Here is a 144179-nt window from a genome sequence, read left to right on the forward strand (position 1 = left end):
GAACAGCCTGAAAAAGGCGAGAAAAGGCCATATGTGTAAATGAAATGACCCTGGTCCCTCGAGGACCTTAGAGATGGAGATACCAGCATAGGAGAGACCATTAGAGGTCTGATGGTAGTGAGAAACCACTATGAACGACAACAGATGAATGGCGATGAGGGTGAGTTAGGGTTAGGATTTAAGAGCATTTGAGAGAGTAGGGGATCAGATGACGGCGTGAGAGGAGAGGAAATGAGAGGTCTGGGGGAGGTCATTAGGGTTTAATTTAGGTAAGGGGGAATCTTGATCGTTGATAAAAAATATCAACGGCCAGGATTTAGCAAGAAGTGGGTCGGGTAGATAAGGGGTTTGGGCTGGGTAGATTTTGGGCCTGGTTTAATTTTGAAATTGCGGTTAAAATTGGGCTAAGTGTTTAGGCTAAATATGAAAATAAAGGGGGCCATTTGTTAAATATCTTATTTAATTGATAAACATCTTTTAAAAATAACTATTTGGCTGTAAAAATGATTTTCATGCCTGGAGATATTTAAAAATAATTACTTAATATTTTAAAAATATAAAAGGCTATTTTCCGATAAAGTAATGTAATAATGCATGCATAGGCTATAATTGCAAAGTAATTGCAATTGCATCCTCAAAATACAAATGTGGCTATTTGTACAATAATTGAAACTTAGTACAAATGCAAATGATAAAATTAGGCCACAAAAATTATCATAAAACTCTTTGTGATGCAATCAGTGATTGTTTTATAAATAAAATTCTGGGAGAAATTAATTAAAATATTTCTAAAATGCAAAAATTGTATAAAAAATACTAATTTTTGCTTGGGTATAGTTTAGAAAATATTATGCGAAAAGTTGGGTATCAACAACTGCCCCTCTTTACCCGAAAAGGATTAAAGAGTTTTCGGGTAAAGAAATCATGGCCAATTTTGACCAGATGAGATGTTTTGAAAGATAGAGGCCGGACTCTGGTCTTTGAGCTGCCTACATATCCCTTGTTTTATAGGAATCAGGTCATGTGTAGTTCTGGATTCATTGGCAGAATATACCGATAAAGTCATTACAAGAACAGACATGAGATTTCGAAATGGATGCAAGGGTGGCTATGGTGAATGGTCTAGGTTTGAGATAGTTGAAGGAACTAGAGCGAGGTTGCTCCTGATAGGATAGTGGTTGCTTGCTGGTTACCTACAAATAAAGAGATGCTACGAACATGTATTTGTGCAAATATTTAAAACATGATGCAGATTCCCTTTTGGACCATGAAAGTTGTCTTCCGATGGTTAAGGATGTCGTCCTCATACCATAATGTCCTGGGCCATAAATTATTCAGTGAGGGATTCACATGCCATGAAATGGTGTTCTCGGGCTATGAAGATGGTGCCTCCGAACCATGACGCCTTTGAATAATAATATGCAAATTTGAGAAGTCCTCAGGTCATGGCATGGTGTCTTCAGGCTATAAGTATGATGCCTTTAGACGATGACCCCTTTGGATAGATTGGCGATATTTCAGCCCATGAGATGCTATAATATGATGTTAACAAGACATAGCTTAGTCTTGTGAAATGAAGGACAGAGCTTATCCCGATCAAAAAGCAAAATAGATAGTATGGGAATAGAGCGATATTTATGCAAGGAGGGACAATTCTTAGTCCCATATGAATATGGAGGCAGGGATTAGAGTCATGCAAGTATGGAGGCAGGGATTAGCCTCTTGCAAGTATGGAGTCAGAGATTAGCCTCATGCAAGTATGGAGGCAGGGATTAGCCTCATGCAAGTACGGAGGCAGGGATTAGCCTCATGCAAGTATAGAGGCAAGGATTATCCTCATGCAGATGTGGAGGCAGGGATTAGCCTCATGCAGATACAGATGAAGTGAGTAGCCTTATGCAGGTAGAGAGGTAAGGATTAGCCTCATACAGGTCGGGAGGCAAGGATTAAGCTCATGCAGGTAGGGAGGCAAGGATTAGCCTCATGCAGGTAGGGAGGCAAGGATTAGCCTCATGCGGGTGTGGAGGTACGGATTAGCCTCATACAGGTGTGGAGGAAAAGATTAACCTCAAGCAAATACAGAGGCAGGATTAGCCTCATGCAAATATGGAGGCAACTATTAGCTTCATGCAAATATGGAGGCAGGGATTAGCCTCATGCAAATGTGGAGGCGGGGATTAGCCTCATGCAGGTGTGAAGGAAAGGATTAGCCTCATGCAGATATGGAGGCAAGGATTAGCCTCATGCAAATATGGAGGCAGGGATTAGTCCCAAGCATATATGGAGGCAAGGATTAGCCTCATGCAAATATGGAGGGAGGGATTAGTCTCATGCAGGTATGGAGGCAAGGATTAGCCTCATGCAGGTATGGAGGCAATGATTGGCCTCATGCAATATGGAGGTAAGGATTACCCTCATGTAGGTGTAGAGGCAAGGATTAGCCTCATGCAGGTGTGGAGGCAAGGATTAGCCTCATGCAAATATGGAGGTAGGGATTAGCCTCATACAAATGTGGAGGCAGTGATTAGCCTCATGTAGGTATGGAGGCAAGGATTAGACTCATGCAGATATGGAGGTAGGGATTAGCCTCATGCAAATATAGAGGCAAGGATTAGCCTCATGCAGGTATAGAGTCAAGGATTAGCCTCATACAGGTAGGGATGAAAGGATTAGCCTTATGCATATATAGAGGTAAGGATTAGCCACATGCAAATATAGAGGCAAAGATTAGCCTCATGCAAGTATACGGGACATGTCTTAGTCCCATGCAAAGAGCGAGTAGCAAATAAGAGTAGTATATTTCTTAGCTGGAGATATAGATTCGGTGTCTGATGGCCTGATTGGTAGTGATCTTATTATGTGTGTACATGTTCGCGAATGCTATCGCTACGTCAAATGTGCTTGCGTTCAAAGAAAAATTGTATATTTTGTGAGGGGAGGTTGGTTCGTGCCTCTGTCCGCTGGCCTTGCTTTGTTACATTCTGGAGGCCTTATCTGAGTTTCCCGTGGGTAACACTTGACTGTTACAAAATAGAGTTTTCGAAAGTATGCAATTATTGATAAAAATAGAGTCATATTAGATACATATTGAAATATCAAGTAGTTTTAGATGAACTAGTGACAGTAACACATTTCAGAGACACTGCAGCTTTCTCATGTTAGAATTTTTAGTGTCCTCCTCAAAATTCTGCCCCAGTTTGGTGGATTATCCTTCGGCTCTTTGCGCGCTTTGTTGAACCTTATTCAAAATTTTAAGAATCTTTCTCAAAATTCTGCCCCAATTTCTTAACCGATTTCTGACCGTCTAGCATGTTTTGGCATTGTCTAGTCTTGCTCTAGAATTTTGAGGGTCCTCCTCAAAATTCTGCCCCAGTTTTTGATCTTGGGGGAAATAAACATTTTATTATGATATGACCAAACCTACGTATCCCCTCTTAAATGAGAATCAGGTCAAGCGTAGTTCAATTACATCAGATGAGGAAATGTAAATAGTCTAAGAATAGTATCTCTTGACTACGTTTGAATTGATTGGTTCTTGTCAGATTTCTTCATCCATATCTGCGAGTATGAGTGCTCCTCCTGTCAGCACCCTGTGAACCATGTAAGGACCTTGCCAGTTGGGAGAGAATTTCCCTTTGGCTTCATCTTTATATGGGAAGATCTTCTTGAGTACCAGCTGTCTTGGTGCAAATTGTCTTGGTTTGACCCTTTTGTTGAAAGCTCTAGACATTATGTTCTGAAAAATCTGACCATGACATACTGCGTTCATCCTTTTTCCATTTATAAGGGTCAATTATTTATAGCAGCTCATTATCCATTCTGCATCGCTAAGTTCAGCTTCATGTATAATCCTTAAAGAAGGAATCTCTACCTAGGCTGGGATGACAACTTCGATACCATAAACCAGCATATAAGGAGTTGCCCTGGTTGATGTGTGAACTGGTTCGGTATACCAACAAAGCAAAGGATAGCTTCTTGTGCCATTGTTTGTGGTTTTCTACCATTTTCCTTAGTATCTTCTTGATGTTGTTGTTGGCGGCTTATACGGCTCCATTCATCTGAGGTCTATATGCTGTGGAATTCCTTTGCTTGATTTTGAAAGTCTCACAGATGGCTTTCGTCATATAACTATTGAGATTGGTAGCATTATTAGTAACAATGGACTCGGGAACTCCGTATCGGCAAACGATACGATCTTTGACAAAGTCTGCAACGACTTTTTTGGTTACAGCTTTGTAAGATGCAGCCTCTACCCATTTTATGAAGTAATCAATGGTTACCAGAATAAACATATGCCCATTTGAAGCAGTAGGCTCAATCGGACCAATAACATCCATTTCCCACGTGGCGAATGGCCAAGGTGAGCTCGTTGCATTGAGCTCATTTTGGTGGTACTTTTATCATATTGGCATGAACTTGGCATTGGTAGCATTTGCAGACATACTGGACACAATCTGTCTCCATGGTCATCCAAAAGTAACCGGCCCTAAGCATCTTCTTAGCCAAGACAAAACCATTCATATATGGACCGCATGTCCTAGCATGTATCTCGTCGAGTAGTTTGGAAGCCTCTTTCGCATCGACACATCTTAACAATCCCAAATCAGGAGTTCTTCTATAAAAGTTTCCTCCATTGTGGAAAAAGTGATTGGATAATCTTCGAAGTGTGCATTTCTGAATGTGGTTTGTATGCTCTGGATATTCTCTTTTTGCCAAGTACTCTTTGATGTCATGGAACCAAGGTTTTCCATCTATTTATTATTCAACATAGGCACAATATGCCGGCTGATTATGAATTGTCACTAGGATAGGATCAATGAAATTCTTATCCGGATGTTGTATCATGGATGATAAAATGGCCAATGCATCGGCGAACTCATTCTAAATTCTGGGCACATGCCGGATCTCTATCTTCGTGAACCTCTTTCTCAATTCCTGTACATGGTGCAGATATGGAAATATCTTGGAATTATTCGTGGCCCACTTTCCTTGTACCTGGTGCACAAGCAAATTTGAATAAGCGATTACCAATAGCTTCTGAATATTCATGTCGACTGCCATGTTAAGTCCTAGTATGTAGGCTTTATACTCTGACATGTTGTTGGTGCAAGGAACTCTGAGTTTAGTAGATACCGGATAATGTTGACCTATTTCTGATACCAAAATTGCTCCAATGCCCCTTCCTTTAAAATATTACAGCTCCGTCGAAGAACATCCTCCAACCGTCGTATGCGTCGGTAATGTCCTTTCCTGCAAATGACATTTCTTCGTCAGGAAAATACGTTTCCAAGGATTCGTATTATCCTCCCACCGGGTTTTCAGCAAGATGATCTACTAATGCTTGTCTATTGACCGCCTTTTGAGTTACGTAGACGATATCGAAATCACTCAAAGGTATCTGCCACTTCGCAAGCTTCCCAGTTGGCATGGGTTTCTGAAATATGTACTTCAAAGGATCCATCCTGGAAGCTCATCACGTCCTTTTTTATCCTAGGTGGTGGCAATTTTAGATGGATCCAGCTCAATCCCTCGATGACTGAAAATGAATCCCAGTAACTTTCCTGCGGGAACCACAAATGCACACTTTACGGGGTTCAGTTTCAAGTTGTACCTCCTTAACCTGTCAAAGAACTTTCTCAAGTCTGCTATGTGATTTGCGGCCCTCTTGGATTTGATAATGACATCATCCACATACACCTCTATTTCGTTGTGTATCATATCGTGGAAGATGGTTGTCATGTCTTTCATGTAAGTAGCTCCAACATTCTTTAGACCAAATGGCATTATCTTGTAGCAGTACACCCCCCATGGTGTTATAAAAGCTGTTTTCTTTGCATCTTCTTCGTCCATCCAGATCTGGTGATAACTTGCGAAGCAATCTACAAAGAATTGGAGTTCCTGCTTGGCGCAATTACCGATCAGGATGTGTATATTTGGCAGTGGAAAGTCGTCATTAGGACTTGCTTTATTTAAATCTCAATAGTCAACACATACTCTGACTTTCCCATCTTTCTTCAGAACTGGAACAATGTTGGCTAACCAGGTTGGGTATTCAACCACCCTGAGAACTTTAGCTTTGATCTGCTTAGTGACTTCTTCTTTGATTTTCAGGCTCATATCTAGTTTGAATTTTCTGAGTTTCTGCAACTTGTGAGCCACTATAGACGTGCTTAAATCGGTCATGTCATCATACGACTATGCAAAAATATCCTCATACTCCTTTAGGAAACGAATGTAATCTTCCTTCTCCATTGGTGATAAGTGAATGCTGATACAAGTCTCCGTGACGGTCTCGACGTTCCTTAAATTTACTGTTTCGGTTTCGTCCAGGTTGAACTTAGGCTTATTTTCAAAGTTTTCAACTTCACTGACAACTTCCTCAGGTATCTCATCTTTTTCATATGAATCACTATTCTTATGTTGCATTGACTCATTACATGTCACAGTCACCGGTTCATTAAGAAAAGTAACAATAATGCCATGGACTCGGCGGGCCCGGATGGTGTGGCGGTCCAGTTCCTGAGGACGACTTATTTCTCCATAGTCTGAATAGTGAGGCCTTCTTCCTCCTCCTTAATTATTGCACTGCAGTCCATGTCTTCATCCTCCAAGAACAGATTTCTCTGCCCGGCTAATACTTATTCTTCTACGGTTCCCCATATTGTATCAGTTTGGTGAAAAGCCTAATCCAGATGTGGCACCGATTGCTCGATAAGGTAATGCGGTCCGAACCATGGAGGCGACCAATCATTATACTCTTGCCATGTATAACTGGTATCCTAACCCAAAGATAATACTATGACGCTTCAGATGTATCGACTTAGTAATACCCTGGAGATTCTTCCCAAGCCCTTTGCCGAGTTTATACCCATACCATGCTAGTATTCTTTCTATTTTTCTACTCCACCACCTGTCTTTCTCAACGACATTGACATGTTTGATGTGATGATAGGTTTCACCTCCTCACCTTCTTTTGTTTCCAATAACCGGGATGGTTTGACTGGTTTAAATGGGGTTACTCCCATCTCCGTGAAGGATCACCTCCTGATGGTTCCATTCAAATTACACGGCTTGATGTAGTGTGGAATCCACAGCCCCAACGGCATCTATCCATGGTCGGCCTAACAGAAGATTGTATAAGGCTGATATGCCAAGCACCTGAAATTCAACGTCAAACCACGTTGGCCCCATCTGTAGACAAAGATTAATTTCCCCAATCGTGGCCCTTTGAGACCCATCGAAAGCTTTCACGTTCATGCTCCCAGCCCGTATTTCATGGAAACCTTTGCCCAGTCTTTTCTGAGTATCCAACGGACAAATATTAAGGCTTGAACCTCCATCAATCAAGACTCTGGCAATGAACTTTTCTTCAAATTGCGCTATGATATGCAATGCTCGGTTGTGATTCAACCCTTCAGGCGGTAGCTCATCTTCGTGGAAGATTATTTTATGACTTTGCAGTACCTGCCTTACCATATTGGCCATCTCTCCGCAAGTGATATTGTCGGGCACGTAGGATTCACTCAACACCTTCATCAAAGCATTCTTGTGTGCCTCTAAACTTTGCAATAGTGACAATATGGATATTTGAGCTGGGGTTTTGTTCAAATGATCAATGACGGAATATTCCCTTGCTTGTACTTTCCTCCAAAGGTCATCTGGTCTGTTTCAATGACAGGATGCTTGGTAGAAGTATCCTTACTTGGTCCTCCCAAGTATTTGGGTGTATAGATTCTCCCGATCCTAGTCATTCCTTGCGCAACATCGGATTCCTCTATTTTTGCCTTTCATTTTCGTCTAGCCTCGGCAACATAATCCTAGGGTATTGCTTTTGAGTTGAAAGGAGGTGTGATTGATACTGTCACCGTGAAAGGTGTGGCCACTTCCACTTCAAATGGAATAGGGGTGGCCGCAGGTGGAGCTACCTCTACCTCAAATGGAACTGATGCAGCTATCCCAACTTCGATCGGTGACTGAGTCTGCACTACAATAGGAGTAAATGTGATTGCAGGTTTAAAGTCATCGCCTTTTTGAATGAGCCTGATTAACCCCTCAGGAACCCATTCCTCATCCATTTCTATGACATGTATTATGCCACCCCTATGATCGGAGGGGGGGGGTTGTTACGGACATTGGGTGTAGCTTCTTTCACCTATATAATCTTGTTGTCAATCAGCGTTTGGATCTTGTCTTTCAATGTTCGGCACTCGTCACAACTGTACCCCTTTATACCGAAGTGGTATGCACAGGTTTTGTTTGGGTTGACCCACTGGGATGGATTCTCTGGTTCTATAATAGGAATAGGGGTGACGTAACCAGTGACTTTCAACCTTTTATACAGCTGGTCGATGGGTTCAACAAAAGCGGTGTACTGTCTGTGTTGCTTGCGATCGAAGTTTGGTCGTGGTCTTGGAAAATTTTGGCGAGTTGGAGGTGACTGGAAATGAGATGGTTGGGAATTATAGGTATGATATGCAGTGGCTAGTTGGGAATATCTGGGAGATGAGGGTTGATATGTGGGCGGTGGTGCTTTGTATGTGGGTGGTGGTGTTTGATATGTGGGTGGAGGTGTTTGATATGTAGGCGGAGGTGTTTGATATGTAAGTGGAGATTTCGGGCCTTGAGCCACCATTACTGCCCCAACATCTCTTTTCTAATATGCCACCTGATTATAATGCCTTGTTGGTGACCTGTAATGCCTCAAAATTTGTCACCATCCCGCTCTTGATTCCTTCTTCAATTCTTTCTCTGAGTTTGATGACAGAGAATTTATTATTTTTAATAACCATCAACCTTGAATAATATTGTTGATCTTGTGCTCTGACGAAGAACTTGTTCATTTGTTCCTCGTCCAAAGATGGCCTAACTTTAGCTGCTTCCGACCTCCAACGAGTTGCGTACTTGTTGAAAGTCTCGGTGGGCTTCTTCTTAAGGTTCTGAATGTATAAAACATCTGGTGCATTTTCTGTGTTCAACCTGAATCGGTCCATGAAATAAGACGCCATACTCACCCAGTTGGACCTTTTCTTAGGATCTTGGCTGATGTACCAGGACTAAGCATCCCCCCTAAGACTTCTCATAAAGAGCTTCATTCGGATCCTTTCATCCTTTCTGACTCCAACAAGCTTGTCACAATAAGTCCTCAAATGAACCCTGGGATCACCTGTACCGTCAAACATTTGGATAATAAGTCCTTTCAGCCATGTTTTTAATGAGAAGATCCTTCTCGGCAGATTCTGGTATATAGGAGGATGGTTGGATAAAGTGAGGTACGGTTTCTATGTATATAGGATTGTTTTGGTGAGTGCTGGTTGCCTGGGTGTAATGGTGGTCATTGGTTGAGTTTTAAGAATCAGGAATGGGTTGTGGTGTGTTCTGGGGAGTGCGATAAGTGGCGGTTGGTGGGTACTGAATTGGTTGATGGTGATATTGTGGAAGAGTTGGTATTGGTAAGATATTGTGATTTTTGGGCGGGGTTGCATATTGATGCAGTGCAGGAGGTTTCATAGATGTTGGTTTGCTGTGTTTTGGGGAGGTGCTGAGTTATTTGTGTTTTGTTGATTGATGTTAGGAACATTCAGGGTGAGTGATAAGTTTTCCCAAGTTGTGGACCTGCTCAAGCTCTTCCTGTAGCTCCAGTATATTTTGTTCCAACCTCAAGACTATTATTTAGTGCCAGAGTACTCTAACCGTTTGAAGTTTCTGCGTTCTCAACATTCTCCTTTCGAATACCGCTTAAGTCGTCCATTTTTGCTTTTCCTCTGCCTTTTTTATTACTTGGAGGAGGAGGAGGTGGAGGGCCTGTAGATCTGGTGTGATATGCTGATGATGCTAGTATGAGCGAACCAACCTTAAGGGATGGGAATAAGGAATAAAGAAAAACAAAAAGGTAAACAAGTCAGTAAGGATTCTGAAATGTTTGCAATATTTAAACACATATAGCGGGAATGTAAATTTACGTCCTAATTTGGGAGCCTCATTGTGCCTGAGGTAGGCTTAGAGACAAATAAATTTGGAAAAATTTAGTGCCAACATTGCCTTATTTCATTAAGGTAAAAGTAAACAAACCAAAACAAAACTAAATAAGATAATGTCACTAATGGCACTTAGCCTTATTAAATTTGAAAGGAAAGCAAATAAATCTAATCAATTGGTCTCAGAAGGACCTTCTCCAGACTGGATGCTCTTGTCGATCAACTCTCCCAGCTCGCGCAGGTTCAGCAACAGGAATGCCTTTGCCAGATTCCTTCTTTCATTTCCCTCAGTGTCCTGGCAGTCAGTGACCCTTTTTCTCATCTTCCCTTCTAACTCCATTAAACTGTACTCCAGGTATTCTAGCCTCTTGATGGATTTAACATTCTTTCTTTCCACTCGTTAATCATCTCCATGTCAGCCTTATGCAGCGCTATATGCTCAGCTTCAGACTCTCGAACTCTTTTCCACATCTTGTTATACTTCACCTCCGCTTCAGCAACCTCGTCTATGACCCTGTTTCCTAGCCCAGTCCTTGGCTCAAAGACCCCAGCTATGTTTTCCTCCAACCACGAAGGGTAAAGGTATGAGTGGCCCGCGTGAGTGGTCCACATATGTTGTGCTTTGTTCTTATACGGGATGGCGTCACCTTGGAAATTGGATCTGAAGTGACACATCTTAGCGACCCATGGTATGATATGTCTCCTGCATGCTTGTCTCATAACCCTAAGAGGAGCGTAACGGTATATGCCCCTCAACTCAATCAATACCAAATATGGAAAATCTCTAGACCTGATGATGAATTCATCGGTAGGGAACCACTCGAACATCCACTGAACTTGATCCTCGGTCAAATTTTTGAAAAGTTGTACCCATCCCACGGCGTCCTCAGGTTGAGCAAACATGTCTAGCATATAGTTCATTATTTTGAGATGATGGAAGGCTATGTGATCATTCCACGGCCTTCACAAAAATTCTTGACGGTATTGTCCCTTTTGGAGATGTTCCAACAATCAGACCTTTAGCAGCAAGTTGCAACCCTCGAAGAACCAGAACCCCTTCTGACATCGCTCCAAAGCCCGGTACATTTCTGCAATGATCATAGGGACGATAGTGTATGTCTCCCCTTCGATCCCGTCCATTTGAGTTTTGGTCACCATGGCTAGCCTTGTTTGTTTTGTATCCCCTTGGATTGGGAATACCAGCATGCCCAAGAAACACATAATAAACACGAAGACCCTACAATGAATCCAACCTAAAGAAGTTATTGAAAATTCGTCATCAAAATATGGTTAGAGTTGTTGTGGCCGTATCTTTCATAAAGGAAATCAAAGGGTATGCAGGAGTCTTTCAGGCATTTCAAGTTGTCATTCTTCTTCAGCCCCATCATCTTAAGGAATCCCCTAGCAGTGCGATTTTCAGGTGCTAACAGATTAGGGCTATCCCAAGGCAACCCAGCAAATCCTCCTATTTCTTATAGAAGGGGAGTCGTTTCTATGTTCCCAAAATAGAACACAGTCATTTCCTTATCCCAAAACATAGTTGCAGCCTCGATCAACATTTTGTTGGGCTGATGGTCCAATAGAGAAGGAAAGTTTCCTAAGACTCGTTTCACAAGGTTTTGGTCATATGAAGGAAGATCCCTCCACCAATCTAGCAAGAGTGAGGGAATGCTACCAACCATACCGAATCTGGGGACCTCGTGCCTTATTTTTTGCAAAAGAAAGAGAGTTAGGGCCTTTCCCCCTCCAGGTTCTTCTATTTATACAATAACGATTAGCATATTGGCATTTATTTATCTAAATTAATGCACATAATTGTGGTTATGTCCGTTGGGATTATGGAAAACCTGATGGACTTTTGGACATGGCTTGTCTTAAAGGATTATTATGCGGACAACATATTAACCCAGCTAGGTTTTGACCATGATGCATGTACAATTAATCAGAGTAAGGCTATTGTAGAGGTCTAGACTAGGACTCTCAAGCGGACAACTTGAGGGGGAAAGGCACGAAACCGTCGAACGCACCGCTGATCGACTAGTTTTACTACAAATATGCCTTCTTGAATTTAAAGGGTGATATATAGGAAGAGCGCAAACACTCATCAAGTGTTGCTATAGGATTAATTACGCACGAGTGGAATATGATGTTGAGCATGATTTATGCAACAATAAATAGCATGTTGTCAAGTATTTGCACGTAAAAAAATAATAAATGCAGTATTTAAATAATTGAAAAATAGTTATAGAAAAGAAAACAAAGAGACAAGTCAGTTTCAGGAATAAAATAATCATAAATGCTTGAAAATAGACAGTTAAATTCAAATAACGGGAAAGGGTACATGGGATAGAGCATGCTTGGACTAATTCACAAAAAATAAGTTTGTTAAGGTAAGAGCCTAAAAATATCCCTAGCAGAGTCGTCATGCTGTCGCGCCCCCTTTTTGCCCTTTTTGATGGGGAAGTTCGGGTTTCGACATTCATGGGGGGTACAACTCGTTTCCTTTTGGGAATTGGGTATTTGAAGAGTCGCCACCTAACGGATTAAGGTGTGTTAGGGCACTTGGAGCAATTAACTCATGTAACTAGTTTGCATTACCAGGGATTAGGGTAAGGGCTCGAAATAACCTTAAGGCGAAGGTGTTAGGCACCCCTCGCGGTCTACAACGGTGGGTCCCGGCCGAACTTAAACAATGTGAATTAGTCATTTTACAAGTAAACAATTTCAACACATATTCACAAATAAAGGCATATTTTCACATTCTAAATACATGTATGATTTAGGTAATGGAAGCAAGGGAGAGGTGTGAACAATATATATATATATATATATATATATATATATATATATATATATAAAGAAAAAGTAAGTTCATTTAAACGCATAGGGATTGGGAAATAATGGTCCTAGGTTGGTTAGCCTACAGGATAATACCCATGCAATTCTCGATAATCACTCCTCAATGAGGGGCTACACGTGACATTAGCAAGCAGTCATCATATCCTTTAATACCCAATTCCCTCCCCTTGGTCATAGCCTAAAGCGTTCTAGCAACCTTAAAGATGTCCTATGCGTGCACTACCCATCCCTTCCTTTTGGTTCCTGAGGTATTTAGGACCTCTAATTTAGGTATTTCTAGATCATCCTAAGGTACTTAAAGGAGAAAAATTTAGGTGACAACCAAAAAAGTTAGGACTGAATTGAAGAGAGAACAATTAATGGCTCACGTTTTACCTCCACAAACAGAACAAGTAAGTGCACGTCTCAAACAACAGTTTTCAGATATTTAAGAGAAACTCTAGAACAGGATATTTAGGTGAGTAAAGAATATGCAGTATTGAGTTGAAACCAAAGTGCCAAAGACCTATTCAGTTTGCCTACTGATTTTAGACCTGTTGAATTTGAGCAGTCACAAATAACAAAGCATAGCTTTATAGCTTGCAGGATTTTTAATCGCCCTATAGGCTTGCCTAGAAGTGTAGTACTAATGTCCTATGAGCATGTTATCTAATCATTAATCTGGAATGCAGTAAACCAGTAAATAATTTTAAAGCGGGCAATTTGGATCCTATGAATGCTTTCTAGTAAACGAAGTGTTGAAGACTATTAAAGAAACGAGTAGGTTAGTTAATTAAACTGATTTAGAATCTACCGGCGTGAGCTCTAATTAAACTGATTTTAGTTCTGATTAAAACTTATTTTAGATCCTATAGGCATGATTTCTATAATTAAAGCTGATTTTAGATCCTATAGGCATGATTTCTAATTAAAAATGAAGCGAGCAGAATTTATTTGAACCAAAGCAAAATCCTATAGGCATATTATCTTAAAAAGCACATTTGAACCCTATAGGCATGTTATCTAATAAAATACATTTGAACCAAACGACCCCTATAGGCATGTTATTTACCCAACTTTACCTACAGTATACAACTACCCTCCCTTTTCACTAATCACCCCAATATCTGTTTACAATTAATTATTATAGACCAATGATAGAATAAAAATTACATAAACAGAATAGAACTTATGCTATAGGGAGCCTGAAGCAGGCCCAAAGCAATTATCAAGCCTTCAGTAGTCTCAAATGCCTAAAGTTTCATAGCCAATTTCATGTCTAGGTGTGTTGGAGTTTCCTAAGGACCTCAAGGATCCCGCGCAGTGCTCACACCCAGACCTTTCTCAAATAAGGACTAATTTACATGCAATATGGAAGTACCAGCCCCGATATGCCAGAGTTTAGAGAGATCTCAAGGGTCTCTAAGCAGTACACATACCACAGGGGCAGGACTTAGTAATCTAAGAGTAAGTGAGAGTGCATAATAATTTGAAGGAGTTTGATAAACAATATAAAGAAAGGTCTTAGGAGTGAAAAGCATTTCAGAAAACTAGTACAAATTTAGAGGTAAAAACAGTTTGAGGGAAGTATGAAAAATAATTTTGCAATCAGAACACAAGTCACAGAGCAAACAGCTTTAGAAAATACTTTAGGAAACAGTTTCTACACAAGGAAAGAGGGGTTGGGGACACATAGAATACACCTTAATATAAAACATAAACAACAGGGTGCATAGATTTCTCAAGGGGTTCTACAAAATTAATAGGATAGTCATTGAAACATGAAGAAGAGATCACAACAGAAACATGTTGAGGGCATATAAACAACACAACTAGAAATGCAATAGAGAGACTAGATAACTTAGCAGGAGTAAGACAGAATAGGAAGGGACTTAAATGGACATGCTAGGCATGTATTAATAAATGTAGGCATGCTAATTACATAAAAGAAAAGTTTAAGTATGCTAGACAAACAGTAGTCAGGCAAACATGCTAGTTACATATATAAGATATGTTAAACAAGATAGCAAACAAACAAGTAAAGTAAAAACATGCTAATCACATATTTGAATAAGGCAGTATTTGGCATGCTAGGTAAGTAGTAAACAGAAGCTGGAATGGACTCAGTTCAGATGAACTTAAGGCAGTAAATAAACACATAGGTTTAGATTCTTAAATTTAATCAGAAGCATACCAGTTAGACAAAGAAAGCACAAGATGTGACACAGGTATTGTGCAATTTCTAGCCTTGGCTTGCAGCCGACTAGACTAACAAAGATCACAAGTAGTAGAGAGAGAAAAGAGCTTTTAGAGTGTAAAGTAGGGGTTTATGAACTAATGTTCGTGTGTAAGAAGTTAAAATAAAGAGAATTTATATAGTAGTTCAAGAGTACAGCAAATAAGGTAAAGTAATCAATAATTAGCAATCAAGGAATTTCAGAATCAATCACACACAGATTGAGCATAGTCTTCTCCTTTAATTAAGGAAAATTAGTCAACGGTAATGACATGAACTAATTAAGGCAACAGGTTAAATTAGATTGGGTAAAGAAGTAAGAATTCGAGGCCTTATTAAGGAAAGGAGTTCGAATCAAACCAAACATAAAGTACTTTAGAATACGATAGTCAAGGGTTTAATTAAGGAAAGAATCATGTAAATAATCCGCAAGTATCGCAGATAATTCAAATAAGGAAAGAAAGGAATAGTCAGGACTCAACACATAGGTCTTAACGAAACAAATTGATAAATCAAGAATTCAAATCAATACTAATTTAAGAAGAGAAATATAGGTTTACCATGAATAGGCAGAATGAATATAGACATATAGAGTCAGTAGGGGAGTTGAACCAAGAACCTTAATAGGGGCACATTAGGATAAAAAATACAAGACATCCAATTAAGCTAAAGAAAAATCACAGGAACCAGAGCATAGAACGAAATCGGTGCACAAGTAACCCGGACAAACTCAGAATCCAAACAAAATATAGAAGAAATTGGGGTTTTTAGCATAAACTAGTTAGGGTTAAAGCAACTTTTATGAAATCGATTAAAACACATAAGAAATAGAAGATTCTAAAATGGAAACCCTAGTTTAGAAAAATGGAAAAACATTCAAAAATCAGAAGGTTCTTGTAAAACTCATGTGAAATAGGTTCGATCCATCTCAGATCTTGCACAAATCTGAGAAGTCCAAAGGACAAAATTAGGGTTTCGAGAAGAACAACACATAGATGAAGTAGTAGGCTTAAAAATCCATAGATCTAAGGCAACATAGGAAGATCTTACTCGAAATCGAACCGGAACAGCCTGAAACTAGCAAGAAAGGGCTATAGGTGTAAACGGACTGTCCTTGGTCCCTAGAGGACCTTAGAGATGGTGATACCAGCATAGGAGAGGCCATTAGAGGTCTGATGGTGGTGCGAAACCACCATGAACGGCAGCAGATGAATGGCGATGAGGGTGAGTTAGGGTTCGGATTTTAGAGCATTTGAGAGAGGATGGGATCAGATGTCGGCGTGAGAGGATAGGAAATGAGAGGTCTGGGGGGAGGTCATTAGGGTTTAATTTAGGTAAGGGGGAATCTGGACTGGGTAGTTAAGGGGTTTGGGCTGGGTAGATTTTGGGCCTGGTTTAATTTTGAAATTGGGTTAAAATTGGGCTAGGTGTTTAGGCTAAATTTGAAAATAAAGGGGCCATTTGTTAAATACCCTATTTAATTGATAAACAATTTTTAAAAATAACTAATAGGCTTTTAAAACTGATTTTCATGCCTGGAGATATTTAAAAATAATTACTTAATATTTTAAAAATATTAAAGGCTATTTTCCGGTAAAATAATGTAATAATGCATGCATAGTCTATAAATGCAAAGTAATTCTAATTGCATCCTAAAAATACAAATGTGGCTATTTGTACAATAATTGAAATTTAGTACAAATGCAAATGATAAAATTAGGCCACAAAAATTATTATAAAACTATTTGTGATGCAGTCAGTGATTGTTTTTTAAATAAAATGCTGGGAAAAATTAATTAAAATATTTTTAAAATGCAGAAATTGTATAAAAATATTAATTGATGCCCGGGCGTAGTTTTGAAAATATTATGGGAAAAATTGGGTATCAGCAGTAACTGATAATGTTTTCACAACTACAGTAAAGGACAACCCATAAGTACCCTCAAAACCTCGTGTCACAAGCTCATTTGCATCAACTAGGAAATAAATAAAATACAAAATCTGTCTGAGATACAAATTAGACAGGAAAATACAAATAAATCTGATGGATAGTCTGCAGGGTGTAGATCGTAACATGAAATCTACCTCACGGTAAGTCCCCACAATAGTCGCACCTCTGCGCCCAAAAGATCACCAGACATATACATACCTACACAAAAAATGTGCAGGAAGTGTAGCATGAGTACGTAAATCAACGCGTATCTAGTAAGTATCTAGCCAAACCCCAGAGAAGTTGTGACGAGGGGTCGATATCGACACTTAGTAGTGGTCCAATAAAACAGATACAGTAAGAAGTAAATAGATATGGGACAGAGTAAATAAACAAATTAAACAAGTGTAAATACATGATACGGTCCTTCTCTCTACAAATAGACTCAAGCTCTCAATTAGCAATTACCTCCTCAATCGGATCATATATATATATATATATATATATATATATATATATATATATATATATATATATATATATATATATATATATATATATATATATATATATATATATATGTATATATAATGGACCTCACCAGATAGGTTGTCATAATTCAAATCAGGAAGACTCATAGATACGTTGACTTCTTGTCAGATATTACGCACGATTTTCATTAGAGTAATTAATAGAAATGCCGAGGCGTACGGCCCGGTCCCATCATAATCTTTGCACTGTCGAGGGTCGAATGGCACAAACCATAGATACATCTATTATACTGCCGAGGTGAACGGTCCTCTCCTATGAGAGTGTAATCTTGCCGAGGCAAAGGGCCCGATCCCATCATAATATGTGCACTGCCGAGTGTCGAATGGCAAGATCCATAGACATGTGTATCTTGCTGAGGCGAACGGTCCAACCCTATTAGAATATGAAGCATTGACAGATCATTGATCCCACTCACGAAGAAACATGTGAGTTATAAGGAGATTTGAGGAAACCTTTCGATGAGAACGCATAAGGCAGGAGAAATTCGTAAGAGGGGTACAATTATTCCGCGGCTAATCATGAAACTCGTCAAATCTCTACAATAGCAACTCTATCACTCTACGTCCATCTAGTCTCAAGTAGTAATGTGAAGTAAAAGTATTTAATAAGCAAGACATAACCCAAATAGTACAGTTATAGCATCGCGTGAACCTGAGTCTACTCAGACAATAACATGAATGTAGCTATGTACGGCATCTCATCACCTCATGCGTACGTAGCCCCCGCAACAAGTAACACATATCAATTACAACACCTAGGGAGTAATTTCCCCCTCATAGAGTTAGACAGGAGACTTACCTCGCTCTGAAGTTTCATAACTGGATCCAACACCACTCTAACACCTCAAATGGTGCCCGTTGATCCAAAACTAGTCAAGCAATGTGTAAACAATAAAAATATACTCTAATACTCATAATAAATCAATTTATTACAATTTCCAACTCCGCTCGAAAAGTCAATAAAGTCAACCCTCGGGCCCATGTGCCCGAATTTCGAAATTACTAAAAATAAATATTATCCATAACTCATATGGTCTATATCCAAAAAATTCATCCAATTTTGTCCATGAATCGATCCTTAGATCAAGGATTTATCATTTCTCAACTTTGAGGCTTAAAATTTCAATTTCTACAATCTAAACATGTATAAAAATAATATCCAACGAAAATAATCATGGAGAAACATCAAAATAAATTTTAGATAGTTACCCCCTTGTTGAGACGAGAATAACGCCGTGAAAATCACCTCAATTAGAGCGCTAGAACTCAAGATATGCCCAAAAATAAAATTCTCGGTTTAAAACACTGTCCAGGCGATTTTTCTTCTTCCTATTCGAGAGAAAAGCTTCACGTTCGTGAAGAGAAATTCTTCGTGTTGAATGATCAACCCAAACTTCCTTCTTCATATTCACGGGACCTCCCTCATATTCGTGAAGAAAAAAGTCCGCACCAGAAACCAGCAATCTTTCCTGACACAGAAATGGGCATAACTCTCTCATACGACATTGGAATTCGGTGATTCGTGTTGTTATGACTCCATAATTACGATACAGATCTAATGGTTCAATCCAACCACAAATCAAAAGTAGTTTTCTCAATATGGTACCCTTTATGTCCAAAGAAATGATGTTGAAACATCAAATAAGAGCGCGGTACAACCCCAAACACATCCAAAGCGTACACGAGGCCCCGAGACCCAATCCAATCACACCGACCCACTTCATTGCATAAAACAGACCTGTTCAAGGCCTCAAATCATACAAATTGGATCAAAACTATGAATTACGCATCGATTCAAGTCTAATGAACTATTGAACTTCTAACTTTCACATCTTATTCCGAAACCTATCAAATCACGTCCGATTGACCTTAAATTTGGCACAAAAGTTACATTTGACATTACAGACGTACTCCAACTTTCGAAATCGGAATCCAACCCCGGTATCAAAAAGTACACTACCGGTTAAACTTCCAAAAACCTCCAACTTCCAACTTTCGCCAAATGATACCAAAATGACCTACGGACCTCCAAATCCACATCCGGTACCAGAATCACCATATGGAGCTATTCACAGGCTGAGAATTTGAAATGGACATCGATAATATTAAAATACACTTCAACCCAAATTTATGAAATTCTTCCAAAATGCCAACTTTCCACAATAGGCGCTGGAACGCTCCCCGGTCATCCAAAATCCGATCCGGTCATACCCCCAGTTCCAAAATCATCATGCAAACCTGTTGGAACCTTCAAATCCCGATTCTGAGATCGTTTACTCAAAGTCAAACCTTAGTCAATTCCTCTTTCTTAAATGTTCCAAAATTAGAATTTTCTTTCCAAATCAACTCTGAACTTCCCGAAATCAATTCCGATCACATGTACAAGTCATAATACCTGAAGTGATGTACTCAAGGCCTCAAACCGCCGAACCACGTGCTAAAGCTCAAAACGACTAGTTAGGTCATTACATTCTCTCCCACTGAAACATACGTTCGTCCTCGAACGTGCTAAGAAATGCTCTGGAGTTGTCCATAATCACTGTTTAATACCTTGTGCACCTACCCGTGCCACCACAACACAGTTGAGCACATTAGCTAGAGTCAGGATAAAGATCCTTGTTGCTACCTTTGCTAGCAAGCTTTAGAGCCAAATATCAACATCCAGAGTTTCTCCATGGTACCATATTCTAACACACAAACACCGTATTAATCACCAGACACTGAACCCAACATGACCATGTTCCTCCGATGAAATCACACCATGCACCACATAATTCATTTGCCCAAGGCAATCTCCCGAGGCACAACGGCTGAAATTTCCACTGACCCGAAACACGTAGTATACCTCATAACATATATAAACCCTAATCCAACTCTCCCAATACTGCCACAATGGAAGAGATCTGTAGAAACTCATAACCATCTACCGAATCACAAATCATGGAGTCTCTCCTCTTGACAAGAAGCATTACTTCATTCTGAACTTGACAATGATATTTGCTCTTTAATATACCTTATATAAATTCGATCGCACAGATCACAGGTTCAATAATCTTGTCTATTCAGTCAAGCTGCTCAGGTAATAAGCCACATAAGACACTGCCAAAAGTCTCTCATGATGCCACAATGTGCCAATAAGCTACAAACCCGAATGTGATACATAATGAAAAATGAAATCTGGACAGAACTACTCAACCCACGTAACTAATTAAACAACCGAAAAAATGTTATGAACTTTCCTCAAAAAGTGAGAAACAAAACACACAAGAATAAATATAGGGAATTGTACTCAACATCACATTATTGCGGCGTACAACCAGATCAACACATGATACCGTTACGGTGTGCAACCCGATCCAAACATGATACACGTGGTGGCATGCCACCAGATCCAAACAATATACCCTTAGTGGCATGCCAGGCTATCCCAACATAATAGTCTATAAGGAAATACCTACAGAGCCAGAATGCTCATACTTACGAAATACCCGAATGTCGATCACAAGCATGCCAAGTTTATAATATCATCCATGGGGAGACAGATATAACCATACGTTGCAAAACTAAAGCACTGCTAAGGTGAAATAAATGACCTGCATCTCGAGCGCCATCCTGCTCTCACAACACCACAAACTACATGGGATCTCGATATGAGTGTAAATAATCATACCGTCTCACAACCCACATGGCACAGTAGAGTAATACATGAAATGGCTAACAACATCCAATGTCCGAAGACTCCTCCATAAGAAATGCTATGCTGAATGAAAACACTCGGCCTGATATAGAGCACACATCCACATTTAGACCCATCAACGGACCTCAAGCCAATTCTGATCATACCACACTAGGCCAATAACCTTTCAAGGATCCACACCGACCTATTCATGACACCTAAGAACAAGTGTCAAATCTAGAACAAACTTACACGGTCTACAGCCCAAGGATTAGAACGTTTTCCAAGCCTAAACTCTCTCATATTAGCGATCGTACAAAAAATCTCCATACTTGGTTTTAATCTTTAATCAATCAAGTGACTACATGTCACACTTATACAATCATCCCGTGGGATACGCCCCTCGACCTTCCATGCCCAGTAGCAAAGTATGCATATCCATATCACCAGTTATACAATGTTGTAAAGCGAATCACGAATTCATAAATCAGTACACCAAGCCTCTTACACATGACACCGATCTCATGTGATACTAAAGACAATACCATCTTACTCTAAACATCTGAATTCTTTCTTGCTCATTCGAGCTAGTGACATTCCTATCAACACCGAACCGCAACCTTGATCCCAACTTCCAATTCCCATGCCGCTCGCTACACCTAACATGCCAATACGTGAGAGTACAAGAATTTCATCATAACTCCTGAACCACTAATAGAATAAACACTTCATCATATAGAAACCATTTACTTAGCTCATTTCAGAAGAACTAATGCAACACGCAACTGAATTCTCATACCACGAGAAATACAAACCTCATGTTGTGATCTAAACAACCATGACTCTTCCGGAATTCATTTACTCAACCGAGTCCTTAGAACCAAATACCTCCCAAATTAATCGAACTATGGAGGTTGTCAAGCCTCGCAGGTATCGCCACAAATCACATGTATAACTTAACACGCTGAAGGAACTGATCGAGGCTACAATCATGTCGATTCAACCATTACTAACTAACTCAACATCTTCCAATTTACTCTCAACCTGCCTTAGAAATAATAATAGCTTCATTCATAAATGTAACAAAAACCGACAACACTCATCTTGAGTGACCCAATCCACGAGACCACATCATCTCAATACCCATGAACTATCTCATATTCTCCTTAAGTGCACAATAGTATCGCCAACTGGTACACCCTTTCTGCAAGACCTTCCGTAAATATGAAGCTACTTCTCCCCTTCCTCCAATACTGCAGCGCATGCCTAATGATAACATAGAACATTCTAAGTCCTTAGGCACTGTACTCAAATTCTTGAACCCACTAGGACTACTGTTGAGAGTCACCCACTCTGACTTGGCCCCGAATATAAGCCAAACTCTAGTGCTCTGCTAGCACGTGAGCACCCTATACGAGAAGCACCTAACTGAATTCTTTTCTCTTGTACATTACTCCCACCAGAAGCAAAAACTCTGAGTCTTCCTAAAAGTGAACTTGAATCGCTAAGGCCCAAATATAGCACACATTCCCCAAATCCTTTGCTCGAATTACCATTAATGTTTTCTTTCCTTAGTCATATTAACATGACGATAAACCGATAACTAGAAACTGTGCAAATAGACAACCACATGATCCAATCATAGATGGTGGGGCTCCCCCACTTAGCTTGAAGTTACAATTACATAACCCTGGAACCCACTAAGATTTATCCTTCCCAGTTACCATGATATTGCACCTTTAAATTGTCGAATTTCTCGAAATATTTTGTTAAACCTTTCATGAACATCCCGAATAATTAACCACAATTGCAAGTCCAATCGTCCACTGAGTAGTAAGTGAAATTCTTCATAGAAACCTCGTCCACCTCATGCCAACACTAACCAGCTCACAAGAGATAGCCCACTTGTGAGAATTCCATGCCGACATCTTTCAATGACGCTGCACTGGGTACGATTACTATGAAATATATAGACCCTCCTGATCCTGTGCTCACTCACAAGCTAAAAAAGTATGTTTATTACCCATTGACATCAACTAAAAGTCTGACAATACATTCCAAACTCGAAGCCATGTTGCATTCAAATAAAATCCGTGAACCTAGTCACTACCCACCCCGAATTCCCAAATTGCTCTATGCTTTCCTCAAGGCATGTGGCTATCCTACCACATAACCTATATGCTATTCTACAACTTTCCTACTTTTGTTAAACCCTCTCCTTTAAGAAACATCTCGACTTCTGTTTTTCATAATTGACCTTCTCGCAATTCAACCACCGCAAAACAACTCCAACATGTCCTTCCTCGTCCTTCGCTGCCCAATTGTTGCCTCACATCCAAATCCATCTCTGTAGCACTTGAACTAATAAATTACCACCAACTCTAAGCCTCCAAGAAGATCATCCATCTAGAGCCATCAACATTAGAAATACCCATTCTCCTTCCTTAGTAGTTTCCTTCTTAGCAGGCCTCTTTGTCTTCCTACCAATGTCATTACCATAATACTGGAGGTACCATTGTTTAAACAGCGCAACATCAACTTGAACAATAGCACTCTTGACCAGAGTTTGTGTGCGAACAAGTTCATTGTTTGAGGAATTATAAACCACATTAAGGATATGAGTCTTGCGTGTGACTGCCTCACTACCCCCAGAGTACTTTACTATATCCAATCTTAGTGCCCTTCACTTCACATTGCCACCACGCGCACAAATTCGACAGACATACCGAAATCGCTGAACTCCGCTATCTCTGACAACTATTTCTCAGGCACCATTTCACAATACCCTACCCGAAGGCAAATTGATGAAGACCATAACACCAAAGATCCTTAACGCATTCAACAAGGGCAGTGACGCCACATCACAATGGAGAATTCCACCATGCTAGAAAATACCAAGTCTCATCACTCCATTAACCAAAACCTGAACATGCATAGTCCGATTTCCTTTTCTCCGCTAGAAATAAAACGATGAACCTCTGTCATTCACTGAGTAAAATCTCCCTTCAAGTCATTCACTAGCTCTAAACATAGACAAGCACCCTATCATTACACAAACACTGTACAATAATAATGTCTGAACCTCATAGCAACCTGCACGTAGCTTTGAAACCTCTAAAAATACAGTTATTGAGCTAAAATGATAGAACCTCCTTCCACAAGAAGACGATAATAACATGCTCGAATGCGTAGGGAGAAACACTCTACTCCCCGTCTGTAGTGCCACTGCAACTCCTCGATGCCTAATTGACACAAGCGCTGAACATCATATAAGAATGAGTAGGAAGGATAAAAAGGTATAAGACTCAAAGAAATCAAATCGCACGATGAGGAAATCAAGAAAGGGAAGTACTCCTAATAGTCCTATAGCCTATCGAAGATAAGTACAGACATCTCCGTACCGATCCGCAAGACTCTACTAGACTTGCTCATGACTCGTGAGACTTAAATGAACCTAACGCTATGATACCAAACTGTCACGATCCAAAATCCACTAGAGGTCATGATGGCGCCTAATACCGCCGTCAGGCAAGTCAACAGTGAATGTTTAACTTAATTACTCATTTTAGTATTTTTGAAATCATAATTATTTTCAATTAAATAGTAAGAAATAGAATTTACAGGGTTACTGATAATGTTTTCACAACTACAATAAAGGACAACCCATAAGCACCCACAAAACCCGGTGTCACAAGTGCATGAGCATCAACTAGGAAATAAATAAAATACAACATCTATCTGAGATACAAATTAGAGAGGAGAATACAAATAACTCTACTGGAGACTCTATAGGCTGTGGATCGTACCATAAAACGCATCTCACGGTAAGTGCCCACAATAGTCGCGCCTCTACGCCCAAAAGATCACTAGACATATACGTACCTACACAAAAATGTGCAACAAGTGTAGCATGAATACGCAAATCAATGTGTACCTAGTAAGTATCTATCCTAACCCCAGAGAACGATGGGTCGATATCGACACTTACTAGTGGTCGAATAAGATAGATACAGTAAGAAGTAAACAAATGGGGTAGAGTAAATAAACGAATTAACAAGTGTAAATACGTGATACGGTCCTCCTCTCTACAGTAGACTCAAGCTCTCAAATAGCAATTACCTCCTAAACTGGAGCATATATATATATATAATGGACCTCACCAGATATGTTGTCGTAGTTCAAATCAAGAAGACTCATAGATACACTGACTTCTTGTTAGGTACTATGCACGATTTCCATGAGAGTATTTTATAGAAATGCCGAGGCGTACGACCCGATCCCATCATAATCTGTGCACTGCCGAAGGGTGAACGACATGAACCATAAATATATCTATTATACTGTTAAGGAGAAAGGCCTGCTCCCACGAGAGTGAGGTACATAAAATGGCCGAGGTGAACGACACGATCCCATCATAATCTGTGCACTGCCGAGGATCGAATGACACAAACCATAGATGTGTCTATCCTGCCAAGGAGAACATCCCAATTCCATTATAATAAGAAGCTTTGACAGGTATTTGACCCCACTCACGAAGGAACATGTGAGTTATAAGGAGCTTTGAGGAAACATTTCGATGAGAACGCATAACACGGGAGAAACTTGTAAGAGGAGTACAATTATTCTACGACTAATCATGAAACTCGTCAAATCTCTACAATAGGAAGTCTATCACTCTACGTCCGTCTAGTCTCAAGTAGTAATGCGAAGTAAAAGAATTTAATAAGCAATCGATAACCAAAATAGTAAAGTTATAGCATGGCGTGAACCTGACTCTAACCGAAAAATAACATAAATGTAGCTATGTACGGACTCACGACACCTCGTGTATATTTAGCACCCACAACAAGTAAAACATATCAATTACAACACCTAGGGGGTAGTTTCTCCCTCACAGAGTTAGATAGGAGACTTACCTCGCTCCGAAGTACCCTAACCGGCTCCAACACTGCTCTAACACCTCAAACCAGTGCTCATCGCTCCAAAACTAGTCAATCAATCTGCAAACAACAAAAATATACTCTAATACTCCTAATAAATCAATTTATAACAATTCCCAACTCCGCTCGAAAGACCAATAAAGTCAACCCCTGGCCCACGTGCCCAGATTCCAAAAATTATTGAAAATAAATATTACCCTTAACTCATATGGTCTATATTTAAAGAATCATCCAATTTCATCCATGAATTGATTCTTAAATCAAGGATTTACCATTTCTCATCTTTGGGGCTCAAAAACCCAATTTCTACAATCCAAATACGGATAAAAATAATAACCAACAAAAATAATGCTGGAGAAACTTTAAAATAAATGTCAAATATTTATCCCCTTGTTGATACAAGAACAACGCCGTGAAAATCACCTCAAACGGAGCTCTAGAACTCAAGATATGCCCAAAATACTAAATTTCTTGGTTTATTACACTGTCCGGGCGATTTTTCTTCTTCGTGTTCGTGAAAAGCAATTCTTCCCGTTGACCGGCCAACCCAAACTTCCTTCTTTGAATTTGCAGGATCTCCCTCCCGTTTGTGAAGAACAAAGTCCGCACTAGAAACTAGCAATCTTTCCCGACACAAAAATGGGCTTAATTCTCTCATACGACATCAGAATTCGATGGTTCTTGTTGCTATAACTCTGTAATTACGATAAATATCTGATGGTTCAATCCAATCACAAATAAAAGGTAGATTACTTAATATGGTTCCCTTTATGTCCAAAGAAACGATGTTGAAACATCAAATAAGAAAGCGATGCAACCCAAACATATCTGAAAAACACCTGAGGTCCCCGGGACCCCGTCCAATCACACCGAACAGCTCCATAACATAACACGGACCTGCTCGTTGCCTGAAATCTTACCAAATAACATCAAAACAATGAATTGCACATCGATTCAAGTCTAGAATTATTGAACTTCTAACTTCCACATCTGATGCCGAAACCTATCAAATCACGCCCGATTGACCTCAAATTTTGCACACAAGTCCCATTTGACATTATGGACCTACTCCAACTTCCGGAATCGGAATCCGATCCCGATATCAAAAAGTCCACTCCTGGTCAAACTTCTAAAAACCTCCAACTTCTAACTTCCGCCAAATGACACCAAAATGACCCCAAATCCACATCCGGACGCGCTCCTAAGACCAGAATCACCATACAGAGCTATTTCCATGCACGGAATTCCAAAATGGACATCGATAACATTAAAATATACTTCAACACAAATTCACAATAGGCGCCGAAATGCTCCCCGGTCATCCAAAACCCTATGCGGACAACTGCCCAAGTCCAAAATTATCATACGAACCTGTTGGAACCTTCAAATCCGAATTCCAAGGTTGTTTACTAAAAAGTCAAACCTTAGTTAATTCCTCCAACTTAAAGCTTCTGAAATTAGACATTTATTTGCAAATCAACTCCATACTTCCCAAAATTCAATTTCGATCACATGTATAGGTCATAATACCTAAAGTGAAGTTACTCAAGGCCTCAAACCACCGAACGACGTGCTAGAGCTCAAAACGACCGGTCAGGTCATTATAGCATCCTTTTTTTGGCAAAATTTGTATCCTATTTCTTTTAATATATCAACGGTAGATCTAATAAATTCATAAATGAGATTTACACATTATAAACGATATTTTTTACATGAAATAATTTTTCTTTCAGAGGATAATTATGGAAAAGATCAAAAAGGTAATATACAATAAATAATAAAATTAAGAAAAATATTTAAAAGCTAGATGTTGTAAATCACGATTACCAATACAGACCTTACGGGCTTAACACCAGTTCACTTGAAATGTTACTATGCCTTACGTCAAGTTGTGATATTGTTGTTCCATGCGGCCCAATGTTATACACATGTCGTGCCCTCTGATTGTGATATTATCATCGAGCGTGGCTTGTTGTTACTGCTCAACGCTTTTACCCGCAAAAAAAGCATAAAATCAAAGGAGGAATCAGATAAAATAGATAAATGAGCGTAAAGTTATGTCATTTTAAGACATTACACTTTTGCAGGTATTAGGAGAATCTAGAGTGCAAGCAATGTCGGATGCGATCATACCAACACTAACGCATCGGATACCATCAAAACTCCAAAGTTAAGTGTGCCTGGGCGAGAGTAGTACTAGGATGGGTGACCCTCTGGGAAGTCCTCGTGTTGCGTCCCTCTTTTTTGGCAAAATTTGTATCCTACTTCTTTTAATATATCGATGGTAGATCTAATAAATTCACAAATGAGTTTTACGCATTGTAAACAATATTTGTTTACATGAAATAAGAATTTTTTTAAAGAGGATAATTATGGAAAAGATCAAAAAGTCAATATACAATAAATAATAAAAACATGAAAAATATTTAAAAGTCAGATATTGTAAATCACGAATGCCAACCAAGACCTTACAGGCTTAACACCATTGCACTTGACATGTCACTACGCCTTGGCCTCGAAGGAGGCATACGTAAAACGTAGAGTTGCGATATCATCGTTCGATGCAGCCTAGTGTAATAGGCATGTCGGGCCCTCTAATTGTGATATTATCATTGAGCGCGGCTTGTTCTTTTTGGTCAATGCTCTTGCCCGTGGAAAATATGCAAACTCAAAAGAGGAATCGCGTAAAAGGGATAAATAAGCATAAAGTTATGTCGTTTCAAGGCTTTACACTGTCGTACCAAAAGCGAAAGGAGGGAAGGTATTATTAGAGTGCAAGGAATGTCGGATGCGATCATACCAGAACTAATGCACTGGATCCCATCAGAACTCCGAAGCTAAGCGTGCTTAGGCAAGAGTAGTACTAGGATGGGTGACCCCCTAGTAAGTCCTCGTATTGCCTCCCTATTTTTGGCAATATTGTGTATCCTACTTCTTTTAATATATCGACAGTAGATCTAATAAATTCACAAATGAGTTTATTTGACAGTAAACAATATTTTTTTTATATAAAATAATAATTATTTTAAAGAAGATAATTATGAAAAAGATAAAAAAGGCAATATAAAATAAATAATGAAAATAAGAAAAATATTTAAAAGGTAGATATTGTAGATTAAGAAACCAACCACGACCTTACGAGCTTAACACCATTGCACTTGACATGTCACTATGACATGGCCTCGAAAGCAGTATCAGGATATAATGACCCGACCGGTCATTTTGAGAATTAATGGCTTGATCCCCGATTAACTGCTTTCCCCATGATTATTTCTACTATTGTGATTTGCTGGTAATATTCGTTTTGAGTTTCGGAGTGTTTTGGGACCATTAGTCCCTAAATGAGAGCTTATGATTTAGAATTTGGACCATAGTCGAAGCAGTGAAGACGACTTTGGAATGGAATTCCGTCGATTCCGTTAGCTCTGTTGGGTGATTTTGGGCTTAGGAGAATATTCGGATTGTGTTTTGGAGGTCCGAACCTTATTTAGGCTTGAAATGCCGAAAGCTGAATTTTTTAAGTTTCTGGATCGATAGTGAGATTTTGATATCGGGGTCGGAATCTGATTTCGAAAGTTGGAATAGTTTCGTAATACCGAATGTGACTTGTGTGCTAAATTTAGGGTCAATCGGACATGGTTTGGTTGGTTTCTGCATCGTTGTAGAATTTTGAAATCTTAAGTTCATCACGTCTAGATTGGAGGGTGATTCGTGATTTTAGCATTGTTTGAGGTGATTTGAGGGCTCGACTAAGTTTGTATGGTGTTTTAGGATTGGTTGGTAAGTTTGGTTGAGGTCCCAAGGGCCTCGGGTGTGTTTCGGATGCTCAACGAGTCATTTTTGGACTTAGAGAAGTAGCAGATTTTTCTAGTGTTTGTTGCATAGAAATCCTTCTTCGCGTTCACGAGAGGGGTCTCGAGTTCGCAAAGAGCATCTCGGAGAGGTAGCTGAGTTGTACTTCGCATTCGAGATGATGCTCTAGCGTTCGTGAAGGTGTGGACCCTTTGGCCTATGCGTTCGCCGACAAGGTCCTCACGTTCGCGAAGGGTTTGCCAATGCAAGCTACATGTTCGTGAGTGGACCCTCGCATTCGCGAAAGAGGAAATTTGGCCAGTAGAATTTTGTGTATCGCGTTCATGATGGTGGTCTCGCGTTCGCGAAGAAGAACGCACCTGGGCAGAATTTCAATTCCAAAATCCAGTGTTTGAGTTTATAACTCAAAAATTAGATTGAGAGCTCGGTAAGAGGCGAAATTTGGAGAGATATTCGGAGGAAGTTTGTGGGTAATGATTCGTAACTCCTTTTTGATTATAACCCATTAATCTAAACATGATCATCTAATTTCGGATTTGGGGTGAAAAATTGGGGAAAAGTTGAGAAAAGTTCTTAGGTCTAATTTTGTGATTTTGATAAAGATTTTGGTATCAAATTTGATTTAAATTAGTATGGTTAGACTCGTGAGTGAATGGGAGTTCATAATTTGTGACTTTTACCCAATTCCGAGACGTGGACCAGAGGAGGATTTTTGGGCGTTGTTGTATTTTCTTGCGTTAGCTTCGATTTCTTTAGATAAATTAGTTGTTTGTAGTTGTATTTATGTTATGATATTGATTTGATTAGATTTGGGTGACTTAGAGATTGATACTCGTGGCAAAAGCATGAATTCAGATTGATTTTGAGCTAGTTCGAAGTAAGTGGCTTGCCTAACCTTGTGTATGGGAAACTCCCCTTAGGATTTTGGTACTATTGTTATGAGTGTCGTGTACATGAGGTGACGAGTGCATACACATGCTAATTGTTGAAAAATCTCGTTTTCATTAAGTAAATATCTGTGTTTTCTTTTAATTGAGCAATACTTGTACTTAAAGTTTCCTATTTAGCTTAGGAAAGCATGATTATATGACTTAACTGTCGTATCTGATTTAACTGCTTACTTGGATTCTATGTGTGAGCACGTAATTGTTGTCCTATAGGAATTACTCCCATAAAATACAAGAAAAACATTTTTTTTCCATTTTTACAATATTTATAGGATTCTGTGGGAATTTGTGCTAATTATTTGCATTTTTGTGCATGTTTATTTTTGTTAAAATCATAAAAATGTCAAAACTATCATGCATTGCATTTAGGTTTCATTTTCATATTTTTAGGATTAATTAGTAAATTATTTGTTTTATTAAAAATAAAAATTATAAAATGGCTCATTTTACATTTTTACCCTTTAATTTTTAGATTATTAAGTTTTCTCTTTTAATTTAGTATCAAGTAATTTTCATAAATTTTGCAATAAATAATTAGTTTAATTTTACAAATTAGATCAATGTAGGATTTAATTTAGGATTTTAATTAATTGTAGAAAAAGAAAAATATACAAAAGAAAAAAGGAATTGTGAAAAAGGGTTTAATTTATCTTTGAATTTGGGCCAAATCTCTGCCCCAACCCGTCCAAACCAGGCCCAAACCCAATCCCTACCCGGTCCAGTCCCGTATTTACCAAAACGACCACGTTTTTGTGGTCTTGCATCTCAACTGTTGGATTCCCACAATCCAACGGACCGGAACTAAGGCTTCATTAATATTTAACTGTCTTAAATCAGTCCCCCCCCCCAACTCCAAACCCCCTCCATCCCTATCTTCATCTCTAACCTCAAGAACCCTAGAGACCAGTGCCCTAAAACCCTCCGCCGACGCCGATGCCATAATCAACTCTGATTCCCCCCAAAATAACACCACACGATCTCCTCACCCTCCTCTTGCTAAATCCCAAAATAGTTCCCCTCGAATCCCTCTCAATCTTCTCAAATCTTAGATCTAAAGTCGGACTTCAAACCCTAATTCACCTAAATTACACCAAATACTCACTGCTTATTTTTCTTCCCAAATCCCGAAATCAGTCCCCTCAAATCCCTCTCAAACTTCACAAATGTCAAATCTGGGTAGACATGCATGGGCTTCCTAGGCAATTTGAGCCGAAAATGGGCGTCACTTGTCTGTTGTCAAGGGGAACAGTCATTTGACACCTCTTTTTGGATTTAAATCGGAAAAACGGGTCTAGCCGGAACAAATGCACAATCATTGCAGTAGATACTCGTTCCTCTTCCCTTCTTCTATCTTCTCATCATCCTGCCCTTCTTTAGCTTCTTTTCATCTTTGATTTCTTCTACTTTTTCTATTTCTTTTGACCGAAAAATGAAAAGGGTTAGTTAGTTTTAGTTATAGGTTGTTAGATTTGGTTGTCCTTCCCCTGTGTTTAATCATCGTTGTTAGTCAGTTATTTTAGGTTTAAAGTCATGAGTTTGTCATTAGGTCATTAGGTTTCCATTTTTTCAATTAAGGTTTATTTTATTTTGATTCCCTGTTTAAATGGTTAATTTAATTGCTTAAAAGGTTGAAATAGGTTCATTCATCAACTGTTTTTTGCTAATGACATTCTCAATTAGTTTAAGTGCATTTGTTAATGAATTATTATTTTCCGACTGTTTCTTTTAAAGTCCATTTTTTTTAAATTTAGGGGTTGTTTGCTTAAGTTTTCGATTGAATTCATTCCTTTATGGTTTGAGATTTAGATTAGGCTGTTAGTACACAAGCCCATGGGTTGGGTTTGGGTCTTGGGTTAATTTTATCCAGTAGTGATTTTCTGAATGTAAAAACGGGGGTGTAAAGGGATATTTTGGGTATTTAAAGCTGAGGGAATATTTTCTGTTAGTATAGAAGCTTCTAGAGGATAAGGTTGGGCTGGTTTGTTAAGACAAGGAAGGTTTTAGATGTTTTAAAAGGGTAAAAAGGGTAAAATGACTAAAAAATGAAGGGGTAAAAGGGGAATTAGTTAACTAAGTTAGGGCTGCTTAGTAGGGCCTATATAAGAGCCCTCTTCTTTCATTCTTGGGCAGCCATTCATAACTTAAAAAACGAAATTTTTTCTGCATCCTTTTGGTCAAAAATTGCTAGGAATTGGCCTTTGGGTATTATTGTTAGCAATAGTTTAAGAGTTTCAAAAGATTTCTTAGTGTTCTGGGTTTAAAAAATGGTTTAAGGAGGCTAAACATGGCTGTGTTGATTTGTTGAACTACTGTTGTTGATTTGGACCTTATTGATATGTGAAACTCAAATCTGAAGCATGTTGGAGATGTAAACCTTAGTTCAGCTGAGTATCAGCTTATGTTATTTAGAACGTATCCTCGTTTTGCCTTAAATTATGTTTTGCTGCATGATTCACTGTATTTATTCATGACATTGACAATATAATTCATCTTGGGGTTGTATTTGGACTTTCGTTTGTCATTTTGGTTTTAGCTTGGTTAAACTCTTTCTGTTGAGTATTTAGGGTTTGAACTGTTATAATATGGATTTAATTTAGATGAAGAACCTTCCCTGTTGGGTTTTGTTTAAATTTGTTCATGTTATTAGTGATGTTTAGTCTAAGATTAACTCTTATCATGACTTTGCTGTTTTTGGATTTTGGTTTTAGTATCTAAATGTATTTAGAAATTATTGTTGCATTGTAATACTTAGTTTAAATGTCTGAAGTATTCCATTGTTAGAATCACTATATGTATGAGTTCAACATCAGTCAATAGTAGTTTCGACATTTAAATGCACGTGGCCTGAGGATTCGTAGAGCATATAGTGTTCTAATGCTCTGTAGTTTGGATTTAAATTAGATGGTGAATATCTCTTATTTGATTTAATGAAATTGGTTTAGTTTAGTGTAGATTAGTGTGTGGGTTACTCAAAGTGTAACAGATGCTTGAAGGGTTGCAGAACAAAAATGCTGAACCACATCCCTTAAACGGCCAGGCCTACTAAATGGCCCAAGTGAGACTGCCTGGCCCAAATCAGGCTCGTGTATCTCAGGCCCCTTCTTTTCCATTCTGGATTCGCCTCCAAGGCCCAATTCTCTTGTCATTTTTCAGTAAATTTGGTCGCGTGACTTTAATAGCTCATGGAACTTGTACGCCGGTCCATTTCTCCGAAGCAACCCTTGGCCCAATTGTGCTCACAACAAATGACCCTATTGAAAGTGAATTGTTCAAATGCAGCATCCTTAGGCCTAGTTTAAATATGACTCTCAGATAGATTGAGGTATGCCATTTAACTAAATCACCTATGGCCCTCACAAATACTTTAATTAGATAATAGAACGAGCATTCGTAGAGAAGCCTTTAGGCACGTTTAAAATACAATTGTGATTGTGTACACGTTCGCGTGACATAATCATGATTCTAAGAACCAATTTGGAGTATGCGTTCCTGCAACTTCGGTCAAACTTTCTTAATAATAAAATATGTTTAAATAGGATGCTAAATTATATTTAGTCCGAGGCGTGCCATCCACATTTAATCATATATGTCCCTCGTATTAATTTAGATATAAAAATGACAAATGTTTGTAGTTTGCTTTAGGCACGTTTCATATACTATCGTGGTTGTGGACACATTCGCGTGACATGATTACGATTTCTAAAAACAAAACCGGAGTATGCATTCGTGCAACTTCGGCAAAATTTTCTTAATAATAATAAAGCGTTATTAATTGTGGACACGTTCTCGTGATATAATTTGACGCGCCAAACAAACGGGTACATGTCACGACCCCGATTCGCCCTCCGTGAACCACCGTGACGGAACCTAGTCTCTACGACTAGGTAAGCCTAATTTGTAGAAGAAAAACCAAAATTTTGTGGAAGTAAACAATTTAAAACAGAAATAAAGCAGTAACAGTGTTTAAATGTGCCGCTCGGCATACACCCTGTTTAACTCTCAATACCAAAACATAAATCCAAGACCCGAAAACCCACAAATCACAAGCTAAGATCAATACTACATAGCTCTAACCCCGGAATGTCTAATAAGAACAAAAAAATACAGAAGGGATAAATACTAAAAGCAGGAATAGAAAGGGACTTTTCGGTCTGCGGACGCGGCAGATGTACCTCGAAGTCTCTAGAGCAGTCGCCTCCTCAAGGATGATAGGCCTAAGTAGTGGTACCTGGATCTGCACATGAAAAACATGCAAAAGGGGCATGAGTACACCACACCGGTACTCAATAAGTGCCAAGCCTAACCTCGGTTAGGTAATGACGAGGAAGTTCAGGGCCCTACTGAGGTTAAATAAAATATAAAGATGATAGTATAAAATAAGCAGTGCAATTGAGAATATACAGTAAGAATCTATACAGGATAATAAGAGTACAATAACGAAAACAAAGATGAAGGCAAACCACAAGGAAGTACCACTCATAACAAGGATGATAACCGGGGATCTCCTGGTATCCCGAGGATCTCTTGGTATCCTCAATATATGTTGGGGATCTCTTGGTATCCCGAGGATCTCTTGGTATCCTCAATATCTGCTAGGGATCTGTTTGTATCCCGGGGATCTCTTGGTATCCTCAATATATGGTAGGGATCTCTCGGTATCTCGAGGATCTCTTGGTCAATATACGTGCAAGAATCTCTTGATATCCCGCACCTCAGTTCAGATCATAAATACGTATAGGGAATCTCCCGGGATGTCGTCCCGTAGTACCAAAGTAAAAACACATAATAACAACACAAGAATACCCAATTAAGCTAAAATTCCGTACCAAGCAAAGAGTTAATTCTAGCCTAACATGCTTCACGTAATGTAATTAAAGCAGTTTAGGTAAATAGGCAATTAAATAAACTAAACATGCTTTCCTAAACTAGCAACAGGCTAATAACGCAAGTAGGATAAAACAGGAAAAAGAACTCAATTGAAATACTTAATGAAAAACCGGATTTTCAACCATTAGCTCAAGTAAGCGCTTGTCACCTCACGTACAAGGCGTTTCAATTTTCAGATATATCATATCCTAAGGGGGAGGTCCCCCACACAAGGTTAGACAAGCCACTTACCTCGAACCAGCTCAAAATCAACCCGACACCACGTCTTTGCCATGAGTACTCGACTCCGAATGACCCAAATCTATTCAATTCAATTGCATAATACAAATAACACTTCAAGGAACTGATTCTACAATTAAAATCTAAGCTAATACGCGAAATTATGTAAAATGACCAAAATGCCCCTACTGGCCCACGTCTTGGAATCGGGTGAAATTTATAGTTTCAAAATCCTCACACTCTCATGAGTCTAACCATACCAAAATTATCCAAATCCGATGTCAAATCCCCAATCAAAATTCACTTTCTTGGTCTAAGAACTTTTCCCCAATTTTTAAACAAATTCCAAAATTAAAGGATGAATTCACGTTTAGATTAATGGGTTACAGGCAAAAATGAGTTAAGAATCATTACCCAATATATATCTATGAAAATCCCTCAAAATTTCGCTCAAATCCGAGCTCCCAAGCTTAAGTTTTGATAAAAATGGCTAAAACCCTTGATTTGAAATCTTATATCTACCCAGGCGCGTTCTTCTTTGCGAATGCGAGGATACTATCGCGAATGCGATGCACCAAAGTCCTGCTGGCCAAATTCCACTTTTGCGAATGCGAGGTCCTCTCGCGAACATGTAGCTTACATGGGTAGACCCTATGCGAACGCGAGGACCATATCGCAAACGCGAAGACCAATGTGTCCTTACCTTCTCGAACGCGGGACAGCATCGCGAACGCGAAGCACATTTCAGCTGCTTCACCCAGGTGCTCTACGCGAACGTGAGACCCTCTCGTGAACGCGATTAATGTTTTCTCTACAGCACAATAGAAGAAAATCTGTTGTCTTTCCAAGTCCAAAAGTGGTCCGTTGAGCATCCAAAACACCCCCGAGGCCCCCATTCCCTCAACCAAACCAGCCAGCCAATCCTAAAACATCCTTCAAACTTGTTCCAACCTTCGGAACACTCAAAATGACACCAAAACACCTATTTTTCATCGGATTCAAGCCTAAAAATTCCAAAAACTCTATAAATACGTTTTCGATCAAAAAGTCTATCAAGCCTCGACTGAGTAACCTGAAATTTTGCATGAATGTCACATTAAACACTATGGAGATACTCCAACTTCTGAAATTCCATTCTGACCCTCTGATCAAAATCTCACTATCAAACCGGAAACTTAAAAAATTCAACTTTCGGCATTTCAAGCCTAAATTAGCTACGGACCTCCAAAACACAATCTGAACACACTCCTAACCCCGAAATCACCCAATGGAGCTAACGAAACCATCGGATTTCCAATCCGAGGCCGTCTTCACACTTTTCTAACTACGGCCAACTTTCCAACACTTAAGCTCTCATTTAGGGACTAAGTGACCCAAAACTCTCCGAAACTCAAAACCGAACATCCTGGAAAATCAAAATAGCAGAAATAAACTCGGGTAAAGCAGTTAATTGGGATCAGGGCATTAATTCTTAAGACGACCGGCCGGGTCGTCACAGTACACGTATGCGTGACCCGTTTCACGATAATTTCCTAATTAAAAGCGACAAATACACATAGGTTCTAAAATCAGTAATTACATAATTTGATTAAGTCAAGTATGATCAAAGAGGCCGTGCTTAAACCACAAAACCCAGGAATTCCTAACACCTTCTCCTGGGTTAATAGAATTCCTTACCGAGATTTTTGTGTTCGCAGACCGTAATTAGAGTTAACTTTCCTCGATTTGGGATTTTAAACCGGTGACTTGGGACACCATAAATTATCCCAAGTGGCGACTCTGATTTTAAATAAATAATCCCATTTCGATTGTCACTTAAATTGGGAAAAAAACTCCCTTATGCTCCCTATTGCGGGGTAGTAAAAAGGAGGTGTGACAACTCTGGCGTCTCTGTTGGGGATCAAACCCAGAATCTCTGGTTCAGGGTTCAAAAATTCGAGCTTATTAATATGATTTTTACTTGGATTTATTTATTGTTCATATTAATGTATTTTTTGAACCTCTGTTCTAATTGCTATCTGTTTACCTCTTTAATATTGTTTGAATTTTATATAACTGTCTTCTTACGCCACCTCTATGAGTCTTCTGAAAATTGGTGCACACGTTCGCGTGACCCCCTTTTTCTGTAGAAGTTATACCAAAAAGAACGAGGTTGGGGCAGCAACAAGGCTGGGTAGACTTTAGTGCTCCCGGTACGTTGCCCCTTCCTCGGCCCCAGTTGTCCGCTCGGGTAACCCAAGTCTAGAACACAACCCCAGGATTTAAACCTAGAAAAACACAGTCTCATGCTGGATCCCTAGTAGGAACGTTTGTTTGCATCATGTGCATTTGAATTATGGGACTCAACACAGGGGTTGGGTTCATCTAGGGCAGGTGTACCCAAAATAACAAACCAACCTGATGCATCCTATGTGCTATGTGAATATTTATTTGTTTCTGCATGCTGACGGCTAAGGAAAATAAAGCAAAAGAAAAACCAGGAGTGATGTAGGGAGGGAAATAAAACCTGGTTCTGAAAAATCCCTGATATTTGGAAATGTCCCGAAACTCTGCCAAAAATTTTTCAAAAGAGGAAAAGAAAGAGAGTCATTTCAAAAGAGTCAATACTGTGTCCTTTTCAAATATGTCAAAATTGACCGAACTATGTAGGTCTGATGCTCACTGAATGTGGAATACCTATGCAACCTACATAAGGTTCGGCCTTATTTTTTTTTTTTAAAAAAAAAGAGAGAGTAGTTGGTCAAATAAATGTAGTTTGGAGTTTTGGGTCAAAAAATAAGCCGATCTAGTTTCGGTAATGTCTTAACTCATTCTTGCCGAGATAGCCTTAGAGTATCTTCAGTTGTCGAAGGGCTATTTTTGTAAAAGAACGGACAAGTCTGTCAATGAAGTGTCATTTTTTCTTAAAGTATTCCTCCCCGGTCTCAAAATTTATTTGGAATTGGGAAGGGGCCACGTTTGCAAAACGATCATTTTTGCTAAAAATTAGCATATAGGGGAAGGAATCAAGGTCCGTTGATTTTTCTTGTAGAAATTGAAAAAAAACTTGTTTTTACAAAAAGGGTCCACCGGAGTCAAACCTAAACTTAACCCTCCGCGGGTACAAATGAATACTATCCAGGACCCATCACAAATGAACACCGCCCCGAACCCGTCAGAGGTGGTCATAAAATAGGCTCAGTTGTAGTTGTGTATGTGGTGGAATGATCTAGATGAAGATGGTCAGAAGTGGGTGAAACAATAGTTGGGTGCCCTTATAAACATTTTGGAAATCAAACCACGGGAAGATCTAATCAAGGATTTGGTAACTTTTTGGGACCCTCCAACAATGTGTTTCATTTCTTGAACTTCGAGATAACCCTTACATTGGAGGAAGTGGCCGGGTATATTGAGTTTGGCCAGGATTTACGGAAACAACAACTTATATTTCCAAGGACACCTTCGGTGCACAAGTTCTTTGACCTCCTGAATATCAATAAACAGATGAAGAAGGCCCATGTAAGCAAAGGGGGTTGTTCTTTCCACTTCTTGTACATCAGGTTTGGGCACTCAGCTGGGTTCGAAATGCATGAAAAGAGCTTAAGCAACAAACAATATAAGGGCATTTGGCAAATCAATCATCGGTTCACTTTTATTGTGGCGTGTTTGGGGATCATGGTCTTTCCAAATGCGGAAGGGACAGTGGATACTCGTATGGTCAGAATTGCATAAATCCTCACAACCAAGGAAGATCATACACTTGTCCCGTAAGTTCTAACAGACATTTATCGAGCATTGACATTATGCAAAGCGGGGGCTCAGTTCATTGAAGGTTGCAGTATTCTTCTACAAATGTGGTTGATAGAGCATCTCCGCCATCATCCCAAATTCACGAGTTATGGTTCGAGCCTAATTAACTTAATTGAGAGTTATGAGGAAAGGGTGAAAGACTACAACGTGCCAGAAGGGTTTGAAGCCTGAGTCTCCCACTGGAAAGCTCTCAAAGCAAGTCAGGTCGAGTGGACTAAAGGATGGCTCTCGATGACAGAAGCCATATATATGATGGCTACCAAGGGTTACCTTAGGTTTATGGGTGGGAGGAGTGTCCAGCCATATGCACCGCAGAGGGTCTTAAGGCAATTGGGAAGACATTAGGTGGTGCCCGAAGATGAAGATCTAACCACACAGGTCATTGAGCTACATCCAGAAGCTGCATTGCCCGAGACTTTAGTCCAGCAGGATTAGAATGGTTGCCAGTATCTGAAAAATGGCACCTAGGTACCAGATGTTGCAAAGGGGGAAGTAGATCCAAATTATACTGCATGGTTCGAGAAAAGGTCTTGTGTAAATAGTGAGCCAGAGCCTAAGCCCGGGCCCGAGCCCGAGAGGCCTGCCAAGAGACCTCATGTTCAAGCTTTTGATGATAAAATCCAAGAAAGATTGGCTTGGGGAGAAAAGGAGAAAAAAATATCAAGCCGCAATTCACACTTTGGAAGAGAAGATGAGAAACATGGAGTTCAATAATGATCTTCAAGCACAAGAACTTGAAGCTGATAGAAGAAGGTTGGCCCAAGAGAATGAAGCTCTCGGAGCCCAAGTTCGAAAAATGATAATAGCAGCTGAGAACTCGGGCAGGAGCAGAAAAGACGAAAAGCTCATCTACATCCTTACGCAAAACGTACGTGATTTTGAGGATGATTTTCAAAAGACTGAAACAGAGCTAGCAAATGCTCGAGCTAAATTAGCTATGAATGTAGAGGTACGGGCCAGCTTCATTTGGAAACTAAAGGAGAAGTATGACAAAGGAATGTTGAATATAAACAAAAAGGTCAATATCCTTGAGAATGAAATGGCCAAGCAGGCAAGAGACTTCAAAGAAGAAAGGGAGCACTGTTATGTTCTGATGGCACAACTAGAGAAAGACCTGCAACAACTTCTAGAGCAAAATCACACAGCCGAACAAGTTTTGGATGTTAGATCTCAACAAATCGGATGGCTGCTACATGAGAAGGGTATTATCAGGGAAAGGGTTAGGAGAATTGAAGACTACATTGTGATGAGGCGCAACGAGTGTGAAGACATGACCAGATCCATGTTCTACGCTTAAATTGTGATTTTTTTCCAACAGGTCATGGATGACTTATTTCGCCTCCAAGAAGACATGGCGCAAAGGCCCGTAGCAATGCCAACTGGAGCAGCAATTGAAGCACTTATGTATTCTTGACTTTGTTGTTCAAGTCTATTTTTTTATTATTTTTGAGTCTGTATTGTCAGTTTGTTAGTTCATTTTGAGTCCCTATTTTCAGTTTTCTTTTTAAATTGTTGGTCCACTCATCGAGTCTATTAGTCTTTACGTTTAAATCTATCGGGAAAGTTGTTGTAATCAAGATGTTTATTTTATGAAATTTGAAAACCACAAAAAAATGTTTATTATTATTATTATTATTATTATTTATTTTGCACATGTTCCTAGAACTACGCTTGGTCTGATTCATGCGGCGTCATGATACGTAGGCAATCCCCATAGAATTCGATCATAACCATGAAATGAAAAGAATAAAAAAAGAGGAAAACAAGAAAAAATGTGAAAAAACAAGAGAGTAAAAATGAGAGAATAAGAGAATAAAAATGAGAATCAAGCAAAGAAAAGAAGGAATGAAAAAGAGAGAGAAAGAAATTGCAAAATGGAATTTAGTGAAAGACGGGATGACACAAGCAGCCGTTCAAATGCATAATAGAAACGGTTAACTAGTTAGGTGCATTGCATCCCCAACGTGCGGTTGCCTATCTATTAAGCTCTAATCACTAACAAGTTTGTTTGTTGTCATCAAGTCTAAACAGGTAGTTAGTTTGTTTGGCATTCTAGCAACTCACCCGTACAATACCAGGTCCAAACACAACATGATCATGGCTGGCCAAGAACTGGATGCAAGTGTTATTAATCCGTCAAGGGAGGGGGGAGAGTCTGATATTAATCTGAAAGAGGAGTTACATAAGTTGAAACACCAGATGCCAGAGATGTACAAGGCATGGGTGGTGGGGCATCCACCACCATCATACCCCGCTAACCCTGCTTTCGTCTCGCCGTTGGCTCAATCCAAAGAACCTCCAACTTTTGATTCATCTCCAGGATTTCCCATTTACCACCACTACCAAGGCACCACTTCCCAAACCCTACAAGCACCACTACCCAAACCAATCCCATACCCCCTCCACCAGCCACCCCTATTTTCGTGGCACCACCACCCACTACACTCCATCGATCCTCCAGTGAGCCCTAATTCCAGACACAAGATAACCAATACTATCCCCCGAAGCCTACTTTCAAGGCCCCAGAACATTACTCCTACACTTCTCATTTCGACCTCCCAGTTACGACTGAGAAACCACCTAAAAGCAAAACAGGAGGAGATGTCCAAGAAGGTTAGAAGCCTAGAACAGTCATTCAAAAACATGCAGGGATTGGGAGGCCAGGTGAGCGTATCCTACAAGGATTTGTGTCTATTTCCCGATATTCAGTTGTCGGTAGGATTCAAGATGGCTAAATTTGATCTATATGACGGGCACGGAGACCCGGTGGCCTATTTGAGGGGATTCTGCAGTAAAATGAGAGGAGCCAGTGGGAAAGATAAGCTATTGATGGCATACTTTAGCCAGAGTCTGAGTGGCGTGGCATTGGAGTGGTACACTCGTCAGGATCACAGCAGATGGTATACATGGGATGATTTGGCCCAAGCATTCGCTCGTCATTTCCAATACAACATCGAGATTGTTCCAGATCATTTGTCTTTGACTAAGATTGAGAAGAAGCCTAGTGAAAGTTTCAGGGAATACAGTTTTCGCCGGGAGAGAACAAGCAGCAAGAGTTAACCCCCCCTATGGAGGAGAGCGAAATGGTGGAGTACTTTCTGCAGGCTCTAGAGCCTACTTACTTTGGCCATCTGATATTGGCTATAGGTAAGTCTTTCAACGAGCCAGTGAAGATGGGTGGCATGGTGGAAGAAGGGCTTAAATCAAGCAAAATTATGAGCTACTCAGCCATCAAAGCAACTACCCAAGCCATTCAGAATGGTGCTACAAGAGTGATCAGAAAGAAAAAGAAAGAAGATGTGGCAACAGTTGAGTCAGGATCATGGTTTGGACCTAGGGGCCTGTCACACCATTATACCCAGCCTCGACCCCATCACCAAAACCTACACCCAAACCCCATATAATCCACCTAGCACTACTTCCCATCACCAGACCCTCATATTTCTATCCACCATGCCCATACATATACTTAACCTTCTGCCTACTCACAATAGCGTGCCTCATCCCCACAAAGCACCTACCTAGCTCCACAAAATGCTTACCCACCCCCACGAGCCTACCGAAACCCTGTCGGACCAGGTTTCTGACCCAATCCAATGTTCAAAAATGAGAGGTTGTAGCAAAAAAAAACTTTCACTCCGTTGGGGGAGTCTTATACCAGTTTATTCCATAGAGTGAGGTAGTTAGGTATACTGAGGCCAATTGAGTCAAAATTGCCAAACCCTCCTCCAAAGAATCTTTATTACTCCGTAAGTTATGAATATTGTTCTAGTACCCCGGGGCATGATACTAAGAAGTGCTGGCATTTGAAAAATACCATCTAGGAGCTTATCGACACAAACCGGATTGAAGTCCAAAACCTAGAGGCACCCAACATTAACCAGAACACATTGCCAACCCATGAGAAAACGAACATGGTCGAGATAGTAAACAAAGGGGAGAGACCAAGAAGCCTTCACATACTGTCATGATTATTCGGTCCAGTGAGGTCAAGCCAGTTATAAAACCAATGGTTGAAGTATCAGTGAATAATTTGAGCAGGACAAACGGTGAACCATCTTTGGTAGTTAAGAAAAGATCCCCAAGTGATGTTGCAATAAATCAAGAAAAGTCAAAAGTAGTCGTGCCAGGATTGGCAAATAAGCCAATCAAAATTGTAGAGGGTGCCCATACAGATCTTGTCATCATCAAGTCTGTAACCCCATTGCCGGTACTCATCACCAAGGCTATCCCATGGAACTATGAATGGGTGATAATGACCTACAAAGGAAAGTAAGTGAATGAAAAAGTCAATGAGGCCCAGGGATTAACTCATTCGGGGAGATGCTTTACCCCGGAAGAGTTAACGAAAGCTAAAACATCCAGAGGTAATCCAGTTCTAGTAAAGAAAGCAGTCACTAAAGAAGAGGCGGAGGAGTTTCTGAGAAAAATGAAGGTACACGATTATTCCATCGTGGAGCAGTTGAGAAAGATGCCCGCTCAGATTTCCTTGCGATCATTGTTGATCCACTCAGATGAGCATCGTCGGGCCTTGATGAAAATTCTGAACGAAGCTCATGTCCCCAACAAAATTTCAGTTAACCATCTGGAGAAGATCGCCAACAAAATATTTGAGTTGAACAGGGTCACCTTCTCTAATGATGAGTTGCCTATAGAAGGTACTGAACACAACAAAGCTCTCTATCTTACAGTAAAATGTGAATATTCAGTGGTCACAGGGTGTTAGTTGACAATGGTTCCAGTGCAAACATCCGCCCTCTCTCTACTCCGAACAAGTTGAATGTTGATGGTGAAAGGATTCATAAAAATAGCACATGCGTCCAAGGATTTGACGGTGGAGGAAAAGACTCAGTTGGTGATATAATGCTCGAATTGACAATAGGACCGGTAGAATTCACCATGCAGTTCCAGGTGCTGGACATAGCTATCTCTTATAATTTACTGTTAGGTCGACCTTGGATACATGCCGCCAAAGAAGTCCCGTCCACTCTGCACCAGATTGTCAAGTTCGAGTGGGATAGACAAGAGATCGTCGTGCATGGTGAAGAGAATTTGTATGCTCACATTGATGCCTCCATCCTATTTATTGAGGCTGCAGATGACAAAGGGCCCTGGGTCTCTCAAGTTTTTGAAACAGTGCCTGTCGAGAAGGTTCCAGAAGGGAAAGGGGTTCCAACTCCAAAGATAGCCTCTGCATCCGTCATGGTGGACTCTAAAATGCTAAAAATGGCTTTGTACCAGGTAAAGGTCTAGGTGCATCCTTGCAGGGTATCATACAGCCAGTGTCCCTCCCTGAAAACTTGGGTACATTCGGTCTTGGATTCAAACCCATAGCGGCAGATGTGAAAAGGGCTAGAAAGTTGAAACAGAAGGTGTGGGCACTCCTAAGACTATCTCGCGTCTCTACAGGTCTTCTATCAAGCTTGGTTCCCGGAAACGCCAAGTGACGACAGTTCCAAGTTCTATGGTGGACATTGATGAAGAGTTAATTGAAAGGTTCCAGAGGTTGTTTGATAATGTGAACATGGTAGAAGTTGGAGAATGTTCTAGCTAAGCGAACATGCAGTTCGTCGGGCTGAATGTAAAGCTTAACAATTGGAAGGCTACTCCTCTCCTAGTCAGAAGGAGTCTTGGTAGATTGTTTTGTTCTCCCTTCTTTTTGGGTCTTTCCAGGGTTGTGACCCAGATTTTTTATTTTTCGCTTGTTGTTGTGCAAACCCTGTTATCCTTTATTTTTCAATGAAATGCAATTTCCCTTTTACATCATTCCTGATAGTTCTTATTTTGTTTTTCTTTTCTTCTTTGTACAGTTCTTTTTATGCTGGTTTCAATGACATGACATGCATGAGGAATCTTTGTCCAAGTCTTAAAAGTCAATCTAATTCTGAAAGAATAATCCAGGAAATAGAATGTGATGATGAATTAGAATATTATAAGGATGAGGCCTTTGAAGAGATTAGTAAGGAACTGAATCATTTTGAAGAAAAACCCAAGCCTAATCTGAATAAAATAGAAGCAATCAATCTAGGGGATCTAGATAATTTCAAAGAAACTAAGATAAGTGTCTATTTTGAACTGCAAATCAGGGAAGAAATAATTAAAGCATTGTTTGAGTATAAGGATATTTTTGCATGGTCGTATGATGACATGCCAGGCTTGAGTACCGATCTGGTGGTCCACAAATTGCCAATTGATCTAGCATTCCCTCCCATCAAGCAGAAGTTGAGAAAGTTCAAAACTGACATGAGTGTGATGATTAAAGAAGAAGTCATAAAGCAACTTGATCCAAAATTCATTCGAGTCACGCAGTATCCCACGTGGTTAGCCAATGTTGTGCATGTGCCAAAGAATGATGCTAAGACCAGAATGTGTGTTGATTACTGTGACCTCAAAAAGCAAGTCCAAAGGACAATTTCCCACTGCCAAATATCCACATTTTGATTGACAACTTACCAAGCACGAGATTGGTCTTTTGTGGATTGTTATGCGGGGTATCATCAGATTTTAATGGATGAGGAAGATGCGGAAAAGACGGCATTCATCATGTCATGGGGAACATATTGCTACCGGGTCATGCCATTAAGTTTGAAACATGCTGGGGCAACTTACATGAGGGAAATGAATACCATATTCCATGACATGATACACAAGGAGATTGAGGTTTACGTGGATGATGTGATCATAAAATACAGGAAGCAGTCTGACCACGTCAGAGATTTGAGGAAGTTTTTTCAGAGGCTCCGCAGGTACAATCTCAAGCTCAACCCTACAAAGTGTGCATTTGGTATTCTGTCTGGGAAACTTTTGTGATTCATAGTCAGTCAGTGAGGCATTGAGTTAGATCCATCAAATATCAAGGCTATCCAGGAATTACCACCACCAAAGAACAAGACCGAGGTGATGAGTCTGCTAGGGAGGCTGAACTACATCAGTAGGTTTATTGCTCAGCTCACAACAACCTGTGAGCCCATCTTTAAGTTGCTAAAGAAAGATGTTGAGTTCAAATGGACTGATGATTGTAGGGAAGCATTCAATAAGATCAAGGAGTATTTGTCGACCCCCTTGTGCTGGTCCCGCCGGAACTAGGGAGACCTTTGATTCTTTATTGGACAGTCCTGGATAACTCATTTGGTTGTGTGTTGGGTCAGCATGACATCACTGGTAGGAAAGAGTAATCCATCTATTATCTCAGCAGCAAGTTCACTTCTTGCGAGGTTAAGTATACTCCCCCCTGGCACACGTTATGCTAATGTACGCCGACTGAGAAGCAGCCATGGTGAGAAAGCGAGGTCGACCTAAGCGAGTACCACTAGTGACGGTCGGCGAAGTCATAAGTGCAACAGTAATTGCAGATACTTTAGCTAAAGGTTCTACCCAGCAGATAACAACACCAATTGGGCACCAATTTCAACCTAATCCACAACAATTAGGTTCATCTAGCAATAATAAGGGACCGGTGAAGAGGATAGATCTCAACGCAGTTCAGATGAATGTAGCCACATCTTCATGTGAAGGCACACCAACAAGCTCAAGCATGGAGATTAAGAAGAACAAAGTGGATGCAGCGCCAAGTGAGCTGAAGGTCCATGGAATAGTAACAGCTGAGCAAAATGAGGAGCTAAAATCACATGCAGTAGTACCGAAGAAGGGGAAAACATGGGCAAATTTGTTTGCGGGGAACAGATCTTCAGAAAATGGTATGATATTATCATATATTCCTTCGGAAATTGTTGATGGTAACATTGTGGTTAAAGTAGATAAAAAAGAAATTGAAGAACAGAACAAAAAATGGGAATGTGCCTTAATTATCTATGTGATTGGGGATATGCCTAGATATAAATTCATGGAGAAATATATAGCTCAAGCTTGGAGTAAAGTTAGTATACCAGATTTGTTTCTTCATGATGAAGGTTATTACATAGCAAAATTTGATACCATAGGAGACTTGAAAGATATTCTATATGGTGGACCTTATACCATTAATGGTAGACCTATGGTCCTGAAGCAGTGGACACCTGAATTTGACATTAAGGCTGAATTTTTGATGGAGATCCCTTTGTGGGTCACTATCCCTAATCTGACTATGAGCTATTGGGGAAACAAGACTTTAAGTAAGCTGGAAAGTGCTATTGGGAAGCCTCTCTTTGCAGATGAATGCACAGCAAAACAGATTAGAATTTCCTATGCCAGGATTCTAGTGGAAGCCAATGTGACAAAAAAGCTTCCAATAGAGGTGACTTTACAAGAAACATCAGGGAAACAGATCCAGTTGCAGGTGGAGTATGGATGGAAACCAAAGTATTGTATAAATTGCATGAAGATAGGGCATGACTGTACTGTGGAGAAGAAAGTCAGAAAAGAAGAACAATACAGAGGAAATCAGAAACAGGGGAAAGTTATCACAAAATGGCAAGTCAAATGCCAAGGACAACAACAACAAACTGATCTAAAGGGAGAACCAAGTAAGGCAATAAGGCAGGAAAATGACAATGAAGATGTTGGGAATAATGGCAAGCTTCAGATAGTAAAGGATAAAGGGAAATCCAAAGAGTTGCAAGATGTAGACCAAAGAGAGGAGTGGCCAACTTTGCCTAGTAACAATAGAATTACATTGGGAAGGACAACAATAACTACAACAAATGCATTTCAAAATCTGCAGCAGGAAGAGGAAATGGAGGACATTAGGCCACCTAATCTGGGAGGTGGAATCATTATTCATCAATGACTTGGTTAATCTGGAATATTAGCGGATTGAATAAGAGATACAAACAAAAAGAAATAAAGCAGTACATTAAAGACAAACACATCAAGCTGGCTGGGATAGTAGAAACAAAGGTGAAAGAAGACAAAGCAGGAAAGGTGATTAATATAATAGTTCCAGGATGGCAGAAACTAACAAATTATTAGTATGCTGGGAATGGAAGGGTATGGATCCTATGGGATGAACAAGCTTACACAGTTCAACCAGTAGATAAACAAGACCAATTTATTCATTTCTTAGTATCTGGGAATCAGAATGGGATGCAGTGTTGCCTCACAGTGGTGTATGGCAACAATGATACAGATCATAGAAGGCAGCTATGGGGTTATTTGAAAAGATTAGAACAGAACATAACAGGACCTTGAATAATAGGGGGAGATTTCAATACAATCCTTAATATTCAAGATAGAATTTCTAAAGTGCCTGTGAAAAGTGCTGATGTAAAGGAATTTGCTGAGCTGTGTAATGACATTGGTATTACTGAATTACCATGGAGAGGAGATTATTATACATGGACCAACAAACAACAAGGTGATGATAGGGTGTGGAGTCGTATAGATAGGGTGTTTGGGAATGATATGTGGATGATGAACTTTAGCCACCTAAGCACTGAGTATGGGGAGCCTCATATTTCAGATCATAGTACCATGGTTATCAACATAAAGCAGCCTAGGAAAACAACCAAATTCCCTTTCAGGTTCTTTAATGTATGGGCAAGCAATCCTGATTTTGAAAGGATAGTAAAGGAAGAGTGGAATAGTAGCAATGCATCAGGGAAAATAGGAAGCATTTGGACAAAGCTCAAAAAGATGAAAAGGCAGTTTAGAAAGCTTAATGAGGCAGAATTTAAAGGAGTAGCAGAGAAGATAGATCAAGCAAGCAGACCATTCAACACATACAGAGCCAGTTACAAAGCAACTACAATGACCTGCTGCAAGAACAAGAAAAAGAATGGTTGCACAAGCTGGAAACTTGGTCAATGATGGAAGAAAGGATATTGCAGCAAAAGGCAAGGGCAAACTTGATCAAAGTGGGTTATTCTAAAAATAAATTCTTTTTTGCAGTGATAAAGGAGAGGCAACAAAGGAAACTAATAGTGGAACTACAGACACTATCAGGAAGTATCATAACAAATTATGCAGCCATAAAAGAGAAGATACTGTCATTCTATAAAAGCTTAATGGGAACAAGTGCTCATGTACTTCCAGCTGTGGACAAGAGGGTAATGAAGGGAGGGCCAACATTAATAAAGTAACAACAGCAAGATCTGATTGCAGAAGTTACTAGCCAAGACATTGATGAAGCTTTAAAGGGGATAGGAAGTGACAAAGCACCAGGCATAGATGGATATAATGCAAAAAATTTTAAAAAATCATGGCCAGTGATCAAAGAAGAAGTGTATGCTGCAGTGAAAGATTTTTTCAATACAGGGGTGATGTTTCCAGCAATCAATTGTACAACAATCACATTATTGCCAAAAGTGTCCAATCTAGTGACAATCAAGGATTTCAGACCTATTGCTTGTTGCACTATGTTGTACAAGATTATCTCTAAAGTGCTAGCTGGAAGAATGTAGAAAATCATGCCACACATCATATCTGAAGCCCAAGTAGGATTTATCCCAGGGAGAAAAATAGCAGACAATATCATCCTTGCTCATGAGCTAGTCAAGGCTTATAGCAGGAAACATATATCCCCTAGATGTATGATGAAAGTTGACATGATGAAAGCATATGATTCAGTGGAATGGGTATATCTGGAACAAGTGCTCGAGTATTTGTGTTTTCCCACAAAGTTCTGTAATTGGGTGAAAGCTTGTATATCAACAGTCAGTTACTCAATTATGATAAATGGGGAGCTGACAAAACCTTTTGATGCTGCTAAGGGACTCAGACAAGGTGACCCTATATCACCATTTCTGTTTGCTATAGTGATGGAATATCTAAGCAGGCTGCTCAAAGGACTGAAAAATGCTCAGGAGTTCATATTTCATCCAAGATGTGGGAAATTAGACATAACTCATCTCAGCTTTGCAGATGACTTGCTGCTATTTGCCAGGGGAAATAGCAAGTCTGTCTCCACAATGCATGATTGTTTCATGAAATTTTCTGCTACATCTGGACTGATAGCTAATCGCAATAAGAGTGCAATCTACTTTGGAGGAGTTGATCAAGCAACAAGGCAGGAAATACTACAGAACACCGGATATACTCTTGGAGAATTGCCTTTCAAATACTTGGGCATACCATTGGACACAAAGAAGCTGTCAGCTATGCAATGGCAACCATTGATTGATAGAATAGTAGCAAGGATTTCTTCATGGACAGCCAGGAAACTATCTTATGCCGGAAGGGTTCAGTTAGTCCAAACAGTGATATTTGGTATCCAATCCTATTGGGCCCAAATTTTCATACTACCAGCTAAAGTGATAAAATTGATAGAGGCTTATTGCAGAAGCTATATAAGGTCAGGATCCAATACAATCACAAAGAGAGCATTGATAGCCTGGGACAGAATGTGCTTGCCTAAATCTGTTGGAGGGTACAATCTATTGAATATCAGAATTTGGAATAAAGCAGCTATAACAAGTGTATACTGGGACTTAGCACAGAAGAAAGACAAGATGTGGATAAAGTGGATTCATACTTATTACATAAAGGGGCAAAGTATAGTGGAGATGAATATACCCCAACAAGCAAGTTGGATGGTGAGAAAGAATTATGGAAGCAAGAGGAGTAATCCAGCAACTGCCCACAGCGCAATACAGAAGGACCACAACCAAGCAAATTTATTTGGGCATTTTGGGAAGCTACAACAAGGTGGCATGGAGAACCTTGATGTTTCACAATGAAGCTAGGCCCAAGGCAATATTCACTATGTGGATGCAATGCTATGGGAGGCTAATGACAACAGATAGGCTTGCTAACTGGGGAGTCCAAGCAAACACAAGTTGTTGCTTGTGTAATGAAATAGTTGAATCACATGCACATTTGTTTGGTGAATGCAAATTCACTAACATAGTATAGGGAAGGCTTATGCAATGGATTCAAATCAATGTGAGTCCATCACTGTCATACACACAGAAGATGGCATGGATAATAAAGCAAGCCAAAGGGAGATCATGCAAAGCAAAAGTTGTGAAAATGGTATACTCCGAGCATATACATGGGATATGGATGGAGAGAAACAACAGAATTTTTGGAGAGACAATGAAGACTGCAGAACAAGTGGCAAGGGAAATAGCATGTGTTTGCAACATAAGAGCTAAAGGAGGAATGAGGGAGAAGATGCAGATGCTTATGTATTGAAAACAATGTACTAACTAGCCAGACATTTGATTAATGTCTTATGTACTGCTTATAAGGTAGGATAGAATAGAAACTTGTATAGACTAAGTCAGCCGAGAATGGTTCTACTACTTTGTAATGTTCTCTTTGGTGATTAATGGAAAACGTAATTACCAAAAAAAAAGTATACTCTCCTTGAAAGGACATGTTGCGCCCTGACTTGGGTAGCACAGAAGCTGAAGCATTATTTGTCATCCTACACTACTTACCTTATTTCTCACCTGGATCCTCTAAAGTATATCTTTCAGAAGCCCATGCCCACAAGAAGGCTCGCAAAATGGCAGATATTGCCCACAAAGTTTGATATCGTATATGTGACTCGGACGACTATGAAAGCCCAAGCTTTGGCCGATAACTTGGCCGAGAACCTAGTAGATGAGGAATATGAACCTTTGAAGACTTCTTTCCTGATGAAAAGGTAATGCATATTGATGAGGTCGAGAAGGATGAAATGCCCGATTGGAAACTTTTCTTTGATGGGGTCGCTAACATGAAAGGCATTGGAATAGGAGTTGTACTTATTTCTAAAACAGGGCACCACTACCTTGTCACAACTCAGCTTCATTTTTATTGCCCCAACAACATGGCTGAGTATGAAGCGTGTATTTTGGGTTTAAGGTTAGTCGTGGACATAGGAGTCCATGAAGTGTTGGTGTTGGGGGATTCAGATTTGTTGGTGCACCATATCCAGGGAGAATGGGAGATCCGAGATTTGAAACTCATACCATATCGACAATGTCCGCAAGATCTTTGTCAGCGGTTTAATCAGTGAAGTTTAGGCATATCCCTAGGATCCACAATGAGGTTGCTGACACTTTGGCTACTCTGGCGTGGATGTTACATCATCCAGATAAGGCTTATGTTGACCCTTTGCATATTCAGGTCCGTGATCAGCATGCTTATTGAAACATGGTGGAAGAAGAACTTGACGGTGAACCTTGTTCCATGATATCAGGGAGTACATCAGGTCGGGGGTATATCCGATACAAGCCACAGGGAATCAAAAGAGAACAATCCTACGTTTGGCAAGCGGATTTTTCTTCAGTGGAGGAGTTTTGTACGAAAGAACTCCAGATCTCGGATTGTTGAGGTGCATCGATGCTAGACAAGCCATGACTATCACGACCGAAGTGCATTTTGGAGTCTGCGGACCGCATATGAGTGGGTATGTTCTGGCAAAGAAAATTCTCCGAGAAGGTTATTATTGGCTCACCATGGAGTGAGATTGCATCAATTTTGTGTGCAAGTGTCATCAATGCCAAGTGCATGGAGATTTGATTCATTCTCTACCATCTGAATTGCACACAATGTCCGCACAATGGCCCTTTGTTGCTTGGGGTATGGATGTCATTGGACCAATTGAGCCAGCAACATCCAATGGGCACATGTTCATTCTGGTGGCCATTGACTATTTCACTAAGTGGGTTGAAGCTAATACTTTCAAGTCTGTGACCAAGAAAGTAGTGGCCGATTTTGTTCATTCAAATATCATTTGTTGGTTCGGGATCCCAAAGGTGATCATCCCAGATAATGGTGCTAATCTTAACAGTAATCTAACAAAAGAGGTATGTCAACAGTTTAAGATTACGTATCGCAATTCCACCCCATACCGCCCCAAGGCGAATGGAGCAGTCGAGGCAACCAACAAGAACATAAAGAAGATACTTTAGAAAATGGTGCAAGGTTCCAGGCAATGGCATGAGAAGTTGCCCTTTGCTCTGTTGGGTTATCGCACTACTGTTCGCACTTCAGTAGGTGTAACTCCTTATTTGTTGGTATATGGCACGGAAGCAATGATACCTGCAAAAGTTGAAATCTCATCCCTTCAGATTGTTGTTGAGGCCGAAATTGATGATGATGAGTGGGTCAAAACTCATCTGGAGCAATTGAGTTTGATTAATGAGAAACGATTGGCAGCAGTGTGTCATGCCCAGTTGTATCAAAAGAGAATGGCAAGAGCATACAACCAGAAGGTGCGTCCCCGGAAATTTGAAGTGGGTCAGCAAGTATTGAAACACATCCTTCCACATCAGGCTGAAGCAAAAGGCAAGTTCGACCCAAATTGGTAAGGGTCGTTCATCGTAACTAGAGTGTTGTCCTATGGTGCTTTGTATTTAACATATATATAAGGCAAATGTGTAGATATGGCTATCAATTCTGGTACAGTCAAAAGATATTATGTATGATTTCTTTGGTTTGTCTAAATTGTTGTTTCTACTTGGCATATTTTGAAGATTGGAATGACGAAGGCATTTTATTCTGCTATCTAGACACTTTATCCTTTTATACCCATTTGAGCTTTCTTTATTTCCTTTCATACCCCTATTTTGGAATCAGTAACAAAATTTAGAAACAAGAATGCAAAAATTAAGTAAAGAAAAAAGGAGAAAAAGAGAAGAGAAAAGAGAAAGAAAGAATGAAAAAAAAAGTAAAAAAAGAAGAAAGAAAGGAGAAGAGAAGAAAGAGAAGAAAAAGTGAAAAAAAAGGAGAGAAAAGAAAGAAAAAAGGAAAAGAAAGGGAAACGAGAGAAAGACCTTCCGATCAGTCTTCGAGAGATGCCAAGTCAAGCAAGTAGAGGTGTGATACATACTAGGGGCAACACTCCGTTCTGAGCAAGAAAAATGAAAAATGAAAGAGTCTTACTGGTGAAAACCTTCACGGGCACCATAAGGCGATGGAAAGCTGAGAGAAATTAAAAATGAGAGAGTCTTATTGGTAAAACACTCATGGGCACCGTAAGGCGACGGTGAGTTGAGAGATGAATAAATGAGAGAGGTTTGCTGGTGAAATCCCTTTAGGGCACCGCAATCTGAATAAGGTTGTTAAATTTACAAAGGAATCGGATTATGGGAACCCCAGGCATAAAGTGTGAAGACTAAAAGAGGATTGACTGAATGGACTAAGCTAATTAATCCAAAATGTATGTCATGATCATTGATGCCGGCAACCTCACTCAGATAAGTCCTTTTTCCTTTTGTTCTTCAAATAGTCCTTCTATTTTGATTTTTCTTCTCTATTCATAACTCTCGGGGTCATTGCATTTCATTTCTTTTTGGGTCTACTCCTCCAAGGCTTTTCCAATATTGGCTTTGCTAAGTAAAAGAAAGGATTGCAAAGCTTATACTAACTTCCAAATTGCACAAAGCAAAGTGCGGCCACAACATACCAGAAATAGCATGATGCAAAATGAAAAGTATGGTGTTAATGAAAGTTCAAGCGGTCGAGTGGTTTGTTAATTTTGGGGAAGATACAGAGGTTCAAATTGGAAGGACAAAAATATTGAACGATAGGTTGAGTGTAGAGCATTCAGGTCATTCAGGGTCCTGTAATTGAAATTCAGACATAAAGGTAAATAATTCTTGGCCAGTTCAAGGCAACCAGTCAAAGCAAAGCACGACAATGAAAGGGTCATCCTCAGCAACAATTCCGCAAACTAACCACCACATTTTCAAACTGACAATATTTTTCTTTGATTGAAAGAGGGGCGGAAAATTTCATTTGTTTTAGAGAAACCCTCCGTAAGGAAAGAACGTGCCAGATAGGCTCAACAATAAGTTCCAGTACCCTCTTGGATAACAGGATTTAGTAAGCCTTGAGGCCCTTGCAAATGACAAGGTCTGATGAGAGGTCTACTTTTGGGAAGTGTAGTTTGGCATTTAAGTTTTTACTGTTGAAATGAGGCTTGGTTTGAAATTTTTAGGATAAAGGAATTTAATTTAAAATTTATTTTGATAACAAGAATTGGTTAACAATCACAGATATTCCCAATATCAAACTGGGGCAGAAAAATTTCTTTTGTTTTGTCTGTTTTTATTGAAATCAGGTGCAAACCTAAAGAACTAGGGAAGACAACACGAGTTTCAAGAATAGAAGACAGTTAAAGCTCAAACAATTAGGCACCCGCCTAGAGAAACAAGGGAAGACAGATCAAAAAGATAACAGTTTCAATAATAGGACAATTCAGGTTCAGCAATCAGGCACCTACCTGGAGAAACAAGGGAAGACAGTTCAAAGAAAGGTAGTTTCAAGAAAAGGACAATTCAGGTTCGGTAATTAGGCACCCACCTGGAGAACAAGGGAAGATAGTCCAAGGAAAAGCAGTTCAAGTTCAGCAATCAGGCGCCCACCTGGAGAACAAAGGGAAAGCAGCAACATTCAAAGGAAGATGGTTCAAGTTCAGCAATCAGGAACCCGCCTAGAGAACAAAGGAAACGAGTCAAGTTTTGAAGAAAAGCAGCTCAAGCTTCAAGGAAAAGCAGTTCAAGTCTCAACAGTCAGGCGTCCACCTGAAGAACAAGGGGAAGCAGCTCAGGTTTCAAGGAAAAGCGGTTCAAGTTTAGCAATTAGGAGCCCGCTTGGAGAACAAGGGAGACAAAGTCAAGTTTCAAAGAAAAGCAGTGTAGGTGTTGGAATCAGGAGCCCGCCTGTAGAACAAGGGAAACAAGTCAAGTTTCATGGGAAAAGCAGTGCAAGTTTCGAGGAATACAGTTGAAGTTTTGATAGTCAGGCGCCCACCTGGAGAGCAAGGGAATACAGTTCAAGTTTTGGCAATCAAGCGCCTACCTGGAGAGCAAAGGAATACAGTTGAAGTTTTGATAATTAGGCGCCAACCTGGAGAGCAAGGGAATACAACTGAAGTTTTGGTAATCGGGCGCCCACCTGGAGAGCAAGGGAATACATTTGAAGTTTTGGTAATCAGGCACCCACCTGGAAAACAAGGGAATACAGTTGAAGTTTTTGCAATCAGGTGCCCACCTAGAGATCAAGGGAATATAGTTGAGGTTTTGGTAATCAGGCACCCACCTGGAAAGCAAGGGAATACAGTTGACGCTTTGGCAATCAGGTACCTCGACTGGAGAACAAGGGGATGCAGTTCAAATACGGGCAATCAGGTGCCCACCTAGAGAACAATGGAAAAGAAATTCAAGTTTCAAAGGAAAACAGTTCAAGTTATGGCAACAAGGGAATTCACTTCAGAATGCAATCCGAGTCAGCAACAAAGGAAGCTCGCCTGGAGAGCACAAGTCAACAGAGCAACAGAACCTGCAAGATAAAGTTTGAAGATACGTAGATAGGATTCTTGTAATTCACAGATCGTAGTTTAGTCTAGCTCCTTTTATTTTATCTCGGTGTAATAAGGAGTTCAGCAAGCAGTAGTAGCGGAAGCAACAGTGACATCATAGCTTCCTGGTAGTCCCCAGCTATCGAAACTTCCCGAACTACAGTGACATGATTCCTTTATATCCAAGGATATGTAGGAAACCTCGGAGGCAGGGTGTGGTCAAATCTTTCAAAAATGCTTCCCACGGAGTATTCATACGGGCAAAAATCGCTAGTATCCGCTCACTTTATCTTTGCACGAAAACTCTTCATGTTTCCGACCAAAGAGGGTCAGTTGTGAGCACGTCATTTTTGCCCTATAGGAATTACTCCCATAAAATACAAGAAAAACAATTATTTCCATTTTTACAATATTTATAGGATTCTGTGGGAATTTGTGCTCATTGTTTGCATTTCTGTGCATGTTTATTTTTGTTAAAATCATAAGAATGCCAAAAATATCATGCATTGTATTTAGGTTTTATTTTAATATTTTAAGGATTAATTAGTAAATTATTTGTTTTATTAAAAATAAAAATTACAAAAATAGCTCATTTTACATTTTTTACTCTTTAATTTTTAGATTATTGAGTTTTCTCTTTTAATTTAGGATGAAGTAATTTTAATAAATTTTGCAATAAATAATTAGTTTAATTTTATAAATTAGATCAATGTAGGATTTAATTTAGGATTTTAATTAATTATCAAAAAAGAAAAACATACAAAGAAAACAAAAGAAAAAGGAATTGTGAAAAAGGGTTAAATTTAAGCTTTGAATTTGGGCCAAATCTCTGCCCCAACCCATCCAAACCAGGCTCAAACCCAATCCCCACCCGGTCTAGTCCCGTATTGACCAAAATGATCCTGTGTTTTGTGGCCTTGCATCTCAACCGTTGGATTCCCACAATCTAACGGTCCGGAACTAAGGTTCGGTCAAATCTTTCAGAAAAAAAAATGCTTCACACGAAGTACTCGGATGGGCAAAAATCGCTCACTTTATCTTTGCACGAAAACCCTTCGTGTCTTCGGGCAAAGAGGGGCAGCTGTAAGCACGTGATTTTTGCCCTATGAAGGAATTACTCCCAAAAAATTCAAAATAAAATAATTTTCCTTGGTGTGCAATTTTTTGAATTTTGTGGTATTTTTTGGATAATTATTCGCATTTGTCTGCGCATGTTTATTTGTTAAATTAATAAAAAATACAAAAATATGTCGCATTTGCATTTAGGATTTAATCCTACAATTGTTAGTAATTAAGTTTGTTTTACAAAAAATGAAAATCACAAAAATAGGCATCTTTTGCATTTTTAGCATTTAATGTCCAATTGTACAATTTCATGCTTAATTATTACTTAATTGTGTGTTAATTGTTATTGGGAGTTAATTTGCACTTTCATAATTTAATTTAGTTCTATATGATAATTTAAGGATTTTTAGAATTTAGTTTTAGGAAAATAAAAGAAGAAAAGAGAGCAAAAATACAAAGAAAATCGGAATGGGGCTCTTCTTCAAATTCAAGCCATAAGCCCAAAAAATACCCAATCTTCCCAAACGACCCAGTCCATTTCGAACTGGGTCGACCCAGTCCATAACCCAAAAGACCCAAACCCCCTTTTTCTTTTATTTTTTCATAAAACAAAACAAAACAAAAAAATACCAAGAAAACCCTAAAAATGCTAAAGCTACCCGCCCCCCCCCCCTTCTTCTTCTTCTCCTCTTTCTCTCAAAACCATCCACCTCCCATGGCTGCCCCTTGCAGCTTCGTCCAAACGACCATGGCTTCCCCCTCTATAATCTTCAACCACACACAGTCTCCAAGCTCATCCATGGCAGCCCTCCGCGTCTTCTTCGTCGACACACACACAAGCTCCACCGTCCAAACGACCACCCCCTTTGCTGCATTTTCTTCTTCTTCTACTCCTCCAAACCTTGGCTTCAAATGAAACCTCCATGACTGCCCTCCTTCCAGCTTCGCCATCGCGGCTGCTTCACCTTCTCAAACGACCCCTCCACCGTCCGCCATTGACGAGAAACAGTGTTGTTGCATTTCTGCTCGTCGAGCATCTACTTCCCGTCGTTCACTCCACCATCGTCTTCTTCGTCGCACCATGAACCCCCAGCTCCAAACGACCATCGTCGCCTTGTTCCAAACGATCAGTTGCGCCATGGACGACCACTTCGCCATGGCTGCTACGTCCAGGGCGTCTGATTCTTCTTCCTCGATGTTCCTTCTTCTTCCAGCTTCGTCAGCATTCGAGGGAAGCTCGTTGCTGTTGCTGCTCCTGTAACTGCAGCGTTGATGATGAGCTGCTACTGTAACTGCTGCGTCGTCTTCAAACGACGCCAAACGACCATCTTCTTCGATCGTCGTTTCGATCCGGTTAGTGGGTTCGAGTTTCACTTTTGTCCGTATTTTGTTTTGATATACTCAAATCTAAAATCGGTAAATGTTTGTTTTGTTCGTGTTCATTGTTTTGTTAATTTTTCGGTTTGTTCATGTGAAATTGGTAGTTTAATGTTTGTTAGATTCAAATAGAAGTTAATTAATTATTTCTTCAGTTTGCTTCATGTGTTATGTATTTTTTCAGAAATTGTTAATGTTGGTTAAATCGTTTGAATCCGTCATGTTTTGTTGTTTAAAATAGATTTAATTCATGTTCATCTTTGTTTGAAGTTCGTTTTTAATCTAGTGATTTAATTTGAGTTTATGTTTTGGTTTTTGATTTGTTGATTTAGTTTGAATCATGTATTGTATTGTTAATATTGTTGTTTCCTTCCTCATCCATTTTTTGTCCAAGTTAACCAGGATTGGTTCCCAATATGGTTAATTTATTTCCATTAATTTGAAGTTGTATGATTCATCTGTGTTCATATGATTTGTTGTTGAATTTGTTTAGAATTTGGTCATATTTGCTATATTTTGGTTGAGATTGATTAGGTGAATTGGTTATAGCTGATGGGGTAGTTTGGTAAATTGCATTACATTCAGGGGTAAAATGGTAATTGCAATAAGGTCGGAGGGGTAGTTTGGTAATTGAACATTTTGAATAATTCTTTATGTTAAGCATGGGGGACAAGATGTAATGGGGTGGGATTAGTAATAATTGTTTAATATAATGGGGGACAAGACATAATGTAGTGGGGGAGAATATTGTAATTGTTTATGTTAGGCATGGGGGACAAGATGTAATGGGTTGGGTTGATATATTTATTTAATGTAGTGGGGGACAAAAGCATGTAGGCATGGGGGACAAGGTTTAAAATAAAGAAAACATTAATTAGTGGGGACAAAGCATGCCATTGGGAAATATTTCGGGTTGGGGATTCAAGACAAGAGTATTGTTATAAATAGAGTCATTTGACACATTCTTAGGGAGAGTTTTTTTAGGGACTGGAACGAAAAAAAAGGGGACTTTTACAAAACAGAACTTTTACACTTGAGGGCTTTAAGACTTGAGAGGGGAGGACTTAAACTTGAAAGATTTTTGAGGATTATTTTGAGAGAGGAACACATTCTGAAAATCTGAAGAGAATGTGATAGAGTTTAAAAAGAGAAAACAAAAACAAAGGGAGAAACGAGTTTAGTTTCGGGTTTTAATAAACGCGTGGGTTGTTGCTGTTTAGTTTGTTTACAAACTTTGGGTTTGTTCTATTGAGTTGTTCGGTTTTTCTTCAAAGTTTTCTGGGCCTTGAATCTGGTTCGAATTTGTTGCTGTTGGGTTGCTGTTGTTGCTGTGTATTTACACTACTGCTGCTTCTACTAATCTTCATCTTCTTTCCTTGCTTTCCAAACACCAGGTACACAAACTGATACACTGGTTCAATCTTGTAAGCCACTCGAAGCATGAATGCAAAAAATGAGAAAGATTTGAAGTTATAATTTAATGTAGTCTTTTCTTTCTTTTACTGTCTGTATGTATAATGTTCCTTGCGTTACCATGTAAACTATTTAAACAACTCACTTTCGAAACTTAACTATAATAACTTGAAAGTATGTAAATAAAGTAGGACTTTATCTTCATTTATTTTAGAAAACGAAAAATAGAAAATGTAGTCATTCTAAGATTATCCTTTTAAAAAATAATGAGTCGAGCCTCGCCCAATAAAAAAATGCAAATTGCGGGGCCCTCAATAGTTGGTCATAATAAATAGTTAGAATTTGGGATGGACTGTTTAGTGAATTTCACTGCCTTCCCCAAAGCCAATAACGCGTTAGACTCTTTAGGCGCGATTTAATTAATCTTACCTTCTTAAACTCGGGTGCGCATTTCATGCGACCCAAATCCAAATCCCAAAATATTGAATGAAAATGTGTTCCGGATTGCGGATACATTTCATGTGATGCAATCCAAAGACATGTTTTAAATGATGTTCACACTCCTTTAAAAATATAATAAAAGTGGTAAAGAGTTAAAACTTGCACATGAGCGCATAATTGTATAAAATCATATAAACAAGCCGAATATGACAGTTGAGCGACCGTGCTAGAACCACGGAACTCGGGAATGCCTAACACCTTCTCCCGGGTTAACAAAATTCCTTATCCGGATTTCTGGTTCGCGGACTGTAATACAGAGTCATTCTTTTCCTCGATTCGGGATTAAATTGGTGACTTGGGACACCCTAAATCTCCCAAGTGGCGACTCTGAAATAAATAAACAAATTCCGTTTCGATTGTCCTTTAATTGGAAAAACTCCTTCGCCCCTCGCGGGTGCGGAAAAAGGAGGTGTGACACCCTCTGCCGGCGACGATGCCATAACCAACTCTGATTCCCCACAAAATAACACCACACGATCTCCTCGCCCTCCTCTTGCTAAATCCCAAAATAGTTCCCCTCGAATCCCTCTCAATCTTGTCAAATCTTAGATATAAAGTCGGACCTCAAACCCTAATTCACCTAAATTACACCAAATACTCACCGCTTATTTTTCTTCCCAAATCCCGAAATTAGTCCCCTCAAATCCCTCTCAAACTTCACAAATGTCAAATCTGGGTGGACATGCATGGGCTTCCAAGGCAATTTGAGCCGAAAATGGGTGTCACTTGTCTGTTCTCAAGGAGAACAGTCATTTTACACCTCTTTTTGGATTTAAATCGGAAAAATGGGTCTAGCCGGAACAACTGGACAGTCATTGCAGTATGTACTCATTCCTCTTCCCTTCTTCTATCTTCTCATCATCCTGCCCTTCTTTAGCTTCTTTTTATCTTCGATTTCTTCTACTTTTTCTATTTCTTTTGACCGAAAAATGAAAAGGGTTAGTTAGTTTTAGTTTTAGGTTGTTAGATTTTGTTGTCCTTCCCTGGTGTTTAATCGTCGTTGTTAGTTAGTTATTTTAGGTTTAAAATCATGAGCTTTCCATTAGGTCATTAGGTTTTCAGTTTTTCAATTAAGGTTTATTTTATTTTGATTCCCTGTTTAAATGGTTGATTTAATTGCTTCAAAGGTTGAAATAAGTTCATTCATTGACTGTTTTTTGCTAATGATAGTCTCAATTAGTTTAAGTGCATTTGTTAATGAACTATTGTTTTCCGAGTTTCTTTTAAATTTCATTTTTTTAAAAATTCAGGGGTTATTTGCTTAAATTTTCGATTGAATTCATTCCTTTAAGGTTTGAGATTCAGTTTGGGCTGTTAGTACACAACCCTATGGGTTGGGTTTGGGTCTTGGGTTAATTTGACCCAGGAGTGATTTTTTGAATGTAAAAATAGGGGTGTAAAGGGCTATTTTGGGTATTTAAAGCTAAGGGAATATTTTCTGTTAGTATAGAAGCTTCTAGAGGATAAGGTTGGGCTGGTTTGTTAAGAGAAGGGAGGTTTCAGATGTTTTGAAATGGTAAAAAGGGTAAAATGACAAAGAAATGAAGGGGTAAAAGGGGAATTAGCTAACTAAGCTAGGGCTGCCTTAGGAGGTCCTATATAAGAGCCCTCTTCTTTCATTCTTGGGCAACCATTCATAACTTGAAAAACAAAATTTTTTCTGCATCCTTTTGGTCGAAAATTGTCAGGAATTGGCCTTTGGGTTTTATTGTTAGCAATAGTTTAAGAGTTTCAAAATATTTCTGAGTGTTCTGGGTTTAAAAATGGTTTAAGGAGGCTAAACATGGCTATGTTGATTTACTGAACTACTGATGTTGCTGAAATCCTCATCCTTTTGCTTTATCTTTATTTCCAGGTACCTCTTTGGATCTTATTGATATGTGAAGCTCAAATTTGAAATATGTTGGAGATGTAAACCTTAGTTTGGCTGAGTATCAACTTATGTTATTTAGAACCTATCCTTGTTTTTCCTTAAATTATGTTTTACTGCATGATTCACTGTATTTATTCATGCCATTGACAGTATAATTCATCTTAGTGTTGTATTTGGACTTTCGTTTGTCATTTTGGTTTTAGCTTGGTTAAACTCTTTCTGTTGAGTGTTTGGGGTTTGGACTGTTATAATATGGGTTTAATTTAGATGAATAACCTTCCCTGTTGGGTTTTGTTTGAATTTGTTCAAGTTAGTAGTGATGTTCACTCTGAGATTAACTCTTATCATGACTTTGCTGTTTTGAATTTTTGTTTTAGTATCTGAATGAATTTAGAAATTACTGTTGCATTGTAATAATTAGTTTAAATGTCTGAAGTACTCCATTGTTAGAATCGCTATATGTATGAGTTCAACATCAGCCATTAGCAATTTCGACTTTTAAATGCATGTGGCTTGAGGATTCGTTGACCGTATAGTGTTCTAATGTTCTGCAGTTTGGATTTAAATTAAATGGTGAATATATCTTATTTGATTTAATGAGATTGTTTTAGTTTAGTGTAGATTAGTGTTGTGGGTTACTCAAAGTGTAACAGATGCTTGAAGGGTTGCAGAACAAAAATGCTGAACCACATCCCTTAAACGGCCAGGCCTACTAAATGGCCCAAGTGAGACTGCCTGGCCCAAATCAGGCTCGTGTATCTCAGGCCCCTTCTTTTCCATTCTGGATTCGCCTCCAAGGCCCAATTCTCTTGTCATTTTTCAGTAAATTTGGTTGCCTGACTTTAATAGCTCAAGGAACTTGTACGCCGGTCCATTTCTCTGAAGCAACCCTTGGCCCAATTGTGCTCACAACAAATGACCCTATTGAATTCAAATTGTGCAAATGCAACATCCTTAGGCCTAGTTTAAATATGACTCTCAGATAGATTGAGGTGTGCCATTTAACCAAATCACCTATGGCCCTCACAAATACTTTAATTAGATATTAGAATGAACATTCGTAGAGAAGCTTTTAGGCGCGTTTAAAATACTATTGTGATTGTGTACACGTTCGTGTGACATAATCATGATTCTAAGAACCAATTCGGAGTATGCGTTCACGCAACTTCGGTCAAACTTTCTTAATAATAAAATTTGTTTAAATAGGCCTCTGAATTAAATTTAGTCCGAGGCATGCTATCCACATTTAATCATATATGGCCCTCGTATTAATTTAGATATAAAAATGACAAATGTTCATAGTTTTCTTTAGGCACGTTTAATATACTATCGTGGTTGTGGACATGTTCGCATGACATGATTACGATTTCTAAAAATAAAACCGGAGTATGCGTTCGCGCAACTTCGGCCAAAGTTTCTTAATAATAATAAAGCGTTATTAATTTGTGGACACGTTTGCGTGACATGATTTTGACGCACCAAACAAACGGGTACACGTACGCGTGACGCGTTTCAAGATAATTTCCTAATTAAAAGCGGCAAATGCATATAGTTTCTAAAATTAGTAATTACACAATTTGATTTAGCCAAGTATGATCAAAGCGACCGTACTAAAACCACGGAACTCGGGAATGCCTAACACCTTCTACCGGGTTAATAGAATTTCTTACCCGGATTTCTGTGTTCGCAGACCGTAATTAGAGTCAACTTTCCTCGATTAGAGATTTTAAACCGGTGACTTGGGACACCATAAATATCCTAAGTGGAGACTTTGATTTTAAATAAATAATCTCGTTTTGATTGTCACTTAAATTGGAAAACTCTCTTATTCTCCCTATTGCAGGGCAGTAAAAAGGAGGTGTGACACTATGCAACATGTTTAGAGTAGAAATTCCTATTTATTCATGAATAGAACTGTAGATTTCTTTCTTAAGACTGTTGTGTGTTTACTTTGGGACTAGGCATCGATATTCCGGGAGATTTCCCTACATATTTATGATTCGTAATACGGGATCGGATTCCGGGAGATCCCCCTGCACATTTATAATTGGGACTATGGGATGATATCCTGGGCGATCCCTCTACATTGGATATTTAGTTTAGGACTACAGGACGATATCCCAGGAGATCGACTGTTAGTATTTTAATTGTACTGTCGCATTTTTTATTGTTTTATCTTTTTCATCTATGAGTAGCTAAATTTCTAGCTAGGGTTGTAACCCAACCCCTGACATTCCTCGTCACTACCGACCGAGTTTAGACTTGGCACTTACTGGGTACTGCTATGGTGTACTCATGTACTCATGCCCTTTCTTGCATATGTTTTTCGTCTGCAGATCTAGGTTCTTCTGCTCAGCCATTCCACCAGTGAGGCGAGGCAATTTTCAGAGACTTCAAGGTATATCAGCCGCATTCGTAGACTGAGAAGTCTCTCTCTATTCTCCCTTTTAGATATAGACCTTCTGTTATTACTTTTGTTTATACTTCTGGAGTTACAAAACTATGTATTTCCTCTTGTTTGTGATTCATGAGACTCCGGGTTTTGGTAGTGTTGTTATTGGTCGAGAGTGTTATTAATGTATATGTCGAGCGGCATTTTAAACACTTTATCTATATTTACCTGTTGGATGGCTAGTTGTACTTTTAAATTCCTTTTTCCGCAAATTGTTAGGCTTACCTAGTCGTATAGATTAGGTGTCGTCACGATAGTTCACGGAGGGAGAGCTTGGGTCATGACATAGTAGAACGCCGAGTTGTGATATTGTTGTTCCATGCAGCCTAGTGTAATAAGCATGTCGGACCCTCTAATTGTGATATTATCATCGAGCGCGACTTGTTATTTTTTGTCAACGCTCTTGCCCACGGAAAATACATAAAATCAAAAGAGGAATCACGTAAAAGGGAAAAATGAGCATAAAGTTATGTCGTTTAAAGTATTTACACTTTCACACCAAAAGCGTAACGAGGAAAGGTATTATTAGAGTGTATGGAATGTCGGATGCGATCATACCAGCACTAACGCACTGAATCCCATCAGAACTCTGTAGTTAAGCGTGCCTGGGCGAGAGTAGTACTACAATGGATGACCCCCTAGGAAGTCCTCGTGTTGCATCCCTCTATTTTGCAAAATTTGTATCCTACTTCTTTTAATATATCAACGGTAGATCTAATAAATTCACAAATGAGTTTTACGCATTATAAACGATATTGTTTTACATGAAATAATAATTTTTTTTTAAATAAGATAATTATGAAAAATATCAAAAACGCAATATAAAATAAATTATGAAAATAAGAATAATATTTAAAAGGTAAATATTGTAGATTACGATTACCAACCATGACCTTACAGGCTTAACACTGTTACACTTGACATGCCACTATGTCTTGGCCTCGAAAGTAACATCAGGAAAATGTCGAGTTGCGATTTCGTCGTTCAATGCAGCCTAGTGTAATAGGCATATCGGGCCCTCTAATTGTGATATTATCGTTGAGCACGGCTTGTTGTTTTTGGTCAACGCTCTTGCCCGCGGAAAATACATAAAATCAAAAAAAGAATCGCGTAAAAGGGATAAATGAGCATAAAGTTATGCCGTTTCAAGGCTTTACACTTTCGCACCAAAAGCAGAAGGAGGAAAGGTAATATTAGCGTGCAAGGAATGTCGGATGTGATCATACCAGCAATAACGCACTGGATCCCATCAGAACTCCGAAGTCAAACACGCTTGGGCGAGAGTAGTACTCGGTTGGGTGACCCCCTAAGAAGTCCTCGTATTGCATCCCTCTATTTTGCAAAATTTGTATGCTACTTATTTTAATATATCGATGGTAGATCTAATAAATTCTTAAATGAGTTTTACGCATTGTAAACGATAGTTTTTTATATGAAATAATAATTTTTTTTAAAGAGGATAATTATGGAAAAGATCAAAAAGGTATTACACAATAAATAATAAAAATATGAAAAATATTTAAAGGGTAAATATTGTAAATCACGATTGTCAACCACGACTTTACGGGCTTAACACCATTGCCCTTGACATGTCACTACGCCTTGGCCTCGAAAGAGGCATCCGTAAAACGTCGAGTTGTGATGTCGTTGTTCCATGCAACCTAGTGCAATAGGCATGTCGGGCCCTCTAATTGTGATATTATCGTCGAGCGCAGCTTGTTGTTTTTGGTCAACGCTTTTCCCCGTGGAAAATACATAAAATTAAAACAGGAATCACGTAAAAGGGATAAATGAGCATAAAGTTATGCCGTTTCAAGGCTTTACACTATCGCACCAAAATCGGAAGGAGGAATGGTATTATTAGAGTGTAAGGAATGTCGGATGCGATCATACCAGCACTAACGCATCGGATCCCATCAGAACTCTGTAGTTAAGCGTGCTTGGCCGAGAGTAGTACTAGGATAGGTCACCCCCAGGGAAGTCCTCGTGTTACATCCCTCTATTTTGAAAATTTTGTATCCTAATTCTTTTAATATATCCATGGTAGATCCAATAAAATCACAACTGAGTTTTACGCATTGTGAACAGTATATTTTACATGAAATAATAGATTTTTTTAAAGAAGAAAATTATTAAAAAGTTAAAAAAGGCAATATAAGAAGTTTAATTGTCTCGTCTTGGGTTTTTTTGAAATATTACTTTTTCCGGTTCTGCCTCGTCTTGGGTTTTTTGATAACCAGGAAGGAGGAATAAGAGGATTGAAGCAGTAGTAAAGTGGATTAACAAAGTGTTTTACTCTTTAATTTCTTACCGTTTACTTTCTACTACTTCCTCCGTTTTCTTTTCTAATGCTCTATTGACTAGGGTTTGTTGTTTTCGTGAGTGTCTGAACAAATTGGTTTTGGGGTTTTATTCTAATTGGTGTCGAGAAGTTGTGGCTGAAGCTTGGGTTCATTTATTTGAGGATTTCTCGACAATCGAATTACTGGTGCTGAAGCTCGAAGAACAGCTTCAATTTTCTGGAGTTGAGTGCCTGAAGCTGTTGCGTAGCCTATGCACTCCTCGACGCATCAGATCTCTCCTCAGATTGGCTGCTGCAGCTAGCAAGAAAACTCTCTCACAAACTCCCTGTAAATCTCTCCTCAGATTTACATCAGTTAAGCTTTCATATCTTTCCAATCGAGTTGGGTTCCAATTCGAATTTGCCAGAATCATTCGCATTCCACGAATTCAGCGGTAGCGGTGATAGCTCCTTCTGGTTTTTGGGTCGTGGTATTTTCTGTGTTTTCAGGAATTCTCGGAGTATTTGGAGACAAGTTGGGCACACGAACACTGGCAAAGGAGAGCAAATCAGCCACAGTTTTTGTTATCGGGAGTTGGTACCTCCTGTTTTACTGTTTCCCTTTTGGTGTTAGCGAAATTACTGTTACTTTACTTCGCAATAGTTAAACCTTTCAACTAGGATACTAGTTACCACTTGTTTCCTTCTTGTTTGATTTGCGTACGTTGTGCACTAGCGAGTCTTCTCTAGATTGTTGTAGGTGTAGTGGCTGCAGTCTGGGATGATAGAATAAGGGCATGTCCTCGGGTGGGGCAGAGTGGGGTGCTGGGGTTAGGGGTGGGTCGGGTAGCAGGGGAGGTAGAGGGGGCAAGGGAGCCTATAGGTTGAGAATCGGGTCATGGAACATAGGTTCACTGACGAGTAAATCCATAGAGTTGGCGAAAATCCTGCAGAAGGGGAAGATTAATATAGCGTGTGTCCAGGAGACTAGGTGGGTCGGATCGAGGGCGAAAAACGTGGATGGGTATAAGTTGTGGTACTCTGGTATCCTGAGGGGTAAGAATGGAGTGGGTATCCTGGTAGTTAGCTATCTTAGAGAGTCCGTGGTAGAGGTCAGGCGGGTGAATGATACACTAATGACTATTAAGTTGGTGGTAGGTGAGGGTACTTTAAATGTCGTTAGCGCGTACGCACCGCAAGTAGGCTTGGATGAGGATATTAAGAGGCGCTTTTGGGAGGGGTTGGATGAGATTGTTCGTAGTATACCGCCTTCTGAGAGGTTATTCATAGGAGGAGATTTCAATGGTCATATTGGGTCATCTGCAGGTGGGTACTCTGAGGTGCATGGCGGCTTTGGTTTTGGAGAGCGGAACGGAGGGGGCATTGCGCTGTTGGACTTTGCCAAGGCTTTCGATCTAGTCATTGGGAACTCGAGTTTTACGAAGCGGGATGAACATTTGGTTACTTACCAAAGTTTGGTGGCGAAGACTCAGATTGACTATCTCCTCCTCAGGAGATGCGACAGAAGGTTGAGCGAGGACTGCAAGGTTATCCCAGGTGAGACCCTCTCAACGCAGCATAGGCTTTTGGTGATGGACATTTGTATTAGGATAAGGAGGAAGAAGAGGTCCGTACAAGGACGCCCCAGGATTAGGTGGGGCGCCTTAACTGAGGATAAAGCTAAGGAGTTGGAATGAAGGTTATCGGCAATGGGAGCTTGGAGGAGTGGTGGGGACGCGAACACAATGTGGTCGACGACGACGGACTGTATAAGAAAGGCGGCGAGAGAGGTATTAGGGATATCTACGGGCCGCAATGGTGGTCACAAAGGAGATTGGTGGTGGAATGCAGTTGTCCAAGGTAAAGTGGATGCGAAGAAGGTGGCTTACCTGCGGTTAGTAGGGAGCACTAACGAGGAGGAGAAGAGAGAGAACAGTCAAAGGTATAAGGTAGCTAGGAAGGAGGCAAAGATGGCAATGACGGAGGCTAAGACAACAGCTTTTGCTCGTCTGTATGAGGAACTAAGGAACAAAGGTGGGGAGAAGAAGTTATTCTGACTCGCTAAGGCGAGAGAGAGGACAACTCTAGAACTAGACCAGGTGAGGTGCATAAAAGATGACGACGGCAAAGTTTTGATGGGAGATGACTAGATTAAGAGGAGGTGGCAGACCTACTTTCATAAACTTCTAAGTGAAGAAGGAGATCAAGATATTAGACCTGGGGAATCGAGGAATGCCGACAGTCACCATGAATTAAGTAATTGTAGGGACATTGAGATCGATGAAGTCATGGAGGCAATGCGTAAGATGAGAAGGGGCAGAGCTACCGGGCCAGACGAAATTCCGATGGAACTGTGGAGGTGTGTGGGTAGAGCAGGCTTGGAATGGCTTGCTTCATTGTTTAGTGTTATATTAAAGACTAATAGGATGCCGGAAGAGTGGAGGTGGAGTACAATGGTCCCGTTGTATAAGAACAAAGGTGATGTCCAGAGCTGTAACAACTATAGGGGCATCAAATTACTAAGTCATACCATGAAAGTTTGGGAGAGAGTGGTAGAAATGAGAGTGCGAAGGACGGTGTCTATTTCAGACAACCAGTTCGGGTTCATGCCGAGACGATCTACCACAGAAGCTATCCACCTTATTAGGAGGTTGGTGGAACAGTACAGGGATAGGAAGAAGGACCTTCACATGGTGTTTATTGATCTGGAGAAAGCGTACGATAGGGTTCCTAGGGAGGTCTTATGGAGCTGCTTAGAGGATAAAGGGGTCCCGATTGACTATATTAGGGTGATTAAAGACATGTATGATGGAGCTAAGACTCGGGTTAGGACAGTAGGAGGCGACTCTGAACATTTTCCAGTTACTACGGGGTTGCACCAAGGGTCTGCGCTCAGCCCATTCCTATTTGCCCTGGTGATGGATGCACTGACTCATCATATTCAATGAGAGGTGCCATAGTGCATGCTATTTGCTGATAACATTATTCTAATTGACGAGACACGAGGCGGCGTCAACGAGAGGCTAGAGATTTGGAGACATGCTCTTGAGTCTAAAGGTTTCAAGTTGAGCAGGACGAAGACGGAATACCTCGAGTGCAAATTTGGAGTTGAGCCGACGGAAGCGGGAGTTGAAGTGAGGCTTGACTCTCAAGTCATTCCCAAGAGGGGTAGTTTCAAGTACCTTGGATCGGTTATCCAGGGGATCGGGGAGATTGACGAGGATGTCACACATCGTATAGGGGTGGGGTGGATGAAGTGGAGGTTAGCGTCGGGAGTCTTGTGTGACAAGAAAGTGCCACTGTTACTAAAAGGTAAGTTTTGTAGAGCAGTGGTTAGGCCTGCCATGTTATATGGAACTGAATGTTGGCCGGTAAAGAACTCATACATCCAGAAGATAAAAGTAGCAGAGATGAGGATGTTGAGGTGGATGTGCGGGCATACAAGAATGGATAAGATTAGGAATGCAGATATTCGAGAGAAGGTGGGCATGGCCCCCATGGAGGACAAGATGCGGGAAGCAAGACTCAGATGGTTCGGGCACATTCAGAGGAGGAGCACTGATGCACCGGTGAGGAGGTGTGAGCGACTGGCTGTAGTGGGCACGCGGAGAGGTAGAGAACGACCTAAGAAGTATTGGGGAGAGGTGATCAGACAGGACATGGCACGACTTAGGATTACTGAGGACATGGCCCTTGACAGGGAATTGTGGAGGTCGAGTATTAAGGTTGTAGGTTAGGGGAGAGTTGTGAATATTTCTACAGCACAATAGAGTGAGACTAGCCAGTTAGGAGTTGGACTAAGAATGTCATTGGTCGTCTATTGATGCAGGGCTTTACCTGCTAGTTTTACTATACCAGCCATCTTTTTCGTATTTCGTATTCTGTATTTCATATCTATTGTATTGTTGTTATTTTATTATGCATTTTTATTATGCATTTTTATGGTACTAATATATCGGCTTCTGTTGCTTTTGAGCCGAGGGTCTCCTGGAAACAGCCTCTCTACCCTTCGGGATAGGGGTAAGGTCTGCGTACATATTACCCTCCCCAGACCCCACTTGTGGGATTATACTGGGTTTTTGTTGTTGTTGTTGTTGTTGTAAAAAAAGCAATATAAAATAAATAATGAAAATAAGAAAAATATTTAAAAGGTAGATATTGTATATTACGATTACCAACCACGACCTTACGAGCTTAACACTGTTGCACTTGACATGTCACTATGCCTTGTCCTCGAAGGCGGCATCCGTAAAACGTCGAGGTGTGATGTCATTGTTCCATGCAACCTAGTGTAATAGGGATGTCAAGCCCTCTAATTGTGATATTATCATCGAGCGCGGCTTGTTGTTTTTCGTCAACACTTTTTCTCGCGAAAAATACATAAAATCAAAAGAGGAATCGCGTAAAACGGATAAATGAGCATAAAGTTGTGCCGTTTCAAGGCTTTACACTTTCGCACCAAAATCGGAAGTAGGAAAGGTATTATTAGAGTGCAAGGAATGTTGGACGCGATCATCCCATCAGAACTCCGAAGTCAAGCGTGCTTGGGCGAGAGTAGTACTAGGATGGGTGACACCCCGGGAAGTCCTCGTGTTGCATCCCTCTATTGTGCAAAATTTGCATGCTACTTCTTTTAACATATCGACGGTAGATCTAATAAATTCACAAATAAGTTTTACGCATTGTAAACTATATTTTTTTACATGAAATGATAAAAAAAAATTAAAGAGGATAATTATAGAAAAGATCAAAATGGCAATATAAAATAAACAATAAAAATAAGAAAAATATTTAAAAGGTAGATATTGTAAATCACGATTACCAACCACGATATTATGGGCTTAGCACCATTGCATTTGACATGTCACTACGCCTTGGCCTCGAAGGCGGCATCTGTAAAACGTTGAGTTGCAATGTCGTTGTTCCATGCGGCCTAGTGTAATAGGCATGTCACGTCCTCTAATTGTGATATTATCAACGAGCACGGTTTGTCGTTATTGGTCAATTCTTTTGCCCGCGACAAATACATAAAATCAAAAGAAGAATCGCGTAAAACAGATAAATGAGCATAAAGTTATGACGTTTCAAGGCTTTACCCTTTCACACCAAAAGCGGAAGGAGTAAAGGTATTATTAGAGTGCAAGGAATGTCGGATGCGATCATACCATCACTAACGCACTGGATCTCATTAGAATTCCGAAGTCAAGCGTGCTTGGGCGAGAGTAATACTAGGATGGGTGACCCCCTGGGAAATGCTCGTGTTGCATCCCTCTATTTTGCAAAATTTGGATGCTACTTCTTTTAACATATCGACAGTAGATATAATAAATTCACAAATGAGTTTTACGCATTGTAAACTATATTTTTTTTACATGAAATGATAAATTTTTTTAAAGAGGATAATTATATAAAAGATCAAAAAGGCAATATAAAATAAACAATCAAAAGAAGAAAAATATTTAAAAGGTAGATATTTTAAATCACAATTACCAACCACGACATTAGGGGCTTAGCACCATTGCATTTGACATGTCACTACGCCTTGGCCTCGAAGGCGGCATCTGTAAAACATCGAGTTGCAATGCCGTCGTTCCATGCAACCTAGTGTAATAGGCATGTCGAGTCCTCTAATTGTGATATTATCGTCGAGAGAGGTTTGTCGTTATTGGTCAATGTTTTTGCCCGTGACAAATACATAAAATCAAAAGAGGAATCGTATAAAATGGATAAATGGGCATAAAGTTATGCCGTTTCAAGGCTTTACACTTTCGCACCAAAAGCGGAATGAGTAAAGGTAATATTAGAGTGCAAGGAATGTCTGATGCGATCATACCAGCACTAACGTAATGGATCCTTTCAGAACTCCAAAGTCAAGCATGATTGGGCGAGAGTAGTACTAAGATGGGTGACCCCCTGGGAAGTCCTCGTGTTGCATCCCTCTATTTTGCAAAATTTGTATGTTACTTCTTTTAATATATCGACAGTATTTCTAATAAATTCACAAATGAGTTTTACGCATTGTAAACGATAGTTTTTTACATGAAATAATAATTTCTTTAAAGAGGATAATTATGGAAAAGATAAAAAAGGCACTATACAATAAATCATAAAAATATGGAAGACTACACAAGCCAAAACTCGACTCGGCTCAGAAATATCCAATCTACCAAACTGGTTGGCCAAGGCCTGAACATCCAATGACATCGTCCTCTTTGCTGCTGGTAAATATGCTAAGCTCCCCAAACTTTCTGCCCAACGACTCAAGGCATCAGCCACCACATTGGCATTCTCGAGATGGCAGCTCTAGCCACCTCCGCTGATGCAAGTTAAGATCCTTCTACTTGAACAGATGCTATAAACTCCATTGATCAGCGTAGATCTCACAAGGGACACCGTACAAATAGTGCCGCCAAATTATCAAGGCATGAATGATAGCTGCTAACTCAAGGTCGTGGACAGGATAGTTGTTTTCATGCACCTTCAACTTACTAAGGAGGTCACTATTGGTGATGATGGTGCATTAAGGATGCAGGGCAGGTTAGGTGTACCCAATACAGATTGCGTGAGTTGATTCTCCAAAAGGCTCACAGTTTTCATACTCCATTCATCCGGGTGCCATGAAGATGTATCAGGACATGAGGCATCATTATTGGTGGAGGATACTGAAGAAGGACATAGTGGATTATGTAGCTCGGTGTCTAAATTTCCAACATGTGAAGTATGAGTATCAGTGGCCAGGTGGGTTAATTCAGAAGTTAGAGATTCCCGAGTGGAAATGGGAGAGGATCACTATGGATTTCATTGTTGGACTCCCACAGAATCAGCAGAAGTATGATGCAGTTTGGGTGATTGTGGATAGGCTGACTAAGTCAGCTCATTTCATTCCTTGATGACTACTTATTCTTCCGAGCAGCTGGCATAAGTTTATATACGCGATATTGTCAAGCTTTATGGCATGTCATATCTATCATCTCTGACTGGGGTACACAATTTACAACGTTGTTTTGGAGGGTCGTACATCATAAGTTAGGTACTCGAGTTGCATTGAGCACAACATTTCACCCTCAGACGGACGGACACAGTCTGAATGCACTATTTAGATACTGGAGGATATGCTCAGTGTGTGTGTGATGGAGTTTGGAGGTTATTGGGATCAGTTCTTGCCACTTGCGGAGTTTGATTACAACAACAGTCATTAGTAGAGCATTCAAATGGCACGGTGTGAGGCTTTGTATGGTAGGCAGTGTCGGTCTCCAGTGGGTTAGTTCAAGTCGGGTTAGGCTAGTCTTTTGGATACAGACTTGGTGCAGGATGCTTTGGAGAAGGTTAAGGCGATTCAGAATCGATTTCACACAGCCCAATCCAGACAGAAGAGTTATGCGGATTGGAAGGTTCGCGATGTTGCATTCATGGGTGGAGAGTGAGTCTTGCTCTAGTTTCGCCCATGAAGGTTGTTATGAGGTTCAGAAAGAAGGTAAAGCTGAGCCCAAGATTTATTGGCACATTCGAGGTGTTGCGGAGAGCTGGGGAGGTTGCTTATGAGCTTGCCTTGCCTCCCCGTCTAGTAGGAGTTCATCCGGTATTACATGTTTCTATTCTCCGGAAGTATCACGGTGATCCGTCTCATGTGTTGGATTTCAGCTTAGTCTAGTTGGACAAGGATCTACCTTATGTTGAGGAGGCAGTAGCTATTTTGGATGTGAAGGTTCGAAAACTGAGGTCAAAGAACATTACTTTAGTGAAGGTTTAGTTGAGGGGTCAGCTAGTCGAGGAGGCGACTTGGAAGGCCAAACATGATATGCACAGCTGTTATCCTCATCTTTTCACCACTTCAAGTATGTCTCTATGCTCGTTCAAGAACAAACGATTATTTTAAGAAATGGGGGATGTAACGACCTGGCTGGTCATTTTGAGAGCATTAACCTTGATCAACTAATTACTGCTTATGTAACTTGCTGGGAGGTTCTGGTTTTTGGTTTTGGAATGATTTGGGACACTTAGTCCCTAAAACAAAAGCTTGAGTTCTAGGATTTTTCACCGTTGTTGGAGTTGTGTGAAGACGACTCCAGATCGGAGTTTCATTTGTTCAATCAGACGTGATTTGATAGGTTTTGTCATCAGTTGTAGAAGTCTGAAGTTTCAAAGTTCATTATGTTTGAATTTGAGGGTGATTCGTGATTTTAGCTTTATTTGATGTGATTTGAGGGCTCGACTAAGTTTGTATGGTGTTATAGGACTTGTTGGTATGTTTGATTGAGGTCCCAGGAGCCTCGGGTGGATTCCGGGTGGTTAACGGGAAAAAATTGGACTTATGGAAGTTGCAGAATTTCTAGTGTTTCCAGTTAGTGGTTTCCTTTTTCGCATTCACGAGGGGAGTTCGGCGTTCATGAAGAGGAGCTGAAGGCAGGTGAGGATTTGTGCTTCGTGTTCGCAATGAAGTCCCAGCGTTCGTGAAGCTCTTAGGTTATAAGACTATGCATTCATGATGAGGGTCCCGCGCTCATGTAGAGGAAGCTGGTCAAATGAGACTCTAGGGAATTTGCCTACGTGTTCTCGATGATAGTCCTGTGTTCGCATAGGTTTGGGTAAGCTTCGCGTTCGCTATTAGGACATCGTGCCTTTACGCTCATTTATCAATTTTACGCAATTCCTCTTTTGATTTTATGCATTTTTTCGGGCAAAGGTATTGACCAATAACAACAAACCGCGCTCAACGATAATATCACAATTAAAGGGCCCAACATGCCTATTACACTAGGCCACATGGAATGACAACATCACACCTCGACATTTTACAGATGCCGCCATCGAGGCCAAGGCGTAGTGACATGTCAAGTGCAACATTGTTAAGCCCGTAATGTCGAGGTTGGTAATCGTGATTTACTATATCTACCTTTTAAATATATTTCTTATTTTTATTATTTATTTTATATTGCCTTTTTGATCGTTTCCATAATCATCCTCTTTAAAGAAATTATTATTTCAATTAAAAAAATATAGTTTACAATGCGTAAAACTCATTTGTGAATTTATTAGATCTACCGTCGATATATTATAATAAGTAACTACGATAGGCCTAATATATCGATGATAGATCTAATAAATTCACTAATGAGTTTTAAGCATTGTAAATGATATTTTTACATGTAATAATATTTTTTTAAAGAATAAATATAGAAAAAAAATAAAAAAGGTAATATACAATAAATAAAAAATATGAAAAATATTTAAAAGGTAGATATTGTAAATCACGATTACCAACCATGACCTTACGAGTTTAACACTGTTGCACTTGACATGTCACTACGCCTTGGCGTCGAAGGAGGCATTTGTGAAATGTCAGTTGTGATGTCTTAATTCCATGCGGCCTAATGTGATAGGCATTTCGGGCCCACTAATTGTGAAATTATCATCGAGCGCAACTTGTTGTTATTGGTCAACGTGTTTGCCCATGAAATATACATAAAATCAAAAAATGAATTGCATAAAACGGATAAATGACCGTAAACTTATATCGTTTTAAGGTTTTACACATTCGCACCTAAAGCGGAAGGAAGAAAGGTATTAAACGAATTTAGAGTGCAAGCAATGTCGAATACGATCATACCAGCACTAACGCATCGGAGCCCATTAGAACTTCGAAGTTAAGTGTACTTGGGCCAGAGTAATACTAGGATAGGTGACCCCCTCGGAAGTCCTCGTGTTGTATCCCTATTTTTGGTAAAATTTGTGTCTTACTTCTTTTAATATATCCATGGTAGATCTAGTAAATTCACAAATGAGTTTTAAGCATTGCAAACAATGTTTTTTACATGAAACAATAATTTTTTAAAAGAAAATAATTATGGAAAAAATGAAAAAGACAATATACAATAAATAAGGAAAATAAGGAAAATATTTAAAAGGTAGATAATGTAAATCACGATTGCCAACCACGACCTTACGGGCTTAACATTGTTGCATTTGACATGTCACTACTCCTTGGCCTTGAAGGCGGAATTCGTAAAACGTCTAGTAGCGATGTGGCCGTTCCATGCGGCCTAGTGTGATTGGCATGTTGGGCCCTCTAAATGTGATATTATCGTCGAGTGCAGCTTGTTGTTATTGGTCAATCCTTTTGCCCGCAAAAAATACATAAAAGAAAAGGAGGAATCGCTAAAACGGATAAATGAGCATAAAGTTATGTCGTTTTAAGTCTTTACACTTTCGCACGTAAAGCGGAAGGAGGAAAGGTATTAAGAAAATTTAGAGTGCAAGGAATGTTGGATGCGATCATACTATCACTAATGCACCGGAACCCATCAGAACTACGAAGTTAAGCGTGTTTGGGCGAGCGTAGTACTTGATTGGTGACCCCCTCAGAAGTATTTAAATGGTAGCTATTGAAAACCATGATTACCAACCACGACCGGCGATTTTAGGCCTTTAATAGCTTCACTTCATGTTTTATGACTTGTACGCAAAGTCAGAATCGGATTTCGGGCGGTACGGAGTTGATTCAGATAAAAATTTCTCAATTCGGAAGCATTAAGTTGGAAGAGTTGATCAAGGTTTGACTTTTGAGTAAAAGACCCCGGAATAGGTATTTGAATGTTCCAATAGGTTTGTATGATGATTTCAGACTTGGGCGTATGTTCGGGTTGAGTATCAGATGGTTCGAAGTCATTTTGGCGCTTATTGTGGAAAGTTGGCATTTTAAAGGTTTTAGAATTTCCTAAGATTGGTTTAAAGTGAAATTTGATTTTATTGATGTCCGTTTGGGATTCCAAACCTTGGAATAGGTTCGTATCATGATTTATGACTTGCACGTAAAGTTTGGCGTCATTCTGAAATGTTTAAGTGTAATTCGACCCTCTTCGGCCAAGTTTAAAAGTTGAAAGAAAGGTTTTAATTGTTAATTCATTGATTGAATGTTTTATAGTGTGATTTGAGGCCTCGAGCAAGTTTGCATCATGTTTTGGGAATGGTTGGTATGATTGGACGGGGTAACGGGGGCCTCGGTTGTATTTCGGATGGGCTACGAGTCATTTTGCTATGTTTGAGCTATTGTTTCTGAGATTTGGTGCATCCTTCTTCGCGATCGCGAAGAAAGGGTTGCAATCGTGAAGAGAAAAGTGTTGTTCCAGGCCTTGTGAATCGCGATCACGGAAGGAAATTCGCGATCCCGTAGAAGGAAATTTTGCTTTCAGTGGTCTAACTTCAAAAGCTTCTATTTTACAATCTATAAGGAACTTGGTGATACTCCGAAAATGAAAGTTGTATCCCTTTGAATCCAAATTTCATAAAATCAAACTGTTTATCATTTAGAATTCTATTCAAAAAGTTATGGCCATTATACTGAAGGGTATCTGTAAAAAGAAAACATTTGTACATCGCGATCGCAAAAATTTGGCCACTATTGTGATGAAGGAAATGATGCTAAACTTTTGTTACCCATGATCACATGGATAATGACAGGTGTATTAAACATCTAATTTCGGAATTTTGAGCTTATTTCATCACTTTTAAGTTCTTGGAGCTCATGTGATTTGGGGTGATTCTTGAAGATCGTTTTTTCCAAATATCGTAAGGTAATTATTCCTACTTGTTTTGAGTTAAATACATGGGTTATATATGGATTTTATGATGGATATTTGATAGGAATTTTGAAAGTTTAGGAAGAAAACCTGGAAATAGTATTTATTTTGACCATGAAATTGGACAAGGAATTAGGAATAAATTATATATTTGAGTTCGTGGTATTATGGGTAATGTTTGTCTTCGAAACTTTTTGAAATCCGGGCACGTGGGTCTGAGGGTTGACTTGGTTGAATTTTCATCAGAGTTGAAAATTATTATAAATTGACTAATTATGAGTATGGGAGTATATTTTTATTAATTTGCACGTTGTATGACTAGTTTAAGACCGATAGACATTGGTTTGATATGTTAGAGAGGCGTTGGAGCCGGTTATGGAACTTCGTTGCGAGGTAAGTCTCCTGTCTAACTTTGTGAGAGAGAATCTGCCCCGTAGGTATTAAATTGTTATATGTTACTAGTTATGGGTGCTACGTACGTACGAGGTGACGAGAGTCCGTATGTAGCTAAAAGCATGTTTATGTTCAGGTAGACTTAGGAATTTATCATGTAATATTTGAACTCATTTTGCTAGATTAATTAAGTGAATTTATAATTGAAATTTATTTGGAAATGTATTAGGCCAAGCTTTATCACCTTGAGTTGTTTGGCGAGATATTTGATAAATGGTAAAAGTCTTGTTTACTTTATTCTTCTACACTTGTATTGTAAGCACGTGACTCGTAATTCGATAAGTTTCTCCCTTTCTTGTGGATCGGGCCGAACGCCTCGATAGTATGTTAAGATGCATCTCTGGTTTGCACTGGTTAACCCTCAGCAGTGTATACACCACTTTGGATTGGGTCGTACGACCTAGGCATAATCGTGCGTTATACCGCTAGCAGTCCGGATATTCATGAGATCCCCCTTCTATTGAGACCTAGAATTTTATATAGTATTCCTTATCCGTTTGAGATTGCATTTGATATTTTAGATCTGTTGAGATGGCACATGATATTTGAGAGGTTTATATTGTTAAAAGAATTTTTTGGAAGATTATGTTAGTTACAATTTTTATCTCACTACTACTGTTGTGCTTCATATCTGTTATGAGTTATCATATTGATTTATTGGACCACTAGTAAGTGTCGATGTCAACCCCTTGTCACTACTTCTCTAGATGTTAGGCTAGATACTTACTGCGTACGCGTTGGTTTAAGTACTCCCATGTTACACTTCTGCACTAAATGTGTAGGATCTGACAGGTTCATTTAATGGCCATCTTGGTGTATAAGTGCAACTGCTGAGGAGCCTTTATGGTGACCTGATTTCTATGCTACGCATTGCAACCTACAGAGTGTTCATCTTATTTATTTACTTTATCCTTTCTATTTTATATTCCAGAAAGATGTTGTATTATTATTGCACTCTTTAGTAGACGCTCACGCACTTGTGACACCGGATTTTGGGATGTTCTAGAAGTTGTGTGTGATTTTGTTTAGCATTTACACACTTTTATTATCTATTCTATTTCAATTGTAAGTTTTCATGATTTTAATGCGTTGATTTCTTTATCTAATATTCACAATTTTGAAAATAATAAAATGCATAATTAAGTTGGTAGTGCACCGTTGGCTTGCCTAACAGTAATGTTGGGCGCCATCATGACCTATAGTGGGTTTTGGGTCATGACAGCTTGGTATCAGCGCACTAGGTTCACTTAGGTCTCATGAATCATGAGTTAGTCTAGTAGAGTCTTGTGGATCAGTACGGAGACGTCTGTACTTATCTTCAAGAGGCTACATGATTGTTAGGAGAACTTCCCTTCCTTGATTCCGCGTCGTGCGATATGGTTTCGTTGAAGCTTATGCCTTCGGTGACTTCCTACTCATTCATACGCGACGTCAGGCACTTTTAATCAGTTGGGCACCAACGAATTGTGAAAATGTGACAGATGCGGTGCAGGATCATTTTACCTGAGTATGCAGGCAGACTAATATTGTCGTCTTGTAGAGGAGTGTTCTGTCATTTCAGCCCAATATTGATGTTTCCTATGGTTTCGAGGCTATGCACAATGTATTGTGATGTTCATGAATTGTTATCGCGTAGTGCCGATGTGAATTGTAGGATGCTTACTTATGTGACACGGAAATGAATAGTTCGGGAGGAGGATTAATCAATTCAAGATCCATAGATTCAACATTTGATTCCAGCGAAGGAGACGCAATCAGACTATAGATGTTCAAGTGTTGGTTGATGGAGTCGCGAGATTGGATATGTCCTAATCTAGTGGAACTCTTGTTAATATTGTGGTGTCGTCATCCTTGTTTGAATGTATTGAGGCTCATCGGTGTGATGGTCTTCTTTGGTTTGCTTTCGGGGCAGGGTGTTGTGGAATGGTACCAAAGAGGCGGTTATCAGAGATGGTGATGTGTGGCGGCTTCGAGGTTGGATCCGTGCTTTTGGTGTTGAATGGTTCGAGAGGGATGATCTTTATGGTGGCTCAGAGTTGGTGGCATTTATCAGTTTGGATGCTACAAAGATGGATTATGATTTGAGGCAGTATTTGGGTAACAAAAGATGAGGAAGGACATAGTGGGAGGTGTCTCGCGAAGGTTGAATTTTTAGAGGTCGAGTAGTTCGCTTCGGAAGATGGTAAACTTAGAGTGAGAATGTTAGCATATCGTATGGATTTCATGATAGGATGGTCACATGCTTTCAGATAGCTTGGAACGATTATGGCCATGTTAAACAAGGGACTAAATTTGTATATTTCGTTCGAGATGACGGCTTTTTGCTTCAGAAGTTTGAATATCCAATTGGCATGACTTAATGCTTATTAAATTTTACACCAAACTCTACCATGTTGACATGATTTCATGTATATGCGTTCAGTCTCTCTATTAAATTGTTCATAAAATCTTGTCTGATTGGCATAAGGTTTCTGCGTTGTTCAACAAAGTATTCTTTCAAATTTCAATTTCGATCAAACCACCTCAAATCTACTCTAAATGATCTCAAATTAGAAACGAAGCCTCCAACCAATAACATAAATGACACTCAGTCACCAATTTAGTTAAATAACACCAAATCACAAAACCCACTTTATTGTCTTCAACACTTTCTAAGGACCAAAAATGGAGTTTTGAGATTTTAAAGTAAATCATTATATCAGTATTTGAACTAAAAAGATTAATCACAAATTAACACTTAAACAATTTTAATAATAATCAAGCATTAATTTCAAGTTCACTAAACAATAATTTCAAGTTCCCAAAGTTGAAGAACTATGGAGATCTTAGTGTTTACCCTAAAATAGGATAACAATTGAATTTATACGCGTTTTTAAGGATACATGATATAACTTGGTACAGATTAAGAAGAATAAATTAATATTGAAATTGATGATAAAAGAATAAATGCAAACCACACGAATTGAATAGCATTGGCCCTCGAGTTCAGTCATCCTTAAACCAAAAGATGTTTCAACTAACTTATATACGGGGCAACAAGATAATGAAAGCTAGAAAATGACAGTATATTGCTTTGTATTGTGTAAGTATGATCCGTTTTACAAATGATCAGACCCCCTTTATATAGTAGGGGAGTCCTACTCTTGATACAATTCTATATGAGGTAAGAAATATCATGATTAGCTAATTGATCAGCCTCTTCTTGATACATGTTGGGATTTCTGCCGTGATCCTCGCCCGATTGCGGATATTTTGGTTTTCTGATATTTGGCTCGGTAGGCTTCCCTCGATCTTGATCGATCTCTATCTTGCTCGGTCTCGATCTTGATCGGTCTCTGGGTCACGAGATCGACGATCTAACTTTGCACCATGGTTCGATATAACACAAGGTTGAATCTTGACCTATCATATTCTAGTCTCCATTAGTCACACAAATGGAAAGCCCATCTTTGACCATATACAGATAGTCCCCTCATTTCATAGAGAGAAGATGATGAGAAACAATATAAACTTCCAAGCTCCATCTCAATAGGCCATGACGTAAGCAACGAACGTCACTGATAAACCCGATCATGACATAAGCAACAAATGGATATAGAAACGTCCCTCGGTCCAGTTACCAAGGTATTAAATGCTTGTCAGTTGTTGGTCAGCCACCATGGGTTCTGAACCGCCATCTGCAAGCTATAAGTACTGTAACCTTCCTCTATTCAAACTTTATGTTCAAATCTCCTCCTTTTTTGTTTCTTTTCAAAATCCCTCTGCTTTGCAATTCTTGCACCCAAATTTCTTGAACTTTTAGCAAGCCGCATACCATTCTAACTCCATTTTCTTTTTCTCTACAATGGCAAAAACTTATAAGACTGTGCCACAAAAGGATTCCACCTCTTCATCACGGCCCGTCGGCAAAGGAGCTAAGGTAGAATATCCCCTTGAGGATTTCATTGCGGTACGGTGCCCTACTATTGTCAATTTTATGATTGAAAAGACCTCCTCGGTACCGAGTTGATGTGAACCGGTATCAAGGTACATATACATAATAACCAATGATCTCCTTACCAAAGTTAAAGAGGATTGCTACTAGGTTGATAAGCATGTGGTGGTACCTTCGCCCAAGGAATAGATCACTACCCATGTGGAGGATTTTCTTAGTGTTTACGCTTACCCCTTCACGTTGGGTCCCTAAGACCCTATAATTGTCGCCTTCTGCAAGAGGGTACGACATGACCCTTGGCCAGATCCATCCTTCCTTCTGGAGAATAGAGATTCTCATCCGATTCTTCATAAGGAAAATCGAGGGATGTCCCTTCACCCTCGATCAACATATGCGCCTTCACAGTCCCCGACTCTATCAAGTAGGGTTGATCAAGATTGCTCGTCGGGCAATCAAGTCCCCGTTCTTGAGTATAGACGAGGCTGGAGGCCGAAGTTGGATGGGCCGATTTGTTCAAATAAAGACTCCATACTTGATCCCTATCGAAGACATGCAATTTACTAAGAAATAGAGCATAAATCATAAGTTGTACTTTGCCTTGAATGTTTAATCTTGTTGCTCTTCCTCTTATCTTCTTTATCGATGTTCTTGGTGTTGTAGCTGTGGCCTAGGTGCTGGACGTAGTTCCTGAACTCAAGGAATGGTTTGAGGGCCTGGTATCACAAAGACCATATTCCAAGCGTGCTTGGATGGAATTATCGAAAGGTCGATGGTAGGCCCGCAACCATGGGAAGTTTTCTCCTCCGATTCAAAACTGTTTGATTTTCCCCTTGTACTTTTGCATTCTTATCGTAGGTCACCCCACAGACGTTTCCATGAGGCCTCCATCTGATGATGAGGATGTGCTTATCAAGTCCTTACTCCAAAGTAGGGTGATGAAAAAAAGAGGAAAAGGGCTCCAAGTTCCCCGAACACGGAAAAGATGAAACCGAAGAAGAAGAAGAAAAGATCACGCAAGCCCACGAGAAGCATCGGCATTCTATCCTTGGACTCAGTCCATCGATTAAGGGATGAGTTCAATGAAGAAGAAGAGGAAGATAAATCCAAGTTAGTGGCCCGTTTACGGGCTGGTGTCACGGTACAAGAAGTTCTCGAACTGGCGGGTACTGAAGTTGAACTATCCCGATGTGAGGAGGTCGGTTCCAAGCTAAAAAGAGTTGAGGCCATTCTTCCCTAAGCTAGGGGTCGAGATAGAAACCGGTGGTAATGCGTTTCAAGCGCCAGAAAGTTCCTCGAGAGACGAGCTTGGAATGATCGACATCAGTGGGTCCCCTCAAATTTCAGATGCCATGATTTATGAGACCGGTATATTAGATAGCCATTCTTTAAGGGGCCTCATGGGCAACTAATATCCACGGGTTCTTGGATGGTTTGAGTCCACAGCTTCGAATGACGTCACCGGGCTTGGTGACCTACCGGTATCAAAAGAAAGTACCGTCATTGGGTGCCGCTGGGTCTTCATCGAGCCCAAAACTGGTGGATCGATTCCGGCCCCAAGTATTAACCCTGACCATAGGCAATCAATAACTTTTTCTGTCCCGGAGGATGCCTAGGTTTTTTCTGCCCTCATGGGGGTTGCTAGTTAACTTTGGTGCTTGGTGACCGAAAAAGATCAGGCAGTGATGGACAAGGTGGAAACCCCTTGCCTATTCAATGAAGCCCAACAAGCATTAAATCAGGTATCTTTTTGTGTGTTTCTTCTCATATATACTAAATTTTAAAGTTGTAAATAACCATAAATTCGGTGTTGCATCATTAGGCTTTCCTTCGATACCGGAAGGAATTAACTCACCACGAGGCCGAGGTTCGGGACCTCATTAAGAAGAGTGACACCTACAAGATTCTCAGTGAAAAGCTTCAGGCCGATTTGGTAACCGCTCAGGATGAGCATGTCGAGATGGCCGAGCAGGTATTTTTAGTGCTTTACGATAGTGAAAATGAATTGAAGATAGTAATAACGATCCGATCTTGCACGTCAGGCAAAGGCCTGAACAGATCTGGGAGCTTCAGGCACAGGTAGATACAATTCAAGATGAGGTTGAGAAGTTCAAGAAAAATATGGACATATTAGCCTCAAAAAGGGAAGCCACCCAAGCACAACTGTAGTCGGCCTAGACCCAGCTCCGAGCTACAAAAGAGAAGGCCTTGGTGTAGGTCAAGAAAATCGAGGAGCTTCAATACCAATTGGACTTAGCTATTTCTGATAGGGAAAACTTTGCCAATGAACTCGAGGTGGCCAAATCCGAGGAGGCCGTGGACAATACCAAAGGCGATGCTAAAGTGGCACAATACAAGGTTGACGTCGAGGTCATCCAGGCACAGGCCAAAATCATGGTAGATCATGCAAGGTGGAAAGCTTTAAGGGAAGCCCTCGAGGGAGTCCATGCTTAGGGCTTCAATATACTGGCTGAACTTGAGAATGCCAAAGCAGAAGAAGCCAGGGCTTGGAAACTGGCCTTTCCCGAGGAAGATTCAGAGAGTATAAGCAAGTCTAAAGGCAGGGAAGATCCCGAGGGTGAAGATGCTGCCTCCGATGAAGACCAGGCCACTTAGGCCTTTATATTTTTTGCTTTCTTTTGCATCTTTTTGAGGCCATTTAGGCCATTGCAAAATTTTTGAATTAAGCCATTTTGGCCTCTGTAATAGACTATTGGGTAAATATATACAAGGCTTTCTTTTCCCTTTTGGTTTTTGAACTTTTCCTTTTCTTTATTACTTGTATTCACAAAGGCCGGAGTGCCTTAGTATAAAATAGCTTAGGTTGTACAAGTTCGAACAACCCTTCCTTTACCTTATTTTTATTTTGAGTCATCTTGAAGGTTCGATGTTACTGGGAACCTTCTCCCAAAGTAAGTATCTCAGACTATAGTTTGTCGAGGGTAGCCTTTAAAACCGGTTATAAAAATTTCGAAGGTCTATTTTTTGTTACGGTTCTCGGACGTCTTCGCTCCATGTTAATGCGGCCGTAGCCTTTTAATTTGGGCACAACACAGTGAGCTTACTCTCCCGAGTTATCCAAGCTTGCCTAAGATAAAAGTCCCCAAGTGGGTATGGCCGTGGCCTTTAAATTTTGGGGGTTGCCTAAGAGGTTTAATTACACCAATAATTAATAGTTCGATCTGTTCGAGTTTGTTTTTCGGACAGAAGTCCCTGAGTGTAGACGTGATCATTTGAACTCTGATTATAATCGGCCCTTGAGCTCGTTTCTTTAAGAGATTGAAAGTACCAAATTGTAAAGTAGAAAATTTTCTAAGACATAAGGTAATTGAAAGGGAAGTACTTCTCTTTATTCTTGTGAAAAATAGTCATACATGCGTACATATTTTATACAAGGGCTCGAGCAAACTATGTGGGCAAGGTTCATTTGACTGTTAGGCTCTTACAACAAATCTTACCTATCGAGACCCTTCTATTACGAAGTAATTTCCTCACAAATAATCGATATCCAAGGGTAATTCCCCAGTATTCGAGGTTGATTGTAGAGGAACCTCGGATACTGTTAGTGTTGTCTTCGACACCGATTCATGATCAGCCTTTGATTCTAAGTTAGCAAGATCTACTTTTACCTCGTTAAAAACCTACCGAAAACCCCAATTGGGACAAAAATGGTTCAAGGGAAAAAAAGTGCAACACGTGCTTTCAGACCTAAAGACTTCGTGCCACTCCTTGTCGACCACCTGAAAGTGTTAGTCCGAAAATAAGAAAAAATGAAATGGGGTCGTACCTTAGCAGTAATATCATTTATGGTGAGTTACGTTCCATTTGTTCTCCATTTGTCATTTCGAGATTATAGGATCCCTTCCATGTGACCTCAAGAATCTGGTATGGTCCTTCCCAACTCAAACCTAATTTTCCTTCGTTCAGATTCCGGGTGCTTAGTGTGACCTTACTTTGTACTAAGTCCCCGACATTGAAGTATTGAAGGTTGGCCCTTCAATTGTAATACCTCTCGATCTGTTGCTTTTGGGTGGCCAATCGAACAAGGGCAGCTTCACGCCTTTCATCTAATAGCTCTAGGCTCGTATTCATGGCATCGTCATTAGATTCCTTTGTTGCATATTAAAATCTGATACTCGGCTCAACGACTTCGACCGTATTAGAGCTTCGGTGCCATAAACCAATGAGAATAGGGTAGCCTCGGTACTGGACTTCGAAGTTGTGCGATATGCCCAAAGAACTTCGGGCAGAACCTCTTTCCATTTTCCCTTGGCGTCAGTCAACATTATCTTGAGGATTTGGATTATGGTTTCATTGGTCGATTCAGTTTGTCTGTTCCCACTAGGGTGATAAGGTGTCGATAAGATCCTTTTGATCTCATAGTCTTCGAGAAATTTGGTCATTTTACTGCTGATTAACTATTTTTTGCTGTCACATACAATTTTGGATGGTATCCCGAACCGACATATGATGTGGTCCCAAATGAAGTCAATGACTTCCTACTCCTTGACCTTCTCATATGCATGTGCTTCAATCCACTTAGAAAAATAGTCACTCATAAATAAGACAAATTGAGCCTTATGAAAGAGGGTCGACGATGTTCATCCACCATTTCATGAATGGCTATGGAGATAAGACCCAATGCAACAGATCCCCGGCTTGGTGAATCATCAGAGCATACCTTTAGCACTTGTCACATTTTCGTACGAACTCTTTTGCATCCTTTTCCATGTCGATCCAGTAATAACCGGCTCTGATCACCTTTTGAACAAATGATTCGGCACCTGAATTATTACCACAAGTGCCCCTTGTGAACTTTACGTATTCGATATCTCCTAGTCCCATACATATTGCTAGTGGGCCATCGAACATTCTCCTGAATAAGGTTCCATATTCGGACAAGCTGAATCGGGCTACCTTTGTGCGCAGGGCCCTCGATTCCTTAGGATTTGAATAAAGTTTCCTAGTCTTCAAAAACTCCATGTATTTATTTCTCCAATCCTAGGTTAAACTTGTGGAGTTTATTTTGGCGTGACCTTCCTCTACTATCGACCTTATGAATTGTAAGACTGCCCCCGAGTTGATCTCGTCGTCCTTGACCGATGACCCTAAGTTTGCAAGGGCATCAGCTTCACTATTTTGATCTCGGGGCACGTGCTGCAAGGTCCACTCTTTGAAACGATGTAACGTTACCTATAACTTGTCTAGATACCTTTGCATTCATTCTTCTGTGATTTCGAACGTTCCGTTTACTTGGTTTACTACAAGGAGGGAGTCACATTTAGCATCGATCACCTCTACCCCCAAGCCTTTGGCTAGTTCGAGACCTGCAAGCGTGGCCTCATATTCGGCCTCATTGTTAGTCCATTTTACAATTCTAATAAATTGTCTAACTATATTTCCTATGGGTGGCTTCAGTACGATGCTAAGTCGGGACCCTTTTACGTTCAAGGCACCGTCAATAAAGAGGGTCCAGATTCCCGAAGAAGTTCCCGAGTTTACAAACAACTCTCTTTCGACTTCGGGTATTAGGGCAGGCATAAAGTCGGCCACAAAATCTTCCCAAATTTGAGATTTAATGGTTGTTCAGGGTTGATATTCGATATCGTACCCGCCGATTTCTATGACCCATTTGGCCAATCGTCCCGAGAGTTCTGGTTTATGCATTACATTTCGTAAAGGGTAGGTTGTCACAACACAAATAGGATGGCACTAAAAATATGGTTTCAGTTTTTCAAGAGGCACTTGGAAAGGTGAGTGCCAATTTTTCTAAGTGAGGAAATCTAGTTTCGGCCATACTTAAGGTCCTGCTAACATAATAAATTGGAAATTGTGTACCTTGTTCTTTCCGGACTATGATTCCACTTACCGCTATTTCCGATACTGCTAGATACAAGTATAGTCGTTCATCTGCCCTTGGTGTGTGAAGAAATGGAGGGCTCGATAAATAGCGCTTAAGTTGTTCTAAAACCCGTTGGTATTCCGGGGTCTATGTGAAGTTGCTTTTCTTCTTCAGCAACGAGAAAAATCGATGACTTTTATCGGAAGACCTCGAGATGAATCGCCCTAGTGCTACAATGCACCCAGTTAGCCTTTGTATGGCCTTGACATTATCCACTACTGTGATATCCTTGATAGTTTTGATCTTGTTGGGGTTGATCTCGATTCCCCGATTGGAAAACATGAACCTGAGGAATTTACCCGATCCGACTCGACTCCGAACGCACATTTTCTGGGTTTAACTTCATGTTTTACTTCATCAATATACTTATGGTTTCCTGCAAATGATTTTAATGGTCCTCTACTCGCAAGGGACTTAACTAACATAACAACAATGTAAACTTCCATGGATTTCCCTATTTGTCCGAAGTATTCAGTTTACTTATCGTTGCTAAGTGGCACCAACATTTTTTAATCCAAATGGAATTACATTATAGCAGTATGTGCCATACTTAGTGATGAAATATGTCTTTTCTTGATCATCCGGGTCCATCCGTATTTGGTTGTACCCGGAGTAGGCATCGAGAAAATTGAGGATCTTGTGGCCGGCCGTGGCATCGATCATTCCCAAAACTATGTTTTGGGAATTATATGAAGGATTGAATGAATTGCATATTTGATTTACTCATGTGATTTACTTGTACTTGCTTGATAGTTCTTTCTAGTAAAATGGTGTTTAGTTATACATACTAGTGCTATTCGATGGCACTAACGTTCCTTTTGCCGGGGGCGCTACATTTTTTTTATAAAAGTAGGTGGCTCCATTGCAGAGAGTGCCGATTGCGCATAGCGGAGTACCTTCTTCTCAAAGTCTTGGTGAGCCCCTTTCTCCTTCAAGGGGTTATATTGTACATCTTCTTATTTTGAACTTTCAGTTTTGAGGTATAGCCGGGGCCTTGTTGCCGGCATTGTTATCACGTCTTTTGTATCCTCAGGGGCTCCGTAGACGTTTGTGTGGGTTATGTATGGGTATTGGATAGGTCAATGGACCATGTTGTAACCTTGTACTCTTGCTTTCTTATACAGTATAACTTGTATGGAACCTTGGAAGTTTAACCACGTTTTAAATGTTGTGATATAAAATGAACTTAGATGTTGAATGTACTATCTTTTCTAGTTTAAATAAAGGTAAGCATGGCTTCCTTATTCCTATCGAGTTGGGTAGATAGCGGTTGTTAAGGCTTGCTCAGTTTGGTTCACTCGATTGAGCGCCGGTCGCGCCTCCCGAAGTTGGGGCGTGACAAAGATCGGACCAAGCAACAATCCATATTAGCTGTAAGAAATTTAATGAGTTTTTTTCAGAGCTCAGGCGTTAACCCCCTGCCCAGGTATACCTTTCAATCGGGCAGATAATCAATCGGCACGACCTGCTCCAGCTCTTTGACCGTTAATTTGGTGGCATCGAAATCATCGGGGCTATAAAGGATTGAGAAACCCCGTAATCATCATCTTCGTCAATCCCTTGCTTGTCCGATTGGGTCGAGGCTAGCATCGATGATTGCTATTTGTCTTCCTGTTTTGCTTTTGAACCTGAGCCCTTTGTCGATAAGAGTGTTGATATTGGAATTACTTCATTGAAGGCAAACATCTCCCTTGCGGCGGGTTATTCTCCATAAACCGTCTTTATCCCTTCTGGTGTTGGAATTTTTAATACTTGGTGAAGGGCCGAGGGCACGACCCTTATATTGTGGATCTACGGTCTCCCGAACCGATGTTATATCTCATGTCCCCCTTGATTACATAAAATTTGGTTTCCTAGGTGGTATCGGTTATGTTTACCAGCAACTTTATTTCTCCCTTAGTAATTCGTTTAGCACTCGGGCCGCAGGTACGATCTAGTACTGTAGGCCAAGTTGTTCTATGACCCTCGACGAATGATGTTGGCCGAGCTACCTAGATCAATTAGTACACATTTAACTCGATTCTATTCATGAGTACAGAAATTACCAGTCCATTATTATGGAGTTGAATGATCCCTACCGCATCCTCGTCGTTGAAAGATAGAGTCCCTTATGGTATGTAATCTTGAGTCTGTTTTTCCCTTGTGATTGATACTTTGGTGTATTTTTCGATGATCATATGGATTAGGGCTGTTCATTTGGATTGGATATCTGAAATCTGAATTGATCCATTCAATTTCAGATTTCGGATTGTGTTTATTAAAATTTCGGATTTTGGATCAGATTCGGATTGGTATAATTTTAATAGATCTGATCCGAAGTCCGAAATTATTAGGGCATGTATAATTACTAAAATTTAATTTCGGATAGTTAGTACTTGTTTTACATTTTCCTCCAAGTTATTACTTTTACAATTGATGGATTTAGCTATATTGGCACCATAGTACTCTTATAATTCCAGAAACATGAATTTTTCTTATTGTATTGCCTCTTTTACAAAGAAAATATACATATGAGTTTGCAACATTAAGGCATAATAATTCGATTCGAAATCCGAAAATCCGATCTAATCCAATATGATATGATATTAATTCGGATCAGATTCAAATTGCATTTTTAGAATCGGAAATCCGAAATCCGATCCGAATGTGCTAAATTTGATCTAATCCGATCCACGCACAGCCCTAATATGGATGACGTGTTGGGGCTTGTCTTGTTTATTTTGTTTATTGAAATCTCTGTTTTTGAAATGATTCTTAGCTCGGTCGTTCAGAAATTCTTGAAGGTGCCCATTCTTGAATAACCGGGCTATTTCTTCTCTCAATTGTCGACAATTCTCCATTCTCTGGCCATGTGTTCCATGATATTTGCATATTTGATTGCGATCCCTATGCATTGGATCAGTTTGTAAAGGTCGAGGCCACTTGGTATCTTTGATGTGTCCAATGCCCAATATGATGGCAGTTGTGTCTACATTAAAGTTGTACTCCGATAATTGTGGTGCCTCTTTGGGACCGATAGATATATCGAAGTCGTTCTTGCTCATGAGTCCTTGTGAGCTTTGACCTCGATCATTTCTTCTTTCATTTCGTGCAAAGTTTTGCTCAGGTCGCTGCTCCTATGGTCTCCATTATACAGCTAATATCGATCTTTGTTCGACGGGTCTAATAGGATAAATAGACCCAGAAGAGCCCCAAGTTGATCATCCTCGACCATGATCTTGGATTGATACAGATTATGCACATCGGCCCAAGTAACAGTCGGGTATTCTATCAAATTCTTCTTCAATTGCTATGAAGCCACTGAACTTCGAATAGTAAGTCCTTGAGTGAAGGCTTGAACAGCCCAATCATCAGCGACCGGTGTCAAGTCCATTCGTTTCATTTGAAATCGAGACACGAATTCTCTGAGTATCTCGTTGTCCTTCTACCTTATCTTGAAATGGTCCAACTTTGTGCTTTCGACCTTGATGGCCCTGGCATGTGCCTTAACAAAAGAACCTACAAGCATAGAAAATGATTCAATAGAATTAGGCGGTAAATTATGGTATCATATCATAGCTCCCTTTGACAGGGTCTCCCCGAATGTTTTTAGCAAGACAGATTCGATCTCATCATCCTCTAGATCATTCCATTTGATTGCACACGTATAAGAGGTGACATGCTCCTTCGGATCAGTCGTTCCATTATAATTACTAATCTCGGGCATGCGGAACTTCTTGGGGATTGGCTTCGGAGCCGCACTCGGGGGAAATGTTTTTGTACGAAATTTTTGGAATCTAACCCCTTCAACATTGGCGGTGCCCCCGGGATTTGATCGATTCTGGAGTTATAAGTTTTCACCTTCTTATCATTTGCCTCGATCGTTTTTCCCCCGACACGATCTGCTTTGTCAGTTATTCAAGCATCTTCATGATAGTAGGATTGTTCTCTGATTCTTTCTCACTCGATTTCCTTGAAACTGATTCGACCCTGTATACAACTTCCTGGGATGGCTGAAGCTCGACCCTGCTCGGTGTGTGATTCTGGTTTTGAAGTTGGGTTATTACTGCCTGTTGAGCCTGCAACATTTCGATGATCACCCGCAGGCCGATCCCGCCATCTTCACCACCATGTGCGCTTTGGGCGACTGATCGAGCATCCCCACGGACGCTGCCTTCAGTATCGACGGCCAAATTTCTGTTGATGGCTATATGTGAACTGACATCGATTGGATCTACAGCCGGAACTCCATCGAGGCGAGCCGCGGGTACATCGTTCCCTGGTGCAATATTATCATTTTTGTCGTGGTGGCCAAAATCATTGTCGACGTGTAGAGATGCTGACTGAGAGTTTGACATTTTTTTAGTGTTGTAATCAAAGATACTTTGAAGAACATGTATAAAATTGTGCGTGTCACAAAAGTTTGTACCAGTTAACCACTAGTATCTTTAGCCCCACGATGGGCGCCAAACTATTTACCCTAAAATCGGATAATAATTAAATTTATACGCAATTTTAAGGATACGTCATATAATTTGGTACAGATTAAGAAGAATAAATTAATATTGAAATTGACAATAAAAGAATAAATCCAAACCACACGAATTGAATTGCCTTGGCCCAATCACCCTTGAACCAAATGATGTTTCAACTGTCTTGTGGACAGAGTAACAAGATAACGAAAGCTAGAAAATGATAGTCTATTGCTTTGTATTCTGTGTGTATGATCTGTTTTACAAATGAGAAGACCCCCATTATACAGTAGGGGAGTCCTACTCTTGATACAATTATATATGAGGTAAGAAATGTCATGTTTAGCTAATTGATCGGCCTCTTTTTGATACGTGTTGGTATTTGCATCGTGATCCTCACCCGATTGTGGATATTTTGGCTTTCCGTTATTTGGCTCGGTAGGCTTCCCTCGATCTTTCTCGATCTCTATCTTGCTCGGTCTTGATCTTGGCCGATCTCGATCTTGATCGGTCACTGGGTCATGAGCTCGACGATCTAATTTTGCACCATGGTTCGATATAACACGAGGTCGAACCTTGACCTATCATATTCCAATCGCGATTAGTCACACAAAGGGCAAACTCGATTTTAACCGTATACAGTTAGTAAAAAAAAGAGACGGGGAATTAGTTGAATGGTATATTAGTCCAAAAATTCTTCGTTAAACATAAAAGGGCAAGTTTTTCACATTTTATCAAAAAAAGGGGGAAATAAAAATAAATACAATTCCATAGAGGGACAACCAGAATCAAAAAGTGGATTGATTCAAGCCAAGACTACAAATTGACCTTTAACCAAATAAAATTGCTGGACCATTATTTCTCTGGGTCCAAATCAGAGATAGGGCTCGAAAGTCCAAAGTAGTAGGAACATGTTATAAAATAAAGATGGTGAAGTAAAGATAGGTATAGACAGAAACTGATATATTATTCAACTTCAAACTCATGTACATAATGAACTGAAATCTCCTCTATTTATAGAAGAAATGAAGTTGTTGTGTAAGCCGCTACTGTACCAGATATAGATAATCTTCTACCGAGGGTAATATTTATCCATAACGGAGTACCGAAAGGATAAGCTCATTGTACAAGATATGGATAATCTTCTGCCAGTAGTAATGTTTATCTACAACAGAGTACCAAATAAACATCCATAATATAATATATTTATAACACTCCCCCTTGGATGTTTAAAAGATAATGTGCCTCATTAAAACCTTACTAGGAAAACCTCCATGGAAAAAAATCCTAGTGAAGGAAAAAGTGTACACATTTTTAGTAATACGCCTTGCTAGGTGCCTCATTAAAAACCTTATAAGGAAAACCCCGTGGGAAAAACATTAGTAAGGAAAAAAGAGTGCATCACGTATTTTACTCCCCCTTATGAAACCTTGTTTCAAATATTTGAGTCTCTGCATTCCAATCTTGTATACCATCTTCTCAAAAGTTGAAATTGGCAAAGATTTAGTGAATAAATCTATTGGATCATCACTTGAACAGATTTGTTGCACATCAATGTCACCATTTTTCTGAAGATCATGTGTGTAGAATAGTTTTGGTGAAATGTTCTTCGTTCTATCTCCTTTTATAAATCCTCCTTTCAATTGGGATATGCATGCAGCATTGTCTTCGTATAAAATTGTGGGTCTTTTCTCACACTCCAAATCACATTTTTCTCGAATAAAATGAATTATTGATCTCAACTATACACATTTCCTACTTGTTTCATGAATAGCCATTATCTCGGCATAATTTGAAGAAGTAGCAATAATAGATTACATTGTGGAGTGTCATGATATGACAGTACCTCCATATGTAAACACGTACCAGGTTTGAGATCGAGCTTTATGGGGATCAGATAAATAACTTGCATCTGCATAACCAACAATATTTGCACTATCTTTGTTAGTATAAAATAAACCCATATCAAGAGTTCCCTTTAAATATTGCAATATATGCTTAATGTCATTCCAATGTCTCCGTGTAGGAGAAGAACTATATCTTGCTAGTAAATTAACAGAAAATGCTATGTCATGCCTTGTAGCATTAGCAAGATACATTAGTGCACCAATTGCACTGAGATAGGGTACTTCGGGACCAAGGAGTTCCTCATCCTCTTCTGGAGGTCGGAAAAAATCCTTATTCACTTCAAGTGATCAAACAACCATTGGTGTACTCAATGGGTGCGCTTTGTCCATGTAAAAGCATTTTAAGACTCTTTCTTTATAGGCAGATTGATGGATAAAGATCTCGTCTGCTAAATTTTCAATTTGTAGACCAAGACAAAGTTTTGTCTTTCCTAGATCTTTCATCTCAAATTCTTTCTTAAGATATTCAATTGCCTTTTGGAGCTCTTCTGGAGTTCCAAAAAGATTTATGTAATCAACATAAACTGAAATTATAACAAATTCTAATGTCATTTTCTTTATAAAAATACATGGACAAATAACATCATTTATGTAACCTCCTTTCAGCAAATATTCACTAAGGCGATTATATCACATGCGCCCAGATTGCTTTAAACCGTACAAATATCTTTGTAATCTGATTGGATACATTTCCTAAGATTTTGAATTTGCTTCAGTCATTTCAAATCCTTCAGGGATTTTCATATAAATTTTATTATCAAGTGAACCGTACAGATAAACTATAACTACATCCATTAGATGTATTTCAAGCTTTTCATGTAGTGCTAAACTAATGAGATATCGAAATGTTATGGCATCCATAACAAGTGAATATGTTTCATCAAAATCGACTCTAGGTCGTTGTGAGAATCCTTGTGCAACAAGGCGGGCTTTGTATCTTTCAACTTCATTTTTATCATTCTTTTTTCACACAAAAACCCATTTATGACCAACTAGCTTTATACCAGCAGGTGTTTGGACTATTGGTCCAAAGACCTCTTTTTTAGCAAGTGACTTCAATTCCGATTGAATTGCCTCTTGCCATTTTGGCCAATCAGATCTTTATCGATATTCTTTGACAGATCGGGATTAAAGATCCTCACTATCTTGCATAATATTAAGTGCAACATTATATGCAAAAATATTATCCACCACTATTTCGGAACGATTTAAATTAATCCCATCACCGGTAGAACTTATTAAAAGTTCCTCACTCACTTGAGCTTTCGGTTCATTGATTTCTTCAAGTCAGAACTAATCGGATCTTGGGTCTCTTTAGGATATCCCTTCATAGTATCATTTTAATCATTTATCGATTTTCTTTTTCGACAATTTCGATCCTTATAACCCAAAGGCCTACCACGCTTCAGGTGTGCTTTAGGTTCACTAGCTCTCATGCTAGTAGATGGTCCTACTAGGACATCAATTCGGATAGGCACATTCTTTGCAGGAATATGTGACTTAGTTATCCTTTTTAAATCAGTAAATATGTCTGCCATTTGATTTGCTATATTCTATAAATGGATGATTTTCTGGACCTCCTGATTACTTATAGGGGTACGTGGATCAATGTGAGATAATGATGAAACTTTTCACACAATCTTTCTTTTAATTTCCTTTTTCTCTCCCCCTAATTGTGGGAAAATTATTTCATCAAACCGACAATCTGCAAACCGAGCAGTAAATAAATCTCTTGTCAATGGTTCAAAATAGCGAATAATAAGAGGGTGATTCAAACCCAATATATATTCCTAACCTTCTTTGGGGGTCCATCTTACTGCGCTGTGGTGGTGCTACTGGCACATATACAGCACATCTAAAAATTCGTAGATGGGCAATATTTGGTTCATGACCAAAAACTAATTGTGACGGAGAATATTTATTATAATGTGTTGGTCTGAGACGGATAAGTGATGCTGCATGCAAGATAGCATGGCCCCAAACAGTAGTGGGCAATTTTGTTTTCATAAGTAGTGGTCTTGCTATCAATTGCAGGCGTTTAATAAATGACTCTGCAAGGCCATTTTGAGTATGAACATAAGCTACAGGATGTTCAACTTTTATCCCAACTGATAGACAATAATCATCAAAAGCTTGAGATGAGAATTCTCCAGCATTATCAAGGCGAATAGTCTTTATAGGATAATCTGGGAATTGTGCCCTTAATCGAATTATTTGGGCTAATAGCTTTGCAAATGCCAGGTTGCGAGATGACAGTAGGCACGCATGAGACCATCTTGAAGATGCATCTATTAGGACCCTAAAGTATCTAAACTACCCATTTGGTGGTTGAATAGGTCCACATATATCCTCATGTATACGCTCTAAAAAGGCAGGGGATTCAATGTCAACCTTCATTGGTGATGGTCTAGTGATCATTTTTTCTTAATAACAAGCATCACAAGAAAATTCGTCATTTGTAAGAATCTTCAGGTTCTTTAACGGATGCCCACTCGAATTTTCAGTAACTAGTCTCATCATTATTGATCCAAGATGGCCCAAATGGCCATGCCAAAGTACAAAAGTATTTGAATCTGTAAACTGCCAGTTTACGATAGAGTGTGCTTCAATTGTACTAATTTTTGAATAGTATAAGCCAGAAGATAAAATCGGTAACTTTTCTACAATGTATTTCTGGCCAGAAATGTTCTTTTTAATACAAAGATATTCCACGTTGATTTCATCTATTGTCTCAACATGATACCCATTTCAGCGGATATCTATAAAACTCAACAAGTTTCTTCGGGACTTGGAGGAGAATAATGCATTGTCTATAATAAGTTTTGTTCCCTTAGACAGAAATATAATGGCTCTTCTGGTGCCTTCAATCAAACTTATATTACCAAAAATTATTGAAACATTTACTTTTTCTTTAAGCAAATAAGAAAAGTATTTCTGATCCTTGAATATGGCATGAGTTGTTCCACTATCAATAACACAAATATCTTCATGATTTGTCTTTGATCCAAACATAATTTGAGAATTAAGCATATTCTTCAAAATGACATAAATAAAATATATTATAGTAAACATCATTATCAAAGCATAACTTTTATTTATGTACAACAATTATATAACCATACTATCTATTACAAACAACAAATAAAATATTTACATTTCTACAGATTCGCCACCAATTACATGACTTGTTTCTCCTTCTTGGAGTGCAAAGTAATCAGCTACATCCAAATGCATGAAGTCTAAATTATCTTCAGAAATAAAATTTGCTTCAGCATTTTTCTCTGTCTTTTTCAGGGAGGCTTGATAAAGCTCAACCAAGGGCTTTGGCATACGGCAGGTACGTGACCAGTGCCCTTTTCCTCCACATCTATAGCACGCATTTTCTGCATTTGGTGCTTGCACCGCTTCATGCTTTTGTTGCTTCTTTTTCCACTGCTGGTGGCAAGGTGGATTCTTTGGTGCATTATTATTACCATGATTAGAGTTTCTTCCCCAACCACGGCCATGACCATGACTGGAGCCACGACCTCTTCCACGTCTAGCTTGGTGGAAGTTTGTCTCGTTCACTTCAGGGAATGGACAAGAACCAGTAGGTCAACTTTCATGGTTTTTTATTAATAACCCATTATGTTGCTCGGCTATTGGAAGATGTGAGATAAGTTCAGAATACTTTTTAAATCTCATCTCTCGATATTGCTACTGCGAGAGTATATTCGAGGCGTGAAAAGTGGGGAAAGTTTTCTCCAACATATCATGATTAATAATATTATCACCACATAATTTCAATTGGGAAATAATTCTGAACATAGCATAATTATACTCACTTATAGATTTAAAATTGTGTAGCCTTAGATGAGTCTAATCATAACGTGCCTGTGGAAGAACGGCCATCTTCAGGTGGTCATATCTATCTTTTAAATTATTTCACAGTATGACTAGATCTTTAATAGTGAGATATTCCATTTGCAGGCCCTCATCAAGGTGATGGAATAGGAATATCATTGCTTTGGCACAGTCTTCGTTTGATGCCTAATTTTTATCCATGATACTGTCTGCCAGACCCTATCACGACTCTAAATCCGGACCCGGTCGTGATGACGCCTATCGTGAAATAAGTCCAGTCGACACAAACTACCAATCCATTTGAATAGTTATAATAATTCAATTTAAGTCATTAATAAGTGATAAACCCCAAAATATAGTGAAATAGATCAAATGCAGAAATAAACATAGCCCGACATTGGGGTGTCACTAGTCATGAGCATCTAAACATCTGTCTAAGAGTATGAAAGAGACTATGCATTCTATTACAGAACTAATACAAAGGAAAGTAAGATAAGAGGGAGAAGCACTAGGTTGCGAACGCCGAGCAGCTACCTAGTGAACTCCTAACAACTTGCTGGAAGCAATCAGCCCTCGCTAGCAGGACCCGAGGCTCCTAAATCAACACACAGGGTGTAGGGAGTAATGTGAGTACGCCAACTCAGTGAGTAATAAAAGTAAAGGTAGCTGAGCGATAAGAAAATACGTAAAACACAGCAAAATACTACAAAGAGGCAGTGTAAAACCAGAATAAGGTAATAATCAGTAAAAACTCGTACAAACACCTTAGTTCAATAAAAAGCTCTTTAAAACAACTTTTAGCAGTTAAACGAGTGAATGAAAAATAGTGAGAAAAGATAGACACATAGAATCAGCCTCTCGGGCAAAATACCAACAGAATCAGCCCCTCGGGCTATCTCACAATCACTCGTATCAGCCCCTCGGGCAATAACATAAAACAACATCATCCCCTCGGACTATATCACATCTCACACTGGGTACCCGCGCTCACTGGGGGTGTACAGACTCCGACAAGGGTCCTTTACGACCCAAGCGCAATATCAAGCCATCTTATGGCATAATCTAACCGGCTCTCGACCTCATATCAAGTCACTTTGTGGCGTAACAACTCAGGCCCTCGACCTCATAATCATGAATCAGTATAATACTACTGCGCGTAGCCCGATCCCACAGTATCCTCACAATACTGACTCTCGGCCTTACTCAGTCAGAATCTCACAAGCCACTCGGGTAATAGTAAAACATGATGCTCAGCCCAAAATATCATTTAAAATATCAAAAATGAGAAAAGATGGCTGAGTTGTGAAAATAGTAGAATATAGCATTACTGAGTACAAATACGAAGTCAAAACAGTGAGGAATAGTAGTAAAAATTCCCTAAGGGATCAAATAGTTGGCACGAGGCCCAAATATGGCATTCAGGCCCAAATATGATGATAGCAAACAATTTTCAATCAAACACGCAGTTAACCAGTCATACGAGACGGACTAAGTCACAATCCCCAACGGTGCACGACCCCACGCTCGTCATCTAGAGTGTGCGTCACCTCAAAGTAGCACAACGATGTGAAATCCAGGGTTTCAAACCCTCAGGACAGCATTTACAATCATTACTCACCTCTATCCGGTCTAAACTCTAGCCCACGATGCCTTTCCCTCTCGAATCAACCTCCGGATGCTCCAAATCTAACCAAAATCATTACATAACCATCAAAATATGCTAAGGGCACAAAGCCCACTCGAAAGTAATCAAATTACAACACAAATCTCGAAATTAACCAAACTCGACCCCTAGGTCCACATCTCGGAAATTGATAAAATTTATATCAATAAACTCATTATCTCTCCACAAGTTCATTCATATCAAAAGTACCAAAATCTAACTACAAATGACCCCTCAAACCCTTACTCAAAGGTCTCCAATCTCAAGCCCTAGTTTCTTCAATATTTACCCACAAATTTCCATAAATTTCAAGCCAAATCAATGAAATAACACCATAGAAACGAGTTTTATGATCAAAAATCTTACCTCAATGAAGTCCCCTCTGATTCCTTCTCCAAAATCCCCCAAAAAGCTCCAAAATAGAATTAAAAATGGTGAAGAAATGCTAAAATCGCGAATGAGGGTTTAAAGCAGGTGCGCACACCCAATCGCTTCTGTGGTTCCAGCTCCCCAGGGTCAATCCGCATCTGCGACCCTCTGGGCGCTTTTGCGAGCCCCCATCTGCGGTCCCCTACCCGTAGGTGCATTTATGACAGCAATAGAAAATCTTCAACTGTCAAAACCCCAACTCAAAATCTTCTGTCAACCATCTGAAATCACCCCGAGGCACCCGGGACCTCAACCAAAAGCACAAACAAGTCACATACCACTATCAAAACTTATACCAATCTTCAAAACAATTCAAACAACATCGAATCAACCAAATCGCATTGAATTCAAGCCTAAGGTTCCAAAAACCTTTTGAACTCCGGTTTAGATCAAAAAGTCTATCAAACCACGTCTCAATGACCTGAAATTTTGCACACACATCCCAAATGACACAACGGACCTACTGCAATTCCTGGAGTTAAATTCCGACCCCTTTATATCAAAATCTCACCTATAAACCGGAAAACGCCAAAATTCCAATTTCGCCAATTCAAGCCTAAACCTACTACGGACCTCAAAAACACGTTCCGATCACACTCCTAAATCCCAAATCATCGTTCGAAGCTATCCGAACCATCGGAATTCACATCTAAGCCCTTTTTTCACATAAGTCAATATCCGGTTGACTTTTCCAACTTAAGCTTACTCAAAAGAGACTAAGTGTCTCAAACCTTACCAAAACCTTTCCGAACCCAAGCCAACCAACCCGATAATACATAATACCGATGAACAAGACAATAAGAAGCAGAAATGGGAAAAACAGAGTGGTAACACATGAAACGACCGGTCGGATCGTTACATCCTCCCCCTCTTAAACAAACGTTCATCCTTGAACGGGTCAAGAAACATACCTGAAGCCTTAAATAGGTGAGGATATCTGCTCTGTATCTCCTGCTCGGTCTCCCAGGTAGCCTCCTCCCCGGGCTGACCTTTCCACTGCACTTTCACTGAAGCTATATCCTTTGACCTCAACTTTAATACCTGACTCTCCAAAATAGCTACTGGCTCCACATCATATGTCAAATCATCAGCTAACTAAACCATGCTAAAATCCAAAACATGAGACGGATCGCCAATTACTTCCGGAGCAAGGAAACATGAAATAACGAATGCACACTCGATAAGCTGGGTGGCAAAGCTAGCTCATAAGCTACCTCCCCAATCTTCCAAAGCACCTCAAAAGGCCCAATGAACCAATGACTCAATTTACCTTTCTTCCCAAATCTCATAACACCCTTCATGGGTGAAACCTTCAACAGAACCTTCTCACCAACCTTGTAGGACACATCCCAAACCTTACTGTCAGCATAACTCATTTGTCTCGACTACGTTGTATGAAGCCTCTCCTGAATCACCTTCACCTTGTCTAAGGCATCCTACACTAAGTCTTTACCCTACAGCCTGGCCTTACCCGGCTCAAACCAACCAATTAGAGATCTACACCGCCTCCTATACAAAGCCTCATATGGAGCCATCTAGATACTCGATTGGTAGCTGTTGTTATAAGCAAACTCTGCAAGCGGTAGAAACTGATCCCATGACCCTCCGAAATCAATGACACAAGCACGCAACATGTCCTCCAATATCTGAATAGTGCGCTCGGACTGTCCGTCCGTCTAAGGGTGAAAAGCTGTGCTCAACTCAACCTGAGTACCCAACTCTCTGCACAGACCTCCAAAACTGCGAAGTAACCTGAGTGCCCCTATCTGAAACGATAGAATTTGGGATACCATGCAAACGAACAATCTCCCGGATATAGATCTCTGGTCTCACAAACGTGCACTTCCCTTATGCATCCAATGACTTCACTAATGTGAATAGGTTATACAGAAGGGTAGGTTGATTATATACTCTTATGCGCCTTCCTTCTTCGAACCTTTTGGTATGTATTGCCCCCTAACTATAGATCAGATCCATCTAGGTCCGATATAATCCTTTGTTCCATAGCCCTGGGGCTATTTACAACTAGCCAATTAAGAAGTCTTAGATGTACTAGCACTGCATCAAAGATGCAGTCATCGATTCTCCCGAGAGGTCACAATTGTCGCGAGCAAAGATATTAATGACGAGGAAGGATTTTTTGTTGAATGAAGTGCGCGGACTTGGTCAGTCGGTCCACAATCACCCAAATAGCATCGAATTTCTTCAAAGTCCGTGGGAGCCCAAATACAAAGTTCATGGTGATCCGCTACCACTTCCAATCTGGAATATCCATCTGTTGAAGCAAGCCACCCGGCCTCTTATGCTCATATTTCACCTGCTAACAATTGAGACACCGAGCTAGAAATCCCACAATGTCTTTCTTCATTCTCCTCCACCAATAATACTGTCTCAAATCCTGATACATCTTCGTGGCACCCGGATGAATGGAATACCGGGAGCTATGGGCCTCCTCCAGAATCAACTCCCAAAGCCCATCTACCATTGGGCACACATATCCGGCCATGCATCCTCAACATCCCATCATCACCAATAGTCATATCTCTGGCATCATCATGCTGAACCCTGTCCTTAAGGAAAAGCAAATGAGGATCATCATATTGGCGCTCTTTGAAGCGATCAAATAAGGAAGACCGAGAAATCACACAAGCCAATACCGAACTGGGCTCCGAAATATCCAATCTCATGAACCAATTGGCCAAGTCCTGAACATCGACTACAAGATGTCTCTCCCTAACTAAAATATATGCCAAACTCCCCATACTCATTGCCTTCCTACTCAAGGCATCAGCCACCACATTGGCCTTTCCTGGATGGTACAAAATAGTAATATCATAATCCTTTAGCAACTCCAACCATCTCCACTACCTCAAGTTGAGATCCTTCTGCTTGAACAAGTGTTGGAGGCTACGATGATCAGTAAACACCTTACAAGACACACCATACAAATAATGCCTCCAAATCTTCAAAGCGTGAACAATGGCAGCCAACTCCAAGTCATGAACAAGGTAGTTCTTCTCTTGGGGCTTCAACTGATAGGAAGTATAAGTAATAACTCTACCCTCCTGCATCAACACACACCCAATACCAACTCTCGAAGCATCACAATACACAGTATATGAACCTGAAGCTGATAGCAAAACTAACACCTGAGCTGTGGTCAAGGCAGTCTTGAGCTTCTGAAAGCTCTCCTCACACTCATCCGACCACATGAATGGAGCACCCTTCTAAGTTAACTTGGTCAAGGTCGATGCGATAGATGAAAATCCCTGAACAAACCGACGGTAATAACCCGCCAAACCAAGAAAGTTGTGAATCTCTGTGGCTAAAGACGATGTGGGCAAACTCTGAACCGCCTCTTTCTTTTTCGGATCAACCTGAATACCCACACCATACACCACGTGCCCTAGGAAAGCCACTGAACTGAGCCAAAACTCACACTTGGAGAACTTTGCATAAAGATTCTCCTCCCTCACTCTCTGCAACACAACTCTCAAATGCTCCGTGTGCTCCTCCTGACTACGCGAGTACACTAGGATATAATCAATGAAAACTATAACAAATTAATCATGATAAGGCCGAAACACGTTGTTCATCAAATGCATGAACGCTGCTGGGGCATTGGTCAGCCCAAAAGACATTACCAAAAACTCATAATGACCATATCTGGTCCTGAAAGCTATCTTAAGAACATCTGAGTCCCTGATCTTCAACTGGTGATAACCTGAACGGAGATCAATCTTGGAGAACACTCTCGCTCCCTGAAGATGGTCAAACAAATCATCGATACGAGGAAAAGGATACTTGTTCTTGATTGTGACTTTGTTCAACTGCCTGTAATTAATGCACATCCTCATTGTGTTATCCTTCTTCTTCACAAATAGTACAGGCGCACCCCAAGGCGACACACTAGGCCGAATAAACCCCTTGTCAAGGAGTTCCTGAAGCTGCTCCTTCAACTCCGCTGGTGCCATACGATACGGTGGAATAGAAATGGGTTGAGTGCTCGGCACCATATCAATACCAAAATCAATATCTTTGTCCGATGGCATGCCCGACAGGTCTGCAGGAAACACATCGGGAAAATCCCTCACAACAGGAACAAAATCAATACTAGGAGTCTCTGCACCGACATCCCTCACAAAGGCTAAGTAAGAAAGACAACCCTTCACAACCATACACTAGGCCTTGAAGAATGAAATTACCCTACTAGGAACATAATTAGTCGAACTTCGCCACTCGATCCATGGCACACCCGGCATAGCCAAAGTCACTATCTTAGCATGACAGTCCAAAATAGCATGACACAGAGATAGACTATCCATGCCCAATATAACATCGAAGTCTACCATACATAACAACAATAGATCCACTCGGGTCTCTAGACCCCCAATAGTCACCACACATGATCGGTACACACGGTCTATAACAACAGTATCGCCCACTGGTGTAGATACACGAACAGATGAAATAAGAGACTTACGTGGTATATCCAAATAACGACCAAAGTATGATGACACATACGAATAAGTGGAACCAAAATCAAATAATACAGAGGCATCTCTGTGACAGACTAAGACAATACCTGTGATCACATCATTTGAAGAAATATTTGATCTACCCGAAAGAGCATAGAAACGGGCCTGACCACCACCTGATCGACCTCCCCCTCTAGGGAGACCCCTAGCTGACTAACCTCTACCCCTAACTGGTTGGGCGGGTGGTTAATTAACTGGCGCTGAAGCCGATGGCTGACTCCTCTGCTAAGATGAACCCCCAAGACAACGAGGACACTGCCTCCACATATGACCCAACTCTCCACACTCATAGCAACTCCCTGGTACTGGATACAGGGGACTGAAGGGAACCCTAACACTAGAATGACTAGCAGATGCACCTGTCATAGAAGAGCCCTGAAGTGACGGAGCACGGGACGAACTCTGGGCTGGAAGGGCACTGAGTGATGACTAGCCCTGATGAGAACTGTGAGAACTATGACCTAATGATGCCCACGATAACCTGGGCGAGCCTACTGAGCATGTCTGAATGGACGGCCTCTGCCATGCTAAAACTGACCCCTCGAAGGAGCACCACCATAACTACCAGACCCCCGAGGCCTCTTGGCCTCCCTCTTATCTTGCTCTTAGCGATGAACTGACTCAATCTCGCGAGCAATGTCAACAATCTCCTCAAAAGTAGCACCAGACACCCTCTCCCTGGTCATAAGAATACAAAGCTGATATGTGAGGCCATCAACGAACCTCCTAATCCTCTCTACGTAGGAACCAACCAAACAACATGATGAGCTAACTCCGAGAACCCCATCTCATACTGTGTCACAGTCATCTCTCTTTGACGCAACCACTCGAACTGCCTGCGTAGCTCCTCTCTGCGAGACTGTGGCACATACTTCTCCAAAAGGAGAACGAAGAACTACTGCCAGGTAAGGGGTGCTGCATAAACAGGCCTATGCCTCTCATAAGCCTCCCACCAAGTGAAGGCAGCCCCAGAAAACTGAAAAGTAGTGAAAGCGACCCCGCTGGTCTCCAGAATACCTGTTGTACGAAGAATCCTCTAACACTTGTCCAAGAAACCTTGCGCATCCTCGCCCTCTACACCACTGAAAGTCGGAGGCTGAAGTCTACCAAACCTCTCCCACCTGCGCTGCTCGTCCTCTGGCATAGCAAGAGCTACATAGTCCTGAGCAGCTACAATCGGCTGCCCCCGGTGTCTGATGTCCCTACACGACCTGCTCAGGTGTGCGAGCAGCGGGGGTCTGAGTGCCTCCCCAGTCTTGAGAAGTAGTTGCGACTGTAGTAAGTGAGACCGTCTGAGCTAGGCCAGTGCATACTAATAGAATTTGAGCCAGGTCCTCCTGAAGAACCGGAATCATAATGGGCACAGCTGGTGCCTGAGCTGGTGCTGCTAGAGCATCCACAACTAGGACCTGATCCTGAACTGGGGCTGCTGGTAGATCTGCAAGTGCTGCCCTAGCTATTGTGTGGGTAACACCTTTGCCCCTACCGCGACCTCGACCACGTCCTCGGCATTTAGTGGCCACAGCTGGTGGTACTGGTGGTCGTCCATCCTGAACGGTCGCTCGTGTCCTCACCATCTGTGAGAGAATAGAATAACAGAAGTTTAGAACTCGGATCAATAGATTCGCACGACAAGAATTTCTAGAACATGAAGTTTTTCCTAAAGGTTTTGTAGCCTCCCGAGGATAAATACTGACGTCTCTATACCGATTCGCTAGACTCTACTAAACCTGCTCATGACTCATGAGACCTATGTAACCTAGGCTCTGATACCAACTTGTCATGACCCTAAATCTAGACCCGGTCGTGATGGCGCCTATCGTGAAACAAGGCAAGCTGACACAAATCTCCAATCCATTTAAACAGTTATAATAACTCAATTTAAGTCATTAATAAGTAATAAACCCCAAAATACAGTGAAATAGAACAAATGCAGAAATAAACACATCTTGACATCGGGGTGTCACCAGTCATGAGCATCTAAACATCTGTCTAAGAGTATGAAAGAGACTACGCAGTCTATTACATAACTAATACAAAGGAAAGTAAGATAAGAGGGAGAAGCACTAGGTTGCGAACGCCGAGCAACTACCTAGTGAACTCCGAACAGCCTACTGTAAGCAATCAGCCCTCGCTAGCGGGACCCGAGGCTCCTGAATCTGCACATAGGGTGCAGGGAGTAATGTGAGTACGTCAACTCGGTGAGTAATAAAAGTAAAGGCAGCTAAGCGATAAGAAAACATATAAAACACAACAAAATGCTACAAAGAGGCAGTGTAAAACCAGAACAAGGCAATAATCAGTAGAAACTCGTACAAACACCTTAGTTCAATAAAAACCTCTTTAAAACAACTTTTAACAGTTAAACGAGTGAATGAAAAGCAGTGAAAAAAGATAGACATATAGAATCATCCCCTCGGGCAAAATACCAACAGAATCAGCCCCTGGGCTATCTCACAATCACTCGTATCAGCCCCTCGGGAAATAATATAAAACAACATCAGTCCCTCGGGCTATATCATATCTCACACTGGGTACCCGCACTCACTAGGGGTGTACAGACTCCGGGAGGGGCCACTTACGTCCCAAGCGCAATATCAAGACATCTCATGGTATAATCTAACAGGCTCTCGGCCTCATATCAAGCCACCTTGTGGCATAACAACTCAGGCCCTCGGCCTCGTAATCATGAATCAGTAAAATATTACTGCGGCGCGCAGCCCGATCCTATAGTATCCTCACAACACCGTCCCTCAGCCTCACTCAGTCAGAATCCCACAAGCCACTCGAGCAACAGTAAAACATTATGCTCAGTCCAAAATATCGTTTAAAATATCAAAAACGAGTTAAAGATGGCTGAGTTGTGAAAATAGTAAAATATAGCATGAGTGAGTACAAATACGAAGTCAAATCAGTAAGAAATAGTAGTAAAAATCCCCTAAAGGTCTATACAGTTGGAATGAAGCCCAAATATGACATTCAGGCCCAAACATGATGATAGCAAACAGTTTTCAATCAAATACACAGTTAAATAGTCATACGGGACGTACTAAGTCACAATCCCCAACGGTGCAGGACCCCACACTCATGATCTAGCATGTGCGTCACCTCAAAGTATCACAACGATGTGAAATCCGAGGTTTCAAACCCTTAGGACAACAGTTACAATCATTACTCACCTCTATCCGGTCCAAACTCTAGCCCGTGATGTCTTTCCCTCTCAAGTCAACCTCCGGATGCTCCAAATCTAACCAAAATCATTACATAACCATCAAAATATGCTAAGGGAACAAAGCCCACTCGAAAGTAATCAAATTACAACACAAATCCCGAAATTAATCAAACCCGACCCCGGGGTCCACATCTCGGAAATTGATAAAATTTATATCAATAAACTCCTTATCTTCCCACAAGTTCATCCATGTCAAAAGTACCAAAATCCGACTACAAATGACCCTTCAAACCCTTACTCAAAGGTCTCCAATCTCAAGCCCTAGTTTCTTCAATATTTACCCACAAATTTTCATAAATTTCAAGCCAAAACAATGAAATAACACCATAGAAACGAGTTTTATGATCAAAAATCTTACCTCAATGAAGTCCCCTCTGATTCCTTCTCCAAAATCCCCCAAAAAGTTCAAAATCGAATTAAAAATGGTGAAGAAATGCTAAAATAGCGAATAAGGGTTTATATACTTTCTGGCCCAGGATTTTCGCCCCTGCGGTCCTTCTTCCACTTCTGTGGTTCCACTTCTATAGCCAAAGCACCGCATCTGCGGTTTTCACTTAAAAACCAAGTTCCGCATCTGCGATAGAACACCCGCACATGCGCTATCGCAGGTGCGCTCACCCAGTCACTTCTGCGGTTCCAGCTCCCCAGGGCCAATCCGCATCTGCGACCCTCTGGGCACTTCTGCGAGCCCGCATCTACGGTCCCCTACCCGCAGGTGAAGTTATGACAGCAATAGAAAATCTTCAGCTGCCAAAACCCCAACTCAAAATCTTCCGTCAACCATCCGAAATCACCCCGAGGCACCCGGCACCTCAACCAAAATCACAAACAAGTCACATACCACTATCCAAACTTATACCAATCTTCAAAACAATTCAAACAACATCGAATCAATCAAATCGCATTGAATTCAAGCCTAAGGTTCCAAAAACCTTTTGAACTCCGCTTTAAATCAAAAAGTCTATCAAACCACGTCCGCATGACCTGAAATTTTGCACACACATCCCAAATGACACAACGGACCTACTGCAACTCCCGGAATTTCATTCGGACCCTTATATCAAAATCTCACATATCAACCGGAAAACGCCAAAATTCCAATTTCGCCAATTCAAGCCCAAACCTACTACGGACCTCCAAAACATATTCCGATCACACTCCTAAGTCCAAAATCAACTCCCGAAGCTACCCAAACCATCGGAATTCACATCCGAGCCCTTTTTTCGCATATGTCAATATCTGGTTGACTTTTCCAACTTAAGCTTACTCAAAAGAGATTAAGTGTCTCAAACCTTACCAAAACCTTTCCGAACCCGTGCCAACCAACCCGATAACACATAATACCGCTGGACAAGACAATAAGAAGCAGAATTGGGAAAAACATAGCAGTAACACATGAAACGACCGACCGGATAGTTACAGACCCATTGCATCAAGATGAATTTCAGCATCAAGCACCCAAGACATGTAGCTTTTGCCCGATATATCCAGGGCTACAAATTCAAGTTTAGAAAGATTTGACATAATATAGAAAAAGAAAGTTCGTACCTCAAATACTTTCAAAGTATTTGCTCGAGATGGGAGAGTCTCGTGCTAATAACGTGTTATAGAATAAAGATCGTAAAGTAAAGACAGGTATAGAGAGAAACTGATATATTATTCGACTTCAAACTCATGTACATAATGAACTGAAATTTTCTCTATTTATAGAAGAACGGAAGTTGATGTGTAAGTTGTTAATGTACCAGATATAGATAATCTTCTACCGAGGGTAATATTTATCCATAACGGAGTACCGAAAGGTTAAGCTCATTGTACCAGATATGGATAATCTTCTACCGAGGGTAATGTTTATCGATAACGGAATACCGAAAGAATAAGCTCCTTGTACCAGGTATGGATAATCTTCTACTAGTAATATTTATCTACAAATGAGTACCAAATAAACATCTATAATATAATATATTTATAATGGAACAAAATTTATAGAATTAATGTGACTTTTGTGATCACACCTATCTATTTAAGGAAATATTTGCTATTTGAATAATCTTCTTATGAAATCCAAATGTTCTAGCACAAGCTTCATCTTCAATTTTTGCTGGTAGGATCTGTTGTCAAAAGTCGACATTTAAGAAGAAAGAGGAATGTTGGATTTTTATAGTTCCCGTGCAATGAATTAATTCGTAACAAAAGTAACATTACAAAGAAAAGGACGAGAGATGGAAATAGAAGGGAGAAAAAGTTCGGGATTTATTTTGGAAAATATATTTCAAGGAATACAAAAGATAATAAGGACTAAAAAAAATAATAAAAATCTTGGTAAAACCAAAAGTGTTTATGAAAAAGTCATATGTTAGACTTGGAATATCTAACTTATGATTTTTGATTAACATTAACAACTTAAAAGTGATTTTAGTTTTTACAAACATGGAATAAGAAAAAAGAAAAAAAAAAGTGATTATACCCAAATGCCTTCATAGTCTCAAATTGAGAAACAAATTTGATTATCTGCTAAAAGTTGGAAGACAAAAATGATTTTCATACTTTTAAATGGATAAAAATAATCTTCTTAGCCTGCTCCAAAAGAATATACGAAAAAATCCAAAACTAAACTCAAAAATAATCAATGGATGCTACTCAATAAAAAAGGAAATGTAATGTGTTCCTTTGTTGTTTTATTTCCTTTTTGTGCTTGGGTATCAAATTACCCCATAAATTAAATGAGAAAAAAAAGTAAATCATAAAACAAACAATATATTTAAAAAAAATAAAAGTGCCGTGATATCACATGACATGTTGTAACAATTTCAATGATACAAGAGTGGGTCATGTGCACAAGTTCAGAAAACAAAAGACACAAAATGGATTCAAACAAAATCCTTCGAAAGCCCCTAAAATTTAATAAATATTGGTTTTTTCCAATTATTATTATTTAATCATGTTCGGACACTTAATTTGCAAAATTCCAAAAGTAGTAAAGTTGACCCCACAAATATGTTTGTCTTCCTGGAGAGGACTACATACAATGTAAAAAGAACATTTGGCAAGAGAACACTAGTACACCTAGAATAATTTCACTATAGGACAGTACCATGTGCTGATTTGGCTTGAACAATGCAATGTTTATATAGTTTTGGGGTGTGACTTGATTAATGATTTTGTTGTTATTTGAGTGCATGCAGGTCTGATCATATTACGCGAACGGACAAAAATGGAGTCTTAAGTTCTTTAGTCGAGATAGTATTCTGACAGGGACATAGGGCCATATGTCCAATGTTAACCACCAATCTCACGATTTACAGTTTGTAATTTCTTATATAAAAATCTCAAGTTAATATATGATAATAATAATCAGATATGCAATGGATTAAATTCTAAGCTAAATAATTTTTATATATTTAATAAATTTCTTAATATAAATACAAAAAATAGGTAAATAATTATTGAATTTACACATCCTTAATTAATATTATTGATTCGCCCTTAGCTTGATGAATCCCTGTCATCTCCAAATTCGCAAACTAGTACCATAGTACTTTATTTTGATATATTTTCTTTTTACCATTTCAGAGAAAACCGTTCTCCCTCCAGAATGGGTTAAAATCTAAAACACCACCCAATGTGTATGTATTGATAGAAAATGTGCCCCCAACTCTGATTCTCAATATCTCTTGCTTTGATCTTTCATTACTTGCCACAGGTCAACTTCAAAAACGTCTTATTCTGTGGTAATTGCCTCCTTTATATTATGTTGCACCCCCACTAACATTACCTCTACCTATACTAATATACACATAAAACACTCGAAAGCTGACGAGTTCTCAAGTTAGAGGTATATGATTAATGGGTATATTTTTCACTGATGATGATATTTCTCCTGATTTGGGCTGACAGGTTTTAAATTTAGCAAACTTTGTAGTTGTATACGGTCAAAATCGTATGCCTCCGATTTACAGGCTCGAGGGTCCGTCTTGAGCCCGAGTTCAGGCAAGGTCGAATTCGAGCCCGATGAACGAGACCCGAGATGCCCGAGGATCGAAGTACAATGGACACCGAAGCCGAATATGCTCGATCCCGAAATAATACCGTTATGGATTTGTAACAGAATGAGCTAGATTCCTGCCACGTCCCCAAGATCATGGCGCAAATCCCGGAATAGGATTGTGCAATTCCTTACTAGGCGGTTAGACAACTGTACCAATAATATTCCTTACCGTAAATAGAAATGTACCTTATTTAGCATATAAAGGGCACCCCCAATCATTTTCACTGATGATGATATTTCTCCTGATTTGGGCTGACAGGTTTTAAATTTAGCAAACTTTGTAGTTGTATACGGTCAAAATCGTATGCCTCCGATTTACAGGCTCGAGGGTCCGTCTTGAGCCCGAGTTCAGGCAAGGTCGAATTCGAGCCCGATGAACGAGACCCGAGATGCCCGAGGATCGAAGTACAATGGACACCGAAGCCGAATATGCTCGATCCCGAAATAATACCGTTATGGATTTGTAACAGAATGAGCTAGATTCCTGCCACGTCCCCAAGATCATGGCGCAAATCCCGGAATAGGATTGTGCAATTCCTTACTAGGCGGTTAGACAACTGTACCAATAATATTCCTTACCGTAAATAGAAATGTACCTTATTTAGCATATAAAGGGCACCCCCAATCATTTGTAACATCATCTAATCATTGACAAAGAATATACTATCCTACTTTTCTCTCTTACTGTTCATCAGAATTGTCCTTTACATTTGTTGTTCTTGCTTTATTGCTCTTAGTTCATCTCGAGGCCTTTAAGATCGAGGACACCACTGCTGAATAACATTGGTTTGGTTTACTTATTCCTTTCATTTTTACTTCATATTTCTTGATTATTAATTAGTATTGAACAAGATCACATATCTTTAAAATCACAAATCAAATTAATTATTACTCATATTTTTTAGGTAAACAGTAGTCAAATTTCAAGTATTAGCAACAAGTCTACCACTCGTAATTATATTAGTCAATTACTCTAATAGATTTGCAGAATGGCCAACAATTTGGACAGAGGGAGCTACTTAGCTTCCCTACTTTAATATCGATCGTGCTGGTTTCAGGGGTGACATTAAAGGTATCTAACGGTCCAGCTCAACCCGCTTTCGGACCGGCCCAGATCGGTTGAAATCGAAATCGGCTCAGACCGGTACAAAGGAGGCCGAATGGGTTGGGTTAATAGGGTTAGGGGGGTTGGTCCATTTATCTTGGTGCAACCGGTTAATCGGCCCGGTCAAACCCGGTCAACAAGATTTATTGTAGAACCGGTTAACCGGCCCGGACCGGACCGGCCCAGAACGGTATAACGGCTACTTTCAATTTTTTTTAATGGGTCTGACTTTCTGGGGATTGGCAACGGTCTGCTTGCCCTTGGGGCCGTTGCCCAACGGCAGTTTTGCATAAATAGCCCATTTTTGGGCCTTTTTTAAAAACAACTAACACCTTTTGTAATTACCTAATTAGCCGTTTGAAAAACTATAAATATACCCCCCCTCCCCCTCTTCATTTCTTCGCTCATTTCTCATTTCTCAAACTCATATTCTCAATTATTATTCTCTCATTCTTCATCTATAGTGCAATCAAGTATTTGGCTCTTATTTTTTTTGGAATTTCATTTATCGTATTATTTATTATTTGAAGTTTGAGTTTGAACAATTGACGTTTCTTTGTGGTAACATTGGAGTTGCGAAATCATCAAGTGTTCAATCTATTGCCGAATTCGGTGCACTCCTTCCAACTCTTTCTCTTATTTACTATTTTATTTGCACATTTAATTTTTGCTGGTAGTTAAATTTTCACAATATGTTTAATGCTGTAAAAAGAGTTTGTAATAAGGTTACTAATTGGAAAAATAAGAAAAGAGGTAGTACTTCTGTTTCAGCATCTGGTAGTAATTTAAATGACTCTACACATATTCCTGAAACATTAACTGATAATAATATAGATTATGAACAATTACAGGAAGATTTCGGTATAGAAGATTATGAATTAGAAATGAAAGATGAGATACCACTTATACCTAGTAGTGTTGGAGCTGGTAGCAGGGATGGTGGTCGTGGTGCTAGTAGTAGACCACATGTGGCCCCGACTTCTAATCGGAGAAAAAGAAGTAAGGTTTGGAATTTTTTTGACGAAATAGAAGGTACTAATAGAATTAAATGCAAACTTTGTAATGATACTTTTAAACATAAGACTGGAGGACAACTAGGGGGACCGAGACACTTAGTAGACATATGAAAATTGAGCATCTTATAGAATGGGGCTCTGATGGAGATGAAAATGAAGCAACTCTAAACCCTACTATTGGAGGACTTATGAAATATAATAAAATGAAGGATCGTGAGGAGTTAGCAAAAATGATTGTTTTGGTAACGTCGAGAGATAAAGAAATGCATTGTAATTTTATTAAGATGCATGCAGCTTCTAGGAACATACCCACCCCATGTAAATATTCCAAAATTCGGTTATACACAATTTAGAATTGCTAATATTCTATTATTGAAATATGAACCACAAACTTTAATCTAAGTGTGTACGATAAATCGAAGGGTCCAATTTTCCATCGTTACGACGTCTCAAAGGCTCAAAACCACGGTCGAGTTCCATCCCTCGAGGGCCATCGACGCTCGACCTCCGAGCGGTACGGACCGACGGTTACAGGGAGAAAGTAGGGAGTTCCCAAGGCGTGAAGCTAGAGCCGACAAAGTCTGTCAGGCTAGTATGAGCCCGCATCATGGCATTAACTAGTTGTCCCATCTCCATAGCTTTGTAATAAATGTACTTATACTATGTTGGGATTTTCCTTATATATAAAGGGGATCTTTGTTACTTTGTAAACATCTATTGCTCATTACGAAATACACAAGAACATTCTCTCTGCTCTCTAACACATTCTCTTGATCTCATTACTTCATTTATTGCTCATATTTATTGTGTTCTATTTATTGTTCTTCATTTATTGCTTATTATCAGCCATAAAGAGCCGTCATTGATTTATTTATAACTGTTTGTCTCCATCGACCACCCTCGATAGTTCACAGCCGAGCTTCAGACTCAACCCCGAGGCCCTCGAATAGGCAAGCTCGAGGCCCCGATTATTGATCATTCGGTCTGGTTATCGTCTTGCTCTCATGCTCTTATCTCGTTTCTAAGTTTTTCACATAGCATCAACTGCCTAACAATTAGCATAAAAATAGATCACGTATTTTTAGAACCACAAAATTAAATTTAATTGTTATTACCATTTTCACGGTAAACACTAAGAAATCTTAATTAGCAACAAGACAAAGTATATTAGTATTTGACAAAATAGCGAATAGAAGGGAAAGAAGAAAAAAACGCAATTTATTAATTTGCATTAGTTAATTAAAAGATGGATGTGTATAACACTCACAAGATAGGAAAAAAGTGATGAAGGTAAAATTAGAACGGATAGGATAATTAAATTCTGAAGTGTCCAAGTTAATTAATACTCGATATTATGTCTCAATCAAGCACTTCAGAAAGCTAGGACCTTAGAAAAATAGAAAGAAAGAAAAAAATATGCTTTAAAAATACTGGTGAAAACGCGTTTGCAGACACATAAGTCTCTGCCAGTTTGTCTTTGACAGACAAAATAAAAGTTCAAAAGGTATTAACAAATCTTTGGAAGCCAGTAAAATAAAGCAAGTTAATATGTTAAATTCTACCTGCACTGGTTGTAAACTTACGCAATGCCCAGCTCGTATAAATAAAGCCAGTTAAAGATAACAAGTTGACCCAAAAAAAAAAAAATTAAGCAAAACAAGTGGATATGTTAAATACTAGTATTAGAAAAATTATATTAGTCTGCTTCCTCCGTGTCAATTCAACGATATTCTTAAGTATGTGTTTTCTATATTTTGACGGCAAATATCGAAGGCATTTTCAACAATTATTGGAAGGGAAAACATTCTTGCGTGATTTCAAAAAAAAAAAGGAAGTTCATCGTACAAATGCTAAATCATTTTCTTTTGTTTTCAAATGACGAATTTATTGAACATTTTATTACGTTCTGAATAAAAGTAAAAATTGGATTTAGTAAATCAAAAGTGAACAAATATCAATTTGGGAGAAAATGGGCATGCATACTTGATCCAAGCTAAGTAATTTCAGTTTTTCAGTTTGGTGGTATGAGATATAGTGACTGAAAATTAGAGACATGAGATTAGAAATTGAAAAATTAAATGATTACGTATTATATCAAGATTTAATTTGTACAACCAAGGAATGTGATGTCATGAATGAGATCTTGTCACCGTTAACAAGGTGAATTTGTACCACCAAAATAGGCATGCCAATATGCTTTATTTGTTGAGATTCTTCAAATTTTGTGACATCAATGCTTCAGCTTGTGATGAATCTGCAACCTCAGTTTGGTTTGCAATTTGCATCTCTGTCTTGTTAGGTTGTTGAGTAGGTAATTCTGTTGGCTGCTCTCCAAATAGTTGAATTGCTAGCTGATTTTTAACTCCTGAACATAGATTAGTGGACATTCTATCTTCATTCTCTGTTGATGAACTTTGCTCAGTGTTGTGCTTGTGAACGTTACTGAGTTAAAACAAAATTCAGGAAACTGTTAGAAGAATAAAGAAATATATCAAATAGTAAAGAATTAGAAATATTCCGAGCCCACAATTTTCTTGTGCGTTCTTAAGGAATTTTAACCCCCTCACACGTTGCCAAGGTAATGGATTAAATCCTCCCAGCATAAAACGGAATAAACCTTCCTGCAACAGTGGCAATACAAACTGCAGGATACCAACGAACTCAAAGAACGGAGCAAAATCACACTTACGAATTTGAGAGAGAGAGACTGCGAATTAGGATGCAGTATATTCAGAAAGAAAGAAGTTCTATTGTTTTTTTTTTTGAAGATGCAGCCTTGCCTCATAATTTATAGGCAAATATCAGAAGAGGTGTCTGGAAAGGTGCCTTTTCAGAAAATACGCGGCCTGCCGCGGTTCTACCGCGATCGCGGCCGAACCGCGGCCAGAGAGCTTCTCTGAATCTGACTGCCGCGATTCTACCGCGGCCAGTGAGGCCCTCTGAACCTGACTGCCGCGATTCTACCGCGGCCAGTGAGGCCCTCTGAACGTTCAGCAGTGATTTGGCATTTAATTAATTATTAAATAATTAAATAAATTTTGTCCAAAAATAATCTTATCGATCGATTTGACAAAGCCGAAGCCGAAGCCGAAGCCGAAGCCGAGCGAGCGACGACGACGGCGCGAGGGTTCATTCTCTTCAACTCCTTTTAAGAGCTTTAAGAAGTGAATCTATATATAAGCACATAAATGTGATTGTCCCTCACCAATGAGGGACAAAGTGCAAGACAAAAGTTCACTTCTTCAAATTTTCATTTTCCCTCCATTTTATTTCCCTCCATTTCCAATTCACACTTCTTCTCTTTTAAAGCCCAATGGCTTAAAGTCCAACAATCCCCCACATGAATGGGAATGGCTGTATCAAGAAAGATCATAGATGAAAGCTATGTGATTTTGCAAGTAAGGATTAATTGCATCTCGATAAGTATGTTTCCTTTTGAACTTTCCGTAGTGAACATATGTCGGATATACTCGGTCAATCGGTAGATTTGATATCTTTGAACCGTCGAACTTTTAGTGTATACCTAGACAGCCATATGTCACACAACCAACCCTTAACCGTCTTTTGGTTCTCATTGTTGTGTTCGTTTTAGCCATGAACACTGCATGGTTTCATAAGTGCGTAGAGAATTGGCCTTACAGAATTCTCATTGAAGCGACTTCTTCTTCTCACTTACATAGGTGATTCCTAAATGTGTAATCCTTTAGATAGACATTATTTGATAAATTCTTCATCAAACTTAGGTAATCATTAAAGAACGTGTAAAGTTCTATCCTTGTTACTGAACATTGTCTTCATTACGAGAATGGACCAAAGATTTTGTTTTGACAATGTTGAACCAGTCAATCACAACTTTGTTTGAGCTCCTTTAACCTAGATCTCGGAACATCCAAAATTTTAGGTAGAGTTACCGCCATGTTGACTTGTCCTCGGCCATAGTCCCATTCCCTTAGATGATTTCTCAACTCCCTCTCTAGTTAAGCCTTTTGTAAGTGGATCCGCAAAATTAACCTTTGATCTTACATAATCAATAGTGATAATTCCACTAGAAAGTAGTTGTCTAACGGTATTATGTCTTCGTCGTATATGACGAGACTTTCCGTTATACATAACGCTCCCTGCCCGTCCTATTGCAGCCTCACTATCGCAATGTATGCAAATAGGAGCCAAAGGTTTTGGCCAGAACGGAATGTCTTTTAAAAAATTCCGAAGCCATTCAGCTTCTTCACCGGCTTTATCCAATGCTATAAACTCTGATTCCATTGTAGAGCGAGCAATACATGTCTGTTTGGAAGACTTCCAAGATACTGCTCCTCCACCAATAGTAAACACGTATCCACTTGTGGACTTTGTTTCTGATGAGCCGGTTATCCAATTAGCATCACTATATCCTTCAATAACCGCAGGATAGTTATTGTAGAAGCGTAGTCTTGTGTATACTCCAAATATCCCAAAACTCGTTTCATAGCCACCCAGTGATGCTTGTTGGGATTACTTGTGAATCGACTAAGTTTACTTATTGCACAAGCTATATCAGGTCGGGTACAGTTCATGATGTACATTAGACTTCCCAACACACGAGCATACTCCAATTGAGACGTACTTTCGCCTTTATTCTTTATAAGATGATGGTTTAAGTTAATTGGAGTCCTTGCACTTCTAAATTCCAAGTGTTTGAATTTTTCAAGTACCATTTTCACGTAATATGATTGAGACAAAGCTAGACCTTGAGGAGTCCTCTGGATTTTAATTCCTAGAATTACATCGGCAACTCCTAAGTCTTTCATATCAAACTTACTAGCAAGCATACGCTTAGTAGCTTGAATGTCGGCAATGTCTTTGCTCATTATTAGCATATCATCAACATATAAGCAAACAATGACTACATGATTTTGAACGTTCTTAATGTAAACACACTTATCACATTCATTAATCTTAAAACCATTTGACAACATTGTTTGGTCAAATTTTGCATGCCATTGTTTGGGTGCTTGTTTTAATCCATAAAGAGACTTAACAAGTCTACACACCTTCTTTTCTTCTCCCGGAACCATAAACCCTTTAGGTTGGTTCATGTAAATTTCTTCCTCAAGATCACCATTTAAGAAGGCCGTTTTTACATCCATTTGATGGATTTGAAGACCATACAATGCGGCTAACGCTATTAGCATCCGAATAGATGTAATTCTTGTTACCGGCGAGTATGTGTCAAAATAGTCAAGACCTTCTCGTTGTCTAAATCCTTTGACAACAAGTCTTGCCTTGTATTTGTCAATAGTACCGTCGTCTTTCATTTTCTTCTTGAAAATCCATTTAGAACCCAACGTTTTATTACCCGGAGGAAGATCAACCAACTCCCAGGTATGGTTGCTCAATATGGATTCTATTTCACTATTGACAGTTTCTTTCCAATATTGTGCTTCTGAGGAAGACATTGCTTCCTTGAAGGTACGAGGCTCATTTTCTAACAGAAAAGTCAGAAAATCTGGACCGAATGAAGTAGATATCCTTTGACGTTTACTTCTTCTTGGATTTTCTTCATTAGACATACCATCTGTTATTTCCTCCCAAGGTCGTTTTGACTTTTGGCAGGTCACTTCACTTTCCTTTTTATACGGATAAATAGTTTCAAAGAATTCAGCATTATCTGATTCTATTATCGTATTAATGTGAATCTCAGGATTTTCTGATTTATGAACCAGAAAACGATATGTCTTGCTATTGGTTACATATCCAATAAACACACAATCAACCGTTTTTGGACCTATCTTAACTCTTTTAGGTTTAGAAACTTGTACCTTAGCTAAACACCCCCACACTTTGAAGTATTTCAAGTTAGGCTTCCTTCCTTTCCACTTTTCATAAGGAATGGACTGTGTTTTACTATGAGGTACACGATTGATTATCCGGTTAGCTGTAAGTATAGCTTCCCCCCACAAGTTCGGTGGTAAGCCAGAACTTATTAGCAATGCATTCATCATCTCCTTCAATGTTCGATTCAGCATTTTTGTTGTCTTCTTCTATCCTCAGACGAACAATCAAGTCTTCTAGTGTCATCTCCTTCCGCTTGTGTTTAAGATAGTTCTTAAAATCCTTCCACAACGGAGGTAACTTTTCAATGAAAGCAGCGACTTGAAAGGCCTCATTTATGACCATACCTTCAATAACAAATTCATAATTAATAATAAGATAAATATTATTAATAAAATTATTGATTCGGGTCATACCTTCAGCAAGGAGGTCATGCACAATGACTTGTAATTCTTGGACTTGAGTTATGACGGACCTAGTGTCAATCATCTTGAAATTCAAAAACCTTGCAGCCACGAACTTCTTAAGTCCGGCATCCTCAGTCTTGTAAAGTTGAAAACAATACCGAACTTGTTAATCAGTGAAGTTTTTGATATCTTCAAACTGAATACCAAACCAACCATACAACACGTAACAATGGTGAAGTTTTTATATACTTCAAACCCGTACGTTTATTATTCCTGCAAAGTTTTTATGTACTTTAAACCGGACAGAAAAAATTATAGGAGTAGAAAGCAACAAGGCTTTAGTCTCCAACAAAGTATAAAGAAAATAATTTCATAATCAACACAGAAACGTTAGTAAATCGTAAAATTCCTTAAGCTTGTGAACGTTACTGAGTTAAAACAAAATTCAGGAAACTGTTAGAAGAATAAAGAAATATATCAAATAGTAAAGAATCAGAAATATTCCGAGTCCACAATTTTCTTGTGCATCCTTAAGGAATTTTAACCCCCTCACACGTTGCCAACGTAATGGATTAAATCCTCCCAGGATAAAACGGAATAAACCTTCCTGCAACAGTGGCAATACAAACTACAGGATACCAACGAACTCAAAGAACGGAGCAAAATCACACTTACGAATTTGAGAGAGAGAGAGACTGCAAATTAGGATGCAGTATATTCAGAAAGAAAGAAGTTCTATTATTTTATTTTTTTTGAAGATGCAGCCTTGCCTCAAAATTTATAGGCAAATATCAGAAGAGGTGTCTCGAAAGGTGCCTTTTCAGAAAATACGCGGCCTGCCGCGGTTCTACCGCGATCGCGGCCGAACCGCGGCCAGAGAGCTTCTCTGAATCTGACTGCCGCGATTCTACCGCGGTCGCGGCAGAACCGCGGCCAGTGAGGCTCTCTGAACCTGACTGCCGCGATTCTACCGCGGTCGCGGCAGAACCGCGGTCAGTGAGGCCCTCTGAACGTTCAGCAGTGATTTGGCATTTAATTAATTATTAAATAATTAAATAAATTTTGTCCAAAAATAATCTTATCGATCGACAAATCCAAAGCCGAAGCCGAGCGAGCGACGACGACGGCGCAAGGGTTCATTCTCTTCAACTCCTTTTAAGAGCTTTATGAAGTGAATCTATATATAAGCACATAAATGTGATTGTCCCTCACCAATGAGGGACAAAGTGCAAGACAAAAGTTCACTTCTTCAAATTTTCATTTTCCCTCCATTTCCAATTCACACTTCTTCTCTTTTAAAGCCCAATGGCTTAAAGTCCATCAGTGCTTGCTTTCCTTTTCATTACATTTTTTACCAGTATTCTTATGGCTCATGTTCTCTGTAATCTCTTTCTTCTCAATTCCATTCTGTGACTTGCTATTGGACACATCAGCAATAATAATAATAATAATAATAATAATAATAATAATAATAATAATAATAATATTTTTATTTTGCTGACTTCCTTGCACATTCAAGCGTATATGATTTTGCGGTGGTATGTATTCGCTGAAGTATTTCTTTGCTCCAATAATATTCTGTGAAAGCACTGGCTTGAAGATGACTTTACTCTTCTTTTTGGGCATCCTTTTAGCTTTGCTCTTCTTCTTTTTCTTCCTGCTAAATATTGTTGTAGCTGTTTAGTGTTCCTCAGTTTGTATCTCAACTTCCTGACTCTTCTCCTCTTCCTGCATATGAACAATCACTTCCTGTTTGTTCACCTTATTCTTATTGTTGTAATTCTTTTCTATATTGACCTCTAGATTGACAATCTTCTTTCCTTTGTTTTCCTTCTCAGATTCTTCAACATTGGCTTTTTGGCACTCGATTAATAGGCCCCTCACCTTTGTTAAACTTTGTAGTATTCTTTTTTTTTTCAGGTACCTTTGGGCTCCAGTTCTTTAATTTTTTTTTTATTATCATTAATATTCTTACCATTATTTCTGTCACGACCCAAAACACGTGATAGGTCGCCATTAGGCAAGGCCACAAGTGAACCTACAATTCAGTTATTCCTTTTTAACTTTTAAAACAAAAGTTTCCTTTTTTAAAAGAACGAAAAGATCTCGTGCAACCGTACATACTCTTTTCTCAACAAAAATACCAGCGTGAGAAAGGAATCAACTGTAGTGACAGTAATGATAAGTACAACAGTACATAAATGCTAAAAACCCCCAAAATCCGGTGCCACAAGTGCATGAGCAACGTAGAGAATATACAAAACTAATATGACTACTGTTGAAGGGTAATAGACAGAAATATTAAAGCAAGGTAGAGGGAGAATCTGGTGCTGCAGATCAGAGCAAGGCAAGCAGCTCACCACTAAGTCTCCGTAAAAGTGCGGCTACGCGCCCGTGTGACCATTGGTAGTACCCGTCTCAATACCTACACATTCAGTGCAGAATATAGTGTGAGTACGGAAAACAACACGTGCCAGTAAGTATCTAGTCTAACCTCTAAGTCTACCTGGACATAACATGAATATAGCTGCATACGGATACTCGTCACCTCGTGCATAGGTAGATCCCCACAACAAGTAGCACACAACAATTAATACACCTAAGAGGATAATTTCCCTCTTACAAGGTTAGGCAAGAGACTTACCTTGCTTTCAAGTCTACTAACCGGCTCTTTAACCTCAGTAGAACTCCTCAAACGAAGCCGAGCAATCCGAAGCTAATCAAAAGTCGTATAAACTAATCAATAAATACTCACAAGTTCATAATTTAATCACTAGGGTAATTACCCAACCCAATTTGGAAGGTTCCTAAAATTTACCCCTGAAACCATGCGTTCGGATTTCAAAAAAAATTGCAAATAAATAATGACCATAATCTTACGAATAAAAATATATAATTTCTACTAAATTCCATAATTATTTTCGTGGTCTAATCCCATTTTTATCAAAATCTAAGCTTTTCAACAAACTCCTAAAATTTTCATATTTTACCCGTTTAAATTTATCCATAATCAATGTATTTAACTTACATTAGGTAGAAATTACTCATCTTATAATGCTTGATGAAAAACCCTTTCCAAGAAGCTCCAGATTCGGACCACACAAGTGAGAAATGGAAAAAATAAACTAAGTCCCGTCTTTAAAATATTTTATGCCCAGTGATTCCTTCTTCCCGATCGTGATAGGTCACTCGCGATCGCGAAGGCAAAATACCAAGCCCAAGAAAAATTTCCTTTGCGAACGCAGGACCATCCTCGCGAACTCAAAGGCATAGCTGACCTGCCCATCGCGAACACAACGGCTCAACACGAACACGACGGCCATCGACTGACCCCCTCCCTAGCTGGCCTCACACTTTGCGAATGTGAAGACCAATGGCCCAGAGCATCACAAACATGGTCCCCTTCTCGTGAACGCGTAGGGAAAAATGCCACCCAGCACCATTCCTCCATCGGCAACACGACCCCTTCTCCGCGTTCGCGAATAAGGAAACCAGAACAACAATTTCTTGTGTTTCTGACTTAGCTCCGGGCGGTCCGAAACACACCCAAGCTGCGCGGAACCCTGTTCAATTGCACAACCAAGTCCATAAATATAATACGGACCTACTCAAAACCTCGAAACACGTAAAACAACATGGAAACCAAGAATCACATCCCAAAACCAAATTAAATCAACTTATGAACTTCAAACTTTTCTACTAGCTCAGAACGCATTGAATCATACTTAGACCACTTTGAATGACATCAAATTTTACGTACAATTTTTAAATCACAATATAAATCTATTTCCAGTCTCAAAATCCCAAAAGGACCTCGATAATACAAAATTCTACTCCAAACCAAATTTATAGAACTAGAAAACCTTCCATGAGCTAACTTTCAACATTAAGCGCCGAAATGCTCCAGGATCACCCAAAACTTGACCCGAATACATGCCCAAGTCCAAAATCATCATACGAACCTATTGGAACCATAAAATTCTAGTACTGATATCATTTACTCAAAATGTTAACTCAAGTCAAACTTGGCCATGTTAGGCCACTATTTAGGAACTAAGTGTTCTGATTTAAGCCCGAACCCTTTCAAACCTAAACCAACCATCCCCACAAGTCACGGAATAGTAAAAGCATATATGGGGAGTCTCAATTAGGGAAACAAATATCTAGAAAGTAAAACGACTGCTCGAGTCGTTACATTCTCCACATCTTAAACAAACGTTCATCTGCGAACGGGTCTACAATCATACTTGGAGTGATGAATAAGTGTGGATATCTTCTCCACATGTCCTTCTCGGTCTCCCAAGTCGCCTCCTCGAGTGGTTGATCCCTCCACTGGACCTTTACCGCAGAAATCTTCTTAGACCTCAACTGTCACACCCCTTTTTTACTCACTTAACCCTCTTAAAATTAATAAAAAAATTTGTAAATCTCAAAAAGGGTTTCAATTATGAAAAGTGACAAAAAGATTGTGTTTTGAAGGATTTTCAAAGTCGCCACATGACATTGGTTTCGGTGTGCCAGGTCACCATTTTTAAAATAATAATTTCTCTTCAAAACACATGTGACTCTTAAACCAGTTTGCACCAGATTTCTAGATAAGGGGGTTCATTTGACTCTGGGAGAAGGTATTAGGTAGTCTCCGAGTCCCTTAAAAGTCACGATTGCGTACTCAATCTAGTTGGCATTTAAAATATTCGAACTGAAGTAAAACAACACAAAAAGGAAAGCAAACACAAAAGAGGCTCGAGGTCTTCGCCACCTAATAAAAGAAAATATAAAAGAAAACTAAAGTCCTAAATACTAATATATACCATACTTCTTCCACGAGGTTCATCACGACCTCCCTTTACATTCACTTCGGGGCATACCTTGAATAATACTATATACAAACTCTACGGGGCATTTCGCTGAATATAAACTAACTAAAGAGACCGACCTCTCGCCTGGAAAACTAATAAAATATCCTAAAAGTTTGTCTACCCGAATGTGATCGGCCTAAAACATGCTACTAGCAGTCAAATATAACAAAGGTAGAAATAAAATAAAACTAAAACTAAAATAAATGAAGATTCATTTCATGCTCATTTTTGTGTTTAACTTTTCATTTCTATTTATTTATACCGAGACCTATCCTAAAGTATGTGAGTAAATAAAATATTAACGGGCTAAATCTTTTCCCATTCCCATGACCCAAGACTTTTCAACCACCTGAGCAACCAGTCAAGCTACTTAGTTTTTGTTGACTTAATTCTTTTGCCATCAAGATATGGATTGTGATACTTTAAATATCTCTTGATGAAGACAACGAATCATGGAAACCAGAACTCAATTTAGTCATGAAAATCTATCCAAGCAGATTAAACCAAACAATACAAAACCAATAATCAACAAAACCAAACCGGGTACACCAAATACTACTAAGACACTCTAAAACAGAGGAACACAATATTAACTCATGCGATCAAATAAAGCAGAGCAAACATTGATTAACGAGACTATCAAAAAAACAAAGGCATGACATTAAGTGAGTGAAAAAAAGTAGAAGAAAAAAAGAAATAAATCTCAAATGTGCAACAGAAAACGAACAGGACAACAACAATCGAAACCGGAACCGTGAACCTCGACTCCGAATTGCACTCGAAACCACTCCGGACAGTGGCGATTTCAATAACCTTATCTTGAATCCATAGTTTAAACTTTTCTTGTTCTCCTCACTGTTTTTCGAAGCTCATGCTCTATTTTTCGTCCCCCTTCTAGCCTCTGTTCTGTTCTCACTCCCTCCTCTATGTGTGTGTGTTTGTGTGTGTGTATGAAGAATAATAATAAAGGAATGGCAGGGTTGTATCTTTTTTTTTGGAATTGGGAGTCTGCCATTCTTTTGGGGTGCGAAGGAGATGAGAACCGCGGGGAGGGGTCAGCGGCTGTTGTTGTTGGAGAAGATGGAGATGGCGTAAGGGATATCAGTAACTATCTTTTTTAGGTCTGGGGTCTTAGTTCTGTCGCTGGGTGTTCAAGAGTGAAGAAGAAAAAGTTCTGCTGATGGGTGACGACTGGGCATGGGGTTCTAGGTCTAGGATTTTTTTTGTGTTAGGGTGTCTTAAGGTTTTAAGAAGAAGAGAGGGTGTAAGGGTTTTAATGGGTTAGGAATTTGGGCTTGGCAATTATAGGCTAAGGTCTGAGTTGGGCCAAATTTACATTTAAAAGTGGCCCTTTGACTCTACTAGACTAAAAATATTAGTTCCTAAAATAATAACTATAAAATTGTGAAATCATTCCTAATTAATTAAAAACAAACTATATTATGACATGAAGCTATATATATTGATATTTTCAAAAATTATACTACAAATAAAAATGGGTTAAAAATAATATTTTTCTAAAAATACCTAATACCTTAATTAAATAGACAAAAATGAAACTATTTTTGTAATTTTTGTTTTTTGTGATAAAATAAAGTAAAAGAGTCAAAACTAGTTAAAATATTGATATTAGACCTAAGCTAAATATTTAAACGCTAAAATGTGTAAAATCTCGAGGAGGGTCAAAAATTACATTCCTACAGCTGCCCCTCTTTGACTGGAAACACGAAGAGTTTTCAGACAAAGAACGACGAGACAGGTTTTTTGACCCGACCCTTATTTAGAGAGACCAAAAACTAAAAGAAAGGAGAATATTACCGAGCCCTGGTATCTGAGCTGCCTACATATCCTTGGCTATAAAGGAATCAAGCCACGTGTAGTTCAGAAGTAGGAACAGTGATGGAGTATACCGAGGTGGAAAGCCGATTGAGGTGTCGTTCCGTCGAGGTTCCGGTCTGTGGTCCTGTTATTACATCAAAATCAAAAAAATGAATAAGACTAACTAAGCCTGTCAGCTATGAGTTACAAGATTCCTATCTATAAATCTTCTAAAGCTTGATCTTGAGTCTTGAATGGTTCTTCATGCAGACTTTAGATTTGAACCTTGACGCTTGCTAGCTGCAGGTGCTAGTTCATTCTTCTTCAGCTTTTCGGATCACGACGGGACATGCGAAGCTCGTGACTCAGTCATGTCTTGAGCAATCCGTATCTTATCTCTGCTTCTGCATTTCGAACACTTCTTTTTTTTTCCTTCTTTTATTTTGGATTGAGACTACTTCTGTGGTCATCTCGGATTGTCGACTCGCATTCTTGCGGCGATCTTCTGTTACTTCTAACTTGAATTGAATTTTGGAATGATTTCCCTCGTTCTCTAGGTGGGCGCCTGCTACTTACTTGAAACTTGAAATGACTCTGAAATGTCTTCCCTCGTTCTCTAGGTGGGTGCTTTCAATCAAAACAATAGAACAAACAAAATTTTTTGCCCTAGTTTGCACTAGGAAGATTTGTGAGTTGTTAGCAAAACTGTAAATCACCTATGCTATTGATGCGACGATGAGAGTAAAACTAAAGACTCGACTAGGATGTGCGTCTCTTAAGGATGAACTCAAATGACTCACACTAGGAAGTGCGTCTCCTAGGGATAAAACCTGAATGAACCAAACTAATAAGTGCGTCTCCTAAGGATGAAACCTGAATGAACCAAACTAGGAAGTGCGTCTCCTAAGGGTAAAATATCAATTTAGGAAGTGCGTCTCCTAAAACAAAAATATAACCTGAAAGACCCAGACTAGGAAGTGCGTCTCCTAGGGGTGAAATTTCAATAACTCAAACTAGGAAGTGCATCTCCTAGGAATGAACTTAAATGACCCTAAACTAGGAAGTGCGTCACCTAGGGGTAAAATCTCAATTTAGGAAGTGTGTCTCCTAAACCAAAAATAAAACCTGAAAGACCCAGATTAGGATGTGCGTCTTCTAGGGGTGAAACTTCAATGACTCAAACTAGGAAGTGCTCTCCTAGGAATGAACTTAAATGACCCAAAACTAGGAAGTGCGTCTCCTAGGGATAAAATCCCAATTTAGGAAGTACGTCTCTTAAAACAAAAATATAACCTAAAAACCCAAACTAGGAAGTGCGTCTCCTTGGGGTGAAATCTCAATTGAGGAAGTGCGTCTCCAAAACAAAAATATAACCTGAAAGACCCAAACTATGAAGTGCGTCTCCTAGGGGTGATGTGTGATCTTCTCAATAGCCTTTGTGTAAGCATAATTGAGGCATTACACCTGAAAAATTCAAACTTCGATATGAACATAGCCTTCATCCCTATTTCAGACAAAGAAAATTTGTGAGTTTAAAACATGGTGGTTAGTTTGTGGCCTTGATTACGAGGGCGATTTCTCTTGCACTTGTCACGATCAACTTGGACTTCAACTTGGAAGACAGTGCTTGTTATCGGCCTACCGCTTTTCTGGACAACCCTTATCATAATAAATATTCCTGCTTCGCTCAAGTCCAATACCTTATGCCCGATGCATTGCACTCGTGTTCTAATATTCACCAAATCTTTGCATTTTTCGTCAATCCCAAAGAACATCTATTATCACCAACTCAGTGCACACATTATTCTCCTGTGTCTTATGCCACTTTGATGTGCTTGCCAGACTCGGCTTTGCGTGATTAAAAAGATGGTATCATATTGTGAAGTCATTTCTCACTTGTTTCGACACAAATAGACTCAAAAAGGAATCCAACAAAACAAGAGGAACAAAGTAAGGAGAAAAACAAGAGGAGATGGTATCAAACAAGAAAAAAAATTTACCTAGGAAAAGAAAAAAGTGAAAACTAATATGATACGAAGGCCAGCTCTACTAATCATGACATGCATTTTGGATTAAGCGGCCCAATCTGTCAAGAGAGTCTAATCTTCAACTCTTGTTATGCCTCTAAGTTGTGAAACTGGGCTTTATCGCTCCAATTGTCCTATTTGATCCATTATCCTCAGTTGACTTGTAATTCCCTGAAGGGTTTTCACCATCAAGCCTCTCTCATTTTGCTCTTTTTCTCAACTCACTATCAACTTACGGTGCCCATGAGGGTTTTAACCGATAAGATTCTCTCATCTTATCATTTTCTCTCTTTATGCTACGAACAAAGGTATTACTCATGATGAAGGAAGATCATACTTTCACCACACACTTGACTTGGCATCCTCAAAGATTGGTCGGAAGGTTTTTCTTTGGACCGTAATGTAGGCTTTTGGACAGGGTTGAAAAGAAAGGGTGGCATGAAGGCTCAAAATAATTTAAGATGAAAGGGTTCAAAATTACAACTTTTGGAATCAGATCTTTTGGCAAAATTAAAACTTCTGCCCCAGTTTCTTGGAGTCTAGGGATTTTTTTTGGATTTTTGCTTTCATGGGACCGAACATCAGAGTAAGGCTGCATATGTATCCTTAAAAGGAATCAGGTTGAATGTAGTTCCAACCTGAAAGTTGTTTTGTTTTTGTTAATTTTTTTTCTTTTTCTATTCTTTTCTTCTCTTTATTCTTCTTCTTCTTCTTCTTCTTCTTTTTTCTTTTCTATTTCTTTACTTCTTTTTCTATTTTCTAACTCCACTTCTGATTCCAAAGAGGGGTATGAAAGAAAGTAAATAAGGCTCAAAAGGGGTAACAAAGGATGAAAGTGTTTGGGTAGCAGAATAAAATGCATTCGTCATACCAAACTTTAAAAATACCAAGTACAAACATGCGATTGAAGATAAGCAAAGAAATCATACATAGTATCTATTGATGGCATCAACACAAATAGAAAGTTCTGACAGGCAATACCTTTGTCCCAATGAATGATCCTTGCTAGTTCGAAGCAAACTTGACTCAACCTTATCTTGATGTGGAAGAATGCATTTCAGCACTGACTGATCTACCTCAAACTTATTGAGAGATATTCCCTTGTGTATGCTCTCATCAACCTCTTGATTTTCAAACTAACTGCCTCAGTTTCACTCAATTCAAGCTTCAGGTTATCTCAGAATGCGTGAATCTTTACTTGTTTCCTCAAATGCATCCTTTTATCATATTCAAAATTGTGTCATTGCTTCATGATTAAACTAACTTTCAAGACTAGGCTGAGAATTATGCGTGCATGTCATGTCACTAGAGTCTGCATAAAAAGAACTATAAAAGGAAAAGTGACCTAAACAAAAACTGACTAGAACTAACAGAAAATAGGAGATTGCATTAGATAGATGGTGAACATAATTTGAACAAAACAAGCAAAATAGACACGGGTTACAACCCTGGAACAATCCTATATCACACTAGATGAGTTGCTACAATTAAACGAACTAGGCAAAATAAGAAGAAGAAGGGTTTGAGCCACAAGACAATATCCGAATTACAACCCTGAAATAACCCGAACAACAAAAATGACAACAAAATAAACCACCAAAACTCCTCCCTAGCTAGCCAAGAAAGGAGTGTCTTTCCAATCACCAAGCTCGACATCTTAGCTACTGAGTTGCACATTAAAATTACCGGGAATTTCACCAATTTCAATATCATTAACTTCAGTCAGCAAGTTCCCAAAAGGATTCTCATACTCCCAGTCACCACGCATCCTCCCCACAAAGTGTGCATCATCATGTGTAGATAAAGGATTCTGCGCGATGTTCTAGTTGTCACTGTCCTGGACCATAATTATTCCTTCTTGAATCATTCTTTCTATCTCCCTTTTCAAAGCACAACAATCTTCAATGTTATACCCTTGGACATTAGAGTGGTACATGCACTGTACAGCAGGATCAAAACCTTTTGCATATGGGTTCGGAGTATAGCCGAGGAGTGGCTCAATCAGTCCAGAATGTTTTAACTTTTCAAACAAGCTTGTGTAGGATTCTCCGATTGGTGTGAAACTGCTTCTTTGACTTTGTTCCCCTCCATGCCCCCATTTTCTAAGGTTATTGAATGCTCGAAAATATTGTGAAGGCAAGAATGTATTATGCAGTGCTAGCGCTCGCCATAAGGAGTGACCTAGTGGTTGGACAAATGACCAAACATTGTTCGGAGGATAATACTGGGGTGGATTTTGTGGAGCTCGGGGATGGGTTTGGGGTTGGGGTCGAGGATGAGCATATTGGTGAGGCAGACCGGTTGGGCCTTATCGCGATCCTGAGACAACCATGGCAACATCATCCTTTTTCTTCTGACCCGGCAAACTTCCTGTACCACTCTGGATTGCCTGTGTGGTTGATTTTATAGCAGAGTAGCTCATGATCTTGCTCGACTTGAGCCCCTCTTCCACCATTTCTCCCATCTTTACCACATCATTGAAAGGCTTACCAATGGCTAAGATAAAATGGCCGAAATAAGTAGGCTCCAGGGCTTGAAAAAAGTACTCGGCCATTTCATCTTCTTCCATCAGAGGATTGACTCGCGCGACTTGCTCTCTCTATCTGAAACCATATTCCCTGAAACTTTCACTAGGTTTCTTCTCTATCTTGGTTAAGGATAGGCGATCTAGGACAATGTCTATGTTGTACTAAAAATGCCGAGAAAAGGCCTAAGCCAAATCGTCCCATGTGTACCACCTGTTGATGTCCTGGCGGGTGTACCATTCTAGAGCCGCCCCACTTAGACTCTGGCTAAAATACGCCATCATTAATTCATCTTTTCACCCGACACCTCTCATCTTACTGCAATAACCTCTCATATGGGCTACAAGATCCCCATGTCTGTCATACAAGTCAAATGTGGGCATCTTGAACACGACAGGCAGTTGGACATCAGGGAACAAACACAAATCCTTATAAGCCACACTCACCTGGCTTCCTAACCCTTGCATATTTCTCAATGATTGCTCCAGGCTCTTTACTTTACTAAATATCTTGTCTTGCTCCGCGTTCTTGGTTGGTTTCTCAATTTCAACATGAGGATCAAAGTGAGGAGTGTAGGAGTAAAGATCTGGGACTTTGAAGGTGGGTTTGGGGGCATAGTATTGGCTATCTGGATCTTGGAATGTGGGGTCACTAGAGGATCAGTGGAGGATAGCTTGTGGAGGGTTTACAAGAATATGAGTAGATGTCGGAGTAGGGTGCGAGGTTGTTTTGGCTGGTGGAGCATGAAAGATTTGGGTGAAGTGCGGGGGTAGGAGTGGTAAGGGTGAAGCCTGGTGCGTGTTGTGGGGAAAGATCAATGGTACTTGGCATCTGGGTTTGGGATAGTGGTGAAACGGAAGCACGGTTTTCTGCGTAGTTGGTAGGGAATGAAGGTGGAGGGTGTCCCTTAATCCAGGCCTGACACATTTCCGTCATCTGATGTTCAACCTTTAAACCTCCTCTTTTAGTTTCGATTCCGATTCAACAATCTCCCTCGGGGGGTCTACAACTCTTGTGTCTAAGTCTTTGCTAGCCATGGCTACCTTGCTCTTTGACCTTATGTTGTCTGGATGAATCGCCAACGTGCCACAAACTAACCACCCTCTGTTATGATGACAATGAAAGTAACAAAGAAGACCAAAACAAAGCCAGCATGTTAGCTTTAGGGCATTTATCAAATAAAAATATCACATTACTTGAAATGCCCCTAGCAACAATTAACGGTTCTAGAATTATTCCGAGGGTCACAAGGTCATTTGACATCATTCCAATTTGTTCATTTCAATCTTCTTTTTTTGTTTTTATTCTAGCACTTCATGACTTGTTCATTTTCCTTCCTCTCTTTTCTTTTCTTATTATCACTCTTTTCTTTTCTCTCATCCCTCACGTCCCATAACTTTTCTCCTTTTTTTCCTTTTTTTTTTTTCTGTTTATTTTTTTAATAATGATTCGATCGAACCCTATGTAGGTTGCCTACGTATCATGTTCCACATGAATCAGACCATTGTTTTGGAAAAAGTAATGGACAAAATAAACGAAAAACAAAAATCTTTTGGATTTTTCATTTATATTTTTTTTTGGTTTTCAGATACAAAAGAGTAAGTACGATAACAAAAGAGTCAACAAACTCAACTATACTATGATAGACTCTGACATCACCTAAAAGACGCAATACTACTGGACAAGACTCCAAAGTGAAAGAAAAACATAAAAATAAACTCAGAACATAAAAAGGCTCCTTAAACAGCTCTTGAATGCAGTTGTCCTGGGCTATTTGTCATGCTCGAGCCCTGATACATGTATCCATAACTGAATGTGAATAATAAGACCAAATAGAGTTAGCGACTCGAGACACTATTGTCACATCTCCTTTTTTTACCACCCGAGGGGATATATAAGGGAGTTTTTCCAATTAAAGTGACATTATTCGAAATGAAATTATTTTATTTATTTTCAGAGTAGCCACTTGGAATAATTTATGGTGTCCCAAGTCACCGGTTTATTTTAAAATCTCAAATCGAGGAAAATTCACTTTATTTAAAAGTATGCGAACCATAAATTCTAAGTAAGGAATTCTGTTAACCCGGGAGAAGGTGTTAGGTGTCACACCTCCTTTTTCTACCTTACACCCCGCAAAGGCGTAAAGGAGTTTTTCCATTTAAAGGACAATCGGAACGGGATTTAATTATTAATTATTCAGATCGCCACTTGAGAGATTAATGGTGTCCCAAGTCACCGGCTAAATCCCGAACCCAGGAAATTTATGACTCTATTAATAGTCCGCATACAAAAAATCCGAGTAAGGAATTCTGTTAACCCGGGAGAAGGTGTTAGGCATTCCTGGGTTCCGTGGTTTTAGCACGGTCGCTTAACTGTTGTATTTGATTTTATCTGATTTTAATACATGCTAACTTATGTGCTTTTTTATTCGTAAACCGCTTTTACTGTTATTTATTTTAAAAAGAATTGCGACATTGTGAAAATGCGTTTCGATCCACGTCGCAATCAATGCGCCCGTGGTTGTCAACACATTTCGACTTCGTCGAGATTTGGATTTGGGTCGCATCAATGCGCACCCGAGTTTAAGAAAGTAATTTAATTAAATCATGCCTAAAGATGCTAGCGTAGTATTATTTTGGGGGAAAACTATGAAGGTCGCTAAATGGCCATCCCAAATTCTAATTATTTCCATAATTATTTATTGAGGGCCCCAGATTTATTTATTTTTGTGCGGTGAGGCTCGTATCAATTTATGAATCTCTTTTCTATCATTATTTATTTTTAAAGAATTATGATGTCGTGAAAACGCATTTCGAACCCCGCCGCATTCAATGCGCCCGTGATTGTCAACACAATTTCGACTTCATCGAGATTTGGATTTGGGTCGCATCAATGCGCACTCGAGTTCAAGAAAGTACTTTATTTAAAACCGAGCTTAAAGATTCTAACGTAATATTATTTTGGAGAGAACCGTGGAGTTTGCTAAATGGCCATCCCAAATCCTAATCAATTTTTATACACCATCATTAAGGTCAGCCGCATATGTGATTTGCGTTGGGCGAAGTTCACTTCTAACATTTTAAAATAAACCATTTGAGATTAACTTACAATTTTTAATGATCAAATATCCCTAACAAAAAGAACTTAATTATATGTAAACTGAAAAAGTTCAGTGGCCCAATTTCTACACTGGACTGGACCATTGACGGGCCTCAAAAGTGGCCCAAAGTTTGGATCAGGCAAACGAAAGGGAGGCCCAGGCGACAGACTCCAACACCTGGGCTCGAATCCCTTGAGAAGCCCAGATTCACGAAGGCTGTTCGCATAATAGCCTGAGATGGCTTATCTTTAAGCCCAGCGAAGCTTTGATTTGTTTGCCCAGACAACACTTTGAAATTATCTCTAAACTATTGCAAGTTTTCAATAATCAGCCAAAGGGAAATAATGCACATCTACTTAACTTAGAAGAAAATTAGTCAATTGAATTCCACTTCATATACAGGCTACCTCTTCTAATGACATTCTGGTGATTTTCTTAGACATCACCAAGGTAAACTAAGCTATAAACACAATCTCAAAAACATGAATCAAACGAGCTATTTTTGAATCAATTCATGCCAGCATTGCCATCAATACATCATGTAATCAACTAGCACTGGTATTCACTTCATAATACTCACATGATTCTAAAATATAACAGTTCATATAGTCTATTTAGTACTAAAGCAAGCAAAACTTTAAATAATATCCATGAATTGAACACTGAGTAATTAGATCTGAAAGTTAGCTAAAACAGAACTCAGTTCATGTACATTCATTCTTCAAATAATTCATTTCTGCCCATTTAAACTCACATTCATCAGGAGTATAATTGTGTACCTGGATAAATGAAAATATAAGAAGAAAAAGAGTCAGCTACTCTGAACAGCAACAACAGCAAACTCAGCAATATATACCACAGAAATACATGCAGACTGCTTTGAAAAACCAGAAATGCAGGCAGACTTCACAGATCAATTCAACACACACTTCAAATGCACTCCTAGCCTCACAGCTGAACCCAAACACCTCTGCGATACTGCTAAACCCAAAACCCAACTGAAATCCAGAACTAATACTGAAACTGTAAGATTGTTTTTGATTTTCTCATTTTTGAATTCTGGAATGGAACTACTAACTGGATTTGAAAGCAGGGAGGAGGGCTTTTTGTGGGAATTTTCGAGCTTAGAGCTCAAGGAAGAAGAGGAACCCCCTTTCCCAAGGCATTTTATGCCCTTTTATAGGCAACCCCAAAGAGAATAGATCAGATTCTGATTTTCCAATCAGTCCCCTCCCTATTTTCAGTTTGGTCCCTCTATTCTTAACTTGCTAAACAAGTAAATGCATCACAACTATTAAAATCTACACTTGTACCCCATTCTAGAAGGCCCTAGGGTATTCTTCTACCCATACAATACCCATACTGCCCTTCCACATGCTTTGAAATTACTATTTCTATCAGAACTACCCTTTTCCATACCCAGACTACCCCTGAAGGTTCCCCAAAGTTACTGAACCTACCCTCATTCTTAACAGCTATAACCAATACCCTAATCCAATCTAAAACTAACTGAAATTGATTAATTAGCATTCAGGAACTAACTAATCAGACTGACTAAAACCAATTTGTTCAATTATATTAACTCAATCAAACTAAATGAAATCAAACTAAGCTTAAGCTAACATGAACAACATTAAATGAATTGAAACTAATTCTTAACCCATAAACTCACAATCATTCAAACAAATACCAGCTCAGAACTAATCAACAATTGACAGAACTAAACTAATACAAATAAATCATAAAATTAACAGAAAAATTAACGGAACAAAACTGTAACTGAAATTTCAAACATGCGAGTAAAAAGAAACCGTAAAAAAAAACTCACAAAGGCACGAGAAACTCCGGCCAGTTAGAAACGTCTGAATCCTTTCAGATTTTTGACGCGTAACATCCCTAACCATGTGTTCTTACAAGAGAACACATGGTTAAGGATACTACAGTTCGAAATCACAAAGATTGGTTTAGGGTTTTGGCCAGAAATTCTCAGATCTAAGATTCGAGTCGTTTCACAGTGATTTGAAGGAAAATAACCATGGATTAGTGTTGATGGAGGGCCGGGGGTTGTGTGGTGTGATTTTGGGCTGATTTGGATGAACCTTCGATTTGACCGAAAACTTCAATTGAAGATTCGACGAGTTCCGGCCTTATTCGAGGGGAACCAGTGGGTGCAATGGAAAGAGGAGAGTGAGGAGGATCTGTGGTGTTAATCTAGGGGTGAACGGTGTAGGTTGCGTTCACCGCCGGCGAGGGATTTAGGGGCGGCGCGGATTAGGGTTTGAGAGGAGGGGTGGGGTGAGGAAGACGAGGGTCTGGGGTGGGTTTTCGGACCCTTTTAAATTAAGAACCTCGTTAGTTCCGGACCATTGGATTGATGATATTCAGCGGTCCTGATTCGGAGCCCACGAAACGACATCGTTTCGATTAGAAGAAAGAACGAACCGAGTTGGGGACTTGGGCTGGGGCTGATTTGCAATGGTTTAAGGCGTTTGGGCCTGAAAAAATCTTCTGATTTGGCCCAAATTCGGGTCTTTTAATAAGACCCACTTTCTATTCTTATTTCCTTTTGTTTTCTTTTCTCACTTTTACAATTTTTATAATTTTTCTAATTTTTATGGAAATGTAAAACTAACATGAAATCCTAGTTATTTCAAAACAAAGACTAATTAATTACTAAAATTGTTCAAAAGCTATTTCATGACAAATTCACAATAAAAATCATTAAAATGCAAAAGTGAACTAATTTTTGTGATTTTCATGTTTTTGTTTTTTAAAACAATTAACCCTTAATTGATACTAAAACCTAAATGCAAAAATGCATATTTGTGTACTTTATAGAATTAACATGCGCAAATAGAATGCAACCGTTATCAGAAAATGACACCAAAATGCACGAAAATTGTCAAAAATAAAGGAAAATTATTTTGTTTGGGATTTTGAGAATAATCATATTTAGGGCAAAAATCACGTGCTCACAGCTGCCCCTCTTTGCTCGGAAACATGAAGGGTTTTCGGGCAAAGATAAGTGAGCAAATATGAGCGATTTTTGCCCGTTTGAAAATTCCGTGTGAAACATTTTTGAAAAGTTTGACCGCATTCTGCTTCGGAGGTTGCCTACATATCCTGGGCTAAACAGGAATCAGGTCAGTGTAGTTCGAGAATGTTTGGTAGCTGGGACTACCAGGAACTGTGATGGTACTACGCTTGCTGTTGTTACTGATGCTGTTACTGCTTGCTGACCTCCCTTATTACACCATGTCAAAAATAAAAGAAACTAAACTAACTATGCTCTATGAATTATAAAAATCCTATCTAAATTCTTCAAACTTGCTCTTGTACTTCCTTGTTGCCTTGTTGTCTTGTTCTTTCTCGATAAAATCCATTTTGCTATTCCCTTAGGCGGACTCCCAACTTCTGAAACTTGAACTGTATGTATTCCTTTGTTATCCAGGCGGGCTCCTATCTTCAAAATAAACAAAGAGATTGATTGAAAGCTAAAATTGAATTATATCACCTCTGTTCTCCAGGCGGACTCCTGATTTCTAAAATTAAATTGTATGTCTCTATTCTCCAGGCGGACTCCTGATTACTAAAATTAAATTGTATGTCTCTATTCTCCAGGCGGACTCCTGATTATTAAAATTAAATTGTATGTCTCTATTCTCCAGGAGGACTCCTGATTTCTGAATTTGAAATTGAATGTATTCCTCTGTTATACAGGCGGGCTCCTGATTGCTCCAAACAATTATGAACCTAAGGTGTTACTTCTTACTGTACCAAGGTATCTTACCCGGGTATATGAACTACGTCCTATTATCCAGGAAGGTCCTGACAACTTGCACTTATTCTAATCATGCCAACTTTGCAATCCAATTCCATTCCCTTTATGCACTTCAAGATTATCTCGTATTTAATCAAACCGCACTTGCGATCAAACCTGATTACTGCTTGTTTTCCTTCTTGGAGAATTCCTTTTCAACGGCTAACTTTCTGCCCCTGTTATAATCAAAGAAAATTTCGTCAGTTTAAAATGGTGGTTAGTTGATGGCCTTCCTGCTGAAAAATCCTTCCACTGCCTTGCTTTGTGTTGACTGCCTTCCACGCACTGTCCCTGAACCACCTGGCTTTCTGACCAACTTTTAAATTTCCCAACATCCGGCGACCTAAATGTTTTACACCCATGCTGTTATTTCATTTTCTGACCTTTTGTTTAAGTTTTTGCCTTTCCCACGACATTCCCCAATCATTTCACCGATGGAACTTTTGTTAATTCCCTGTGTTCCACCTGACATCAAGTTATTTTTTTTGACATGCTATGACCACGTTGTTCTTTACATTTCTAGAAACCGGTAGTGAACTTTGAAGTCCTTTCTACTTGCATTGACCAAGACTAGCACTGAAACATCTCAACTAGATAAAACCCTCAAAAGAAAATGAAATGCGATGATTTTTGAGTCAAGGATAAGAAGAATCCAAAACCAGATGGTTATTTCAAAAGAGAAGGAAAAGAAACTTATCTGAGCGAGACAGCTGGTACCAATGGTTATGACATGCATTTTGAATTGATCGGCCCAATCTGTCCAAATAACCGGATTTCAATCGCCATACTTTTTTGCCCCGAACTTCCATCACTTGTTTGAATTACCCAAACCTTAACTTTACTTTCCTGCGGTACCTCAAAACATTTTTCCACCCACAGACCCTTTGTCATTCAAACATTTTCCGACTCACTTTTGCTTCAAGGTGCATGCGAGGGCTTTCACCAATGAGACTCTCTCGTTTATTCTCTCTCAGCTCCCGTCGCCTTATGGTGCCTATGAAGGTTTTCACCAATAAGACTCTCTCGTTTATTTTCTCTCAGCTCCCGTCACCTTACGGTGCCTGTGAAGGTTTTCACCAATAAGACTCTCTCATTTTTACTTTCGTTCTTTCTTGCTTGAACCAGAGTGTCGCCACTGATACGAATTACCGCTACCTGCTCGACCTGGCATTTCTTAGAAATTGATCAAAAGGTCTTTCTCTGGACCGTAATGTAGGCTTTTTGGATTGGGTTAGAAAGAAAGGTATAAAATGCTCAAGACAATTCAAATGGGTTTAAATTACAACTTTCGGAATCCAATTTTCACAAAAATCACAACTTCTGCCCCAGTTTCTTGCTTGGGGATTTTTGGATTTCTATTTTGGTATGACTGAACCTCGGAGTAAGGCTGCCTACGTACCCTTTCGGGATCAAGTCAAACGTAGTTCACTGTATTTAACTTTTGTTGTTGTGTTTTTCTTTCTTTCCTTTTCTTTCTCTTTCTTTTTCCTTTTCTTTCTTTTCTTTTTCCTTTGTGTTCGGCACCTGTGTTCCCTGATAGTGCCGTTGATTCCGAAAGAGAGGTATGAAAAATAAGTAAGGCTCAAAGGGGATAACAAGGGATAATAGTGTTTGGATAGCAGGACAAAATGCCTTTATCATTTCAATCTTTAAGATATGCCAAATACAAACAGATACATTCAGAAAATAAAGAAATCATACATAATATCTCTTGACCGCATTGGAAGTGATGGCCATTTCTATACATTTTCCTTCCACATTTGTCAAATACAATGCTCCGTTAGGCAACACTCTGGTTATTACAAATGGTCCTTGCCAGTTTGGGGCAAACTTTCCTTTTACTTCAGCCCAATGAGGCAAAATCTGCCTCAATACTAATTGCCCAACTTCGAATTTCCTTGGACGTACTTTCTTGTTGTATGCTCTTGCCATTCTTCGTTGGTACAGTTGGCCATGACATACTGATGCCAATCTCTTCTCGTCAATCAAACTCAACTGCTCAAGATGGCTTTTCACCCATTCATCATCATCGATCTCAGCCTCTGCAATGATTCGCAGAGATGGGATTTCCACTTCTGCGGGTATTACTGCCTCGGTACCATATACCAATAAGTAAGGAGTCGTCCCCACCGAGGTACGAACGGTGGTGCGATATCCTAACAATGCAAAAGGCAATTTCTCGTTCCACTGTCTAGATCCTTCAACCATCTTCCGGAGTATTTTCTTTATATTCTTATTGGCTGCTTCAACCGCACCATTTGCCTTGGGACGGTATGGAGTAGAATGCCTATGAGTAATCTTAAACTGCTCACATGTCTCCTTCATCAAATGACTATTAAGATTATCACCAAAATAAACCTGTGCCCATTTGATGCTGCTGGATCAATTGGCCCAATAACATCCATGCCCCACGCAACAAAAGGCCATGGTGCGGACATCGTGTGTAATTCTGATGGTGGAGAATGAATCAAATCTCCATGTACTTGGCATTGATGACACTTACGCACAAAACTGATACAATCCCGCTCCATCGTGAGCCAATAATAACCCGCTCGGAGAATCTTTTTTGTTAGCACATACCCACTCATATGCGGTACACAAACTCCGGAATGTACCTCAATCATGATAGTTGTGGCCTGCCTTGCATCTATACATCTCAACAACCCGAGATCAGGAGTTCTTTTGTACAGCACTCCTCCACTAAGGAAAAACCCGCTTGCCAATCGCCGAATCGTTCTTTTCTGATCACCGGTGGCCTGTATCGGATATACTCCCGCTTTAATGTACTATTTGATATCATGGAACCACGGCTCTCCATCAATTTCTTCTTCTATTATATTACAGTAAGTATGCTAATCACGGACCTGAATCTGCAATGGATCAACATAAGCCTTATCTGGATGGTGCAACATTGACGCCAAAGTAGCCAAAGCGTCAGCAACCTCATTATGAATCCTTGGAATGTGCCTGAATTCTATGGCCTGAAAACGCTAGCAAAGCCCATGAAGACACTGCCGATACGATATAAGCTTCAGATCCCGTATTTCTCATTCTCCTTGAATATGGTGTACCAGTAAGTCCGAGTCACCCATGACCAAGACTTCCCGTACACCCATATCCATAGCTAATCTCAATCCCAATATACACGCCTCATATTCTACCATGTTGTTTGTACAGTAGAAACGAAGCCGAGCTGTAACTGGGTAATGCTGACCTGTTTCCGAAATAAGTACTGCTCCTATTCCCACGCCTTTCATATTTGCAGCCCCATCAAAGAAAAGTTTCCATCCCGACTTCTCAGCTTGTTCCAATTCATCAATGTGCATCACCTCTTTATCAGGGAAATAGGTTTTCAAAGGCTCATAATCTTCATCGACGGGGTTCTCAGCCAAATGATCGGCTAATGCCTGTGCTTTCATGGCGGTCCGTGTCACATAGATAATGTCGAACTCTGTAAGCAAGATCTGCCACTTTGCAAGCCTCCCTGTGGGCATGGGTTTCTGAAAAATATACTTCAATGGGTCCAAGCGAGATATAAGGTAAGTAGTGTAAGATGACAAATAATGTTTCAACTTCTGTGCCACCCAAGTTAGGGCGCAACATGTCCTTTCCAGATGAGTATACTTAACCTCGTAAGATGTGAACTTCTTGCTGAGATAGTAGATAGCCTACTCCTTTCTGCCCGTAATATCATGCTGCCCCAGTACACAGCCAAATGAACTGTCCACAACTGTCAGATATAAAATCAAAGGCCTCCCTGGTTCTGGCGGAACCAACACGGGTGGG

General features: G+C 39.6%; 6 non-coding genes and 2 pseudogenes across 6 annotated transcripts; all 8 read left to right on the forward strand.

Moving 5' to 3' along the window:
* The first annotated feature begins 28264 nt into the window (after positions 1–28264).
* On the forward strand, positions 28265–28383 carry LOC142171214 (5S ribosomal RNA). The gene has a single exon (XR_012700827.1). It is a non-coding gene; the product is annotated as a 5S ribosomal RNA (ribosomal RNA).
* Positions 28384–28931: 548 nt separating this feature from the next.
* LOC142171223 (5S ribosomal RNA) lies at positions 28932–29050 on the forward strand. The gene has a single exon (XR_012700836.1). It is a non-coding gene; the product is annotated as a 5S ribosomal RNA (ribosomal RNA).
* Positions 29051–66195: 37145 nt separating this feature from the next.
* On the forward strand, positions 66196–66314 carry LOC142171185 (5S ribosomal RNA). Its single transcript, XR_012700798.1, has one exon. It is a non-coding gene; the product is annotated as a 5S ribosomal RNA (ribosomal RNA).
* A 549-nt stretch (positions 66315–66863) lies between these two features.
* On the forward strand, positions 66864–66982 carry LOC142171197 (5S ribosomal RNA). Its single transcript, XR_012700810.1, has one exon. It is a non-coding gene; the product is annotated as a 5S ribosomal RNA (ribosomal RNA).
* A 548-nt stretch (positions 66983–67530) lies between these two features.
* LOC142171220 (5S ribosomal RNA) lies at positions 67531–67649 on the forward strand. The gene has a single exon (XR_012700833.1). It is a non-coding gene; the product is annotated as a 5S ribosomal RNA (ribosomal RNA).
* Positions 67650–73083: 5434 nt separating this feature from the next.
* On the forward strand, positions 73084–73202 carry LOC142171200 (5S ribosomal RNA). Its single transcript, XR_012700813.1, has one exon. It is a non-coding gene; the product is annotated as a 5S ribosomal RNA (ribosomal RNA).
* A 549-nt stretch (positions 73203–73751) lies between these two features.
* LOC142171251 (5S ribosomal RNA) lies at positions 73752–73870 on the forward strand (annotated as a pseudogene).
* A 3655-nt stretch (positions 73871–77525) lies between these two features.
* Positions 77526–77644, forward strand: LOC142171278 (5S ribosomal RNA; annotated as a pseudogene).
* The last annotated feature ends 66535 nt before the right edge of the window (positions 77645–144179 follow it).

Source organism: Nicotiana tabacum, chromosome 16, assembly GCF_000715075.1.
Source record: "Nicotiana tabacum cultivar K326 chromosome 16, ASM71507v2, whole genome shotgun sequence".
Lineage (NCBI taxonomy): Eukaryota > Viridiplantae > Streptophyta > Magnoliopsida > Solanales > Solanaceae > Nicotiana > Nicotiana tabacum.